Here is a 144,179-nt window from a genome sequence, read left to right on the forward strand (position 1 = left end):
GGAGATGTTTCCAACTTGTGGCTGCAGATGGTCTGTCCTGTTGGGGGAGATGTTTCCAACCTATGGCTGCAGATGGTCTGTCATGTGTTTTGAGCTCTTCGGTTATGCTCAGGTCTGCATGTGCAATGTCTAGCGAGCTTGTTTTACTCCTCTGCACTTTGGTCAGTACTTTGTGGGGAGGATTTTTTTTGTCTGAGTACGTATCATACTTTAATTCTGTGTCCTTTGAATGCTCAGTTCTTGGTGAGAGGCTGGATTTATCCCGAGGAGAGTGGTTCGCTGGATATTAACCTGTGCATTGTAAATGGGTACTTTTGCATTGGCAACTGCTTTTGCATGCCCGCGTGTGGAGGGATTCAGGATTCAGCCTATGAACTGCAACTATGTGCTTTGTGTGAGGACCTGTGTTTAATCTTGCACACTGCATGAAAACTTGCGTAGGTGTTGATTTGGATTCTGGATGGTGAGTTGGATCAGTTGACCTGTTTCTCAAACTGTGGCTCAAGAACAGCCAATGCTGTGAGAAGAGCTTTTATTTCTCCTGTTGGCTGTGGTCATTTCTGTCTGAGGAGCTGGGCTTTAACTTGTGGAATCGAAATGGTCAGTTACGTTTGCAGAGCTGATTTTAATGCTGTGGATTTTACACAGTATCTTCTCCGTGGAGAGCTGTGTTTTATCCTGGGATTGTGAATGCTTAGTTCTATGTGTACATTGTTCTTTCATTTCTGAAGAACATAACTCTCTCCACAGCTGCTTCCAGACTGGTTTACTTTATTCTGTTATAGTTTCAGATGTTGACTGTGCATAGTTTTGTGTTTTAATTTAGAATATGCTTATTCACTGCCAATAAGTAATTCTGTGTGGAAAACTGGGTCATAACCTGTGAACTACAAATTGTGAATGACCTGTTGGGAGTTTTTATTTTTCATGTGGACTTCACGTTGTCTTTTCTGCATGAGAGTGGTGGTTTCACTCAACTGGATTGTGGAGAGTAGGATTGCATCCTGTGGCGTTTTGAATATTAATTTCACATACAACTGACACAAATGTGGAGTTTATCCTACAGATTGTGAACGTTCGTGTGTGTGTGTGTGAGTGTGCGTGTTCTGTGAATGCTCCCTAATCACTGTATCTTCCCCCAGTTCTGACAGCACTCCTGTCTGTAACTGCCCATAAGACCAAACATGCTCCTGTTCCTCCAACTCTTCAGAATATCGAACCTCTTTTATCCCTTGCTGCCATACTGATATCCAGGACACCTCAAACCCGACTGACACTTTCTACCTTTCTAACCTGTTTGGGTCCCACAACATGCTCTGCATTCGTAATTTTTTCCCACGTCCAATAATCATCCATATCTCTTGAATCAACTCCAGCACATATTGCTCTCCCTAACTCTGTGGACTCCTCTTGCCAGAGCAATTCATACTGGCTTTATAACATCGTTCAGTCACTTAACACTCTCCATATCTCTGCCATTTCTCCCAGCACGTTCAATTCTCCCTCCTCCTATCATCTCCTTTAATTCCGACAATATTTGCACTTCCTACAATACTCCCCTTGCTAGAAGAATGTTTGATCTCCCTTTAACACCTGCTTCAACATTTTGGTAGCCCTTGGCCAGTTTTGAATACACTGTCTTCCGAATTGTTCATTTCCATTGACTGGTGAGCCAGCATCCGAAGAGCAGGAGAATCGGTGCTTCAGGCATAAGCCTTTCATCAGGAATGAGGCTTGTGAGCCAAGGGGTTACAGAGACAAATGGGAGGGGGTGGGGCTGAGGTCAAGTTGGCTGACACTGCAATAGGTAAATGGAGGTGGAGGGAATGGTGATAATTCGGAGAGGAGGGTGGAGCAGATAGGTAGGAAGAAGATGGCAGGTGAGGTAGGTCAAGTGTGTGGTGCCAATTTGGAAGGTTGGATCTGAGGTAAGGTGGAGGAAGGGGAAATGAGGAAACTGGTGAAACCATGTGGTTGTAGGGTCCCAAAGTGGAAGATGAGATGTTCTTCCTCCAGGCGTCGGGTGGTTAGGGTTTGGCAATGGAGGAGGCCCAGGACCTGCATGTCCTTGTTGAAGTCAGAGGGGGCGTTAACGTGTTTAGCCACGAGGCGGTGGGGTTGGTTGCTGTGGATGTCCCAGAGATCTTCTCTGATGTATTCTGCAAGTCGGCGTCCTGTCCCCCAATGTAGAAGAGACCGCATCGAGAGCAACGTATCCAGTAAATGACATGTGCAGAACTACAGGTAAATCGATGAAAGATGTGGAAGGCTCCTCTGGGACCTTGGAATGGATGTGAGGGGGCAGGTGTGGCGCAGGTTTTGCAATTCTTGCAGTGGCAGTGGCAGTGGAAGGTGCCAGGAAGGAAGCGTGGGGGAGTGTGGACCTGACAAGGGAGTCGATGAAGGAATGGTCTTTACGGTACGTGGAAAAGCATGGAGTGCGAGCTACATCTCTGGTAGTGGGGTCCACTTGTAGGCGACAGAAATGGTGGAGGATGATATGATGTATTCAGAAGTTAGTGGGGTAGAAGATAAGGATCGGAGGGTTATATACTTGTTGCAACTGGAGGGGTGGGGTTTGAGGGCAGAAGTGTTGGAAGTGGATGAGCTGCGCTGGAGGGCATCATCGACCATATGGGCTGGAATTTTACTGTCTTTGAAGAAGGAGGCCATCTGGTATGTTCTGTGGTGGAGCTGGTCATCCTGGGAGCAGATGCGGTGGAGGCACTGGAATTGGGAATAAGGGATAGTGTTTATATAGGATGCAGGGTTGGCTGAGGTGTAGTCCAGTTACCTTTGGGAGTTGGTGAGCTTGTAGATGTCTGTGCTGAGTTGGTTAGCGTTGATGGAGATGGAGAGATCCGTCAAGGGTAGGGAGGTGTCCGAGAGTGTCCGGGTTTAAGATGTTCATGAAATTGATTAACAGTTCAACCTCATCATGGGATCATGAGGTGGCACTGATACAGTCATCGATGTAATAGAGGAAAAGGTGGGGAAATGCTGCCAGTGCAGTTTCAGAAGATGGACTGTCCAGGTGCCCGATGAAAAGACAGGCATATCTGGGGCCTGTGGTCTGGAGGAAGTGAGAGGACTGGAAGGAGAAGTTATTGAAAGTGAGGACTGGTTCAGCCAATCAAATTAGTGTGTCAGTGGAGGCGAACTGGTGGGGACACCAGAAAAGGAAGACATGGAGGGCTTGGAGGCCTTTGTCATGGTGGATAGAGGTGTATAGGTGTATACATGTCCATGGTGAAGATGAGAAGTTGGATGCCAGAGAAATGAAAGTCAAGGAGGGGGTGAAGGGCATGAGTGTTGTCCCAAATATAGGTGGGGAGTTCTTGGACTGGTGGTTAGGGCAATATCAAGGTATGTGAAGGTCAGTTCCATTCTCCTGACCAAATGCCACAACTTCCTCATCACCACCATGCTGTTGCACAAGGAAAAAACAAGACAGCTCCCATACCCCAAACACTAACACTCTCTTGACTCTGTCTCCTCAGAGTGAGGGATTGGAAAGATATTACACGCTACATGACAGGAGTCAATGAGTCTGGACAGACCATAGCCTGATCTGAGCAAGGATCAATATGCGTACAGGCCTGCTGCAGTGGAGACGACAAAAGCTGAGCCTAAGAAGTTTGCATTGAGGCATTCAAAAACATGGAAAAGAAAGCCTCACACAACCAGCTCCTCTCCACAAACCTAGCAACCCTCAGCAACAACGAGTCACCGGATTGCAACAGCTCCTGGTCCACCCTCAAGGCCACTACCATCAATGCCTGCAAAAACTCGGTCGGTTCATTAACCTGTAAACAGGAAATGCGAGAACTGATAAACCAGAAGCACATCACATTTCTGAATGTATAACAGCAACCACACTCAGGAGAGAAAAGGCAGACCCACAGGCGACTGAATGCCAGGGTCCAACAATGAACCCGTGACATAAGGAACAGGTGGTGGGTGGGAAAAGCACTTGAGAGCCAATGAATGGCCAACAGCCATAGTGTGAAGCGTTTCTTTGGGGGTGTCAAACCATCACAGACCAAATACCCAATGCTCCCCCAAAGGACAGAGTGAAACTTATTAAAGACACAAGAGCCATCAAACAACGCTGAGGATAGCAGCATGCTACACACCACGAGCTTGGCAACACCCCAGCCCCAAACGAAGAAGAGAAGGTTGTTCTCCAGCTCAGGAACAACAAAGCTGCTGGTGTGGACAGTATCCCCACTGAGGCTTTAAAGTGCGGGGGCACCCAGCTCCCAGTACAGTGGCACACCTTTGTCTGCCTGAACTGGAAGGAGGAGAACGTACTGAGTGAGTTTCAAGATGCCACAATTGAGAGCATTTTCAAAGAAAGTGAATACGTCCAACTATGGAAACTAAAGGGGAATCTCCCTGCTGTCGAATATTGGAAAAGTCATCACCAAGATCCTCTTGAACTGCCTCCTCCCTGTGCCTGAGGAATGCCCACTCCCCATCCTCCGGAATTGTAGAGTGGCTTCCAGTCATGGAGGGGCACAATGGACATGCTTTTCACCTTGCAACAGCTGCAGGAGAAATGCAGAGAAAACAGCCTCCCCCTGTACATGGCCGTCTTTGACCTTACAAAGGCCTTTGACATGGTCAATTGGGAAGCATTATGAAGTGTCCTTCTCCACTTTCGCTACAACACGAAATTTGTCAAGATCCTTCACCTGTGCAAAAATGACATGGGAATCGTGGTAATGACAAATGGCTCCATCACCGACCCATTCCCCATTCGAACCCGTGTCAAGCAGGGCTGTGTCATTGTCCCAACACTGTTCTCAATCAATCTCATTGCAATGCTTCATCTCACCACTGACAAGCTCCTCACTGGAGTGGCACTAAGCTACAGAACCAACAGGAAATTATTTAACCTCCATTACGTTCAATCCAAAACCAAAGTTACCCCACCATTTGTCATGGGGCTGCAGTACATGTATGGCGTTTGTGTATGTACAAATTCAGAGGATGTACTCCAGACCATTGCCAATACCTTTACAGAGACACATTAGAGCATGGCTCTCACCCTGAACATTCACAAGACAAAGGCCCTCCTCCAACCTGGCCTGGCATTGTGGAACAAAACCCCTATGATTAAGGTCCAATGCCTCAGGACTGTCTTGTCGACCGAATCAGATATTAATGAAGAGATCCATGCTCGCACAACCATCGGCTGGCTGAAGGAAAGGGTGTTTGAGGACAACAATATCAGACAACACCGATCAACAAACAGCAGGCAAGGAGAACAGCGGAACAGAGCTTTCGTAAAATGATACTTTTCGCATCAGAGAGCGTCAGGAGCTGGGCGGAAGTGAAGGCCGAGCGCAAAGCCGATCGTGAAGGTAAGTGACTGCTATTTGAGTGGATGTGTTCTAGACACCAGGTCCTACAAAGTAGGGTCTCCCTCCTCCTCTAACCTAAATTAAAAGTCCACAGACTTGCCCCAATCCTGTGGATTGAAGAGTGAGGCTTTAGCTCAGGAGTCTTTGACAAGGAGGTTGAGTGAAGTGATTACGCCACAGTTGAAGAGGGTGAAGACATGACTGTGAAGCTGGTTCAGTGTGCTAAGTGCTTGATGTGGGAGGTCAACGACTCTGGTGTGTCTGGCTCGTATAAGTGTGGAAAGTGTGTGCACGTTCAGCTACTGACAGAGCATATTGCAGCACTGATGAAAGAACTCAAGGACCTTCAGCTCATCTTTCTGAACAAGACCTTCAGCAAGGTTATTACACCGACCATACCAGAAGGGAGCAGAAGAGAGCAGACGATGAGGAAGGCAGAGAGGAGACAGGTGCAAGAGACTCCGGGGGAATTATCTGTCAGGAACAAGTTGAATCCTTTGGAAACAGTAGAGACAGATGACACTGCCAGTCCGTGAGGCGACCAGGTCCGTCAATCAAAAGTTGGCGTGAAGGCAGAGCAGAAGAGTCGGACATCGCACAGAGCCGTGGTAATAGGGGACTCCATCGTGAGAGGAACTGACCGGGGTTTTTGTGGCAGCAGGCGGGACTTAAGGATGGTGTGTTGCCTTCCTGGTGCCAGGGTTAAAGACATCACAGACAGAGTGCAGGAAATCCTCAAGGACGAAGGTGAAGAGCAAGAGGTGATGGTACATGTCGGCACAAATGATGTCGGGAAGGAGAGGAGGAACATACTACAGCGGGATTTCGGAGAACCAGGAAGAATTCTGAAAAGCAGGACGTCCAAGGTGGTTATCTCCGGTTTGCTTCCAGTTCCTCGGGCTGGTGAGGCCAGAAATAGGGAGATAATGGACTTAAAACGTGTGGCTGGGGAACTGGTGCAGGAAGCAAGGATTTAAATTCTTGGATCGCTGGAGTATGTTTTGTGGTAAGCATAAATTCTACAAGAGAGACAGTTTGCACCTTAATAGGTTAGGGGCCAGCATTCTGGCAGGTAGGTTTGCTACTGCAACATAGCTACGTTTAAACTAAGTAGCAGGGGGAGGTGACAAACTGAATGTTTAAGAAGGAAATTGAAGCGATAGTTAAAACAAGGGAAGTCAAGAAAGACAACTGTATCAATGAAGCAGAAAACTCAAAAAGGGATCATGATGTAAGGTTGAGTGAAATAGGGGTTGATGAGAAGGGTGAGGGCAGTAACAAATTAAAAATACTCTACATGAATGCACAAAGCATTAGAAATAAGATGGATGAGCTTTTGGAAATTGGCAGATACGATATTGTGGGGATAACTGAGACGTGGCTTCAAATGGACAGGGCCTGGGAAATGAATATGCAAGGCTATATGTGCTATCGTAAGGACAGTCTGCTGGGCAGAGGGGGTGGGGTGGCCATTTTGGCAAGGAATGATATTCAGTCCCTTGTGTGGGGGGACCTAGAATCAGGGGTCAGTATGGATAGAGCTGAGAAATTCTAAGGGTAAAAAGACCCTTTTGGGAGTTATCTAAAGGCCCCCAAACAGTAGTCTGGATGTTGGATGTAAGTTGAATCAAGAGCTGAAATTGGCCTGTCGCAAAGATGTTATGGGGGATTTCAACATGCAGGTTGACTGGGAGAATCAGGATGGTACTGGACCTCAAGAAAGAGACTTTGTGGAGTGCCTTCGAGATGGATTCTTAGAACAGCTGATGTTGGAGCCTACCTGGGAGAAGGCAATTCTGGATCTGGTATTGTGCAACGAACCAGAGTTGATCAGGGACCTCGAAGTGAAGGAGCCATTGAGAAGTAGTGACCAAAATACAATAAGCTTCAATCTGCAATTTGAGAGGGAGAGGGTACAATCGGAAGTGACAACATTTCTGTTGAAAAAGGGAACTATGGAGCTATGAGGGAGGAGCTGGCCAAAGTTCAATGGTGCAATACCTTAGCAGGTTTGACAGTGGAGGAACAATGGCAGATATCTCTGTGTATAATGCAGAAGATGCAGGATCACTTCATTCCAAAAAGGAAGAAGATCCCAGGAGGGGGCATGGGCAGCCGTGGCTGATGAGGGACGTTAAGAAACATATAAAGTTAAAAGAGGAAAAGTATAACATAGCAAAGATAAGTGGGAAAACGGAGGACTGGGAAGCTTTTAAAGAACAACAGAGGATTACTAAGAAGGAAATACGCAGAGGAAAAATGAGGTACAAAGGTAAACTGACGAAAAATATAAAGGAGGATAGTAAAAGCTTTTTTTGGTATGTGAAAGGCAAAAAAATGGTTAAGACTAAAATTTGGCCCTTGAAGACAGAAACAGGGGAATATATTACGGGGAACAAAGAAATGGCAGAAGAATTGAATTGGTATTTCGGATCTGTGTTCACTTGGGAAGACACAAGCAATCTCCCTGAGGTAACAGTGGCTGAAGGACCTGAACATAAGGGAATTTATATTTGCCAGAAATTGGTGTTGGAGAGACTGTTAGGTCTGAAGGTTGATAAGTCCCCGGGGCCTGATGGTCTACATCCCAGGGTACTGAAGGAGGTGGCTCGTGAAATCGTCGATGCATTCATGATTATGTTTCAGAGTTCGATAGATTCGGGATCAGTTCCTGCAGATTGGAGGGTGGCTAATGTTGTACCACTTTTTAAGAAAGATATGCAAGGGTATGCAAGCCCAGTCGCTCAATCTTTCATTGCAGGGTAATCCCACCATTCCAGGAATTGACCTCGTGAACCTACGCTGCACTCCCTCAATAGCCAAAATGTCTTTCCTCAAGAAAGCAGGAAATTATAGACCAGTTAGTCTGACCTTAGTGGTGGGAAAGATGCTGGACTCTATTATAAAAGATGAAATTACGACACATCTGGATAGTAGTAACTGGATAGCTCAGAGTCAGCATGGATTTATGAAGGGGAAATCATGCTTGACTAATCTTCTGGAATTCTTTGAGGATGTGACTCTGAAGATGGATGGGGGAGATCCAGTAGATGTAGTGTACCTGGACTTTCAGAAAGCTTTTGTTAATATCCCACATAGGAGGTTAGTGAGCAAAATTAGGGCGCATGGTATTGGGGGCAAAGTACTAACTTGGATTGGAAGTTGGTTGGCTGACAAGAAACAAAGTAGTGATAAACGTCTCCATTTCGGAATGGCAGGCAGTGACCAGTGGTGTACCGCAGGGATCAGTGCTGGGACCGCAGCTTTTTACATTATATATTAATGATATAGAAGATGGTATTAGTAATAACATTAGCAAATTTGCTGATGATACTAAGCTGGGTGGCAGGGTGAAATGTGAGGAGGATGTTAGGAGATTACAGGGTGACCTGGACAGGTTAGGTGAGTGGTCAGATGCATGGCAGATGCAGTTTAGTGTGGATAAATGTATGGTTATCCACTTTGCTGGCAAGAACAGGAAGGCAGATTATTACCTAAATGGAATCAATTTAGGTAAAGGGGCAGTACAAAGAGATCTGGGTGTTCTTGTACACCAGTCAATGAAGATAAGCATGCAGGTACAGCAGGTAGTGAAGAAGGCTAATAGCATGCTGGCCTTCATAACAAGAGGGATTGAGTATAGAAGCAAAGAGGTTCTTCTGCAGCTGTACAGGGCCTTGGTGAGACCACACCTGGAGTACTATGTGCAGTTCTGATCTCCAAATTTGAGGAAAGACATTCTGGCTATTGAGGGAATGCAGCATAGGTTCACGAGGTCAATTCCTGGAATGATGGGATTACCCTGCACTGAAAGACTGGAGCAACTGGGCTTGTATACTCTTGAGTTTAGAAGACTGAGAGGGGATCTGACTGAGACATATAAGATTATTAAAGGATTGGACACCCTGGAGGCAGGAAACATGTTTCCGCTGATGGGTGAGTGCCAAACCAGAGGACACAGCTTAAATACGGGATAGACCATTTAGGACAGAGTTGAGGAGAAACTTCTTCACCCAGAGAGTGGTGGCTGTGTGGAATGCTCTCCCCCAGAGGGCAGTGGAGGCCCAGTCTCTGGATTCATTTAAGAAAGAGTTGGATAGAGCTCTCAAGGATTGTGGAATCAAGGGTTATGGAGATAAGGCAGGAACAGGATACTGATTAAGGATGATCAGCCATGATCATATTGAATGGTGGTGCAGGCTCGAAGGGCAGAATGGCCTACTCCTGCACCTATTATCTATTGTTAATGGTTATGATCACAGACATCCACGGCCAACTTCTAAATATGAACAGGAAATTGTGCACCAAAACATTGTATGAGCTCACCCACTTGAATAGGGATTTGTACACTTTTTGTCTTTCACTGTGTCTCACACTTGCACACATACAACACGGGTGCTGGGTACTCACAGGCTAAACTTTAATGACAAAGATTCCATGAAAAACAACCACCTAGCAGCACTAGAAGACACACTAATAAACAACAGTTTGGATGAAGAAACACAACAGACTATCAGACAGATGACACCCCAATCCTAAACAGAAAATGAGACAGAAACATAGTTACCACAGAAGAAAGCAAAGCATTGATGAAACACAAAATGGACAAGAGCATAGTGATACTACCAGCAGGAGAAAGGCGGACAGTAATACTAAGCAAAGGCCAGTAGATGGAGAAAGCAAATGAACGTCTGTGATACAGCTACTGAACAGCAGGTGGCGATAGACCCAACCCCACAACTCGAGTAGAGGATTGCCAGGACACTAAAGCGATGACGCAGCAAAGGATACATCAGCAAAACCGACCTGCGAAAGCTGAAATCCAATGAATCCAACACACTCTGATTCTACAGAATATCCAGGGATTACAAAGCAATAACACGTCTCAGAGCTATTGTATCACTCCCAGAGACTCTTGCCTACAGACTCTACCCATCTACATGGAGCCACAAACAAAACGAAACTACCCAATAGAGTTCTCCAATCACACCCCCGCCCCGCCCCCCCCCCAGCGTTCCTCAACATCATCAGAAACACCATAACAGAGGAGGATGAAATAATGTTTTCATTTGATGTAGCAGTGCTGTTATACCTATAGATATGAACCGAGCCAACAGTACCATTGCCACATTATTGGACAAAGTGGTTACTGGGACACTCGATGACACCAGCAGCATCAACAACAACAGCATGCTAAATTTACTGGAACCCACAACCCATGTTACATTCAATGAATAAGTATATAGACAAACTGATAGCAGAAGCAATAATTCAATGTGTAGAACGGAGAGTTCTGCCCACCAACCAACCCAAGCGCTGGATCTGGTATGTAGATGACACCTTTGTCATCACTAAGCATATGCAACTGGAAGAAAGCCATCAGTAACATCCTTACCAGAATTAAGTTCACTGAAGAAGAAGGGAACAAAATCAGATACTCTTTCCTAGACAGCTACTGGAGAACTCCAGTGGGCGGCACGGTGGCACAGTGGTTAGCACTGTTGCCTCACAGCGCCTGAGACCCGGGTTCAATTCCCGCCTCAGGCGACTGACTGTGTGGAGTTTGCACGTTCTCCCTGTGTCTGCGTGGGTTTCCTCCGGGTGCTCCGGTTTCCTCCCACAGTCCAAAGATGTGCAGGTCAGGTGAATTGGCCATGCTAAATTGCCCGTAGTGTTAGGTAAGGGGTAAATGTAGGGGCATGGGTGGGTTGCGCTTCGGCGGGTCAGTGTGGACTTGTTGGGCCGAAGGGCCTGTTTCCACGCTGTAATGTAATGTAATGTAATGTAATCAGTGTCAACAGGAAGAACACCAATACATACCAGATACTGAAATATAACAGAAACAACACAGCACCCACAAACAAAGCTACGTTACAACATTATTTATACAGGTCACACTGCAGCTACCCACAAGTCCAGAAGGCAGAGCTGGGACACCCATTCAAGGGATTTGATTAAGCCGGGTACCCCAATAGCACTATCCTCCGGTACTTACGCAACAAAGCTCAAGAAGAAAGCACTACACGACCAGACACAATAGTGACCATATCATATATCAGGGACATATCAGAATTGATACCTGACTACTCAGACCCCGAGAAATCACAGTGGCCCACAAACCAGCAAACACCTTTCGACAGTTCCTTGGACAACTACAATCAACAGGACGAACGTTATCTACAGAATATGCGGCAAGGACTGTGAAAAACACTGCATTGACCAAGCAGGAAGAAAACTGACTATATGAGTGCACGAACTCCAACTCACCATTGCCAGATATGACAAGCATACCCTCATTTCCAACACACAGACAATGAAGGACACAAATTCATCTGAGACAATTGAACTATCCTAGCACAGATAAAACAGGGAATTCCTTGGAGCCTGAGACTTCAACTGGAACAATCAATAAAATCCTTGAACTGGACCCCATCCACAAACCACTCAGATACAGAACCGGAAATACCTCTTCTGCAGTTAAGGCAGAGCCCGCATGTCGCTGGAGAGATAGCACAGGGTGTCTGCCAACACCCTTGAGCTGTTCAGGGAGAGTTGGGCACCACAAGGAGTGGAGTGTTTTATTTGTTACTACAACTCTATTTTGATTTGATCCCTGCCCTCCCCTTCACTGTTTGATCACACAGCATTACTCTTTGATGAGAGGGGGACTGCCTGTCACTGGCCACTCGGGTATATCCTTTCTTCTTGGTAGTGGAATATAAATAAAGATTTACACACGCGTTTTTATCATTGTGTCAGACACTGGCACATGCATAACATGAGTGCGGGAGTAAAATAAGCACGACCACTGTCAGGCGGTCGTGTGGGGGCAAATAAATAAAATAAAATATACTTAGCTCTCTGCTCAGATGGCGGGAGGGTGGCTCTGTGTGCAGGTGGCCGGGGGCTCTGTTGGCAGGTGACAGGGGACTCTGTGTTCAGGTGGCAGGGAGCTCGGTGGCCGGGGGCTCTATGTTCAGGTGACAGGGGACTCTGTGTTCAGATGGCAGGGAGCTCAGTGTGCAGGTGGCAGGGGGCTCTGTGTTGAGGTGGCGGGGTGCTCACTCCTGATTTTTTTTTAAATAAGCTGTGATATTCGAGGGTGCCATCAGTGCAGTGTTGAGAGACAATGTAGAATCTATGGAGAAGAGGGTTGAATACATTTGGGTGGAAATTAGAAATTCGCACAAAAAAGTCACTGATAGAATAAGCTATCGACCAACAAATAATAACATCACATCGGTGCGGGCACCGAACAAATAAATAATTAATGCTTGCAAAATGGTATGGTTCTTATCATGGGGGTGTTTAATCTACGTGCAGATTGGTTGAACCAGCTCTGTCAAGGTCGACTTGAGGAGGAGTTCATGGAGAGTATCCATGAAAGTTTTTTTGAACAGTATGTAATGGAAGCGACGTGGGAGCAAGCTATCCTAGATCTGTCCCTGAGTAATAGACAGGAATAATTAATGATCTCACAGTGAGGGAAACCTCTTGGAAGGAGCGATCACGGTTGATTTCGGAATCCAGATGGAGTGTGATGATAAGATCCAATACCAGTGTCCTGCCCTTAAACAAAGGAGACTACAATTGAATGAGAGAGGACCTGGCTAATGTAAACTGAAAGAAAGATTTTATGGTGGGACAATTGATGAGCAGTAATCTACATGCAGATTGGTTTCAAATAAATTTTTCAATGTCCTCAGCAAAGTGACAAGGAAGAGGATGGGTGTTGAAGGAAATAAGGCATGCTGTCAAATTCAAACAGAACTGAAAATGTGTTGCTGGAAAAGTGCAGCAGGTCAGGCAGCATCCAAGGGGCAGGAGAATCGACGTTTCGGGCATGAGCCCTTCTTCAGGAATGAGGAAAGTGTGTCCAGCAGGCTAAGATAAAAGGTAGGGAGGAGGGACTTGGGGGAGGGGCGTTGGAAATGCGATAGGTGGAAGGAGGTTAAGGTGAGAGTGATAGGCCGGAGTGGGGTGGGGCGGAGAGGTCAGGAAGAAGATTGCAGGTTAGGAAGGTGGTGCTGAGTTCGAGGGTTGGGACTGAGACAAGGTGGGGGGAAGGGAAATGAGGAAACTGGAGAAATCTGTGTTCATCCCTTATGGTTGGAGGGTTCCTAGGCGGAAAATGAGGCGCTCTTCCTCCAGCCGTCGTGTTGTTGTGGTCTGGCGGTGGAGGAGTCCAAGGACCTGCATGTCATTGGTGGAGTGGGAGGGGGAGTTGAAGTGTTGAGCCACGGGGTGGTTGGGTTGGTTGGTCCGGGTTTCCCAGAGGTGTTCTCTGAAATGTTCCACACGTAGGCGACCTGTCTCCCCAAAATAGAGGAGGCCACATCGGGTGCAGAGGATGCAATAAATGATGTGTGTGGAGGTGCAGATGAATTTGTGGTGGATATGGAAGGATCCCTTGGGGCCTTGGAGGAAAGTAAGGGGGGAAGTGTGGGCGCAAGTTTTGCATTTCTTGCGGTTTCAGGGGAAGGTGCCGGGAGTGGAGGTTGGGTTGGTGGGGGGTATGGACCTGACGAGGGAGTCACGGAGAGAGTGGTCTTTTCGGAATGCTGATAGGGGAGGGGAGGGAGATATATCTCTGGTGGTGGGGTCCGTTTGGAGGTGGCGGAAATGATGACGGATGATACGATGTATATGGAGTTTGGTGGGGTGGTAGGTGAGGGCCAGTGGGGTTCTGTCCTGGTGGCGATTGGAGGGGTGGGGAAAAAGGGCGGAGGAGTGGGAAGTGGAAGAGATGCGGTGGAGAGCATCATCCATCACGTCTAGGGGGAAATTCTGGTCTTTGAAGAAGGAGGCCATCTGGGTTGTATGGTATTGGAACTGGTCCTCCTGGGAGCAGATGCGGTGGAGACGAAGCAATTGGGAAGAGAAGGATGGCGTGTTTACAGGGGGCAGGGTGGGAGGAGGTGTAGTCTAGGTAGCTGTGGGAGTCGGTCGGTTTATAGTACACGTCCGTGTTGATTCGGTCACCCAAGATAGAAATGGAGAGGTCTAGGAAGGGGAGGGAGGAGTCTGAGAAGGTCCAGGTAAATTTGAGGTCGGGGTGGAAGGTCTTGGTAAAGTGGATGAACTGTTCAACTTCCTCGTGGGAGCACGTGGGATCGGCGCTGCCTCGTGCTCCCACGAGTAGGTTGAACAGATGAAGGTCGGTGAGAACCTGAAAACAATCATTGTTACAGAAGAGGCCTGTTCGGCATGCTAATAGAGATAAGGATAGACACGTGTCCTTGCTCTGAAGGAACGCACCCCAGTGTACTAAACGAGATAGCCGGAGAAATAGCAAGTGCGTTTACGGTAATTTTCCAAAATTCGCTGGACTCTGAGGCAGTCGCAGCAGATTGGAAAATAACAAATGTGACACCCCTGTTTTGAAAGGTAGGTAGGCAAAAGATGGGGAATTATAGACCAGTTAGCTTAATCTCTGTAGTGGGGAAGATGCTTTCGTCTATTTTCAAGGAAGAAATAGCAGGACATCTCGATAGAAATTGTCCCACTGGACAGATGCAGCATGGGTTCATGAAGCACAGGTCCTGCTTGACAAACCTTTTGGAATTCAATGAAGACATTTCGAGCAAGCTGGCCAATAGGGATCCAATGGATGTGATATAACTACATTTCCAAAAAGCATTCGACAAGGTGCTTCACAAGAGGCTGCTGCTTAAGACAAGGATGCATCGTGTTAGGGGTAGAGTATTAGCGTGGATTAGGGTTGGTTGACTAACAAGAAGAAAAGAGTGTTATTCTGGATGGCAATCAATGACCAGTGTTCTGCCTCAAGGATCAGTGTTGGGACTGCAATTATTTACAATTTATATCGATGATATGCAGTTGGGCACCACTTGTCGGGTGTCAAAGTTTGCAGATGACACGAAGATGAGTGGCAGAGCAAAGTGTGCAGAAGACTGTGAAACTTTGCAGAGGAACATAGTTACATTGAGTGAGTGGGCAAAGGTCTGGCAGAGGTAATGCAATGTTAGTAAACGTGGAGTCATCCAGTTTGGTCAGAGTAACAACAAAAAAGGGTATTCTACTGCTGCTGCAGCTTCCTGGGCCTGATCCTACTACCGCAGTCTTGATACTGCAAAATAAAATAAAAAAGGATTATTACTTAAATGGCAAAATGTTGCACCATGCTGCTGTGCAGAGGGATCTGGATGTCTGTGTGCATGAATCACAGAAGATTAGTCTGCAGGTACAACAAGTAATTAGGAAGGCAAATGGAATTTTGTTCTTCATTTCTAAAGGGATTTGGTTTGAAAGCAGGGATCTTATATTGCAACTATACAAGGTGCTGGTGAGGCCACACCCAGAGTACTGTGTGCAGATTTGGTCTCCTGACTTGAGAAAGGATGGACTGCAGTGGAAGGGGTGCAGAGGAGGTTCACTCGGTTGAGTTTAGAGTTGAGGGGATTGGCTAATGAGGAAAGGCTGAGTAGATTAGGATTATGTTCTTTGGAATTCAGAAGCATGGGGGGGGATCTTATCGAAACATATGTAATTATGAAGGGAATCAATAAAAAAGAAGATAGGATGTTTCCACTGTTAGGTGAGACTAGTCCAAGAGGGCATGGCCTCAAGGTTAGAAGAAGCAGGTTTAGTACTGAACTCAGAAAGAGCTTCATCGCTGGTTGTAAATCTATGGAATTTCTTGCCCCGGAAACAGTTGACGCTAGTTGAGTAAGCGTTCTTAAAACTGAAGTAGACATCTTTTTGAACAATAAAGGATTTAAGGGATATGGTGAAAGCATGGGTAAATGGTTCTGAGTCCACAAAAAAAGATCAGCCATGATCTAATTGAGTGGAGGAGCAGGCTGGAAGGGCTGGACCACCTCCTCCAGCTCCTAGTTATGCTATTCTTAAATACATCTGATGATGCAACAAAAGATCGACACTCCTGTTCCAGCACCGCACTCTTCGACTCTAATCTTCAGCATCTGCAGTGCTCACTTTCTCCTTGAGTATCCAATAACAAAGCCAATTATTGCATGTTCATAGAACAGTACAGCACAGTTTAATTTCTTCAGCCGTTGATGTTGTGCACCCTTTTACCCCACTCCAAATCAAATTATCTGACCTTCCAATTGAGAACTCTCTGTGCTATTCCCTATCTGTTCACAGACCCTTCTCTTATTAACTCCAAGCTTAAAACACACTTTACCTCTTAAAAGGATATTATACACACAAAGACTGTCATCTGCACACCCCCGTGTACTCCCCCATTGTGACGCACACTGCCCCTCTGCCACGGTCACTCCTCCTCCAAACACACCCCCACTATCGCACTCACTGCTCTGCACAGTCCCCCACCATCACACTCACTACCCCGCGGACACCTCCATCATCACACTCACTACCCCGCGGACCTCCATCATTACGCTCACTCCCCTACCGTCATGCTCACTCCCCCACACACTCCCCAACAATCACACTCACTCCCCCGCACACTCGGCCACAGTCAGTCTCACACTCCTCTACTGTCATGCTCACTCTTCTAAACATTCCGGCACAGGCCCATTCACTGCTGCACACAGTCAGCCACCGTCACCCTCACAGCCCTGCACACTCCCTGTGGGAGATTTGTTATAACCAAAGCAGCCACATATTAAAAGCCTGCAATCCATCTTCATTTTCATATTAGTTTCTGCTTGCACGTTCCTAGACTCAGTGAGGTGGCTGACCTTGTACCTGTGCTAGCAGCTGATAGCGAGCTCTTTCCCAGCATAGGAATGCCCTTCTTTTACAAGAATCCACTGCAATATTAACACTTACTTACTAGCTACAAACTAGCACTATCCTGACAGCTACGTGACTGGAGCTAGTGACTGGGTCAATTGCCTACTTACTCATTATGGTTCAGATTAGATTAGATTAGATTACTTACAGTGTGGAAACAGGCCCTTCGGCCCAACAAATCCACACCGCCCCGCCGAAGCGCAACCCACCCATACCCCTACATTTACTCCCCTACCTAACACTGCGGGCAATTTAGCATGGCCAATTCACCTGACCTGCACATCTTTGGACTGTGGGAGGAAACCGGAGCACCCGGAGGAAACCCACGCAGACATTGGGAGAACGTGCAAACTCCACACAGTCAATCGCCTGAGTCGGGAATTGAACCCGAATCCCTGGCGCTGTGAGGCAGCAGTGCTAACCGTGCCTCCCAAATTAACAGTTTACTGATTATTAAGTGATTGTAACTTATATAACCACGCAACTCTATCTCGTTAAGTGACTTGTCTCTCCCCATGAGTTCACAAAAAAACAGTCAATAACTCAAGGCTTGTTTAGCACAAGTCATTCTTTTTAACTTGGATCGATATGAGTGAGTCTTAGGCCGAATATTTTTGTCACAATCTTCCACAGTCTGGCACAGTCGATATGAATTCTATTTTACGAGGTTACCAGACCGTTCCCTTTTCCTATTTTTCGACACTTTATTCAGCATCCCTGAGTTGGCGGGTTTTATTTTGCGATTAGTCGGCGGGTTTATTTTGTGATTACTTGGCGGAATTTAATTGCGCGTTGTCGACGGGTTTATTTCGCGATTTGTGAGTAGCCAGCAGGTTTGTTTTACAGTAACTCAGCGGATGTTATTTGCGAGTCGTTGGCAGGTTCATTTTGCAATTATTCGGCGGGTTTTATTCATGAGTAATTGGCTGGTTTATTTTGCGATTACTCAGCAGATTTTACCTGAGACCAGTTGGCCGGTTTAGTTTGTGATTACTTGACGGGTTTTATTCGCGAGTAGTTGGCAGGTAAATTACTTGATTGCTTGGTGGGTTTTATTTGCGGGTAGTCGGTGGGTTTATTATTTTATTAAACAAATTACAAAAAACAGTTTACAACAAACAAACAAACAGTTACATTTACAGCTGCATACAAGAGACAGCAATTTTACAAGGGAGAGGAGCAATTGGCCCCAAACCCTACCATTCAAACAGTTTACAGGGACATGAAACTCAAATCCCAGTTTCACATAAAGATATAAAGAGACAACAGCAATGACAGTTGTACATTGGACAGTACTGTTACATACAAAAGTGCAGACAATACAGACCCAGCAAGCCCCCGCCCCTCCCACCTTCCAGTTCTCGGTCCACCCCAAGTCGGTGGGTTTATTTTGTTGTTGCTCAACGGTTTTTTGTGATTACTTGGCGGGTTTTAATTGTGAATAATTGGCGGGTTTAATTGTGATTACTCCCACGAATCTTATTTGTGAGTAGTCAGCGGGTTTATTTTGCGATTCCTTGGCGCATTTTATTTGCGAGTGGTCAGTCGGTTTATTTTGCGATTATTCTGCGGGTTTTTTTGCGAGTAGTCAGTGGGTTTATTGCAATTATTCAGTGAGTTTTATTCATGACTTGTGGGTGGGTATATTTTGATTACTCGGCCGGTTTCATTTGCGAGTAGTTGGCGGGTTTATTTTGTGATTACTTGGCAGGAGTAGTTGGCGTGTTTGTGATTACTCGGTGGGTTTCATTTGCGAGAAGTCGGCAGGGTTTTTGAGATTACTTGGCAGGTTTTATTTGCAAATAGTCGGCGGTTTAGCTTCCGATTACTCCGCAGGTTTTATTGTGAATAGTGAGCGAGTTTATTTTGCGATTAGTCGACGGATATCTTTTGAGATTACTTGGCGCGTTTTATTTGCAAATAGTCAACGGATTTATTTTATGATTTGATGATGCCGATGTTGGACTGGGGTGTACAAAGTTAAAAATCACACAACACCAGGTTATAGTCCAACAGGTTTAATTGAAAGCATACTAGCTTTCGGAGCGACGCTGAAGGAGCGTCGCTCCGAAAGCTAATGCTTCCAATTAAACCTGTTGGACTATAACCCGGTGTTGTGATTTTTAGATTTATTTTATGATTACTTGGCGGGTTTTATTCACAAGTAATTGACAGATTTATTTTGCGATTAAGTGGCGGGTACACTTTTGTGACAAGACGACCATGCTGTGTCTGCTGCGGTGCTTTTTTTCCCGTCTGTTCTGCCACAAGCTGAAATAAGTGCATTTCGGTTGTGTAGAGGCTAATGATTTTGTTTTGATACCTTTGTTTTTTTAAAAAAATATAGATACAAAGGTTGCTTTTTAAGACTCCTGTAAGCATTCTCCCTTGTCAGTCTCTGGCTTCTCCTCCTTTGAGCCAAAAGTCGCGAGAAGGAAACTGTCCTAACATTAAAACAGATTAAATTAACAGCGTTTGCCTCGTGTTGTTGGCCGGGACCCTAAGTTCTGGTGTCTGTCTCCGCTTCTCTGTTATGTCTTTTTTGTTGCTTTGCTGTCTCTCTCGTCTATTTGCTCTAAAAATTTTAAGATGGGATCGCAACTTTCTAAGATTGATAGCGACGGGCTGCTCCCGAGAGATGAGGTTACCTCGTCCTGCTATGGAGGGCAGTCTGCAGCCTCTGGAACCTTCAAAAAGGACTCTGCAATGTCACGGTAAATATATGACGTGAAAGAGTGAGGTCAGAGAACTGCTGGGGCCACGGGCGTCACCAGCCGCTCTCATTTAGAGGGAGACCGGTGATTGTCACTATGTTATTCCCTTTGCCCTTGATTTATATGGGTGGTTCCCATGGAAACTGGACTTATGCAGTATCATTTAAAATAGATAAGATTGACGATTAGTTGGTTAACATTCAGGGAGGATGTGAAGACTCTGCGTGGGATCATAATTATAAAGTTTCAAGAGATTGGTAAAGGACACCAGCCTCCCAGAACAAAAGATCCTCACCTTCTCCTACACCTTCGGCTCCCCTGCCTTATTCTCCTCAGTACCCCAAAATCCCTGTTTCATCTTCCGAATCTGAGCCCCTTTATGGTGGAGGTTGGTGCCTTTGTTACCATTGGCAATGGGGAGCAGACGGTGCTGTGCCCAGTGCTGCTCCAGTAACATGTTGTGAGTCCCGCCCCCAGGGGAGTGGTCCTGCGATGTCTCAGGCAACGTCTGGTGTTTCATGGCCACAGCCACCTGATTCCACACACTCTCGCCATCGCTACCATACTCCATTAAACCAGCAGCATTCACGCCTTCAATCAGAAGGAGGCGGCTCCTCAGATTTTGATAGTTGTCTTGCCCCGCAGTTGCCGAGAATAATGATAGGGCGCACTCCACTTGATTAAACGATGCACACACACGAAAGTCTGTGGAATGTTACAACATACCCCAGACCCGGTAAATTGATCTGTACGCTTTTTATGGGCTTTTACAAATTTGTGACATTTGACTGCCTTCCCCAGAAGGTGCAGACTATATTGCAATTGGCTTATGCTTCCCATTGGTGTTTAGTTAGAGCCTCATTGATTTTTTCATCATGACACTGGGACACTCCTGAGCGGCGCTCTGATTGGTTAGGTACACACGTTAGAGATGCTATGATGAGTGCAGCCAGGCAACAGAGTGACTTTGGTGAAGTTGCACACTGCCTGTCTCAGAATGTCCCTGATTGTCCTGCTCCATTTAGAGACACATGGTTCAGTTGGAATTCCTGTCAAGGATAATGTAAAACTAGCTATTCAGACACTGACCAATTGTCTCCTGCCTCATCATGGATACCCCAGACCCGGTAAATTGATCTGTACCCTTTTTATGGGCTTTTACAAATTTGTGACATAAGCCTGAAGAAGGGCTTATGCCCGAAACGTCGATTCTCCTGTTCCCTGGATGCTGCCTGACCTGCTGCGCTTTTCCAGCAACACATTTCCAGCTCTGATCTCCAGCATCTGCAGACCTCACTTTCTCCTCATCATGGATACTGCAGATGCTGGAGAATGGAGTCAAGATTAGAGTGGTGCTGGAAATGATCAGCAGGTCAGGCAGCAACTGAGGAGTAGGAAAATCTCTTGACTCTAATCTACAGCATCTGCAGTACCAATTCTGCATGGTTGATTTTAACCTCGTTGTGAATCCTCTTCCATGGTTGCCGACCTTGAAGTTCTCCTCCTCTCTCGACAAGGATCTCTGTGTCTCTCACTGCAAACCCTAGGTCATCTACTCTGCCCTGAACCTCTTCAGATTTTCCTGCTTCTTGGATACTGCCTGACCTGCTGTGCTTTTCCAGCACCACTCTAATCTTGTCTCCTACCTAACTTGGAAAAATCTGTGGATAGACAGGGCCTGTTTGCAATCGAGTTGATAAGGAGGCTTATCCACGACAAGATGTTGTTCCCTCTCGTTCCCAAGATCTGCCCAGCATTGACAAATGATTCTTAAACGTTGGTCTTGTGTTTGGTCTGGGCATTGGGAGCAGAACTGCCGTGTGGCCTCTTAAGGCATGGTGCGCCCACACGTACCACTTTAATTCACACCGCCAACGCCAGCCCTTTGAAGATTTTTCCCTTTTCCCCTTAGTGCTGCGGTGAGGGTTCGGTGAGGAGTTCCAGCAGGCCACCTTGATACGCCTCTCCCGGTCCCCATCTGAAAATCCCATGATGACAGTGGAAATGGGAAGGCATTCCACACAGGTTTTGGTGGATTCAGGGGCCACTCATTCTTCTGCACCTCCCTCTGTGAATTTACCCCTTACTTCCAACTCCGTCCACACTGTCGGTGCCTCTGGTATTACTTCGGTTGAAAACCCCTGTCTGATACTCTCCTTATTACTGTTGGACCTGTTACGGTTCCAGATTCAGCCATTATTTCACTTTACTGCCTGGTCAGTTTGCTCGGTTGTGAGACTCTGTATAAACTTAATGCCTCTCATTCTTGTTCCCCTGAAGGACATGCTTTAGAGATGCCCAAATCACGCTACGCTATTTAGATTGAATTCCCTACAGTGTGGAAACAGGCCCTTTGGCCCAACAAGTCCACACCGACCCTCTGAAGAGTAATCCACTCAGTCCCATTTCCCTCTGAATAATGCACCTGAAACTACAGGCAATTTTTCACGGCCAATTCACCTGAACTGCACAGCTCTGCACTATGGAGGAAACCAGAGCACCCACAGAAAAACCACACAGACACAGGGAGAATGTGCACATTCCACACAGCCATTCTCCTGAGATTGGAATCGAACTGGGGATCCTAGTGCTGTGTAGCAGTAGTGCTAACCACTGAGCTACCGTGCCACCCCAATGATTTGGCCTCCATGCATCAGCGTTCTCATTTCCATCTTTGTTTAAATCACTCATTCCTGGTGATTCACCTTCCCTACATAATGCGGTGCTTGGTCCAGACTGTTTCTGCCTGCGTTTACACCTAGTGCTACCTTTGCTCTGCTAAACCCCTTGAATGCTCTTTCCTTTGATCGTCCATGGCTTTTAGATAATTTACCTCCCGCGCTGTGGTCCCTCCATCCTAACCATGTGGGTTTACTCTTTTCTGCTCCTCCACACATTTACTTTAAAACCTGGAGCTCAATTACCATTGGTCCGGCAGTATCCGCTTACACCCATTGCTACCGAAGGCCTTGGACCTTTTATTGCTTCTTTTGGTTCAGATATCCTTATTCCCACACGAAGCCCACGTAGTACCCCTATTCTGCCTGCATCAAAACCTGGTAAGCCTGACACATGGAGATGTGTTCAGGATTTACAGGCCAGTAATGTTGTTGTTGTTCCTTGTTAACTCATATTCCCTGACACAAATGCTGTCCTCACTTCTGTCCCTGCTTCAGCTTCTTGTTTTTCCATGGTTGACACTCCCTCCCCTGCACACTCCCCACCTTCACGCTCAGTCCCACTCCACTACTGTCATGGTCTTGCCCCTGCTCACTCCCCTACCATCACTCTCATTCCCCCGCACACTCACCCACCGACACTTTCAGTCCCCTGCACACTCCCCAATTGTCACGCTCACTTGCCTGTACACTCCCTCACCGTCATGCTCAATCCCCTGTACATTCTCCCATCACGCTTACTACCCTGCACACTCCCCCATTATCACATTGATCCAGCACACACTCCTGCACCTTCACACTCACTCCACCACACCTACCTCCACAGTCACACTCACTGCCCCATACATTCTCCCACTGTCACACTCACTGCACCACACACTCTTCCATTGTCCTGTTCATTGCTCACATATTCCTTCACCATGATGCTCATTCTCCTGCACACTCCTCCACTTTCATGCTCATTCCACTGAACACTCTCCCACATTCACGCTCATTCCCCTGCACACTCCCGCACTGTCACACTCACTGCCCCGTACACGCCCCCACCATCACGCTCTCTCCCCTCCACTCTCCACGCCACACTCACTGCCCCACCCCGTCTCACAGTGTTGCGCTCACTCCCCTGCATACTCTGCCATTGACACGCTCACTCTCTCACACCTGAGAGTCACACTCATTTCCCCGCATTCTCCCTCGCTGTCACACTCACTACCCTGCACATCGCCCCCACTGTCACACTCACTGCTCTGCACACTGCCCAGCATCACACTCACTGCCCTGTACACTCTCCCACCGTCACATTCACTACGCTGCAAACCCCCATTGTCACACTCACTCCACCGCACTTCCCCCCCCCCAACCGTTATGCTCACTCCCCTGCACACTCCCCCAACATCACATTCACTCACCCCACTCTGCCACCATCATGCTCACTCTCCCGCACACTCCCCCACTGATACACTCTCTCTCTCGCACCCTCCTGCACACTCATACACACTGCCCTGTACACTCCACCTCCATCTCGCTTTCTCCCCGTACCACACCCGACTGTCACGCTCACTCCCCTGCATTTTCCCCTGCTGTCACACTCACTCCTCCACACAATCCCCCACAGTCACACTCACTTGCCCTGCACATCCCCACGTCACCTTCACTACCTTGCATACCCCCACCGTCACACTCACTGCCCAACACACACACACCCATTGTCATACTCATTGCTTTATGCACTCCCCACCGTCACACTCACTGCTTCACACAGTCTCGATTAACACACTATCCTCTCTGCGCAATCCTGCACCGTCATGCTCACTCCCCGTACACTACCCCAGTTTCACTCACTCCCCTGCACACTCACCAACCATCACATCCATACCCCTTCACACACTCCCGCAATCGCACTCACCTTCCCCACACCAGCCCCCACGCACTCACCTTCCCCACACAAGCCCCCACTGTTACATTCACTCCCGTGCACACTCCCCCATCATCACACTCACTTCCTCACACACTCCCCCATTGTCACATCCCAGCCCTGAGGACCAGGACTTGGGGTTGCGTCTGTCACTCTCCACCTCATTCTTCAAAACAAAGACAAACATCTCTGGCACGCTTTAATGAACCGTTTTATTCTTAGTCAGTGGAATGGTGACATTTATTACTGGCCCTTGAGTTGTGGGAAACATTGAAATGTGCCCCTGAAACCCTCTGTGGGATGATGTTGGGCAAATGAACACTACCCTCAATCTGTTACTATAGTGACAGGTGCATTCATTGCAGAAACATTGACCTGAAATGACAAAATCCTGGATGGATTGGTTAATGAGTGAATTTGATTGATGAATTTGGTTGAAGGGATATTTCAGCACATTCTTCATCTGCTGTCTGAGCTTAGTCTGGGTCACGGCATAAATTGCGGTGTTTGTGCAGCAACTGAGGAGCTGCAACATGTAACCCAATTCCCGCAGAAACCAATGCAAATACACAGCCCGATGTCCAATATGACACATCTGGAACCATATAGAATACATCATTAATGTTGACCATAGGACGATGAATTTGGCTGAGACCATAAACTGTAAAATGATGTATTTTTTTCGATTTTGCATTTCTGTGACATACTGCCCATCCTTATTGGTGCGAGCCTGGAGTCTCCTGCGGGCTCTGGTCACTAAAATGTATCTGACAGTGAAAACATTGAACAGCAAAATCAGGAAAAATGGGAGAATGTTTAGAATGTTGTGGAGGAGCTCGATTGTGACCCAAACATGAGAGTAACGAACAGCATCTGTTACTTCACAAAACCAGGGGTAATTCCCCAGCACATACAGAGCTGTGAGCATAAAATACCAGAAAATGTTCTTTAAAAAGCTCCAGAACCACAGCAACCGTTTTCTCACTGCAATATTTACTTTTCATCTTCTGGCAACAAATTACTACAAATCAATCAAAGGTGAATGTGACGGTGAACCAGACAGAACAGTCAGTGGCTGCATAAAGCAGGATGGCGTAGAAATTACAGACAGGGATGGCCCACAGGAAATCAATCTGTTCCTTAAAAACAATGGGAATGTGTCTCAACAACAGGTCGAGGATAATGACCAGTAGATCGGCCACTGCCATAGCCCCCAGGTAACGTCTGACACATGGAGACAATCCACAATCTTTATAAAGCAGGACGTAGATTGTCACTACGTTAACTGTGAAGAATGGAAACAAACAAATTATACATCAGCCTGGAGTCAAAGTTACCAGTTTGATTGAAGACCAGTGAGGTTTTCAAATGTGTCACCGTATTCAGAGATGTATTGGAATAATTGAAGCTGAAATAACAATTGTTAAAATCTGAATTACTTACAAAATTATTACATAAAATACATCAACCATCCATCCCCAAACACACGGGCACACATCCATAAGAACATAGAACATAGAATATAGAAGAATACAGCGCAGTACAGGCCCTTCGGCCCTCGATGTTGCGCCGATCCAAGCCCACCTAACCTACACTAGCCCACTATCCTCCATATACCTATCCAATGCCCGCTTAAATGCCCATAATGAGGGAGAGTCCACCACTGCTACTGCCAGGGCATTCCATGAACTCACGACTCGCTGAGTAAAGAACCTACCCCTAACATCTGTCCTATACCTACCCCCCCTTAATTTAAAGCTATGCCCCCTTGTAAGAGCTGACTCCATACATGGAAAAAGATTCTCACTGGCGACCCTATCTAAACCCCTAATCATCTTGTACACCTCTATCAAGTCACCCCTAAACCTTCTTTCTCCAATGAAAACAACCCCAAGTGCCTGAGCCTTTCCTCATACGATCTTTCTACCATACCAGGCAACATCCTGGTAAACCTCCTCTGCACCCGTTCCAGTGCCTCCACATCCTTCCTATAATTTGGCGACCAAAACTGCACACAATACTCCAGATGCAGCCGCACTTATACAACTGCAACATGACCTCAGTACTCCGGAACTCAATTCTTCTACCAATAAAAGCCAGTACGCCATATGCCTTCTTCACCGCACTATTTACCTGGGTGGCAACTTTCAAAGATCTGTGTACATGGACACCAAGATCCCTCTGCTCATCCACACTACCAAGTATCCGACCATTAGCCCAGTACCCCATCTTTTTATTACTCTTACCAAAGTGAATCACCTCACACTTAGCTACATTGAACTCCATTTGCCACCTTTCTGCCCAGTTCTGCAGCTTATCTATATCCCGCTGTAACCTGCCATATCCTTCCTCACTGTCTACAACTCCTCCGACTTTCGTATCATCCACAAACTTGCTCACCCAACCTTCTAACCCCTCCTCCAGGTCATTTATAAAAATGACAAACAGCAATGGTCCCAAAACAGATCCTTGCGGAACACCGCTAGTGACGGCACTCCAAGATGAACCTTTGCCATCAACTACTACCCTCTGTCTTCTTCCAGCCAGCCAACTCCTAATCCAAACCTCCAACTCACCCTCAATGCCATACCTCCGTATTTTTTGCAGTAGTCTACCATGGGGAACCTTATCAAACGCCTTACTAAAATCCATATACACCACATCTACCGCTTTCCCCTCGTCCACCTCCTTAGTCACCTTCTCAAAGAATTCAATAAGGTTTGTGAGGCACGACCTGCCCTTCACAAAACCATGCTGACTATCCTTGATCACATTATTCCTATCCAGATGTTCATAAATCCTATCCCTTACAATTCTCTCTAAGATTTTGCCCACAACAGAAGTGAGACTCACTGGCCTATAGTTACTAGCGTTATCCCTACTCCCCTTCTTGAACAAGGGAACCACATTTGCTAGCCTCCAATCTTCTGGCACTACTCCTGTAGACAACGAGGACATAAAAATCAAGGCCAATGGCTCTGCAATCTCCTCCCTTGCTTCCCAGAGAATCCTAGGATAAATGCCATCAGGCCCAGGGGACCTATCTATTTTCACCCTTTCAAGAATTTCCAACACCTCTTTTCTACATACCTCAAAGCCATCCATTCTACTTAATTGTGACTCAGTACTCACATTGACAACAATGTCCTGTTCCTGATTGAATACTGACGAAAAGTATTCATTCAGTGTCTCCCCAATTTCTTCAGCCTCCACACGCAACTTCCCACTACTATCCTTGACTGGACCTATTCCTACCCTAGTCATTCTTTTATTCCTGACATACCTATAGAAAGCCTTAGGGTTTTCCCTAATCCTACCAACTAAGGACCTTTCATGTCCCCTCCTTGCTGCTCTTAGCTCTCTCTTCAGGTCCTTCCTGGCTACCTTATAACTCTCAATCGCCCCAATTGAACCTTCACGCCTCATCTTTACATAGGCCACCCTCTTCCCTTTAACAAGGGATTCCAATTCCTTATTAAACCACGGCTCCCTCACATGACCCTTTCCTCCCTGCCTGACGGGTACATACTTATCAAGGACACTCAATAGTTGTTCCTTGAACAAGCTCCACATATCAATTACACCCTTGCCTTGAAGCTTTTTTTTCCAAGCCACACATCCTAAGTCATGCCTCACCGCATCATAATTTCCCTGCCCCCAGCTATAACTCTTGCCCTGTAGTGCACACTTATCCCTCTCCATCACTAGAGTGAAAGTCACCGAATTGTGGTCACTGTCCCCAAAGTGCTCACCTACCTCTAGTTCTAACACCTGGCCTGGTTCTTTACCCAGAATCAAATCCAGTATGGCCTCACCTCTTGTTGGCCTATCTACATATTGTGTCAGGAAACCCTCCTGCACACATTGGACAAACACCGACCCATCTAACGAACTTGAGCTATAGCTTTCCCAATCAATATCAGGAAAGTTAAAGTCCCCCATAACAACTACCCTATTACTTTCACTCTTCTCTTGAATCATCCTCGCAATCCTTTCTTCTATGTTTCTCGGATTATTAGGAGGCCTGTAAAAAACTCCTAACAGGGTGAGCTCACCTTTCCTATTCCTAACCTCAGCCCAAACTACCTCAGATGGCGAGTCTTCATCCATCGTCCTTTCCACAGCTGTAATACTATCTTTGACAAGCAATGCCACACCTCCCCCTCTTTTACCCCTACCTCTGACCCTACTAAAACATTTAAACCCTGGAACCTGCAACAGCCAATCCTGTCCCTGTTCTACCCATGTCTCCGTAATGGCCACAACATCGAAGTCCCAGGTACCAACCCACGCTGCAAGTTCACCTACCTTATTTCGTATACTTCTTGCATTGAAGTATACACACTTCAAGCCACTTTCCTGTTTACAGGCACCCTCCTTTGAAATTGATGCCATGTTCCTAACCTCCCTACACTCCAGGTCCTGCACCATAAAGCTACAGTCTGGGTTCCCATGCCCCTGCAGAGTTAGTTTAAACCACCCGTTGGTTTCTTGAACATCCCTACACAGTCAATCACTCAAGAGCAGACACAGGTCACTTCTTTATGGTTTCAAATACGTAGGGTGAAACATTTGCTGTCCTGAAGGATTCTCTCTCAGTTCCTTGGAGGCAAATGGAAGTTGGAATTTTCTGTCTTTTAGTCTAAATTGCAGTCGATCCTCTGTTATGTAGAAATGTATATGCAGGCAGAACAGATTCACCCCATTAACTGCCTGAGGAGACTTCAAAAAAGTCTCTCCTTGGAATTTTCTCTCTCTCTCTTTCTCCTTGGAATTGGATCTCTTCCCTCGGAATCTTATGTTTTGTTCAAATTACTGACATCCGGCCGTTCTCATGTAATGTCAGTTTAGATTATTCCGGGGAATGTCAGTTATAGAATCTTCCATGGAAAGGCAGTTATAGAATGTTCCGGGGAACGTTGGTTGCAAAATGTTCCAGAAAATCTCAGTTACTGAATGTTCTGGGGAACGTCGGGTATGGAATGTTCTTGCAAATGTTGTTTATGGAATGTTGGTTACAAAATATTGTGGAGAATGTTGGTTATAGAATGTTCTGGGGAATGTCAGTTATGGAAATATCCGAGGAATATTGGTTGTAGAACGTTCCAGACAACACCGGTTATAGAATGATCGGAGAATGTTGGTTATAGACTGTTCCGGGGAGATTACAGGATTCAGAAATACAGTGCTAAAGGGATGATTCCCTCTGACCCATTCAGACATTGGAAGTATTGGTCCATCTCCCTGATGGTCTGCTTCCTGATATTCCCCATCGCTCTCAGTGCACATGGGATGTTTGGACGTGTTTGGTTGTCGTTGGAGCGTGGTGAGGGATGTTGTGTGCCATGCAGCGAGGAGAGGCAACCCTTTCATCCAATGCGTAGGCTCGAAGATGATGTGATTGGCTGACTGCTTCTGTGGATGTTGCCAGGACAGTGGGTATTCACCTACATGATGTAGTGTGGATATGCGGCACATTGGCTCAGTGTTTAGCACTGCTGCCTCACAGCACCAGGTACCCGTGTTCAATTCCAGTCTGTGTGGAGTTTGCATATTCTTCCTGTGTCTGTGTGAGTTTGCTCCCATGGTCACAAAGATGTGCGATATAGGAAGATTGGCTAAGCTAAATTGACCATAGTGTTTAGGGATGTTTAGGTTAGATGCATTAGTCAGGGTTAAACGTAGGGTAAGTGGAATGGGTCTGGATGGGTAACTCTTCGGAGGGCCAATGTGGACTTGATGGGCCAAAGGTCCTGTTTCCACACTGTCGGGATTCTATGAATACTGACACTGCATCATTAATGGAGTGAGAGTTTGGAAGGTCTATCGATATTTTATGTTCTCGTTTATAAAGAGCACATGAGGTTGTTAATTATACTACATTCTCAATCCACCCCACTGAACTAACCCAGACATCTAAAAGATAAGCTGTCTGTGTGAACCAGTCTGGTGTACTCCTCAGTATAACACGGCAATCTGTCCAGACTACTCCAGTGCGTTGATCTATAAACCTAGACTCTGTTGATGTCCAGCATGGGGCGTTCTGCAGGGAACACCAATATATTGAGATGTAAGCCCAGAGCAGTTATTCTCCCAATGTGTGGAGCTGTATATATCACCCTGTCTCGGTAACTGGGAGACAGTGAGAACTACAGATGCAGGAGAGTCAGCATGGATAAAGCATGGAGCTGGAGAAAAAGCACAGCATGTCAAGCAACATCAAAGGAGAAAGGGAATCGATGTTTCAGTTTGGAACATTTCAGCAGGACGGGAAGAGGAAGGGAGCTGCGAAATTAACAGAGGGATGGGGTGGGACTGGGAGAGACATAAGTGGGATAGCAATGAGTGAATGCAGGTAGGAAATGACTGTGATTTGTCAATGGGAAGGGTGAAGATGACCAAAGGGAAGGAAGGTGGACTGTTAGGCTGGAGAGTCAATGCTGTACCTGCGATAAGTGGGGAGTAGGGAAATTAAGAAGCTGGTGAATTATATGTTCAGGTGGTATGGTTGTAAGTTCCTGAGTTGGAAGATGCGGTGTTTTTCCTCCACTTTGCTTGTGGCTTTATGTTGACAGTTTGGGAGGCCCAGGGTGGTATGTTGTCGGGATATTGGGAGGGGGAGTTACAATCGATGGCCACCGGAAAGTAGGGATAATTGGAGTGTACGGACAATAAATATTCCCTAAACTGGTTCCCGAGATTGCACCCAGTCTCCACAATATAGTGCAGACCTCATCAGGAGCAACAGATGCAATAAATCAGATTAGAGGAAATGTGCATGAATTTCAACTGCATTTGGAATGACTCTCTGGGCCCTTGGCTATAGATAAGGGGAAGGTTTTGCACCTTGTGTGGAGGGAGGGAAAAGGTCAGGGTGTGGACAAGGAGTTGGGGAATTGTGGACCTAACGAGGGAGTCTGGATCAGTGGTGCTGGAAGAGCACAGCAATTCAGGCAGCATCCGAGGACAGGCAAAATCGACGTTTCGGGCAAAAGCCCTTCATCAGGAATAAAGGCAGAGAGCCTGAAGCATGGAGAGATAAGCTGGAGGAGGGTGGGGGTGGGGATAGAGTACAATAGGTCAGTGGGGGAGGAGATGAAGGTGATAAGTCAGGGAGGAGAGGGTGGAGTGGATAGGTGGAAAAGGAGCTGGGCAGGTCGGACAAGTCCGGACAAGACAGGGGGACAGTGTTGAGCTGGAGGTTAGAAACTAGGATGAGGTGGGGGAAGGGGAGATGAGGAAGCTGTTGAAGTCCACATTGATGCCCTGGAATTGAAGTGTTCCATGCGTCTGGTGTTGAGGGAGCGGCGGTGGAGGAGGCCCAGCACCTCCATATCCTCGGCAGAGTGGGAGGAGGAGTTGAAATGTTGGACCACGGGGCGTTTGGTTGATTGGTGCGGGTGACTCGGAGATGACCCACCCTCCCATCCTGGCACTTTCCCCTACCACCGCAGGAACTGTAAAACCTGTGCCCACACCTCCTCCCTCACCTCCATCCAAGGCCCTAAAGGTTGTGGAGATATACTCTACAACCACCTGATGAATGAGCAGCGCTCTGTAAGCTAGTGCTTCCAATTAAATCTGTTGGACTATAACCTGGTGTGGTGTGGTTTTAACTATGGCACTTCAAGTGCTCACCCAAGTACTTTTTAATTGTTGTGAGGTTACCCTTTGCGAAAGTGCATTCCAGACGCAGCACCATCTGGCTGAAAAGCAATCTTCGAATCGTCTCTCAACTTCAAAAACTTTGCTTCATAAATGTGCACTCTTGTTCTTGGCATGTTGACTAAAAGGAATAGCTGCTGTCTATCCATCCCGTCCATGCCCATCGTAAACTTATATTTCAGAATTATTTCCCCCTCAGCCTTTTCTGTTCCAAAGCAACCGACCCGAACTTCTCCAAACTCTGTCCTTAGCTGATATGCCCCATCCCAGAAAGCATCCTCATGAATCTCCTCTGCACCCCCTTGAGAGCAATGACATCCTCTCTGTAACGTGTTTGTCTAGATCTGCACACACTATTCCATCTTGGACTAATTACTGTCTTGTACAGCCCTTATAATTTATACCGCTATGAATGAAGGTGACACCAATGTTCCCCTGTGCCCTTCTTTACTCATCTACTACTCTGTGGTAAAAACAATGACTGCAGATGCTGGAAACCAGAGTCTAGATTAGAGTGGTGCTGGAAAAGCACAGCAGTTCAGGCAGCATCCGAGAAGCAGTATTACTCTGTCCAATCACATTTAGGGACCTGTGGAGGAGTACTCTCTGAGCCTCCTAGTGTGCTGTCATTCATTGTCAGGTTCCTCTTTCCATAGGAGATCAGCTTACATTTGAAGTTTAAATTCCATCTGTCATTGATCTGCCCAGTTGACCATTTAGACAACATCGAACAAAGAACATTGCAGCACAGTACAGGCTGTCCAGCTCACGATGTTGCACCGACTTGTGAAAATAATCCGATGCCTATCTAACCATTATATATCTCTCATCTGTAGTCTCCTTTAACACAAGACCTTTCTCCTCATTGCAACCACCTGGCAAATCTTTGTGTCAAACACAAACTCAGCTGTCACACTCCCCATTGACTTCCCTCCACATTCACATCTGTATTATTGATGTATACCACAAATAATAAGGAACACAGCACTGACTCCTGTGGTACACCATCTGACGCTGGTCTCCAGTCACACAAACAGCCTTCTTCTACCATTCTCTTTCTCCTGCCTCTAAGAGAGTTTTGGATGTAAATTGAAAAGTTACCCTTGATATCATCAGATTTTTTGTTTCCCATGGGATTTTGCCAAAGGGCTTGCTTTGGCAACATAAACTCCTCAAAAGATTAATTCAAATTTGTTAGGCATCTCTGATAAAGACATGCTGACTCTCCCTGATCAAACCTTGCTTCGACAAATGGAGATCAATTTTCTCCTTCCCTAATTTCTACAGTCGTTTCCCTAACACTGATGGACCAGTTCTATAAGCCCCTCCTGTATCTCCACTACCCTTCCAGAAATGTGGAACCACATAAGCTGTTCTCCAGTCCTCTGACACCTCTCATGTGGCCAGATACTAGTTAACATTTGGGTCAGGGACTTTCCTTCCTTGATTCCACCAGCATCCTGGGATAAAACTCATCTGAAACTGGGGCTTTGTCCAATTCTACAACAGCCAAACACATCAATCCCTGCTTACACATTGCATCAATCTGCTCAAGAGTTTCACAGTCCATCTTCTTGAATTCTGTACCTGCATCCTCCTCCTTCCATGTAAAACAGATGTGAAGCGTTTATGTCACCATCTATCAACATTCTCCAGATTCACACACAGATTGTTCTCTTGGTTTCCAACTGGCCCTAATTGCTCCCTGATTATTCCACTCCACTTGATGTACATGCACAATATTTTGGGATTCTCGCTGATCTTGCCTGCCAACACTTCTTCAACCCTTGTGTTACTCAGTCCCATTTGTGTGAATTTTCTAAGTTTTACTGCGGTCACCTCTCATTCTTTGAAACACAGGCTATCTTGCAGGATTAATCTGGAGAATGTACATTGCACCTTCTGTGTTCAGTATTTTTTTTAAGATTGGGACACCAAACCTGTACACAATATTTCAGGTATATTCTCACAAACACTGTACACAACCAATACAGGACATATTTACATCTATATTCTGACTCCCTTTAAATAATGAAGCTCTTACCTCGCTTTTACCTTCCCATTTTACCTTCCCCCAAATGTGTGAGTTCATAAAAAAGATCCTCCTGAATATCCAACTATACCATATCCTCTGGTTCTCCATTTCAAGTTAACTAGTCTGCAGTTCTCAAATCTCCCACTTCAAATCGATTATGATCATTAATCCCAAAAGCGACCTTACAGCAACATTGTCAATTAGCACTTCTGATCACACAACACCAATTCCAAATTAGGCTGATCTCTGGCTCAGTGCTGAACATATTGTTAAAGCAATCTATCTCATACACATTTTTGAAAGACGTTTTCCCCAACATGAGCATTCACATGGGTTCACACAATTTAGATGCAAGTTAAATGTGTCCATTATTACTGCAGCACCCACAGACTGGTATCTCTCATTTCCTGTTTTGTAACATGCCCAACATTTGTATACCAGTTTTCACTTTTATGTATAACTTGGTACTTCTCGTTGTTTCTATGCTCCATCTTACCAGATTCTGTGGAATCTCAGTGATGTGGACTCTGAAGAGATTAATTGTAGATTCAGGAGAGATGTTTGGCGAGGTCTATCCCGGCATATCGTGACATTGTGATTACCTTGTCACATGTTATTCATTCTATACAAGTGTCACTGTGACATTGTTACCACATCATCCATTATGCTGGTAGAATAGAGAAGGACAACAATCTTTCAACAATGCTCTGCATTCCCCCAGAGAGCGGAGGCAGCTCTAACCTAGGTGGGAACAATACAGCAGCAGTCAAAGTGTTCCTGCTGCTGTACAGGATCATAGTGAGATCACATCTGGAGTCATGTGTACAGATTTAGTCTCCTGACTGAAGAAAGAATATTGTTACATTGGAAGAAGCTCAAAGATGATCCTCTCAACTGATTCCTGCAATAAAGGTGTGAACTTCTCAGGAAAGGATGATCAGGAAAGAATACCCATTGGAATTTACAAGAATGAAAGATGATCTTATTTTTACATTGAACACCGGAAGGAGTCAGCATCAGAAGCTATTTACACAATAATGGAGGAATCCATTCCATTTCTCCAGCCTGTTACACAGGAACAGCAGAAGTTATTTCCAGGCCTTTCATACTGTTGCCCTTAGAAGAGGATGAGGTTTTTAAGCCCCTGGAGACTGACATACACTTCCACACGGCATAGAACATGCAGGTCCTGGGCCTCCACCACCATCGCTCCCTCATCACCCGACACCTGGAAGAAGAACACCTCATCTTCTGCCTTGGAACTCTTCTACCCCAGGGCATCAATGTGGACTTCACCAGTTTCATCATTTCCCCTCCCTCCCACCTTACCCCAGTTCCAACTTTCCAGATCAGCACTGTCCTCATGGCGGTTCTACCTCCAATCTCCCTTCCCAGCAACCTGTCCACCATCCCCTCTGAACTATCACCTCCATTCCCACCTCCATTCATCGATTGTACCCTTTGCTTACTTCCACCATCCTCCTCTCTGACCTATCACCTCCAACCCATCCTCATTCATCTATTGTACTCTTTGCTAGTATCTCTCTTGCCCCACCGTGCCCCCCCCCCAAATAAAAGCCATTTCTCTCCACCCTGGAGGGCTTCCTGATGAAGGGCTTTTGCCCAAAATATCGATTTTCCTGCTCCTCGGATGCTGCCTGACCTGCTGTGCTTTTGCAGCAGCACTCTGATATAAACTCTGGCTTCCAGCATCTGCAGTCTTCACATTTGCCTACTTCCAGGAGGAGGCCAATCAGCCCTTGAGCCTATCATACTGAACCCAGAAGAGGCCATGCAGCACCAGTATCCTGTTACACAGCAACAGAATCAGTCCATTCAGCTTCGTCATGTCCTTAACACCCCAGTGGGCGGCATGGTGGCACAGTGGTTAGCACTGCTGCTTCACAGTGCCAGAGACCCGGGTTCAATTCCCGCCTCAGGCTACTGACTGTGTGGAGTTTGCACGTTCTCCCCGTGTCTGCGTGGGTTTCCTCCGGGTGCTCCGGTTTTCTCCCCCAGTCCAAAGATGTGCAGGTCAGGTGAATTGGCCATGCTAAATTCCCCGTAGTGTTAGGTAAGGGGTAAATGTAGGGGTATGGGTGGGTTGCGCTTCGGCGGGTCGGTGTGGACTTGTTGGACCAAAGGGCCTGTTTCCACACTCTAAGTAATCTAAAAACCTAGATTTGTTCAATCTAAACTGAAAGAGGCCACACAGTGACTGGAATAAGAAGAGGCCATTCATTCTATGGAGCCTGGTTGCACAGGAAATGGAGATGGACACAAAACTATTTCAAACTTAATATTTGAAAAGAGGACTAAATTTAGAAATGTGTATTGTGTATGGGAACAGGAAAAGACCACTCACTCTATCAATCCCATTTCACAGATACAGGAGGAAACAGTTCAGCATCTCGAGTCTGTTATGGAGGTATATGAGGAGACTTTTCAGTCCCTCAAACTGTTACATAGCAACAGGAAGATTCCATAAGTCCTCGAACCTCTTAAACATCAACAGGAGGAGGACAAGCAGACTTTCAACCATTTGCTCAGGAATTGGATCAAGACAGTCTGGCTACCGATACTAGAGTGTAGAAACACCAGGAGGATATTCAGCCCATCGAATGCATAAACCAGGAACAGAATGTGTCCAATCAACCACATGCTCCGTATGCAGCAAACAAAGCTGATCTTTTAATGACTTGTGCCCGTTACACAGAAATTGAAAGGAAACGTGGAGATTTTAGAAAGGGGAGATTAGAACAATCTTCTTCAGTGGGGAATAAACAGTAATGAACAAGCTATTGGGATTTGAGGCAAATTTGCAAAATCCATTGTCAAGGAATTAATAACAGGATATTTGCAAAGTCAAAACACTATCCATCAGACTCGGCATGGTTTTACAAAGGGTAAATCATGTTTGAATAACTTGCCCGGGTTTTTGAAATGTGCGACAAGCAAGATGGAGAATAGGGAGCCTGGAGATGTAATAAATCTGGAATTCCAGAAGGTATTGTATAAGGAACTACACAAAAGACTAACCTGTAAAGTAAGATTATGTGGTGTGAGGAGTAACCTATTGGCTTGGATAAAGGATTGATGATACAACAAAATGCAGAGATATGGGATAGTTGGGTTGATTTTTGGTTGGCAACTTTTGAGGTACCATAGAGTTCAGCCCTCATGCTTGAGCTATTTGTAATCTATATTATTACTTGGTTGACTGGATGGAAAATGCCGCAGGCAATTTTTTCAGATGACATTAAAATAGACAGCAAGGTAGGTTGCAATGAAGATATAAGAAATTTACAAAGGGATATGCATAGGTTCGGTGAATGGATCAATAGATGGCGGTGAGATTTAACATAGATAAGCACGGGGTTAACTTTTTTTTTCAGAGAAATAGAAAGGAAACTTATGAACTTAATGGAGAGAAACGACAGAGTACTGTGGCGCACTGTAGTTTGGGTATCCTTGCACATATCACAAAACTCACAAGCAGGTGCAGCAGGTAACGAGATGGGCAAGTGCAATATCAGGGTTTATTTCTATAAGATAAAGGAAGGGAAATGCTCCTGAAGTAATGCAAGGCATTTCTGAGACTGCAGATGGATTACTGTGTACAGTTTTGGTGCGCTGACTTGACAAGACATGTAGCTGCATTGGATCAGTTCAGAAAATGTTCACTGGAGTGATTCCAGTGATGAGAGGGTTTGTCTTATGAAGCAAGATTCAGCAATTTAGGCCCTTACTGTCAGGAGTTTAAAAGAATGAGAGGAGATGACTTTGTAGTAAAGTAGATGTGTTGGGGATATTTCTTCATATGGGTCAAGCCAAATCAAGAGATCATAGTTTTGGGATAAACCACTGCAGATTTAAACAGGAGTGAGGTGAATTTACTATTCTGAAAGGGTTGTGAAACTGTGTAAATCACTTCTACAGAGTGCAGTGGATGCTGAGCCATTGAGTAAATGGGGGATTTAGGGAGAGCCTGTAGGAAAGTATGTTATGGACTCGGCCAGACCACTCAAAACATTCTTAAGCAGGCAATCCAGACCATAACTTTGCAGTTTGCTTCGGTAAGTTTACAGTGAAAATTACCAAGAGTAAGTTAGCTAGGTTGACTACCAGATTTTAAAACAGATTTTGAAACAGATTTTGTGAACTTTATCCACAAGATTACACAATGAAACACGAACCAAATAATGGACCGTGACAGTACTCAGTCTATCCAAACTAGACCTGGTTGTGTTGTTCCAAATATACACAACAGTCCGAATAAGCAACCCCCTTTAAAAAACAATAAAAATGCAACACATGCTTACAGGTTGAAGTTAGAGACACAGAGACACAGATGGGGCCATTTGTCCATGTCAATGAACATGGCTCAGGAAGGTGGCTTGTGCTTTAGCAAATTCATTTTTAGCTAGGTTTACCATCAAGCCCAGTAAGTTGATCGAACATGTCCAATAATTGCTGTAAATGTTCCTTCCATGAGTGACTAAAAACCACCAGGTCATCAATGTAAACAACAGAATTGGGTAACCCGGCAATGAACTTATTAGTCAGTCTTGGAAATGGTGTTAAAGCATTTTTCATACCAAATGGCATGATCTTGAACTAATATTATCCACTTGGCGTTACGATAACTGAAATTGCCTTTCCTCTCTCTGAAAGATGTACTTGCTTGTAGCAAGTCCAACTTAGAAATGTAAGTAGCTTGTCCCACGTTTCCAACACAGTCCTCCAATTTTTGAATTGGATATGCATCAGTCTTTGTAACAGCTTTGACTTTGTGATAGTTCACACATAACTGTTGGGTACTAACTGGCATTGTCACTATAACTATGGCTGAGGTCCAATCACTAAATTGGAGCATGCCATCTTGGACCATGCACTCTATCTCCTTCTGAAGCTCTGCCAACTTTCGAGGGTTATGCCTATAAGGATGTTGCTTTATCAGGAAAGCATCTCCTATCTCTACATCATGCACAATTCAGTTAGTACTTCCCAGTTTATTTCCACAAATCTCCACATATCACTCAGATCATTTTGATTTTCTTGTGGAAGGTAACTCAATTTACTGCAATTTTTGACAACTTCCCCATTGTTCAATTTGATTTGAGGAATGTACAATTTAGAATAATTTGAATGTGTTTCTTCCTCCTGTGCAGTAATCATTAACACGTTCTGCTTTTGCTTTCCTTCCCCATCAAAATACATTTTGAACATATTCACATGACACAGATTTCTTCCTGTCCAGAATCCTTATCAAGTAGTTCACCTCACTCAATTTCATCTCAACTTGATAAATCCACTACACCTTGCATTTAAAGGCTCACCTGTTACTGGAAGTAACACCAATACCTTATCCCCTATGGCTAAATTGCGAATGTCATCTCTTATCCACTTCCTGTTTCATTGTAGGCTGTGATACTTTTCAATGCTGTCTAACCAACTCTCCCGCTGTATTTAATCATTCTCTAAAATTTGACAAAGTCCAAATTGGTGGTCTCTGAATTCTGACTTATTAATTTCTCCTTAATCAATTTTAACAGTCCTTCATGCCCCAAAATTAATTCAAATGGACAGAATTTGGTTGACTCATTCGTGCATCTCTGATCACAAAAAGTATAAACTTAACTCCCTTAACCCATTCATCTGGATAATCCTGACTATAAGCCCTCAACTTGGTCATTAATGTTTGATGCCATCTCTCTAGTGCTCCCTGTGATTCTGGATTTGTAGATTTGAATTTGTTAATTCCAAAATTATCCATAACCTCCTTGAAAAGTTTGAATGTGAAGTTTGATCCTTGATCAGACTGGATCTCTATTGGTAGTCTGTATATAGTAAAAAACAAACTTAAGTAATTCTTCGACAACCCTTTTAGCTGCGATGTTGCATAATGGAATTGCCTCTGGAAATCCAGTCAACACATCCTTTATTATTAATAAATACTTATTCCTATGTTTTGATTGAGGTACAGATCTACACAATCAATCAAAACATTGAAAGGTTCCTCTAATTAAAAAAGTGCAGGTTTTATTACTGCCTGTAGTTTTCCGATTAGCTGACGTGTATGACACATCTGGTAAAATTCAGCAACATCCTTGTGTGGTCTTGCACATTAAAAATGTATTTGTATTTTATCCTGTGTTTTCCTCACATTTAAATGACCTCCAAATAGTAGCTCATACGCCACTTGCAGAACCTCCTTTCTATACCCTACTTGGCAAAACAATTTGATGAATCTCTGCCAATTTCTCATCAGTTTGAACGTGTGATGGTTTCCATTTCCTCATTAAATGATAATTTGTTAAGTAATAACACACAGGGATGCATTCGCGCTCCATCTCTGTATATGCTATTTGCTACAACAGTTTTAACTTCTCATCAGCTTAGTAGAGCTAAGATGTTTACTTATTTGCTCCTGCGATGTCCCATTTATATGATCAAAAAAGTCTCTGCTAAAGCTATCTCAGCTCCCATATCTGTGCCTTTTGATCCTTCCTGCATCAGCCTGTGCCTCTGTGATTGTGTGATTGCACAATCTGGGAAAATTCCTGGACAAACATCTTTCATTTCTTCAGTTGCCACCATCTCACTAGCTTTTCAACTAGTGGAGTCAGCAGGCCTTCCAGTGAATCAGACATATTTGCAGGGCCAAGTTGTATTCCTGGAGCTGAGTGTTTGTCCAGTACTCCTATCACATAATCTCCACTCTTCTCTGGACTCTCTCACCTCACTTTACATAATTGAGCACTTTTTGTCTCACCACAAATTCCTGTAAATTTCTGGCAATTGTCCCTCCGGAGTATATATCTCCTCATACTTTAGCATTACAGACTGAGAGGATCCTGTGTCCCAAAATATTGTAACGTCGTTACCTGCTCCTCCTGGCATATGTGAATAAACTTTACCTCTGCATGTATATACTTCCTCTTTAATCAGCCTCTGATCATCTTGTACACATTGAGGCAGTTGTCTAACAAAAAAGCACAAGGGAAGTTACTGTTCCAACAAAACACCCAGGCTTGTCCAGTTTTCCGACATCTGACTTTCTCCTGGCCCACCAACAGTGATTTTGTGTGGCCCACTTTATTACAATGAAAAATACTGGATCTTTTTAACTTGTTTGTCCCCTTCAAGGGTTTCCTTTTTCTCCTGTAGTAAATTATCCTTATGATCTTCACTGAGATCTACCTTTCCCTTTCCACGTGAGGAATTCCTTTTGCCCCAATTTCTATCCCTCATTGACTGAGATTGATTCTGGAAGCCAAACCGTTTTTTGGACTAAATCATCAGCCACTTCAGCTGCTAACCTTGCTGTTTTAACTCTCTGCTCTTCCACATGAGTTTGCACTACTTCAGGCAGTGAATTCTTGAATTCCTCCAAAATAATTACCTCTCTACGGTCATCATAGTGCTTTAAAAATTGAGCAAACCTATCAAAATTACTTTGATTGATCCTTTCAAATGCAATTTAGGTTTGACCTGGGTCCTCCTGGAATTCCTGAAACATTATCTATAGACTTCTGGTACAAACCTTTTAAAATGGTTTTTTTTTCACCTCCTCATACTCCCCAAATACCTCATCCTAGAGTAATGCAAATACCTCACTAGCCCTACCTACAATTTTCGTTTGAATCAACAAAACCCACATTGCCATTGGCTCCTGCATTTGTTTTGCCACCTTTTCAAATTTGATGAAAAAGGCTTCTGCATCCTTCTCATCAAATTTAGGCAAGGCTTGAACATACTTAAACAGATTCTCACTCGGCTTCTGACTATCAGGGGCTTGCTCATCCTCACGAGGCCTACCCTCAGCCTTTATCTCCAGCCTTTCAAGCTGGCTTTCCTTTTAAGTGTCAGTTTTTGAAATTCAAACGCTTTCTTTTTCTCTGGTCTGCAACTCGCTCTTTTTCTTTCTCTTCTGTTGCTCTCTTTTTCCCTCTCATCTGTCTTAATCATAGCTCAAACTGTTTCATTTCTGTTGCCCTTTCCTTATCTTTGAGCTCTAACGCTAGCTGCTTCATTTGCAATTCAATTCTTGCCATGTCTATAGGTTCTGATGCTGAGTTACTGCTGCAATTATCTCTCCTTTCCTCACACAGAAGCAGGCAAGTCCAATCCCAGCAGGTCTGCTAACTCATGCAGCTTGGTCTTATTGATCTTTTGCAAAACTTTCAAAGTCACTGCATACACTTTCAGAAAACATTTGGCAACAGAAAGAGCCACTAGTATCTCAAGCGTTGTCGACTCAACCAAACCAAGCACCCAAAATGAAGACACTAGCATCTACCACTCACTGCTTAAAATCATGCAAAGAGCACCCAATCTGTTATGGATGAGGCAAGACAACTCAAAACATTCTTAAGTTGGCATCTCAGGCGGCACGGTCGCACAGTGGTTAGCACTGCTGCCTCACAGCGCCAGAGACCCGGGTTCAATTCCCGACTCAGGCGACTGACTGTGTGGAGTTTGCACGTTCTCCCCGTGTCTGCGTGGGTTTCCTCCGGGTGCTCCGGTTTCCTCCCACAGTCCAAAGATGTGCAGGTCAGGTGAATTGGCCATGCTAAATTGCCCGTAGTGTTAGGTAAGGGGTAAATGTAGGGGTATGGGTGGGTTGCGTTTCGGCAGGGCAGTGTGGACTTGTTGGGCCGAAGGGCCTGTTTCCACACTGTAAGTAATCTAATCTAATCTAATCTAATCTAATCTAATCTAATCTAATCTAATAACTTTAAAATTACCTAGAGCAGGTTAGTTAGATTGACTACCAGGTTTTAAAACAGACAGAAATTTATTCACAAGATTACACAATGAAACAAAGAACTAAATAAAGAACCCCTACAGAACTCAGTCTATGCAAACTAGACTGAATTATGCTGTTCTGAATATATATAAAACAGTTCCAATAAACAAAGCCCCTTAAAAACAGTAAAAATGCTGACGGAGACAGAGGCAGAGACAGAGTGCATGTTGGAAATCAGTATATTATGAACAACTGGAGTCTAGAGCCAAGATGGAGCCAACACCATATAGGTCTCTTTGTGAGTTCCCTACAGCAGATCTTATTCTCATATATATCTTGAGTTGCAAACATTTAAAACTAAATTCCAAGTTTTTAAAAATGGCTCACAATGTTCTTTTAAATGAATTACAGTTCTGAGAAATTCAGGATCCACCGAAACACAACATTGAGAAAGCCCAGTCCCAGAGACACAACACAGAGAAGGCCCTGACCCACAAAGACAACCCTGAGGAGACCCCCACCCACAGAAACACAAACCTGAGAAGTTCCAGACCCAGAGAGAGACAACGCTGAGAAGGTTCAGACCCACAGAGACACAATACTGAGAAAACCTAGACCCACAGAGGCACTAACCTGAGAAGGCCCAGACCCACAGAGACAACCCCAAGAAGGCCCAATTCCAGAGACACAAACCTGAGAAGACCCTGACGCACAAAGACAACCCTGGGAAGGTCCAGAGCAACAGGAACAAAAACCTGAGAAGGCCCAGGCCCAGAGAAACACAACCCTGAGAAACATAGCACAGAAACATAGAGGATAGGAGCAGAAGGAGAACAATCCGCCTTTTGAGGCTGCTCCGCCATTGATCATGATCAACGTTCAACCAATAACCTAATCCTGCTTTCTCCCCATAACCTTTAGTTGCATTCATTCCAAATGAGATAAGGGTATCCCCGGCTTTTGGAAAGTTCACTTTATGCCACTTCGCTTTTATGGAAGACTGACATTAGTATCAGTTTTTGCAAACCAAGAAAGGATTTTCACTTTTACGAACAAAGGTGAAAATCTTCTGATAAAAATTAATGCTTCTTCACTTTATACCATCTCAGCTGACATAAGGTTTCATCGGAATGCTCTACTTCGGGATAGTGGGGGATACCTGTATCCAGCCGCCTCCTTCAATTTTTCAGTATCAACTACTTCCTGTGGTAACGAATTCCACAGACTCGCCACTCTTTGGGTGAACAAATGTCTCCTCATCGCTACCCTAAAATGGTCCACCTTTAATCCTCAGATTGTGACCCCCTTGTTGTGGACACACCCACCATCAAAAACAGCCTCCCTGCATCTATGCTGTCTAGTCCTAATAATTTCATAACTCTATGAGATCCCCTCTCATTTGTCTGAACTCCAACGAAAACAATCCTAACTGAACCAATGTCTCTTCTAATGTCAGACTGGCCACCCCCAGAGCATCTGCAGTCATTGTGTTTACCCCCAGATTCAGCCTGGTAAACCTTCACTACACTCCTTCGAGAGCAAAAGCCCCCTTCCTCAGAATAGGAGATTAAAACTGCACACAGTATTCTGAGTGTGGCCTCCCTAAGGGCCTGCATATCTGTAACTTTGCTCCTGTACTAGAATCCTCTCAATGCGCCATTTTGACTTCTTTACCGTCTGCTGCACCTGCACGTTTACCTTCAGCGACTGCCACACGAGGGCACCCAGGTTCCGCTGCACACTCTGACAGGAACACAACCCTGAGAAGCAACAACCTCAGTGACAAAACCTTGAGAAGGCCCAGAGTGACAGAGACACAACCCTAATAAGGCCAGGACCCACACTGACAACCCTGAGAAGACCCAGACCCCCATCAATACAATCATGAGAAGGCCAGAACACACAGAGCGACAACCCTAAGAAGGTCCAAAGCAAGTGCAATACAATCCTGGGAAGGCCCAGAACTGCAGGGACACAGCCATAAAATGGCCAGGACCCACAGAAGCACAATCTGAGAAGGCCTGGACCCATAGAGACACAACCCTGAAAAGTCCGGTCCCACAGTGACACAACCCTGAGAATGCCCAATCCCACAGAGACACAACCAAGAGAATCCCCATCCCATTCCAATTAGACTCACGTATCTGGACCATCCAGAACAAGATTCCTTCTGCTGCAACCCAACCCGAGGACTAGACCAGGCCCAAAATCCGACCTCACGGTGTCTGATCCTGACAGAGCCCCCATCTATCCAGACCTGACTCACTCACCTACTGAAGCGACAGAATCGTCACAGCCATCCAGGACTGCCGAGGTAAACGAAACTGGCAAGGATACAGGGAAAACAGACTGGTCTGCAGGTGAGGTTTGAACCTCATGGTTTCAAACCCCCTCTCCCAGCAAATGTCAGATCGGTTTTACTGGGTGTCACCAAGGAAAGTGATGGCCACAGATGGTGTTCCTGCACGAGCACTCAGATCCTGTGGACCGACTAGCAGAGGTATTCACCAACATCTTCTACCACTCCCTCCTACAAGCCAAAGTCCCCACCTGCTTCAAGAAGACCACCATCATCACAGTATCTGAGAAAGCACATGCAATGTACCTTAATGATTACCACCCAGTGGCTCTGACCTCAATAGTCATGAAGTGCATTGAGAGGCTGTTCATGGCCCACATCAATTCCAGTCTCCCAGCCTGCCAAGATCCCCCACAATTTGCCGACCGACAGAACAGGGCCACATAAGATGCCAGTCTGTCGCCCTGCACTCATCCCTGGAACATCTGGACAACAAGGATACCTGCTTCAGACTCCTGCTCATTGTCTCCAGCTTCACCTTCAACATCATTATCCCCTCCAGACTCATCACAAAACTGTGTGACCTTGGTCTCAGGTCTGTCTCTGCAACTGGTTTCCTCAGCTTTCTGACCCACAGACCACAATCAGTGAAGGTAGACAACTGTACATTCTACACAATAACACTCAACACTGGAGCCTCCCCAAGGATGTGCCCTCAGCCTCCGACTGTACACCCTGTACACCCACACTTGTGTTGCCAAATTCCAAATAACCAAAATATTTCAGTTCGCTGATGTCACCACTTGGTATGACAGATAATCGAACAACGAAGAGTCAGAATACAGAAAGGAGGTAAAGGGCCTGATTATGTAGTGCAATGAGAATAACCTCTCACTATATGTTGGCAAAACTAAGGAAGTGATCATTGACTTCAGAAAGGAGGAGAATACACTGCATCTACATCAACAGAGCAGGGGTTGTGAGGGCCCAAATCCTCAGAGTGATAATAATGATCAACCGGTCCTGGAATTCCCACGTAGGTGCAATGATCAAGAAAGCACAATAATGCTTCTTCTTCCTCAGGCGGCTCAGGAACTTGTGCCCATAAAGACCCTCATCAACATTTACTGATGCACCATTGGAAGTATACGGTCTGGGTGGATAAACACCTGGTGTGGCAAAAGCTCTGCCCAGGATCAGTAAGGAACTACAGAATGTTGTGGGCAGAGCCCAGACCATCACGGGAGCCACTCTTCCATCGATGGACTCCAACTACATGATTTGCTGCCACTGAAAGGCTCCAACATTACTGAAGACCCATCCACCCCCGTAATGGTCTCCTACAAGCTGTCCCATCAGGCAGAAGATATAAAAGCCTGAACACAGGCACCGGCAGTTTCAGAAACAGCTTCTTCCCAGCTCACTCCATCTAAGGATCTTATGATCTGTATGCCCTTGTGGGTTATGACCAGGAGAGACAATGGCCTCGTGCTATCATGTAAATCTAAAGACCCAGATAATGTTCTGTGGACGTTGGTTCGAATCTTGAAATGATAGGTGGTAGAATTTGAATTTGATTAAAATTAAAATTGGAATGAAGAGTCTAATGATGACCACGAATCCATTGTCGATTTTTGGGAAAAATCCATCTGCTTCACTGATGTCTTTTAGGGAAGGAAATGTGCCATCCATATCTGGTCTGACCTACGCGTGACTCCAGACCCACAGAAATGTGATTGACTCCTAACTGCCCGGTGGGCAAATTACGGATGGATAATTATTGCTGGCTCAGCTGGCAATGCCCTCATTCCATGAATGAAGAAAAAAAAATCCAACTGTACTACTTGTATAACAGAGCTTTCCACTATACTCAGGGCCCTGTGATAACAATAAGCAAATGAAATCAACCGGTAATTGTTTGGGTAATGGACAGAAAGAGAGAGATTGAGGAATATTTCATAGACAGATGTGAGAATGTGCTTGAGAATATTAAAATTAAGACATTGCCTTACCCAAGAACAATATAGATCAGTGTGCACAGGAATGATGGGCAGATGGGATTTTGGTGTGAATTCCAATGAGCCATGGAGTATTGCCTCAGATTTACTTCTGCAGTTTTGACATTGGGAATCAGCAGCAGATGACTGGCATCATTAAAACTGTATTTCATAGCTCAAGGTTCAAATAGCAAATGGACTGAGCCAGTGATGTATATTCTGGAGGTGTCAGGAACAGTCAGGGTATGGTGTCAGGAATCAGCTCATGGTCAAAGGATCACCTCAGTTATTGACCAGGACTGGGATGGAGTCAGAAGGAAGAAATGAAGTTTGCAACGAGAACAAAAGACAGTGGCCTCCCAATATTTAAACAACAAAGGCAGTGATACAATTGATCATGGTTCACAGCTGAAATGGAGTTGGTCAACATAGAGACCCACCAGAGACACTGACAGAATCAAAGAGGGAACGAGTGAATGAACACGTTAAGTGATGCAGTTAGTAGCTATTTGTAGAGTGAATATCTGGATTCAGAGTCTCAGCAGGAACCTTAATGGCAGCAATTACTGTAGAGCCAATGAAAAGACTGGTAACAACAGTTAAGCATAGTTTATTCAAAGAGTAACTGGACTGTGAGACTTACCAGGGACACCAACAATAGCCAGGATAGGATAATAAAAATATTCAATAATGTAAAACGCAAGTTTCAACCGCTTTGTCAAAGAAAATTGATCATAATATGTAGAAAGATACCAAACATCATAGGAAAAACTCCTGTCCATTGTTGGAACATTCCAGTGTAACGTTCTCAGATTCGAATCTCTCGGCCCCATCTCTCTGGAGCTGCTGATCCCTGCTGTTGGTGATGCTCCTGTTCATACTTTGGGACAACACATTGAACGGAGCCCATTTATCATTATAAATGGAAAGCTTCCATTGGAATAATTAGAATCCATGGAGACTGACATTAAATAAAGTTACAGAATAAACGGGCTCAGTTAACCCCTTCCTTACATCACGTTTCATATCACAATAAGAGGAAACATTTACTGGGACTGGATGGACTGTGTTGCTGAGGAATGGGCCGTAAATCTTTCAATCTTTTTAATCTTTCTTCCTTGTATGTGGGAGTAGTACCAGAACATTCCAGGGTTGTATATGTTTCACCCTATTTACAAAAGGAGACAGGAATAAAATAATAGACTAGCTGCATAAAATCACTGGTGGGGAAATTTCTAGAAACCATAATCCAGATTAACAATATCTATTATCCACTGACTTTAGGTAATGCTGCTTCTAGTTTTAAGTGCCCAGTCATCAAATCCTTTCATAACCTTCAGACATCATTCAGTGCATTGAGACTGCTGCTCAGGAACAGGGGGAAGCAATTCTGTCTCCACGTGCCTGTTAGAGAGACATAGGAGGGAGACCATTTAACTCACACCAACCTTTTACTATTTGAAGAGGTAGAAAGCTGGAGTATTGGCACATTTTGCAAAGGGAATCAAGGCATACAGAAGTTTTACTGCAGCTGTACAAGGTGTTACTGAGAGGACACCTGGAGTCCGTTGTGTTATTTTGTGTTTCTGTAACTGAGGACGAACTCCATCAGGTACAGTTTACCAGCTGCTCATCATCCACAGGTTGCTGTGTCATTTAATGCCTCAGGCCTGTTATAGAAGGACAGGAGGAGGCCATTCAGCCTCTTGATTCTGTTACAAAAGGGACTGGAGGAACTCACTCAGCCCCTGTCAGGACAACCACCTGAAAGCTAGTGCTTCCAATTAAACCTGTTTGACTATTATCTGGTGTTGTGTGATTTTTAACATAGTACACCCCAGTCCAACACGGACATTTCTAAATCATGCATACTGCAAAAAGATGAGCATTGGGAAAAGTTGATGTGCAGAGAGATCTGGGAGTTCTTGTCTATTGTACCCTGAAGATGGCTGCACAGATGGATAGAGTGTTCAAGAAGGCATATGTCATGCTTGCCTTCATCGGACATGGTGTTGAGTATAAGGGCTGGCAGGTCATGTTAAAATTGTACAATACTTTGGTTCTGCCGTATTTAGAATATTGTGTACAGTTCTGGTCGCCACATTACCAAAAGGATGTGGACAGTTTGGAGAGGGTCCAGAGGGGGTTTACGAGGATGTTGCCTGATATGTAGCTATGAAGAGAGATTGAGTAGGTTAGGATTGTTTTCAGTAGAAAAAAGGAGATTGTGGGTGGACCTGATTGAGGTCTACAAAATCATGAAGGGTATAGACAAGGTTGATAGAGATAAGCTTTCTCCCAGGGTGAGGGATTCAATAACGAGAAGTCACGCGTTCAAGGTGAGAGGTGAAAGATTAAGCGGGATATACACAGCAAGTACTTTACACAGAGGGTAGTAGGCACCTGGAATGCGTTGTCAGCAGAGGTAGTACAGTGTTTCTAGACAGATGCATAAGTGGGTGGGGAGCAGCAGGATACAGATACTTTGGAATTGGGTGAAAGGTTTAGACAGAGGTTTTGGATCGGCTAAGGCTTTGAGGGCCAAACAACCTCTTTCTGGCTGTAAAGTTTTTTTGTTCTTTTCTTCTAAGGAAGATTTTGCATGATCGACAGTGCTGTTTGTGTTTCTGTTGCTGTCTTTTCCGGTTCCAAGGTCAATGCCAGAAGGGCTGTCTGGTTTGATTTCGATGTCGTGACTTTCTCATGATTGAGAAACTGATTAGCTTGCTCGGCCATTTCAGAGGACAGGTGAGGGTCTGTGGCTCTGGATTCACATGCAGGCCAGACCAGAGAAGGATGACAGGTTTCTTTCCTTGAAGGGCATTAGTAAACCAGATGGGATTTTTCAACAATTAGCAATGGTTTCATGGTCATCAGTCAACTCTATCTTCTAGCTGTCAATATCCAATCACAGTTATTAATTCTGGCTATTTCACTTATGTCGCCTTATTGTGTTCAGCCAAAGACAGCACCTAAACCTCTTTATAAAATACAATTTCTAGCAGAAATTGTTTTTTTCCCCCCCCCACATTTATCTTGAACATTACCTGAATGGTAGCTTTTTTCTTGTTATCAAAGTTTCTATTGTATTTTGTCTGTGACTATTTCTGTCCATAGCAGTTACATAGTCTTGCACTCAGTTGAGTGAATAGCTGTTTGTGATACAGAGGACATCCAACAGCATAGGTTCAATCCTCTACGCTGACAGATGTTACCATGAAGGGCCCACTTTCTCAATCCCAACCCCTTGCCCGAGGTGTGGTGACCCTGAAGATAAACCACCATAAGTGATCTCTCTCTAATGAGAGAGCAGCCCCAATATTATTTGGGATTATTGTGGTTTTATTCTATCACTTAATATTTTAAAATTTTTCTCCACATTAGCATTTCTTTTTCTATTGTATTCTTGAAAGTTCTAGGCATCCACAGTTTCATTTTGCATTACGATCAGGATTTTCTCCCACATGACAATCTCCCAGATGGAAGAGCACAGCAATTCAGGCAGCATCCGAGGACACCCTGTCCTCGGACGCTGCCAGATTTTGCCTGTCCTCGGATGCTGCCAGATTTTGCCTGTCCTCGGATGCTGCCTGAATTGCTGTGCTCTTCCAGCACCACTGATCCAGAATCTGGTTTCCAGCATCTGCAGTCATTGTTTTTACCTTTTTAATCTCCTGTATACCCCCATTAATCTTTTACTTCATTGTTATTCAAGAATCTCTGTCTGAGCCTCAAACATATTCACCATTTCTGCCTCCAATGTTCTCGACGGAAGAGTGTCACAAAATCAATGAAAATAAATCTCATCTCTGTAATAAATTGAAGATATTTTAAGGAAAGCAATAGGCATTAAATGTGCCCGTTAGAGGACTTTGAATCAACTTTGTAGGAAGGATGTGTTGCTGCATTGTACCCAATCTGACTGAGAACACATCAGGAGGGCTGTGTGTGAAGGTTTCTCCTTTTTCTTTCTCCTTACCTGAGAAAAGATATAATTGCATTGGAAGCAGTTCAGAAATCTTTCACTTCATTAATTCCTGAGATGGAGGGCTTGTATGACGTAAGTATAGCAGGTTACCCTTGACTGAGAGATGAGCTTTTCGAATCAAACAAGATCTTGACGAGAGTGGGTCGGGCGGAGAGCCGAAAGGTGTTTGTGTCAACCATGACGTATTGTCATTAGGCTTTGCTCCTGTGTTGAGGACACCTATCTCAGGAATAAACCAATTATTTGTGGCTGACCGAAGAAATCGGCTGACCTGTTCGTTTCACGAAACCTGATCCGGTCTCAGACTTATATCCTTGGCCATATCACCGACCTGGTTACATTTAAAATCTGTTGTGACCTGTGAAGGAGTGGGACTGGAAAAGGAAGCAGTGACCCATCCAATCGTGGGCAGTAGAGATGAGGAGAAAGTCACAAAGTAAGAATTCATTCATACAGAATTCTCTTTCCCAGAGGTTTCTGCTGGATGGATCTTTAAGTTATATTGCAGCTGACTTAGTTTGATTTTTGATGGGCAAGTGAATCAGGGATAATGGGGCATGAACAGAAAAATTTAGCTGGGACCATAATGAGATGAGCCATGATCTTATTTACTACTGGAGTCATGTCAAAGGGTTGAAAGGTACATTGTGCTCCTCAGTCCCATCTTCTGATGTTCCATTCAACCCCTCAAACCTGCTACCCAAGGAGCAGATTGAGGGCACTCTGATGGTTAAGTGTAGATTCGGAAAATATACTTAAAATCTAGGCTGGGTCAGGAACAGCCCCCTGACCCCACAACTCCACTTTTGAGCTGACCCCTCTCTGCAACATCTGCTCCAGATGTTGGTCATGCTGAAGACCTAGATTCATTGTGAATACAGTCCCCCACCTCACTCAGGGTGAGATCAACTGAATCCTCTGCTCTTCCTGAATGCAACATTGCATAAAACAATGTCCAGGAAAAGAACCACTACATTTTCAGGAAGAGAACATATGAAAATGTGAAATAAGAACAGTAATAGGAGGTTTAGCCCCAATAAGAAAAAGACTGATCGACTGCAGGGCTCAATCCCACTTTCCTATCAACTGCTTGTATCCCTCAACTCGCCGATGTGTCAAAAATCTATCCACCTAGAACATAGAAAGGTACAGCGCAGAACAGGCCCTTTGGCACACGATGTTGTGCTGAGGATTAAGCCCAATGTATTATAGAATAACCTAACCTATGCACCCATCAATTCACTGCTATACATGTGCATGTCCAGTAGTTGCTTAAATGTCCCTGATCACTCTGCTTCCACCACCACCACTGGCAACGCATTCCATGCATTCACAACTATATGAAAAGAACATACCTCTGACATCCCCTCTATACTTTTACCCGAATATCTTAAAACTATGACCCCTCGGGCCAATCACTCTTGCCTATTGAATCTATCCATGCTTCTCATTACTCTGTATACCTTGATCAGGTCACCTCTCTTTCTCCTCCTCTCCAGAGAGAAAGGTTCAAGCTTTAGAACATAGAACATAGAGGAATACAGCGCAGTACTGGCCCTTTGGCCCTCGATGTTGCGCCGATCCAAGCCCACCTAACCTACACGAGCCCACTATCCTCCATATGCCTATCCAATGCCCGCTTAAATGCCCAAAAAGAGGGAGAGTCCACCACGGCTACTGGCAGTGCATTCCATGAACTCACGACTCGCTGAGTAAAGAACCTACCCCTAACATCTGTCCTATACCTACCACCCCTTAATTTAAAGCTATGCCCCCTCATAATAGATGACTCCATACATGAAAAAAGGTTCTCACGGTCAACCCTATCTTTGTGGGCGGCACGGTGGCACAGTGGTTAGCACTGCTGCCTCACAGCGCCAGAGACCCGGGTTCAATTCCCGACTCAGGCGACTGACTGTGTGGAGTTTGCACGTTCTCCCCGTGTCTGCGTGGGTTTCCTCCGGGTGCTCCGGTTTCCTCCCACAGTCCAAAGATGTGCAGGCCAGGTGAATTGGCCATGCTAAATTGCCCATAGTGTTAGGTAAGGGGTAAAGGTAGGGGTATGGGTGGGTTGTGCTTCGGCGGGGCGGTGTGGACTTGTTGGGCCGAAGGGCCTGTTTCCACACTGTAAGTAATCTAATCTAATCTAATCTAATCTAAAAAAAAACCCTAATCATCTTGTACACCTCTGTCAAGTCACCCCTAAACCTTCTTTTTTCCAATGAAAACAACCCCAAGTGCCTCAGCATTTCCTCATACGATCTTCCTACCATACCAGGCAACATCCTGGGAAACCTCCTCTGAACCCGTTCCAGTGCCTCCACATCCTTCCTAGAGTATGGCGACCAAACCTGCACACAATACTCCAGATGCGGCCGCACCAGAGTCTTATACAACTGCAACATGACCTCAGGATTCCGGAACTCAATTCCTCTACCAATAAAAGCCAGTACGCCATATGCCTTCTTCACCACACTATTTACCTGGGTGGCAACTTTCAAAGATCTGTGTACATGGACACCAAGATCCCTCTGCTCATCCACACTACCAAGTATCCGACCATTAGCCCAGTACCCCATCTTTTTGTTACTCTTCCCAAAGTGAAACACCTCACAATTAGCGACATTGACCTCCATTTGCCACCTTTCTGCCCAGTTCTGCAGCTTATCTATATCCCACTGTAACCTGCCATATCCTTCCTCACTGTCAACAACTCCTCCGACTTTCGTATCATCCGCAAACTTGCTCACCCAACCTTCCAGCCCCTCCTCCAGTTCATTTATAAAAATGACAAACAGCAATGGTCCCAAAACAGATCCTTGCGGAACACCGCTAGTAATGGCACTCCAAGATGAACCTTTACCATCAACTACTACCCTCTGTCTTCTTCCAGCCAGCCAATTCCTAATCCAAACCTCCAACTCACCCTCAATGCCATACCTCCGTATTTTTTGAAGTAGCCTACCATGGGGAACCTTATCAAACGCCTTACTAAAATCCATATACACCACATCTACCGCTTTCCCCTCGTCCACCTCCTTAGTCACCTTCTCAAAGAATTCAATAAGGTTTGTGAGGCACGACCTGCCCTTCACAAAACCATGCTGACTATCCTTGATCACATTATTCCTATTCAGATGTTCATAAATCCTATCCCTTACAATTCTCTCTAAGACTTTGCCTACAACAGAAGTGAGACTCACCGGCCTATAGTTACTAGGGTTATCCCTACTCCCCTTCTGGAACAAGGGAACCACATTTGCTAGCCTCCAGTCTTCTGGCACTACTCCTGTAGACAACGGGGACATAAAAATCAAGGCCAATGGCTCTGCAATCTCCTCCCTTGCTTCCCGGAGAATCCTAGGATAAATGCCATCAGGCCTAGGGGACTTATCTATTTTCACCCTTTCCAGAATTTCCAACACCTCTTCCCTCCAAAGCCATTCATTCTACTTAATTGTGACTCAGTATTCACATCGGCAACAATGTCCTGTTCCTGAGTGAATACTGACGAAAAGTATTCATTCAGTGTCTCCCCAATCTCTTCAGCCTCCACACGCAACTTCTCACTACTATCCTTGACTGGATCTATTCCTACCCTAGTCATTCTTTTATTCCTGACATACCTATAGAAAGCCTTCGGGTTTTCCCTAATCCTACCAACTAAGGACCTTTCATGTCCCCTCCTTGCTGCTCTTAGCTCTCTCTTCAGATCCTTCCTGGCTACCTCATAACTCTCAATCGCCCCAATTGAACCTTCACGCCTCATCTTTACGTAGGCCACCCTCTTCCATTTAACAAGGGATTCCAATTCCTTATTAAACCACGGCTCCCTCACACATCCCTTTCCTCCCTGCATGACAGGTACATACTTATCAAGGACACTCAATAGTTGCTCCTTGAACAAGCTCCACATATCAATTACGCCCTTGCCTTGAAGCCTACTTTTCCAAGCCATGCATCCTAAGTCATGCCTCACCGCATCATAATTTTCCTGCCCCCAGCTATAACTCTTGCCCTGCAGTGCACACTTATCCCTCTCCATCACTAGAGTAAAAGTCACCGAATTGTGGTCACTGTCCCCAAAGTGCTCACCTTCCTCTAATTCTAACACCTGGCCTGGTTCTTTACCCAGAACCAAATCCAGTATGGCCTCACCTCTTGTTGGCCTATCTACATATTGTGTCAGGAAACCCTCCTGCACACATTGGACAAACACCGACCCATCTAACTAACTAGAGCTATAGCTTTCCCAATCAATATCAGGAAAGTTATAGACCCCATAACAACCACCCTATTACTTTCACTCTTCTCCTGAATCATCCTCGCAATCCTTTCGTCTACGTTTCTAGGATTATTAGGAGGCCTGTAAAAACTCCTAACAGGGTGACCTCACCTTTCCTATTCCTAACCTCAGCCCAAACTACCTCAAATGGCGAGTCTTCATCCATCGTCTTTTCCACCGCTGTAATACGATCTTTGACAAGCAATGCCACACCTCCCCCTCTTTTATCCCCACTCTGACCCTACTAAAACATTTAAATCCTGGAACCTGCAACAGCCAATCCTGTCCCTGTTCTACCCATGTCTCCGTAATAGCCACAACATCGAAGTCCCAGGTACCAACCCATGCTGCAAGTTCACCTACCTTATTTCGTATACTTCTTGCATTGAAGTATACACAGTTCAAACCACTTTCCTGTTTGAGATTGCTGTTCCTAACCTCCCTACACTCCGGGTCCTGCACCCTAAAGCTACAGTCCAGGTTCCCATGCCCCTTTGTCAAACTCTTCATAAGACAAGCCCTCCAGTCCAGGCAGCTTCCTGGTAAGCCTTCTTTTCACCCTCTCCAAAGCTTCTGTATCATTCCTATTGTCGTGCGACCAGAATTGGACACAATATTCCAAGTGGGGTCTCAACAGGTGAAACTTTATTGCTGGAACAGCACAGCAGGTCAGGCAGCATCCAGGGAACAGGAGATTCGACGTTTCGGGCACAGGCCCTTCTTCCTGAAGAAGGGCCTGTGCCCGAAACGTCGAATCTCCTGTTCCCTGGATGCTGCCTGACCTGCTGTGCTGTTCCAGCAATAAAGTTTCAGCTTTGATCTCCAGCATCTGCAGACCTCACTTTCTCCTCGAGGGTCTCAACAGGGACTTGTAGAGCTGTAGCAAAACCTCGCGGCTCTTAAACATGAACCCCCTGTTAAAGAAAGCCAAAACTCGATATACTTAACAACCTTATCCACTTGGGTGCCAACTTTAAGGGATCTATATTCTTGAACACTGAGTTCCCTCCACACTGCCAAGAATCCTGTCTCGAATCCTATACTCAGCATTCGAGTTTGACCTTCCAAAAAGCATCGCTTCACATTTATCCAGGTTTAACTCCATTTGCCATTTCTCAGCACAGCTCTGCATCCTGTCAATGTCGTGCTGCAGCCTGCAATAGCCATCGATAATATCAATAGCACCTCCAACCTTTGCCGATGACACAAACTTACTAACCAACCCCGCATCCTCCTCATCCAAGACAATTAAAAATAATGAAAACAGCAGAGGCCCAATGAAAGAGCCCGGTGGGACACCACTCAACACTGACCTCCAGACAGAATACCTTCCATCTACAACTACTCTCTGCCTTCTGTCAGCCAACTAATTCTGAATCCAGATAGACAAATCTCCCTGTACCCCATACTTCCTGAGCTTATGAATGAGCCTTCCATGGGGAACCTGATCAAATCCCTTTCTGAAGTCCATACACACCACATCCACTTCTCAAACTTCAATGAAGTGTCTTGTCACCTCCTCAAAGAAGTCAATAAGATTTGTGAGGCATGACCTGCCCCTCTCAAAGCAATGCTGACTGTCTTTAATCTCGCTATGCTTTTCCAAACAGTCATAACGCATATCCCTCAATTCTTTCCAAACCTTTTCTGACCACAGACATAACACTGACTGATCTGTAATTGCCAGGGATCTCCCTATTACCGTTCATAAATAGGGGAACAACATTTGCCTCCTTCAAATCCTTAACTCCCGTGGGGAGTAAGGAGGCAAAGATCTTCGCCAGCAGTTTAGCAATATCTTTCCTTGCTTCCGAGCTAGCAGCCGAGGAAAAACCTGGGGACTTAATCTTAATGCTTTCGAAAATTTCCAGCACATCAATTTCATCCATCTTAGAGTCAGAGATGAACAGCATGGAAAAAGACCCTTCGTTCCAACCTGTCCACGCCGACCAGATATCCCACCTGCCAGCACCCAGCCCATATCCCTCCAAACCCTTCCTATTCATATACCCATCCAAATGCCTCTTAAATGTTACAAGTGTACCAGCCTCCACCACATCCTCTGGCAGCTCATTCCATACACGTACCACCCTCTGCGTGAAAAAGTTGCGCCTTAGATCCCTTTTATATCGTTACTCTCTCACCCTAAACACAGCTGCAACATGACCTCCCAACTCCTGTACTCAATACTCTGACCAATAAACGAAACCTATGCTCTCTAGTCCTGGACTCCACCATCCCAGGGAAAAGGCTTTGTCTGTTTGTCCTATCCACGCCCCTCAATTATGTAAACCTCTATAAGGTCACCCCTCAGCCTCCGACGCTCCAGTGAAAACAGCCCCAGCCTGTTCAGCCTCTTCCTGTAGCTCAGATCCTCCAACCCTGGCAACATGCTTGTAAATCTTTTCTGAACCCTTTCAAGTTTCACAACATCTTTCCGATAGGAAGGAGACCAGAAATGAACGCAATATTCCAACAGTGGCCTAACCAATGTCCTGTACAGCCGCAACATGACCTCCCAACTCCTGTACTCAATACTCTGACCAATAAACGAAAGCATACTAAAGGCCTTCTTCACTATCCTATCTCCCTGTGACTCCACTTTCAAGAAGCTATGAACCTGCACTCCAAGGTCTCTTTGTTCAGCAACACTCCCCAGGACCTTACCATTAATTGTATATGTCCTGCTAAGTTTTGCTTCCCCAAAATGCAGCACCTCGCATTTACCCGAATTAAACTCCATCTGCCACTTCTCAGCCCATTGGCACAGGTCTAGATCCTGTTGTAATCTGAGATAACCCTCTTCGCTGTCCACTACACCTCCAATTTCGGTGTCATCTGCAAACTTACTAACTGTCCCTCTTATTTTCGCATCCAAATCATTTATGTAAATGAAAAATAGTAGAGGACCCAGCACCGATCTTTGTGACACTCCGCTGGTCACAGGCCTCCAGTCTGAAAAACAACCCTCCACCACTAAAGGTCTTCTACATTTGAGCCAGTTCTGTATCCAAATGGCTAGTTCTCCCTTTAATCCAAGAGATCTAAACTTGCTAATCAGTCTCCCATGGGGAACCTTGTCAAATGCCTTACTGAAGTCTATATAGATCACATCTACCGCTCTACCCTCAATCTTCTTTGTTACTTCTTCAGAAAAAAAAACTCAATCAAGTTTGAGAGACATGATTTCCCACACACAAAGCCATGTTAACTATCCCCAATTAGTCCGCCTTTCCAAATACATGTACTCCCTCTCCCTCCGGATTCCCTCCAACAACTTGACCACCACTGAGGTCAGGCTCACGGGTCTATAGTTCCCTGTCTTGTCTTTACTGCCCTTCTTAAACAGTGGCACCACATTTGCCAACCTCCAGTCTTCCGGCACCTCACCTATCGATGACACAAATATCTCAGCAAGAGACCCAGCAATCACTTCTCTAGCTTCCCACAGAGTTCTTGGGTACACCTGATCAGGTCCTGGGTTTTTAATTCACCTTTAACCGTTTCAAGACATCCAGCACATCCTCCTCTGTAATCTGGACATTTTGCAAAATGACACCATCTATTTCCCTACAGTCTATATCTTCCATATCCTTTTCCACAGTAACTACTAATACTAAATATTTTGCATCTCCCCCATTTTCAGTGGCTCAACACAAAGGCCGCCTTGCTGATATTTGACTGGCCCTATTCTCCCCCTATTTACCCTTTTGTCCTTAATATATTTGTAAAAACCCTTTCAATTCTCCTTAATTCTATTTGCCAATGCTATCTCGTGTCCCCGTTTTGCCCTCCTGATTTCCCTCTTAAGTGTACTCCTACTTCCTTTATACTCTAAGGATTCACTCGATCTATCCTGTCTCTACCTGACATATGCTTCCTTCTTTTTCTGAACCAAACCCTCAATTTCTTTAGTCATCCAGCATTCCCTATACCTACCAACCTTCCCTTTCACCATGAAAGAATATACTTTCTCTGGATTCCTGTTTTCTCATTTCTGAAGGCTTCCTATTTTCCAGCCGTCCCTTTACCTGCGAACATCTGCCTCCCATCAGCTTTCGAAAATTCTTGCCTAATACCGTCAAAATTGGCCTTTCTCCAATTTAGAACTTCAACTTTTAGATCTAGTCTATTCTTTTCCATCATGATTTTAAAATGAATAGAATTATGGTCGTTGGCCGCAAAGTGCTCTTCCACTGACACCTCAGTCACCTACCCTCCCTTATTTCCCAGGAGTAGGTCAAGTTTTGCACCTTCTGTAGTAGGTACATCCACATACTGAGTCAGAAAAATGTCTTGTACGCACTTAAGAAATTCCTCTCCATCTAAACCTTTAATGCTATGGCAGTCCCAGTCGATGTTTGGAAAGTTAAAATCCCCTACCATAACTACCCTATTATTCTTACAGATAGCTGAGATCTCCTTCAAATTTGTTTCTCAATTTCCCTCTGACTGTGTTAGGGGGTCTATAATACAATCCCAATAAGGTGATCATCGCTTTCTTATTACTCAGGTCCACCCAAATCACGTCCCTGGATGTATTTCCGGGAATATCCTCCCTCAGCACAGCTGTAATGCTGTCCTTTATGAAAAATGCTACTCCCCCTCCCCACTTGCCTCCCTTTCCATTCTTCTTGTAACATTTGTATCCTGGAACATTAAGCTGCCAGGCCTGCCCATCCCTGAGCCATATTTCTGTAATTGCTATGATATCCTAGTCCCATGTTCCTAACCATGCCCTGAGTTCATCTGTCTTCCCTGTTTGACCCCTTGCATTGAAATAAATGCAGTTCAATTTATTAGTCCTACCTTGTCCCTGTCTGTTTGATTCACTTCTGTCCTCAACTGTAGCCGTCTCAGATCGATCTCTTTCCTAACTATCTCCCTGGCCCCAACCCTGCCTTACTGGTTTAAATCCTCCCAAGAAGTTCTAGGAAATTTCCCTTCCAGTATATTAGTCCCCGTCTAATTTAGGTGCAATCCGTCCTTCTTGTACAGGTCACTAATCAGGCAATGGTCATACATTGTCTGTAAAGCAGGATTCTCGGAACAGGATGATGTTCCAGGCAACATCACCATCCTTTCTTGTAGGTTTCATCGGACTGACAGATAGAGTCAGGCAATCAAGGCAACTCCCTAGTTTATAGCCAATATAGTGCTCAGTATTGATGCCAGATCTGGTGGCTGCTAAAGTACTCTGCAGCAGTTATGAGGGAATCAATAAAAGGGAAGCATAGACATGACCATTTCGTCACCAATCTGCCTGCTGCAGATGCACCTGTCCATTTAATATATCAGTAAGAGTGGCCACTCCATAGTCCTTGTGAGGAAGAAGTGCCATCTTCACATGTTGTAGACCTTTCACTATGTTTCGTACTATACTCTGTACTCCATGGTACAGACTTCAAACAGATCGAGGCTTCCACGAGGAGCAGTGGACCATGGCCAGCAGCTGAATCATACTCTTCATGACCCTTACAGTCTGCAACCTCACAGCCACACTACAGTAATCATCAAGCCAGAGATCCACACTAGCAGCCACCAGATCTGGAATACAGAAGGACATGCTGGAAGCAGGACCAGCCAGTCCTAGACATGAGATGATGACCTGAAGAAGCTGTTCAGATACAAAACAGCATCAGCAGCAAGTGATGGACAGGGCTGTTCAATCTCACAATCAATGGTCCAGATCTCTGTGCAGTCCTGCAAAAATAGCCTTAAATGATAGTGGATACTGAAAGAGACCATTGGTGGAGGAGGCTGATCTCCAACAATGAAACCCCCAGTTATGGGGGAGCGCTGTCATCAGGGGAAAAAAAAAATAAAGCTGCTGCATTTATAACAACCTTCAGCTAAGAGGGCCGAGCAAATCATCTATTTAGGCCTTCTTGAGTGGACCTCAGCATCAAAGATGTCAATCTTCAGACAAGTTGATTCACTCCACGCAATGCGAAGAAATGGCGAGAGACACTGGAGACTGTGATGGCTGTAAGCCCTGACAACAATTAACTCCAGAGATTACCTCATCTCTAGCCAAGCTGTTCTGTTCCAGCAGAATACTGACATCTGCCATTAATCTGTTAAATTGCCCAAATACGTCCAGTACATGATAAGCAGGGCTCTTGCATTGCAGCCAGTCACAGACCCATCACTGTACAGTCTGCCACGTAAACATGAAGCAAGGTGTCAGCAATAATGGGATCAATCAATAATACCCTGTTCAATGACATTCAGTCAATGTTATGACCGGACCACTCAGCTTCTGATTCCGTGGCAGGCTTTGTCCAAAAGAGTAGAACTCCAAATGGGAAGTGAGAGCATTTACTCTGAACATCAAGGCACTATTTAACAGTGTGTGACAATGGCAGCCCAAGTAAAATTATAGTTAATCTGAATCTGGGGGAAACTCTCTGCTGGTTGGAGTGATCACCAGCAAAAAAAAAGATTGTTGTTCGTGTCAGTAATTCGACACCAAAGCAGCTCGGCAGTCATTCCTCAGGAAAGAGAGTGTCCAAAGCTCAACCATCTTCAGCTGCTGCAATGATCTTCTCTCCTTCATAAGGTCAGACCCGGGAATATTCACTAATTTTACCATTCCCCAGATACTGAAATGTGTTCAAATGGAACAAGACGTGGGAAATTTACCGGCTTAGTCTGACAAATGGCAAAGAATATTCTACTGGCAGAGTTGCATTTGCTCCATGGAGACGGTGTTCATCCTTTGACAGACAGCAGAACAATGCTGTAGTGTCCTGCATACATGATTTAGCAGAGTGGAGGCCAACAAATCAACCAAGTATTGCAGGAGGGTGTTGTTGCATGGCAGGTGTAAAGTAGAGAAGATACTGCAGCAGCATAGACTGTGAGGCTCTCCATGTATTCGTGGGGAAGCCTGGTCCGTGTGTACTGACAGCTACCATATGTAAAATTGAAAAGTTTCTGGCTCTCGGGGACAATTTGATGGAGAAAATGGCTGAGTAGATGTCAATTACAGAAAAGCAGGTGATGGAAGCAGGGATACTAGTGAGTAGGGCATTAGTGTTAGGGACCACTGGGGAGCAGGGAATCACAATTGCTTTTACAGCCCTCAGATTCTGGACAAAACACTATTTTCCTGGCCTTCTGGGTTTTAGGATGTGTAGGATGGGTGCATTACAGGGACTGGTTGTTGGAACTAGGACACCCTGCTGTAGGGAGTCAATCACCAGCTAGATCCCTTCTACTGCTGCAGGCGACAGTGGGCATTGCTGTACAGACAGCAGAATGGCACCCTGTTTGAGTGTGACTGTGTGTGGAGGGGCGGACAGCACTTGGCCTGCATGGTTGGGGTGCTGCACCCAAAGTGATGCTGGAAGATCACCTATAAACAGAGGGTTTTCATGGTAAAAGTGGCCTACAGTGTTGCAGGAGCCAACAAGTTGAGGAAACTCCACTGGAGGGGCGGGGGCCTGACTGAGGGGCATGAAGTGGAGGGGTGCACCATCATAAGGGGCACCATCATAAGGTGTAAATCTTGTGGAGCTATAGGCTGTTGACAATTAAGAGAATATGTGGGACTGCCATCGGGCCTGTGGGTAATCGGGTTGGTGGAGGGGCCTGGGTGGTAACCAGCAGCATTTAACCCAGCGTCCTGTTTTGCCACAGTTCTAACACTGTCCTTTTGGAAATCCTATAGATCTCTGTACTGGCCTGGCTGTATCCCTAGGGCAGTGCAGTTGTGAGATTTGGGGGAATGACCTCGTCTGTCTTGGTATGGTGAACAACCCATTTCTGTCCAAGTTAGTGAATGTAGTCGAGGTGTCCCCCAGATTGTTGTTTCCCAAATCAGATTATGTAGTTTATATGCATGCACATATGTAGGGAGCATGCAGTTTAGTAGGGTCTGTACAGCCTGCTTCTCGTTTTCAGTTAATTGAATGCCTGGCGAGGAGTCCCAGACCTCCCTAAAGCAGACAATGAAGTCTGGCAAAGGCACATCTGCTCTCTGCAGATACCAAGGAACAGCGCCAAAGTCTGTGTGCTGTCTTGCACTGGCTTTTTCCCCCCCTCCTTCACAGTGCTGTCCATCCATCTCTCCTAGTCTGCAGCAGTTTCCCAGTGTTGAGTAGGGAAGTTAATGGTAGGGCGAATGGTCACCCAGTGGGTCCCATAAGCGAGCTGTAACAGGGTCTGCACATCCTGGGGTAGATAGTGTAGATGGTGGAAATTTGGAGTAGCCAATTGTAGAATACAAGCGGTCTGAGCATCTTGTAACATGGCCCAGAAATCTGCGTGGGTCCAAGGCGTATCAAGAGGAGTAGAGCCAATCATAATGCATGGAAGCTGGCATTCAGTACCCTGGTTTTTGAGGGGAACAGCAGCCACGGTATGTGTGAGCCTGATGTTATTATCTGGGTTGGTCAGTGGTAATGGTTCAGGCTGCGCGGTAGCTGCTGTGAGCTTCTCGTGGGCTGTGCAGTAACAAAGGCAGTCACTTCATTTAGCAGCGGGTCTGACTCTGGGGCTGGTAGGGGAAGTTTCTGCGGGGGGTTAGGACGGCACGAGTGCTGCGGGGCACGGGATGGGGGATCGAGCTGTATCGGGGGTGGTAGGGGTCTCTGCCATTGGGGTTTTGTTGCAATGGTCTTTTACCTTCGGGGGCTGTTGGTGTTTGGCAATGTCCCAAAACTTTGCAGACACTGCAGCAAGCATGCAGTGTCCCATGAGGGATCCTTGTGCCACCACCTCCCCCCACCCCCACCCCCACCATGATGGTGGTGGTCCAAGAATCAATTTTATCAAATTTAAAGGACCACGGTCAATTCCCTTTAATATGGCCAATTCCCTTGTGACCAGGTGTAAAGGTCCTCTGTGAAGGGAATAAGGTAACGGCTGTCCCCTGTCTCTTTTAGCACAGTGTCTGACGGTGACCCAGGTATAACGAAAGGATCTCCTACCTTATTCTTGAAATTAACGCATTTACCATGTATTCTTGTTCATTTTCGGCTCTGGGCAATTCTCACCACGTGGTTAGCATTGCCCAGCTCATATAGTTGGCATCGCCTGGCGCCGTGGACGTCCTGGGTTGATTTATAAGCGCTGTGCTTCGGCTTCTGAGGAAAAACTAGTGAGAGCGCTCACAGAACACACAGGAAGTGACTGATTGACAGCTTAGGCAATAAAAGGTAATCGAGTGTGTAACCGCTTACCACAAAGTAAACAAACATTTAAGCGTTGAACAGCTAGGGGTGGGACGCCTGAAATTGACAAGACGAGCCCTCAGCGACTGCAGAACAAGCAGATACACCCAAAGCAAACACTTAAAAACCACAGGACAGGGCAACATAAATGGGCCCCTAGTCAATTTCCTCCGAGCTGAGGATCTATCAATATTAAAGCGAAAATTTGATCAGCGATCTCTCCTTCTATCTTGCCATACTTTCTCTGCCCTAACCGATCAGGATCGTGATACGAGTCCTGGTTTAAATTTCACACAGAGAGCGGCGCGAGCTGGGCGGAAGTGAGGTTGGAGCGCAGAGCTGGTCAGGAAGGTAAGTGATTGATATTTGAGTGGGTGTGTTATTCGAGGATTATTCGAGAGGCTGAGAGGGTGATAGATAGAAGCTGCAGGGATATAGTTACGCCAGAGAACAGAGGTAGCTGGGTAACAGTTAGAGGTGGGAGGGGAGGAAGCAGGCAGTGCAGGGATCCCCTGTGGTCGTTCCCCTAAACAATAGGTATACCGCTTTGGATACTGTTGGGGGGGACGGCCTAGCAGGAGTAAGCTGCAGTGACCGGGTCTCTGGCAAGAGGTTCGGCTCTGAGGCTCAGAAGGGAAAGGGGGAGAGGAGGAGAGCGCTAGTTATAGGAGACTCTCTAGTTAGAGGGACAGACAGGCGGTTCTGTGGGCATGGGCGAGACTCTCGGATGGTTTGTTGCCTCCCGGGTGCCAGGGTCCGAGACGTCTCGGACCGTGTCTTCAGAATCCTTAAGGGGGAGGGTGTGCAGCCAGAAGTCGTGGTGCACATTGGCACCAACAACATAGGTAGGAAGAGGGGTGGGGAGGTCATTCAGGAGCTCAGGGAGTTAGGCTGGAAGCTAAAAGCTAGGACAGACAGAGTCGTCATCTCTGGGTTGTTGCCGGTGCCACGTGACAGTGAGGCAAGGAATAGGGAGAGAGTGAATTGAATACGTGGCTGCAAGGATGGTGTAGGAGGGAGGGCTTCAGGTATTTGGATAATTGGACTGGATTCTGGGGAAGGTGGGACCTGTACAAGCAGGATGGGTTGCACCTGAACCAGAAGGGCACCAATATCCTGGGAGGTGGGTTTGCTAGCACTCTTCGGGGGGGTTTAAACTAATTTGGCAGGGGGATGGGATCCGGACTTGTAGTCCAGCAAGTAGGCTAGCTGTTTGTCAGGATGTCCAAGAATGTAGGGAGCCTGTGGAGAAGGTAGCACTGAAAATGTGTTGCTGGAAAAGCGCAGCAGGTCAGGCAGCATCCAGGGAACAGGAGAATCGACGTTTCGGGCATAAGCCCTTCTTCAGGAATGAGGAAAGTTTGTCCAGCAGGCTAAGATAAAAGGTAGGGAGGAGGGACTTGGGGGAGGGGTGTCGGAAATGTGATAGGTGTAAAGAGGTCAAGGTGAGGGTGATAGGTCAGACTGGGGTGGGGGCGGAGAGGTCAGGAAGAAGATTGCAGGTTAGGAAGGCGGTGCTGAATTCGATGGATTTGACTGAGACAAGGTGTATTCAATTATTGTATATAATTTTCTACTGCTGTCCTGAACTTCACAATAAAATGAGCGCTGTGCCCCAAAATGATTCCAACATACACTGGATCCATTTGCCCCACCTCTTTTCCAATTACCAGGTCCAACAGTACATACTTTCTTGGACTGGTCACAAACAGACAGAAGGAGTTCAACCTGTGAAAGTGTGAAGTGATTCACTTTAGAAGGTCAAATTTGAATGCAGAATACAGGGTTGAAAGCAGGATTCTTGTCAGTGTGTAGGAACAGAGGGATCTTGGGGTCCATGTCCATAGATCCCACAAAGTTGCCACCCAGTAAGTTGATAGGATTATTAATACAGTGTATGTTTTCTTGGCTTTCATTAGCAGAAAGATTGAGCTTAAGAGCTGCAAAGTTAAGCTGCTGCTCGATGGAGTCCTGATTAGACCACAGTTGGAATATTGTGATCAGTTCTGGTTGCCCCATTTCAGGAAGGATGTGGAAGCTTCAGAAATGCCTGAGTCTTCCCTCATTACTGGATCCCCTCTGATCCACCTTCTTTCTCACTTCCCTCCTATACAGTCAGGCTGATTGTGGTGCCATAAACATGGCCCTTGAGCAGCCAGCACCTTCTCAGCTTTGAAACTGCAAAAACTGTTTTGTGAGTTGGGCCCCAGTGTATTCCTGTGATTCCTGACTGTTTCTCTTGGATTGAATGGTTGCCCATTTCCTTCCTCCTTCCAGGCCGTTATGACTGCAGAATGATCCCTACTCTGTATTTGCTATCCATCTAAATCTCAGTGTTGCACTAGTCCCACAGAGTCTCCGCTCACTGTCTGAGCTCCAAGACCCAGTGTTCATCTAGGACACTAGCTGGAATCCTAATTCCCAATATAACAAATTCTATCATAGGGTGGCATGGTGGCTCAGTGGTTAGCACTGCTGCCTCACAGCGCTAGGCTCTTAGGTTCAATTCCCACCTCAGGCAATTGTCTGTGTGAAGTTTGCACATTCTCCCCATGTCTGCGTGGGTTTCCTCCCACAACCAAAGATGTGCAGGTTAGGTGAATTGATCATGCCAAGTGTTAGGTATAGGGGGATGAATCTGGATGGGTTTCTCCTCGGAGGGTTGGTGTGGACTAGTTGCACCGAAGGGCCTGTTTCCACATTGTGGGGAATCTAATGTAATCTTCCTTTTGGCTGACTGTGCTACAATGTCTTAAACTGAAACATAATCAGTCTTATTTAATTAAATACTGAGTATGAAGTTAACATGAGGGAAATAACTTTAGGATTCATTTCCTTATATGACTGTGGTTTACTGAGATTATGATGTTGGCTCAGACTAACACTTATTCCAGGTAGTTATGAGTTAAACTCTTCTTTCAGAAGAAGAAAAAATAAGTTTGCTAATTTCTAGCAATTTACAGACAGTTGCGAATAATAGTTCATTATCAGCAAATGAACTTACAGTTTTTGATGCCCCTTGTATTTCTTTCAACCTCAGCGCAGGCAGCTCCTGGCAGCAGAGAAGTGTCTCTGTGACTCCCAGGTATGAATAATCCTTGAGCTCCCACTCAATTCTGCTCCCTCACAGGTTCACTGTCTCTGTGACTCCCAGGTATGAGTAATCCTCGAGCTTCCACTGCACTCTGCTCCCTCACGGGGTCACTTTTTCTGTGACTTCCAGGCATGTACAATCCTTGAGCTCCCAACGTACTCTGCTCCCTCACAGGGTTACTGTGTCTTTGATTCCCAGGTATGTGTAATCCTCGAGTTCCCACTGCATTCTTCCCTCTTACAACGTCAACGCAAAGAGTATCAGAAATAAGGTGGGTGAATTTAAGGCGTGGATCGGTACCTGGGACTACGATGTTGTGGCCATCACAGAAACGTGGATAGAAGAGGGACAGGAATGGTTGTTGGAGGTTCCTGGTTACAGATGTTTCAGTAAGATTAGGGAGGGTGGTAAAAAAGGAGGGGGGTGGTGTTGCTAATTAGAAATGGTATAACGGCTGCAGAAAGGAAGTTCGAGGGGGATCTGCCTTTGGACGTAGTATGGGCTGAAGTCAGAAATAGGAAAGGTGCAGTCACCTTGTTGGGTGTTTACTATAGGCCCCCCAATAGCAGCAGAGATGTGGAGAAACAGATTGGGAAACAGATTTTGGAAAGGTGCAGAAGCCACAGGGTAGTAGTCATGGGCGATTTCAACTTCCAAAATATTGATTGGAAGCTCTTTAGATCAAGTAGATTGGATGGGGCGGTGTTTGTGCAGTGTGTCCAGGAAGCTTTTCTAACACAGTATGTAGATTGTCCGACCAGAGGGGAGGCCATATTGGATTTGGTACTTGGTAACGAACCGGGACAAGTGATGGCCTTGTTAGTGGGTCAACATTTTGGTGATGGTGACCACAATTCTGTGATTTTCACCTTGGTTATGGAGAGAGATAGGTGCGTGCAACAGGGTAGGTTTTACAATTGGGGGAAGGGTAATTACGATGCTGTAAGACAGGATATGAGGAGCATACGTTGGGAGCGTAGGCTGTCAGGGAAGGATGTCGTGGAAATGTGGAGATTTTTCAAGGAACAGATACGACGTGTCCTTGATATGTATGTACCTGTCAAGCAGGAAAGAAATGGTCGTGTGAGGGAACCTTGGTTGACAAGGGAGGTTGAATGTCTTGTAAAGAGGAAGAAGGAGGCTTACATAAGGTTGAGGAAACAGGGTTCAGACAGAGCAGTGGAGGGATACAGGATTGCCAAAAGGGAGCTGAAGAAAGGGATTAGGAGAGCTAAGAGAGGGCATGAAATATCTTTGGCGGATAGGATCAAGGATAACCCCAAGGCATTTTATGCGTATGTGAGAAACATGAGAATGACGAGAACGAGGGTAGGTCCGATCAAGGACAGTAGTGGGAAACTGTGTATTGAGTCGGAAGAGATTGGAGAGGTCTTGAATGAGTACTTTTCTTCAGTATTTATGACCGAGAGGGACCGTATTGTTGAAGAGGAGAGTGTGAAACGGACTGGTAAGCTAGAGGAGATACTTGTTAGGAAGGAAGATGTGTTGGACATTTTGAACAACTTGAGGATAGACAAGTCCCCCGGGCCTGACGGGATATATCCTAGGATTATGTGGGAAGCAAGAGAGGAAATTGCACTACCGTTGGCAATGATCTTTTCATCTTCACTGTCAACGGGGGTGGTACCAGGGGATTGGAGAGTGGTGAATGTTGTGCCCCTGTTCAAAAAAGGGAATAGGGATAACCCCGGGAATTACATGTCAGTTAGTCTTACTTCGGTGGTAGGCAAAGTAATGGAAAAGTTACTGAAGGACAGGATTTATGAGTATCTGGAAAGACACCGCTTGATTAGGGACAGCCAGCACGGATTTGTGAAGGGTAGGTCTTGCCTTACAAATCTTATTGAATTCTTTGAGGAGGTGACCAAGCATGTGGATGAGGGTAGAGCAGTGGATGTAGTTTACATGGATTTTAGTAAGGCATTTGATAAGGTTCCCCATGGTAGGCTTATGCAGAAAGTCAGGAGGCATGGGATAGAGGGAAATTTGGCCAATTGGATAGAAAACTGGCTAACTGGTCGAAGTCAGAGAGTGGTGGTAAATGGTAAATATTCAGCCTTGAACCCAGTTACAAGTGGAGTTCCGCAGGGATCAGTTCTGGGTCCTCTGCTGTTTGTAATTTTTATTAATGACTTGGATGAGGGAGTCGAAGGGTGGGTCAGTAAATTTGCAGATGATACGAAGATTGGTGGAGTTGTGGATAGTGGGGAGGGCTGTTGTTGGCTGCAAAGGGACTTAGATATGATGCAGAGCTGGGCTGAGGAGTGGCAGATGGAGTTCAACCCTGCCAAGTGTGAGGTTGTCCATTTTGGAAAGACAAATAAGAATGCGGAATACAGGGTTAATGGTAGGGTTCTTAGTAAGGTGGAAGAACAGAGGGATCTTGGGGTCTATGTTCATAGATCTTTGAAAGTTGCCACTCAGGTGGATAGAGCTTGTAAGAAGGTGTATTAGCGTTCATTAGCAGAGGGATTGAATTCAAGAGTCGTGAACTGATGTTGCAGCTGTATAGGACTTTGGTTAGGCCACATTTGGAGTACTGTGTGCAGTTCTAGTCACCTCACTTTAGGAAAGATGTGGAAGCTTTGGAGAGGGTGCAGAGAAGATTTACCAGGATGTTGCCTGGAATGGAGAATAGGTCGTATGAGGATAGGTTGAGAGTGCTAGGCCTTTTCTCGTTGGAACGGCGAAGGATGAGGGATGACTTGATAGAGGTTTATAAGATGATCAGAGGAATAGATAGAGTAGACAGCAACGTTTTCCCCGGGTTACAAGGGGACATAAATTTAAGGCGAAGGGTGGAAGGGATAAGGGAGATGTCAGGGGTGGGTTCTTTACCCAGAGAGTGGTGGGGGCATGGAATGCGCTGCCTGTGGGAGTGGCAGAGTCAGAATCTTTGGTGACCTTTAAGCGGCAATTGGATAGGTACATGGATGGGTGCTTAAGCTAGGACAAATGTTCGGCACAACATCATGGGCCGAAGGGCCTGTTCTGTGCTGTATTGTGCTATGTTCTATGTTCTATGTATCTGTGACTCCTTGGTACGACTACGCTTTGATTGTTCTGATTTATATCCTCCTACTTTGCTGCTTCTATAGCTCCCAGATCTGAGTTGGCATCAAGCTCCTGTACCACGATGCTCTCTCATATGTTCACTCTCTCTGTGATTTGGTACCGGTTTAGAGCATCCCAGATATATTCAATGGATAAGTATACAGACAAATCAACAGCACCCCAATGGAGTCCCCGATATCAGGACTGATAGCAGAAGCAATAGTGCAACGTGTAGAATGGATAGCTCTGTCCACCATCCAACCCAACCTCTGGATTTGGTATGTAGATGACACCTTTGTCATCACTAAACGTACACAACTGGAAGAAAGCCACCACCAGATAAATAGCATCCTTACCAGAATAAAGTTCACTGAAGAAGAGGAGAACAACAGCAAACTCTCCTTCCCGGATACCTACTAGAGAACTCCAGATCAGTGTGAACAGGAAGAACACCCATACAGACCAAATACTGACCTATAACAGCACCAACACAACACCTATAAACGAAGCTGCATTACAATATTATTTAAACAGACAAGGACACACTGCAGCTACCCAGAATTCCAGAAGGCAGAGCAGGAACACCTATTCAATGGATTTAAATAGACCAGGGACCCCAAAAGCACTATCCTCCAGTACTTTCACAACAAACTCAAGAAGAAAACACTACACGACCAGACACGATATATCAAGGACATATCAGAAATGACTACCTGACTACTCAGACCCGTCGAAATCACAATGTTTCACAAACCAGCAAACACCTCTCGCCAGCTCCTTGGACACCTACATCCAACAGGACAACTATTATCTACAGGATACCATGCAAGGACTGTGAAAACACTATAGAGATCAAGCAGGAAGAAAACTGCTCATACGAGTACACGAACACCAACTCACCACTGCCAGACATGACCAATGCACTCTCTTTTCTAATCACAGAGACAATGAAGGACACAAATTCACCTGGAACAATGTAACCATCCTGAATCAGATAAAACAGAGAATGCCTTGAGCATGGCACTCCAACTCAAAATCAATCACTAAACACATTGAACATATACACATCATTCAGATACAGAACCGGAAGTACGAGATAACAGAGGCACATAACTACCAGGTGGGATGGTACACAAATGCTTCACCAGAGGCGCATTGATTTCGTCACCTAGTGAGATGATAAAACACATCAGCTCAGCGAAGAAATCTACAATCACAACATCAAATCTAACATCAAGTTGATGGTATACAGAGCTGTGGTGGTTCCTGCCCTCCTATAACGCTCTGGGACATTGACAGTCCACAAGGTGTCCTCAAGGTGCTGGAGCAGTCCCATCAACGTTGCCTGCCCAAGATCCTGTCAATCTGCTGGGAAGACAGACGCACCATTACCAGTGCCCTCAACAAGGCCAAAATCTCCAGTATTGAAGCACTCACTACCCTTGATCAGCTGCAATGGGCTGGGTACTTCCTCTGCATGACCTACACGATACTACCCAACCAGGTGCTCTACTCCGTGCTCCGAAACAGCAGGCGAACCCCAGGTGGACAGAGGAAGTGCTTCAGAGATGCTCTCAAAGCCTCAATGGTGAAGTACAGCATTTCCACCGACACCTGGGAATCACACGCCCAAGACCATTCAAAGTTGAGGAGGAGCATTTGGGAAGGCATCCTCAAGACTTGCTGTTGGGAAGAAGCGGAATCCAGGTGAAAACAGCACAAGGAGCATGTTGTCACACTAACACCTCACCTACCCCCTACCCACAGTTATCCTTTTACCCAAGTGTTGCAGAGTCTGTGGAAACTGCACAGACTTTACACGGACCTACGGACTCACCCTGAGAGTGCCTCTGCTACGGATTGCCAATGTCATAAGATATGAAGATTGAATTCCCTCACTACTGTCACTGTGCCTTTGTTACAAATTTCAATAATTCCCTGTCTAATACAGTGTCCAACAATGTAATCCTATTGTGGAAACTGAAACCTGTCCTTCTACTTCAGTTTTCTGACACTTGTTACCCAGAATTAGTATTCATACTGATTCATAATCTGAGGCCAATATTTTTCTTGGTAATTCCATTGTTATCTCTAACTCGAGAGGTCCCCACCTTGCTTCTCATTCTGCCTGACTTAACACAATGGTGTGTAGCTGTGAATATTGAACCTCACCCTTTTAGAACATAGAACATATAACAGTACAGCACAGAACAGGCCCTTCAGCCCATGATGTTGTGCCGGCCACTGATCCTTATGTATGCACCCTCAAATTTCTGTGACCATATGTATGTCGAGGAGTCTCTTAAATATCCCCAATGACCCTGCCACCACAACTGCTGCTGGCAACGCATTCCATGCTCTCACAACTCTCTGTGTAAAGAACCCGCCTCTGACATCCCATCTGTACTTTCCTCCAACTAGCTTAAAACTATGACCCCTTGTGTTAGTTATTTCTGCCCTGGGAAATAGTCTCTGGCTATCGACTCTATCTATGCCTCTCATTACCTTGTATACCTCAATTAGGTCCCCTCTTCTCCTCCTTTTCTCCAATGAAAAAAGTCCGAGCTCAGTCAACCTCTCTTCATATGATAAGCCCTCCAGTCCAGGCAGCATCCTGGTAAACCTCCTCTGAACCCGCTCCAAAGCATCCACATCTTTCTTATAATAGGGCGACAAGAACTGGATGCAGTATTCCAAGTGCGGTCTAACCAAAGTTTTATAGAACTGCAACAAGATCTCACGACTCTTAAACTCCATACCCCTGTTAATGAAAGCCAAAACACCATATGCTTTCTTAGCAACCCTGTCCACTTGGGTGGCCATTTTAAGGGATCTATGTACCTGCACTCCAAGATCCCTCTGTTCCTCCATGCTACCAAGAATCCTATCCTTAATCCTGTACACAGCTTTCAAATTCGACCTTCCAAAATGCGTCACCTTGCATTTATCCAGGTTGAACTCCATCTGCCACCTCTCAGCCCATCTCTGCATCTTGTCAATGTCCTGCTGCAGCCGACAACAGCCCTCTATACTGTCAACGACACCTCCAACCTTTGTGTCATCTGCAAACTTGTTGACCCATCCTTCAATCCCCTCATCCAAGTCATTAATAAAAATTACAAACAATAGAGGCCCAAGGACAGAGCCCTGTGGAACACCACTCACCACAGACTTCCAGGCAGAATATTTTCCTTCTACTATCACTCGCTGTCTTCTGTTGGCCAGCCAATTCTGTATCCAGACAGCTATGTCCACCTGAATCCCATTCCTCCTGACCTTCTGAATGAGCCTACCATGGGGAACCTTATCCAATGCCTTGCTAATGTCCATATACACCACCTCCACAGCTCGACACTCATCAACTTTTCTAGTCACATCCTCAAAGTACTCGATAAGGTTTGTGAGGCATGACCTGTCCCTCACAAAGCCGTGTTGACTGCATTTAATCAAGCCATGCTCTTCCAGATGGTCATAAATCCTATCACTCAGAATCCTTTCTAACACCTTGCAGACTACAGACGTGAGACTTACTGGTCTGTAATTGCCGGGGATTTCCCTATTTCCTTTCTTGAAGAGAGGAATTAAATTTGCCTCTCTCCATTTGTTCACCATGTGACTACATCTCCCTAATCGTGATTAGATAGAAATTATTTCCCTCTATGTCTCAAGTGTAAATACCTTTTTGCAGATATTTGCATATTCAAATAAAGAAAATGTCATTTTTTTGTACCACAAACCCAGTCATCAGTCCTGGCCCATGCGGTCTTTGTGATCTCTATTTAGACTGCAGGAGGCTCTGCGCTCAGATAGCAGGGTGCTGTCTTTTCAGATGCCAGGATACTCTCCATTCAGATGGCAGGAGGCTCTGTGTTCAGATGGCATAGCTTCTCTCCCAATTTTCAGAAAAAAACTTCTTAAAGTCCACTGACGATGAAACAAATTCTCATAAAATGACTGGTTTCAGGCTGCCAACACCATCAGTTTTAAAATTCAATTGACTTTCCAATACTGTTGGGTTTAAATTAATTGGCCAACTCCCCCACTGTCATGCTCACTCCCGCATACACTTCACCACTTTCATGCTTACTTCTCCTGCACACTCCCCCACTGTCATGCTCACTCCCTGCACACTGCACTACCGTCAATCTCACTCCCCCGCACACTCCCCCATTGTCATGCTCACTGCCCCACACACTCCCCCACCAACATTCCCAAAGTCCTGTGGAACAGAACATGGGTCTGAGTCTGTCTCTGTCCAGCTCAGCTCCTTCAACACAAAGATAAACAACTCTGCATCTTGACACTTCATAATGAACATTTTTATTGTTTACAAATTGAGCAATGTCGTCAAAGCCACCCTAAGGTATCCATTAACAAAGTTAATTGTTCATATTTCAGAAGACATAGAAGAGTACAGCACTATATAGGTCCTTCAGCCCTTAATGTCGTGCCAACATTTTATCCAGTCCAAGATCAAACTACCTACCCTTACATTTGAGAACTCTCTGTACTATTCCTTGTCTTTCACAGACCCTTTCTCTGATTAACTGTAAGCTGAGAATGCAATTTAACTCTTAAAAGAACGTGATAAAGCTTTGCCACATTTTTACACACCAATTCCATAACACCACTGTCACTCTCCCTTCCGCCACCATAACGCATGTATCGCATCTCCCTCGTCCCGAGTCTGATCCCTTCTCTCACTGTCATACTCATTCACTTAGTCATAGTCAGTTCTCCAATATCACACTTATTCTCCCGCAAATTCCCCTACTGTCATGCTCACTCCCCCACATAATACCCTACCATCATGCTCACTCCCCCGCATAGTTCTCCACTTTCGCACTCCACTACCAGCATGCTCACTCCCCCGTACATTCTCCCACTGTCACACTCACTGTCCTGTGCACTCCCGCACTGCAATTCTCACTGCTCCACGCACTCCCCCACCGTTACTCTCACTGCTCCGCGCACTCTCTCACTGTCACTCTTACTGCCACACTTACTTGCCCACTTTCATGCCAATGCACCCCATACACCCCCACTGCCACACTCACTGCTCCGCACACACACACACTATCACGTTCACTACATTGCACATTCTCCCACCATCACGTTCATTCCCTCACTGTCATGCTTACTCCTTCACTGTCATACTCACTGACCCGTGCAATCCCCTGCACACACTCTGTCCCCCGCACACTCCTCCATCGTCACTCTCATTGCCCCGCTCACTGCCCCACTGTCACACTCATTGACCAGTGCGCTCTCCTGTAGATATTCAGTCCCCCACACACTCCTCCATCATCACTCTCACTGCCCTGCACAATCCCCCACCATCTCACTCCTTGACCAATGCACTCTCCTGCACAAACTCAGACCCCCACACATTCCTCCATCGTCACCCTCACTGCCCTGCACAATCCCCCACCATCAGGTTCACTGCCCTCACTTCCCCCAACCATCACATTCACTCCCCCTTACACGCCTCGACCAACATGCTCTTCTCCCCGCACATTCCCCCACCGTAACAGTCACTGCCCCGCATACTCTTCCATTGCCACACTCACTGCACCACACACTCCCCTTCCAACTGAGTCCCTCCCCCACACACCCTCCCAATGTCCCTCTCACTGCCCTGCTATTCCCCCACTGTCGTGTTCATTGTCCAGTGCACGCCACTACAGTCACGCTCACTGCCCCACACATTCCACCACCATCATGCTCACTCACCCACACACTTCACCTCTTTCACGCTAACTCTCCTCCACACTACTCCACTGTCACACTCATTCCCTGTACACCGCACCACCGTCATTCTCACTCCCTTGCACACTCCCCCAACGCAACACACACTGTCTCCCACACTCCCCCACTATCACACTCACTGCCTCCAACACTACCCCCCCAACAACCTCCAAGGCCTAATGATGTCTCTCCAGCTCAGCTCCTTCAACACAAAGACAGACAACTCTAAGCCCTGGCACTTCATAATGAATTGTTTTTTTATTGCTTCCAATTGCATTTATAGATATAATCGCAGTAATGTTGCCATTTCTCAATGGCCCATAAGTTGAGAAAAACATTGAAATGTGTCCTTTACCTCCCCCCCCCCTCCCCGTGGGACAAGGTTGGGCTAAGCATCAATGCCTTCAGTCTGTTACCATAGCGACAGGCTGCTTCATTGCAGAAGCATTCAACTGAAATGACAACATCCTCGATATTAATGAGTGAATTTGATTGATTGATGAATTTGGGTAAAAGAGTATTTCAGCACAAGCTTCATCTGCTGTCTGAACTTAGTCTGGGTCACAGCATAAATCGCAGTGTTTGTGCAGCAACTGAGGAGCTGCAGCATGTAGCCCAATTCCCGCACAAACCAGTGCAGAAACACAGTCTGATTCCCAATATGATACATCCGGAACCATATAGAATACACCATTAAAGTTGACCATAGTACGATGAAATTGGCTGAGATCACAAACAGTAAAATGGTGGATTTTTTTCGATTTTGCAGTACTGTGTCACACTGCCCATCCCTATTGGTGCGAGCCTGGAGTCTTCTGCGGGCTCTGCTGGTCACTACAATGTGTCTGACAGTGAAAACATTCAGCAGCAAAATCAGGAGAAATGGCACGCCTGGGTTTAGAATGTTATGGAGGAACTCGATTGTGACCCAGACATGAGAGTAACGAACAGCATCTGTTACCTCACAAAACCAGGGGTAATTCCCAAGCGCATACCGAGCTGTGAGCATAAAATACCAGAAAATGTTCTTTAAACAGCTCAGCACAGTCACTGTTCCCAGAACCACAGCTGCCGTTTTCTCACTGCAATATTTACTTTTCAGCTTCTGGCAACAAATGGCCACAAATCGATCAAAGGTGAAAGTGACAGTGAACCAGACAGAACAATCAGTGGCTGAATAAAGCAGGATAGCGTGGAAATTACAGACAGGGACGGCCCACAGGAAATCAAACAGTTCTTTATAAACAATGGGAAGGTGTCTCAACATCAGGTCGAGGATAATGACCAGTAGATCCGCCATTACCATGGCCGCCAGGTAACGTCTGACACATGAAGACAATCCACAATCTTTATAAAGTAGGACAAAGATCGTCACTACATTAACTGTGAGGAATGGAAACAAACAAATTATACATCAGCCTGGAGTCAAAGTTACTAGTTGGATTGAAGATCCAGTGTGTCAAGTCATTCAGAGATTAAGTGAAATAATTGAAGCTGAAATAACAATTGACAAGGTCTTAGTTACTGACAACAATGTGACATAAAACATAGGAAACAATCCCTCCCTCCCCAAACACACGGGCATGCATCCATAAGATCATTCTGGATCATTCCCAAAAACGCAATCACTTGAGATCAGACACAGACCACTTATTTACAGTTCCGAATATGAAGATTGAAAACATTGTCGTCCTGAAGGATATCGCCCAGTTCCTTGAATACAAGTGGACGTTGGACATTTCTGTCTTTTATGTAAATTGTAGTCGATCCTCTGTCATGGTGAAAAACAAATGCAGTGGAAAGGTATTCACTCTTTTAAATACCTGAGAAGATTTCGAAACAGTTCTGGTGAGTCAGCTGTCCGCTGTAGTGGTTGGTATATTGGGTCCTGGTCGATGTGTTTGTTGATGGAGTTTGTGGATGAATGCCATGCCTCTAGGAATTCCCTGGCTGGAACGAAGGACCCGATACCCAACATGAGCAAGACGAATGTAGTGTACAAAATACCATGCAAGGACTGCACTAAACACTATATAGGACAAACAGGAAGACAGCTAACAATCCGCATACATGAACATCAACTAGCCACGAAACGACACGACCAGCTATCCTTAGTAGCCACACACGCAGACAACAAGCAACATGAATTCGACTGGGACAACACTACTATCATAGGGCAAGCCAGACAGAGAACAGCCAGGGAATTCCTAGAGGCATGGCATTCATCCACAAACTCCATCAACAAACACATCGACCTGGACCCAATATACCAACCACTAGAGCGGACAGCTGAAACTGACAACCGGAAGCGGCAGGGACAGACCACTATAAACACCGGAGGAAACATCAAAGAAGCGCTTCGCAGGAGGCTCCCAAGCACTGATGATGTCGCCTAGCCAGGGGACGAAACGTTTGCAACAAAAACTTCCAGCTCGGCGAACAGAACCACAGCAACGAGCACCTGAGCTACAAATCTTCGCACAAACTTTGTTCTGGGGAATGTCAGTTATGCAATATTCCAGGGAATGTCATTTATAGAATATTCCAAGGAACATCAGTTACAAAATGTTTCGGGAAATGTCGGTTATCGAATCTTCCAGGGAATGTCAGTTATAAAAAGTTCCGGGGAATGTCGGTTACAAAATGTTCCAGAATATGTTGGTTTAGAAGGTTCTGAGAAGTTGCATTTATGGAACAGTCCAATGAATGTCAGTTATTGAAGGTTCTGGAGCATGTCAGTTATAGAAACTTCCAAGGAATGTTGGTCTTAGAACTTTCCGGTGAGTGCCACTTACAGAATGTTCTGAGGAATGTTGGTCAAGAATGGTGTGGGTAGTATCGGTTATAGAATGTTCCAAATTTTGATTATTGAATGTTCCAGAGACTGTTGGTTCGAGAGCATTCCGGGGAGGTTGGTTACAGAATGTTCTGGGGAATGTCAGTAGTAGAACATTCCAGAGAATTTTGTTTGTAGAATATTCTGGGGAATGGCAGTTATGGAATGTGATAGAGGCATGAAGACCCACATCACAAATGCCCTTCTGCACATTAGGTGTGGTTAAATGTAGTCAGCCTCATGGTGCAAATGTCTCTCAAAAATCAACTCAGCTGGCACTTTGCGTAACAAAGTAAGATTATGCCAATTCCTTGTTCATTTGATGTAAGATTCTTTTTGACAACAAACATATATCATTTGTTATGTGGTGATCTCGCCACTTTTTAAAATTTTTGTGTTACAGGTCCAGCTGTAAAATGTTCTGCGTATTCAGTTCCCCATATCGATCACCCTGCAGCCATATCTCTCTGATGTCATTAATCATCTCCATTTACCTCAAAGTATGCAGTGAATTCCTCAATTTGTTTTTGAGAATAAAGTACACATTCAAATAGACTGTCTTCCATTCAACTTTTTAATCTATTATTTGCTTCTCCGTTGTCGCATTTAACCTCATTTTGACAGATCATCAAACAGTCTCACATCGTCATATTCACAGAAACAGACATGCTGGGTATGTTTAATGAAGCTCCATCAGCATCCCTGGGCATATCCTATCCCTCCAGCAGGACAGAACTACCAGTGTTGGTGGCTCCAGCGTATACGTTGTGGGTAGCTGGTGAGAAAATGGACATAGATTGAGAAATATCAGCACATGATAGGTACAATGGCATCAGTCGTGCTGTCCTTCCCATCCTCTCCCATTCCTCCCTCCCCTTGGATCGCACTCTGCCTCAGTGGGAGTCATTGCCCAGCATTAAACTGTGTGCCTGCAATGGAGTGCAGGCAAAATCTAAGGCCAAACAGTAGTGACTGCTGTTGTCTTGGAACTAACATCCCTTGCACCCCACGCCACTGGACCAAGACCTTGTGCTGCAAAGTCCCCACGTTAAAGGAACTTTCACACAGGGATCTTCCACACTGACAGGATGAAATTTCGGACCGAGCTTAGATTAGATTCCTTACAGTATGGAAACAGGCCCTTTGGCCCAACAAGTCCACACCGATCCTCTGAAGAGTAACCCACCCAGACCATTCCCCTACCCTATCTATCCCTGACTAATGCAACTAATACTACAGGCAATTTAGCATGTCCAATTCGCCTGATCTGCACATTTTTGGACTGTGGCAGGAAACCAGAGCACCCAAAGGAATCCCACGCAGACATGGGGAGAATATGCAAATTTCACACTTCACCCGAGGCAGGAATCGAACCCGGATCCCTGGTGCTGTGAGGCAGCAGTTCTAATTACTGAGCCATTGTGCTGCCCCGTGACTTGGAACATCAGGACCTATCCGGACAGTCCCGTTTGTGACAGACCGGAACTGCACACCACCATCATTGCACAGGTGCAACCATGCTGACATCATCGCTCTGAATGAAACCCAGCAGGCTGGGGTTGACAGATTTCTCTGGAAAGGCAAGGCCGAAGAAGAGCACTGCATTTGTGTAATTGACTTTACTATTAAAACCAAACTGGTGGAGCAACTCAGAGATTTTCCTGGCAGAATAATTGAATGCGTCATGACACCTGGCCTTCCCTTTGCTGGGAACCAGTATCTCACAGATATCAGTCCATATGCACCAATACACGATGCAGCCGACGACAACAAGGAGCAGTTCTGCTCTAGCCTTGACCGATCTCTCTTGTGGTTCCCTACAAGTGGACAAACTAACCATCCTCAGCGACTTCAAAACCAGAGTGGACAAAGTACAGACCTCTGGGAAATTGGGAAAGAGTGAGTAGGGAAGCAAAATTCCAACACTTCCCCAGACCAATTGCCCTGAGAACATCCTCCTCATCACCACCACGTTGTTCCACCAAAGGAACAAATACAATATAGCTTGCATGCTCCAAATTCTGACATCTCCTTGACTCTGTCATCCACAGAGCAAGGGATTGGAAAGAGGTTACACGCCACAGGACAGGAGCCAATGACTGTTCCGAGCCAGGATTAATATAAGTACAGCCCCGCCGCAGCAGAGTCAACAGAAGTAGATCCATAAGAAGTTCGACATTGAGGCACTTGAAGAAACGGTTAAGAGAGCCTCATGCCACCAGCTCCTCTCCACAAACCTAGCAAACCAGTCATCCGCTTAACCAGTAAATACCAAGACTGGTTTGACGAGAGTGATCAGGAGATCTAAGAACTGATGCAACAGAAAGCGCATAGCATTTCTGAATGTATATCAGCAACCGCACTCGGACGAGAAAAGACAGACAGGTGACTGAAGGCCAACGTCCAATAATGAACCCGTGACATAAAGAACAGGTTGTGGGTGGGGAAAACACTTGAATGCCAATGAATGGCCAACAGCCATGGTGTGCAGGGTTTCTTCCGGGCTCTCAACACCACCCATGGACCAAACCCCCAAGGCCACACTCCACTGTTGGCCATGGACACAGTGTCTTATCAAAGACATACAAGCCATCAAACAAACATGAGGGGAGCACTTCAGAGACCTTCTCAACCAGAGTCCTGTCATCAATCTGAGCATCCTTGATCGTATCCCACAGCATGCTACACACCACAGGCTCAGGAACACTCAGCCCCTCCTGAAGTAGAGAAGGCCATCCGCCAGCTTGAAGAACAACAAGGCTGCCTAAAGCAGATGTTATCCCCACTAAGTCATTGACATATGGACGCAAAGACTTCCCAGTGCAGCTAAATAATCTTCTCTATCTTATGTGGAAGGAGTGATGTGGAGGTGCCAGTGTTGGACGGGGTATACAAAGTTAAAAATCACATGACACCAGTTTATAGTCTGACAGGTTTATTTGTTGTTAAGTCTTTCACCATCTAGAATGGGTTGCATGCTTCAGTTCATTAATATGTAAATTACAGAACTTCTTGTCAGTCACTTTCTTGAGATAACTTAAGGTTTAATAAGAAAAGGTGACATCTGATCTTAGACAATGCAAAATATAATAACTTAACCTACTGCAAGCGGGCATCAGAGCCGCCCTGCTTTTGCCACGGGACTGTGCCTACATCAGGAAACTATAAGAATTCATTTTGTGTTTTAAACAGCAGTCGCAGCTTTAAACCCACAGAACTCACCAGCTGCCGGTCCGCCCACGTGACCGGGAGATAGGAGACAGAGGACAGATAAAATCCACACTATACCAACACTACCCATGACTCATAGACCAAAACTCCGGAATTAATTAATATGGAAACCCATCTCCTAATCACATCAAGAGACTGATATCAGACCAATACACACCAACACCCCAAAGGAACAAAGTGGGGTGCTAGCCCCTGCCCTCACAGAGAGAGACAAGCAGATAATACCCGGACCCGTTTTACATAAACCAATTAGCACCCTATTGTGCGTGCCCTGCAACTCTCCTGGGACGGCAGGAAACATTCTATTTGTACCTACTCCAGTGATGATGGGGAACTATCATCCGATTCATCCTCAAATTCCACACATCCTGACAACTAAAAGAATATAATATGTAGCTGCGCGCGGGAACAGCAGATGTATTCTAACTGTGCTTGGAAAAGACACCAAATTCAGCGGAAAATTAAATTATCAAGAGATGTTGGAGAATCTGCAAATGGATATGGACAGAACAAAGTCATTGGATAATGTTTAGCTGGTGAAATACATCATGTGAGAAAAGCTGTCATTTTTTTTAGGAAGCATGGAATGCAGTGTGTTACTGAAGTGGAGAGAGATTATAGGACATAGTGACACACTGTGTACTGGAGGGTTCTCTCTGACCGATTCTAATCTCTCTGACATTAGAAATGTTGCTCCATCTCCCTGACCTTATTCTGCATGATGTTCCCAGTGGCTCCATTGCACTCAGTACACACAGGATATTTTGATGTGGTCAGTTCACAATGGGGCATATTGACGGGGAGGGTATTTTAAGCCACATATCAAGGGGATGAACTTTACTGAGAGGTCATCCTTTCTTTCTATGTGGAAACACAACGACTTGGGAATGGCTGACTGCTCCTGAATGAAGAGGCTATAGCTGCTGCCAAGACAGGGGGTATTCACCAACATGATGTACTGTGCATGGTCACACTGTAACATTAATGAAGTGAGAGGTCCTTCAGTTCCTCTATCTTTCCCCATTGACATGGGGACCTATGTACACCATCGGGAATCCCACTATACTGGGAAATTAAGGATACACCCGGCAGCTCCCTGCTGATGTAGAAAATGTTGTATCATCTCATCCACTATATATCCTTCCTCATTCTCTGGAGACATTGTTGTCGACATACTGGGAGATGATGGATATGTTGCCCACTCCTGACTGGAAAATTCTGGGTCATAGAAGCTGAATGCTACTGTGATCCTAACAGCCACTAGCAGCACCGTCCTCCCCATGGTATGAAGCTGCAGGGCCTTTTGAAGGAGGTGACACTGCTCAGAGACCAGCTCCTTGTTCAATCAGGGTCCCCTCACACTCTGCATCTGGTTTAAGTCTCACTTGGAAAGTGTTCTTGGAAAACCTGGGGCGGATATGACAGATCCCTTTCCCCACACGCACACTACTCAGCAGTGGTTGTTGTCCATGTAGACTTCAGTAAGGTCTTCAACATGTACCCATATGGTAAGTTGGTTAACAACGTGAGATGACATGGAATACGGGGATAGGCAACTATTTGGGTACAAAATTATCTCGAGGGTAGAAGACACACAGTGGTTGTGGTGTAGGCCTGTGGCTTGGAGGCCTGTGACCAGTGGTGTGCCTCAAGCGTCGGTGTAGGGTCCACTGCTTTTCATCATTTATACAAATGACTTGGATTTGAACAAAGTGTGTATGGTTAGTAAGTTTGCGGGTGACACCAAAATGGGAGATGTAGTGGAAAGCGAAGAAGGTTCCCTCAAAGTAAAGTACCTCAGATCTTCATCAAATGGACCAATGGGCTAAGGAGTGGCAGATGCATTTTAATTTAGATAAATGTGAGGTGCTGCATTTTGGAAAGGCAAATCAAGGCAGGACATATGCACTTAATGGTCAGGTCTTCGAGAGTGTTGCTGATCAAACAGACCTTGGAGTGCAGGTTCATAGTTTCTTGAATGTGGAATCGCAGGCAGGTAGGATTGTGAAGAAGGCATTTAGTTAGCTTTCCTTCAAAGTCAACACAATGAGTTGATGGAGTTGGGAGGTCATGTTGTGGCTATAAACAGCATTGGTTAGGCAACATTGCCATAGTATGTGGTAGATTTTGAACACAATTAAAATAAAAAATGGAATTAAGAGTCAAATAATGACCATGAATCCATTGTCAATTGTTGGAAAACCCATATGGTTCACTGATGTCCTTGAGTGAAGGAAATGTGCCATCCTTACCTTTTCTGGTCTACATGTGACTCAAGACCCACAGAAATGTGGTTGCCTCTTAACTGCCCTCTGTGCAAATTATGGATCGACAGTATATGCTGGATCAGCCAACGATGCTGTCATCCCATGAATGAGTAAACAAAAACAAAAGCTGCCTGTACTACTTGCAAAACAGCTTTCTACTGCACTTAGAGACATATGACGACAATAAGCAAATTAAATCAACTGGTAATGGTTTGGGTAATGGACAGAAAGGGAAAAAATTGAGGGATATTTCATCGACATGTGAGAATGTACTTGAGAATATTAAAATTAATATATTCCCAGACCCAATAACAGTATAGATTGAGTGAGTTCTGATATAGAACATCAAACATAGATCAATACAGCGCAGAACAGGCCCTTCGGCACTCAGTGTTGCACCAACCTGTGAACTATTCTCAGTTCGTCCCCTACACTATCCCATCATCATCCATGTGCTTATCCAAGGATTGTTTAAATCTCCCTACTGTGGCTGAGATAACTACATTGACAGGTCCGGCATTCCACACCCTTACCACTCTCTGAGTAAAGAACCTCCCTCTGACATCAGTCTTAAATCTATCCCCTCTCATGATGCCCCCACATACAAGATGGTGTCATCATCAAAGGAAAAAGACTTTCACTCTCTACCCTACCTAATCCTCTGATCATCTTGTATGTCTCTATCAAATCCACTCTTAGCCTTCATCTTTCCAATGAAAACAGACCCAAGTCTCTCAGCCTTTCCTCATAAGAACTTACTTCCTGACTAGGGAACATCCTGGTAAATCTCCTCTGCAATGTTTCCAATGCTTCCACATTCTTCCCGAAATATGGTGACCAGAACTGTACACAAAATTCCAAGTGTGGCTGCACTAGCATTTTGTAAAGTTGCAGCATGATATTGTGGCTCCAGAACTCAATCCCTCTACCAATGAAACCTAACACACCGTATGCCGACTTAACAGGGGCGGCACGGTGGCACGGTTAGCACTGCTGCCTCACAGCGCCTGAGACCCGGGTTCAATTCCAGCCTCGGGTGACTGACTGTGTGGAGTTTGCGCGTTCTCCCTGTGTCTGCGGGTGCTCCGGTTTCCTCCCACAGTCCAAAGATGTGCAGGTAAGGTGAATTGGCCATGCTAAATTGCCTGTAAGGGGTAAATGTAGGGGTATGGGTGGGTTGCGCTTCGGCGGGTCGGTGTGGACTTGTTGGGCCGAAGGGCCTGTTTTCACACTGTAATGTAATGTAATGTAAAAAATGTAATGTAAAAATGTAAAAAAAAAAGTAATGTAATGTAATCTAATGTAATGTAATCTAATCTAATCTAAACAGCACTATCAACCTGGGTGGCAACTTTCAACGATCTATATACATGGACTCCAAGATCCCTCTGCACATCCACACGTCCAAGAATCTTTCCATTGATCGAGTACTCTGCCTTCCTGTTATTCTTCCCAAAGTACATCACCCAAAGCTGCAAACTTCAGTTGCCACTTCTAAGTCCAATTCTGCAGTTTATCCAAGTCCCCCTGCAACGTGTAACATTCTTCCAAACTGTCCACTACTGCACCAACTTTAGTGTCGTCTGCACATTTTCTAATCCATCCACCTATGTCTGCGTCTAAGTCATTTATAAAAATGACACACAGCTGTGGTCCCAAAACAGATCTTTGTGGCACACCACTAGTAACCGGACTCCAGGTTGGATATTTTCCATCAACCACCACTCGCTGCCTTCTTTGAGAAAGCCAGTTTCTGATCCAAACTGCTAAATCACCTTCAATCTCATGCCTCTGTATTTTCTCCAACAGCCTACCATGTGGAACCTAATCAAAGGCTTTACTGAAGTCCATGTATACCACGTCAACTGTCCTACCTTCATCTGCATGCTTGGATACCTTCTCAAAAAACGCAACGAGGTTTGTGAGGCACGACTTGCCCTTGACCATGTTGACTATCTGAAATCAAATTGTCGCTTGTTCGATGATTATAAATCTTATCTCTTATAATCCTATGCAGAACCTTTCCTACAACAGAAGTATTGCTCACTGATCTATAATTGCCTGGGTCATCTCTATTGGACTTCTTGAACAAGGGCACAACATTTGCAATCCTCCAGTCTGGTACTAAACCTGTAGACAATGAAGACTCAAATATCTAAGCCAAAGGTTCTGCTATTCCCTCACTAACTTCCCAGAGAATTCTCAGGTACATCCCAATCCGGCCCAGGGGACTTGTCTACTTGGCCTTACTTCCGCTCTTATGGTTTTATGGTCTACTTTCACTCTTTCTAGAATTGATAACACCTCTTCGTAACTAACCTCGATATGAGTGGAGTATACATGGAGTCTTACTTCTGCAGATTTGATATTTGGAGTGTAAGCAGCAGATAATTGGTATCATTAAGACTGTATTTCATAGCTTCAGGTTTAAAAAGCAAATGGGATGAGCCAGTAAAGTATATACCTCAGGTGTCCGTGGTTAAAATTTGGAACAGTCAGGGTATGGTGCCAGGAATCAGCTCACAACCAAAGGATCACTGCAGTTATGATTCACCTGTTTCAGCCTCAGATATTAACTATGAATGGGATGGAGTCAGATGAAGGAAACAGAGTTTGCAACCAGAACACAAGGCAGGGACATTCATGATCCCAATGTTTAAATAACAAGGGCAATGACACAATGAATCATAGCTCACAGCTGAAATTGAATATGTCAACATAGAGACACACAAGGGACACTGACAGATGCAAAGAGGGGGAGAACAATCTCACTGATGCAGTGATTTGTAGATTGAATATCTGGATTCAGAGTCTCGCCAGGAACCATAATGGATGCAAGGAGTGCAGAGCAAATGAAAAGTAAAGTGATACATTTATGCACAGTTTATATAAATAGTAACTGGATTTTATACTTACCAGGAACACCAACAATAACCAAGATAGGATAATAAAAATATTGCATAATGTAAAGTGCATTTTTGATCCGCCGTGGTAATGACAATTGATCATAATATGTAGAAAGGTACCAAACATCATAGGCTAAACTTCTGTCCATTGTTCTCAGATTCTGATCACTCTCCCACTTCTCTCTGGAGCTGCTGATCCCTTTTAGTGCTATCAGTGATGCTTCTGCTCATACTATGGGATAACACATTGAATGGAGTCCATTTATCATTAAAAGATGAAATAATTAGAAATCCATGGAGACTGGCATTAATCACAGTCACAGAACAAACAGATTCAGCTAACATCACTTTTCATATCACAATAAAAGCGAAGACTTATGGGTCTGGATGGACTGTGTGAGGGTTGCTGAGGAATGGGTCATAATTTTTAAAATCTTTTTAGTCTTTCTTCCTCGTATGTGGGAGTAGTGCCAGAACACTGCAGGATGCATATGTTCCATCCCGTTTACAAAATGAGACAGGAATAAAATAATAGACAAGCTGCATAAAATCACTGGCGGGGAAATTTCTAGAAACAATAATCCAGGGTAACAATAATTACGACCCACTGACTTTAGGTAATTCTGCTCCTCATTTTAAGTGCCCTATCATCAAATCCTTTCATAACCTTGAGACATCATTCAGTGCATTGAGACTGCATCTCGGGAACAGGAGGAAGCAATTCTGTCTCCATGTACCTGTTACAGAGAGATAGGAGGAGGCCATTTAGCCCACACCAGCCTTTTACTATTTGAAGAAGTAGAAAGCTGGAGTGTTGGCACATATTGAAAAGAGGTCAATCATAGCATACAAAAGTGCTACTGCAGCTGTACAAGGTGTTACCGAGAGGACACCTGGAGTACATTATGTTGTTTGTGTTTCTGTAACTGATGAGGAACTCCGTCAGATACAGTTTACCATATGCTCATCATCCACGGGTTGCTCATATTGTCTCAGGCCCTGTTACAGAGGGACAGGGGGAGGCCATTCAGCCTCTTGATTCCATTACAAAACAGACAGGAGGAGCCCACTCAGCCTCTCAATACTGTGATAGAGGATGAGCAGGAGGCCAATCATCCTCTCAAGCCTGTTACAGAGTGCCAGGAGTAGGCCATTCAGCCTCTCGAGTATTTTACAGAGGTATAGGAGTAGGCCATTCAGCCTCTTGATTCTGCTACAGACGGACAGGAGGAGCTCATTCAGCCTCTTGATCACTGTGGTAGAGGACAAGCAGGAGGCCATTCAGCTTCCCAGCCTGTTATAAAGGATCAGGAGGAGGCCATTTAGCCTCTCGATTCTGTTACAGAGGGACAAGAGGAGGCCATTCAGCCTCTCAAGTCTGTTACAGAGGGCCAGGCGGATGCCATTCAGCCTCTCGAGTCTGTTACAGAGGAACAGGAGGAAGCAATTCAGCCTCTTGAGTCTATTACAGGGGAACAGGTGGAGGTCATTCAGCCTTGCATGTCCAGGAATGATGAGAGAACAGGATTTTGGTGTGTGTTCAAATGATGGAGAGCATTGGATGAGAATTTGTCTGCACCTTTGTAACTGGGAGTGGGGCCAGCACAGTCTGACTCATTGGGCTGAATCTAAGTGTCATTTTGTCTCAGTGTCATTTTCATTGAGTGTGACAGAGAGGTCGTCTGCATGAAGATGAGTTAGTTTTCTTATCAAACTCACCTAATTAACTCGCTACCCCACCCCATTGTCTCCCTCTCACTCATTGCCCGCCATCATAGCTGGAGGTACTCAACATAGCCTAGATGCCCCTGGACACTCTGTGATCTCTTGCACTGGTGCCATCTTCAAAAGGCCAATGGGCACAACTGAGCGTTATCAGTTCGGAGCTGCCATGCATAGTTCTCGTCGAGCATAGCACCATAATTTGTCAACAAATGCACAGCGGTCCTGGTGGATGGGATGGCACAGAGGAAGATAATTCTCCTCCCCCACCACCAGACCCACTGAGCATGGTCTGAGCTCACCACCCAGCCCAAGTGTCAATAATCTTCCTCGCTCTGCGAGGATAAATGTGACCGCATTCTGTCTGCTCCCTCACACCCACTGTATATATTTTGCAGTACGTATCCCTGGACAAGGGAAATGCTCGTAAACTCTCACAAATGCAATGCCCTCACATACTTATTGAACGTTCTTGAGAATGCCAGTTCTAGAATGTTGTGGATGATGTCATTTAGAGAATTTTCCAGATAATTTTCCAAACAATTCCCGTGTTCAGGAAAATATCAGTCCTCCAACGTGTAGCACAGAAGGGAAAGGGACAGAGTTGTATATTTCCTAATCACATGATTAAAGTGAATCATGAAGCTATTCTGCTCTTCAGACCTGCTCCACCATCCAATAAGATCGGGTTGATCTGATTGTGGCCTGAGCTCCATGTTACCGGAACTTTCAATTATTCAACTCCCTGGGTTCCTGTCAGTGAGCAGAACTTTTTTTTACACCTATTTTCTTCAAGTGTGTATTTGGGATCCATTTCCCATCAGGACGGACTCTCTAAACAATATATTCCATCAGCTTCATACTTTCACGTATTTGTAAGAACACTTTACATAGATCAATTAAAAATGAACACTTATGCCTCTCAATATTCAATCACAGTTAGTAATTCTGGCTATTTTGCTTGTCTTACCTTATTGTGTTTAGCTAAAGGCAGCATCTAAACACTTGCCTCATTAGAAAATACAATTTCTAGCAGACAACAATTTTTTGTCCACAGCCGTTACCTTGAACATTACCTGAATTGTAACTTCTTCCTTCTTATCAAAGTTTCAATTGTTCTTTGTCTGTGACTATTACTGTCTCTCACAGTTGCACAGTCTTGCACTCAGTTGGGTGGGTAGCTCTGATGCAGAGGAAGTCCAACAGCGTAAGGTTCAATGTCGCACAGTGATGGAGGTTACCATGAAGGGCCCGCTTTCTCAATCACACCCCCTTGCCCGAGGTGTGGTGACCGTGAGGATAAACCACCAGAAGTGTTTTTTCTCTAATGAGAGAGCAGCCCCATGTCCTTTGTGATTGCACTAGTTTTACTCTATCACTGCTGGTATGTTAGCAATAGCATTTCTTTTCTCTATTGTATTCTCAGATGTTCCAGACATCCACAGTTTCATTTGCTATTACTGTCAGCACTTCCCCCTCACGTCGTAAGCTCCTGTTCACCCACTAAAAATCTTTTACTCAGTTTTCATTAATGAATCCATCTGTCTAAACCTCAAAAATGTTCTGCATCTCTGCTTCTAATGGTCTCCAGGTAAGAGCATTCAAAATTCTCACAACACACTTCAAAAATAAATATCCTCACTTTTGTAATAAATTGAAGATATTTTTAAGGAAAACGAAAGACATTAAATGTGTCCACTAGTGTATTTTGAATCAACTTTCCAGGAAGGATGTGTTGCTGCACTGTACCCAGTCTGACTGAGAACACATCAGGTGGGCTGTGTGTGAATGTTTTTTGTTTCCGTCTCCTTACCTGAGAAAGGATATAATTACATTGGAAGCAGTTCAGAAATGTTTCAGTTCATGTATTTCTGGGATGGAGGGCTTGTATTAATGTATTGTTTAACAGGTTACCCTGGAATGAGAGATGAGCTTACTGAATCAAACAGGATCTTGAGGAGAGTGGGTCAGGTGGAGAGCCGAAGGGAGTTTGTGTCGATCATGACTTGTTGTCATTAGGCTTTGCTCCTGTGTTGAGGAAACCTATTTCATGAATAAACCACTTTTTTGTGGCTGACCAAAGAAATCTGCCGAACCTGTTCCTATCACTGAACCTGACCCAGTCTTTCACCTATACCATTGGCCATATCACTGACCTGGTTACATTTAAAATCTGTTGTGACCAGTGGAGGAGTGGGACTGGAAAAGTAAACAGTGACCATCCTAATGTGGACAGTACAAGAATGAGGAGAAATTCACAAAATTGGAATTCATTCAAGTCAGAATTCTCTTTCCCAGAGGTTTCTGGTGGATAGATGTTTAAATTATATTGTAATTAGTTTGATTTTCGATAGACAAGTGAATCAGGGATAATGGGGTATTCACAGAAAAATGCAGCTGGGACCATAATGAGATGACCCATTATATTATTTACTGGTGGATTCGTGTCAAACAGTTGAGAGCACCATAGTGCTCCTCAGTCCCATCTTCTGATGTTCCATTCAGCCCCTCGAACCTGCTCCCTAAGGAGCAATTGAGGCCACTCCGATGTTAAGTGTAGGTTGGAAAAGTTTACTTGGAAAATCTAGGCTTGGTCAGGAAGATCCTCCCATCCCTTAATCCCACTATCCAGGATTGCCTTCTCTGCAACTTCTGCTCCAGATATTGGTCATGCTGCAGACCGAGATTCACTGTGAATACATCCCCCATACGCCACCCAGGGTGAGCTCAACCAAATCCTCTGCTCTCCCTGACTACAATATTACACAAAACGACTTTCAAGAAAATAACTAGCCTATTTTCATTAAGATAATGAAAGAAAAAATCGAATAAGGACAGGAGTAGGTATTCAACCCCTTAATAAGAACATGGCTGATCTACTCCAGGGTCAACCCCACTTTCCTGCCAACTCCTTCCAACCCTCAAATTGCCAATATGGCAAAAACTTATCGCCTCCTCTGTAAATTGGGTGGCGCAGTGCCTCAGTGGTTAGCACTGCTGTCTCATACCACTAGGTTCGACTCTCAGCCTCGGGAGACTGTCTGGGTGGAGTTTGCGCATTCTTCCTGTATCTGCGTGGGTCTCCTCTCCATCGCAAAGATGTGCAAGCCAGGTGAATTTGCCATGCTAAATTGCCCATAAAATAAGGTACATTTTTCAGGGGTAAATGTTGGGGAACTGGACTGGGTAATGTACTCTTTGGAGGGTCGGTGTGGACTTGTTGGGCCAAAGGCCCTGTTTCCAGACTATAGAGAATCTAGTTATTAGTATAGCTCTCTAGGTTAGTGAACTCCAGACATTCAATATGGTCTGAGAGAAACCATTACTGTGCATCTCCTTTTTAAATTGACGTCCCTTATTCTGTATCTAAAACTTCGATATCAAGACTCTGCCCCCGATTGGAAATATCTTCTCAAAATCTACCTTGTCCAATCCCCTCGGGAGCTTATATGTTTCAGTAATAAAAACCCTTATTCATTTGAACTACAATGAAGAAACGTCTAAACAACTGCTATCTGCCAAGAATTTGTCCACTTCCTGACCGTATCTGCATTCCCTTTCAGATTCCTTACATTCTTCCTGCAACATGCCCTTCCATGTTTGCATGTATCATCTGCAAACGCGGATATAATGCACTCAATCCCCACCTTCAAGACATCAGTATAGATTGGAAATAATTTTTGCATCAGGACTGAGAAGTGCAGTACTCCAGTAGATATACATTTTTAACCTGATAAAGACACATTAATATCCACTGTATGTTAGCTAATCCTCATTCTGTGCTAATTACATTATCTGTCACACTGTGGTCTGCTATCATCTGTAAGAAAGTTTATTTTGTGTATCCTTATTGAAAGACTCTTGAAAGCCAAATAAACTTTCTACAATTCCATTTCATCAAGTCTGCTTGTTATGCTCTCAGGAATCTAAGCAATATGTTGCATGATTTTACTGGGGAAAATATAATTTTCTTTTCACAAATCCATTTTGAGTCGGATTGCATTAAGCTTTTACAAATGTTCTGAAATTCCTTCCTTAAATGCGGATACTAGTAGATTCACAGCAATAATTGTGAGATGAAATGGTCTGAAAGTTCCTTCTTTCTGTCTTGCTCCCTTCTGGAAGAAAAAAGCCACATTGGAGGTTCTCTAGAATTGCTGGAATGCTCCGGCAATCCATAGATTTATGAATATTTCAAACAATGTCGCCAGTCACTCTGTCATCCTTTCTTTTAAAACCATGCATCAGTTGTTGCTGAGCTGTCTCTCTTTAGTCTTATCTGTTTGGGAAAACTATGTTTCTTTTGTTAAATGAAGTTCAAGATATTTCCTCTGATCACCATCTTGTTTAAATCACTGAAACACTGACAGGGTCTTCCTCATGAGGAATGATGTAAAATTCAGGTTTAAATTATCTGCCTGTTCCTTATAACCAGTTCCCCAGTCATACCCTCTCAGTGTCCCACATATACTTCCAGAACTTTCTTTCTTCCAAGGCTCACACACTCATACTGAATTTTTTTCGACATACACGGAAATGCTCTCACTGCTTGATTTTATCTTTCTTACCAATTTACTTTCATAATATTTTTGTTCTTTTATTCACTTTATATTATCTGCTTCAGATTCCTAAAATTAGCATCCCAAATCTGGCCGAGACTACTGCTCACTAAATTGAATCCTTTAGTTTGTGATTGAATAGCCTGCTTGACAGCTTTAGCGAACCGTGGGTGGTTCATCTTTTTACTGATTCCTTCTTTTTGATCTGAAACATCCATCACTGAGCGTTATGAAAAATCTGCTTAAATGTCTGCCACTGACGTTCTATTTTCGCATTCTACCTTACTCCAGATCTAACACAGACGTCTGCAGTAAAGATGTTAATTTGGCGTGCCACAGTGTTTCACACTGCTGCCTCACAAACACCAGGGGGTCGGGTTCAATTCCAGCTTCAATCATCTGTCTGTGTGGTGTTTGCACATTCTCTCCATGTCTGTGTGGGTTTCTTCCAGGTGTCCCAGTTTCCTCCCACAATCCCATAGATGTACGCTTTTGGTGGATTGGCCGTGCTAAATTGCCAATAGATTTCAGGGATGTGTAGTTAGGTGCATTTATCAGGGGTAAATGTAGAGTATAGGGTGGGGGAATGGTGCTGTGTGGGTTACTCTTCAGCGGGTTGATGTGGAATTGTTGGGTCCAATGATCTATTTCCATGCTGTAGGGATTCTAGGATATTTCTTTTTCATGATTTCTAGTTCTTTCCAATCATTCAGGGGTACCTTTCGCATGGGACTGAACACATGATCAGCTGAGAGTGACTCTATTCTCCGAGTTTTCCCGTCTCTGTAATTTCTGATTAATGATGCCACGTTCCAGTGGAAAGACTCTCACATGGCTCCTGTTCCCTGAAATGAGAAATCCCACCACCTCTGGTGAACAGGGCCTTCAGCTGTGACTGACCTATTCCCCACGCTTCTGCCCTAACCCCTTCCTCTCCTTTCCAGAACAATGATACAGATCCCTTTGTCCTCAACTTCCATTGCACTAGATTTTGCATACAAAGAATCAGCCTCTGCCACTCTCACCACCTCCAGCAGGACAGCACTATCAAACACATCTTCCCCCGCGCTTCACTGTCAGCATTTCACAAGGAGCGTTCCCCTGTGACGTCCTCCACCTCCCCGAACACTTCCCCACGCCACCGTGACACATCCCCACCTATTTGCAGAAGCTTGCCCATTCACCTCTGCCCTCCTCACTGTCCAAGGTCCCAAAGACACCTTCCAGGTGAAGCAGCATTTCACTTCTACTCTTACAATACAGTCTCCTGTTATTGCTGCTCACAACACAGCCTCATTTACATTGGGCAAGACCAAACAGAGAATGCTTTGCGGAATATTTTCACTTCGTCGGAACAACTCTGACCTTCTAATTGTTTCCCATTTCAATAACATGCCTTGCTCTTTAGGGTGTAGGTTTGCTTGCTGAGCTGTAGGTTTGATATCCAGACCTTTCATTACCTGGCTAGGTAACATCATCAGTGGCGACCTCCAAATGTAGCGAAGCTGTTGTCTCCTGCTTTCTATTTATAAATCTCAACCTGAGCTACAAACCTTGCAAAAACCTTGCTCTCATGTTATCATTTCAGTCCTGGGCTGCTGCAATGTTCCAATGCAGCACAACCCAAGCTCGAGTAACACATCACTTTATGTTTTGGTAGTTTACATCCTATTGGACTTAATATTTGATACCATAACTTCACAGCCTGACCCCATTATGACTGTTCTCCATGTTTCATACTTTGTCATTCCTGGTCTTCCACTGATCTTGTCTTGTTTGTGACTATTTTGTCCTGTATGAAGGGAACTCATTTCCCCCACTCACATCTTAATTCACACCTATTTTACAACTCTTTCCCTTTCACTACAAGTTTGTCCTTTCCACTATGCCTCCATACCCTCGGTTTCCTATCACCCCTCCTCGACTTCTGCCAAGGGATTAAAAAGCCAATTTTCCAATCTTTTTCAGTTCTGAAGAAGGGTCATGCTGAAATTGAAACATCAACTCTGCTTTTCTGTCTTCACATATGCTGCCAGTTTCTCCAGAAATCAATCAGACACATGACACATTTTCAATAAAATAGAACACTGTGGATATTGGAAATCTGAAACAAAAACAAAATTTTTGTAGAAACTGGCAGTGTTGAAGAACCGTCACTGGACATAAAAGATTAACTCTGTTTTATTCCACAGTTGCTGCCAGTCCTGATGAGAGTCTCTAGCTATTTCTGAGCAAGTTGCAGACATGTTTGTCCAACATGGTGCGCCATACACCAGCAAGTGAATGACAGCACAATCTCCACAAATTGGTTCTAAAAACTGCACAAGGCCAGCATCACTGACACTACAGAGCTCCTAGTCATTGTCAGCGAGAGAAACAGATGGAAACAAATTATGTTCAACACGATTGGAAGGGAAATGATTTAGATGAACATGTTAAGGGGTTTTGAGGAATGTAACAAATTGGTGGTGTCACAACATGGAGAGACCCTTAAAATGGTAGTGTTAATCATATCAGAAACCAGAGTAGATCACTGAGTGATGGGTGAATGGGTCTCGGTGTGAATTGGGGGGCAGGAAGGAGGATTACACTGCAGATATTGCATCTCAAACTGGGCATTCGTGCGGTGCTGTAAACGACAGCAACATCAGAAGCAAAGTTTTAGTCCATCACAATTAGATTAGATTCCCTACAGTGCGGAAACAGGCCCTTCGGCCCAACAAATCCACACCGACCCTCCGAAGACTAACCCACCCAGACCCATTTCCCTCTGTCCCATGCACCCAGCACTATGGGTAATTTACCATGGCCAATTCACCTGACCTGCACATCTTTGGACAGTGGAAGGAAACCGGAGCACTTGGAGAAAACCCACACAGACACAGGGAAAATGTGCAAACGCCGCACAGTCACCCAAGGCTGGGGATCAAACCTGGGACCCTGGTGCTGTGAGGTAGCAGTGCTATCCACTGAGTCACCGTGCACAATGTCCAACTCTTTCTTTGAGGTAATCCCTCAGTCTACCATTACCATCAAGTATGGTTCAGTGACGAATGAAGGTGAACTTTCTTGGGTCAGAAACCTAGAACTGCACCTAAAATGTATGACAACCCGTTAAAGCTACCACACTTGACTGCTTACATACCAGACAGCAGAACTAACATCTGATACAGAGAGCAAAATGATCCCAAGTCCAACAGATCAGATCTAGGCCCTGCAGTCTTGCCACACTCAGCCACAAATGATGGACTATTAAGCAACTCAATGAAGGAGGAAGCTCCACAAATATCCTCATCCTCGTGATGGAAGAGCCCAGCACTTCAGTGTTAAAGGTAAGGATGTAGTATCTGCACCATTTTCAGCCAGATGTATTGAGTGGATAATCCAACTTACACTCGTCATGATCACCACACAATTACAGATGTGCACTTTCAAACAATTTTATTCTCTGCACATGACATTCAGAAAGGGTTGACCGCAGTAGATGCGACAAAGTCAATGAACCCTGACACCGTTCTTGGGAGAGGACTCAAGACTTGTGCTGCACAACAAGATGTATTGCTGGGGAAGCTGTTTCATTCCAGATCCACTCTGAAATCTATCAGGAAATGTGAAAATTGTCTAGCATCCTAATTACATTCTGACAACTACTATGCCATCAGTCACAGATGGAAGTACATTTTGACACAGCTGTCAAAGAGCGCAGAAATAACCTGCTCGCTGCATTTCCATTAATTCCTCATGTGGAGATGGTGCTGCTGTGAAAATATCACTGGATTTATAATCCAAACAAAATAATGATCTGGTGGTAGTTAAAAACCTGATCAATGTTTATTCAATTGTGAATGGTATGGATAGAGTAGAAAGTATGAGGTTTTGTTCCAGGGTCGAGGGGTCATGTACCTGTTGTGGTTCTGTTCGCCGAGCTGGAAGTTTTTGTTGCAAACATTTCGTCCCCTGGCCATGCGACATCATCAGTGCTTGGGAGCCTCCTGCGAAGCGCTTCTTTGATGTTTCCTCCGGTGTTTATAGTGGTCTGTCCCTGCCGCTTCCGGTTGTCAGTTTCAGCTGTCCGCTCTAGTGGTTGGTATATTGGGTCCAGGTCGATGTGTTTGTTGATGGAGTTTGTGGATGAATGCCATGTCTTGTGGAAGACAGCTAACAATCCGCATACATGAACATCAACTAGCCACGAAACGACACGACCAGCTATCCTTAGTAGCCACACACGCAGACAACAAGCAACATGAATTCGACTGGGACAAGACTACTATCATAGGGTAAGCCAGACAGAGAACAGCCAGGGAATTCCTAGAGGCATAGCATTCATCCACAAACTCCATCAACAAACACATCGACCTGGACCCAATATACCAACCACTAGAGCGGACAGCTGAAACTGACAACCGGAAGCGGCAGGGACAGACCACTATAAACACTGGAGAAAACATCAAAGAAGCGCGGCACGGTGGCACAGTGGTTAGCACTGCTGCCTCACAGCACCAGAGACCCGGGTTCAATTCCCGCCTCAGGCGACTGACTGTGTGGAGTTTGCACATTCTCCCCGTGTCTGCGTGGGTTTTCTCCGGGTGCTCCGGTTTCCTCCCACAATCCAAAGATGTGCAGGTCAGGTGAATTGGCCATGCTAAATTGCCCGTAGTGTTAGGCAATGGGTAAATGTAGGGGTATGGGTGGGTTACGCTTCGGCGGGTCGGTGTGGACTTGTTGGGCCAAAGGGCCTGTTTCCACACTGTAATGTAATCTAAAAATAATCTAATCTAAAGCGCTTCGCAGGAGGCTCCCAAGCACTGATGATGTCGCCTAGCCAGGGGACGAAACGTTTGCAACAAAAACTTCCAGCTCGGCAAACAGAACCACAACAACGAGCACCTGAGCTACAAATCTTCGCACAAACTTTGGGTCATGTACCTGGCGCGACACAGGTTCTAGGTGCAAGAGGGGAAGATTAAAAGAGATGTGTGAAGAATATTTTTCACACCAAGTTCAGTGAGTGCCTGGAATGAGTTGCCAGAGGAGGTGATGGAAGCAAACACAGCAGAATCATTCAAGAAACAACTGGATGAATGGATGGATAGGAAAGGAATAGAGGAATACAGATTATGGGTGGAACAGTGGCACAGTGGCTAGCACTGCTGCCTCACAGCGCCAGAGACCCGGGTTCAATTCCCGCCTCAGGCGACTGACTGTGTGGAGCTTGCACATTCTCCTCGTGTCTGCGTGGGTTTCCTCTAGGGTGCTCTGGTTTCCTCCCACAGTCCAAAAATGTGCAGGTTTGGTGAATTGGCCATGCTAAATTGCCCGTAGTGTTCGGTGTAGGGGAATGGGTCTGGGTGGGTGCGCTTCAGTGGGTTGGTGTGACTTGGGCCGAAGGGCCAAGTAAGAAATCTAAGATTATGGAAGGGAAGACAGTTATAATATGGAAAGGCATAATGTATCAGCATTGACTTGGAGGACCTAAAGCCTTGTTCCTGTGCTTTATTGATCTTTTTGCTTCTTTATTCTTTAAAAGTAAGTCCAGACACACAGATATGTGATGAACTTTTCAGTGGTCTCTGAAACGACGAAGCAAGACATTCAATTTTATCAATCTGCTCCAAAGTTTTAAAGGATAAAACGGGCAGAACATTTCTGTCTCTGTATCGGAAAATGGAAACACAGTCATATCGACCTGAAGAGGTCTCCTTTATAATGCCAGTGAGCTTCTGACAACATTTACAGAGCTTTCCCACAGACTGCATAAAGACATCAGGAAAAAGTAGGATATTCAGACTAGCGAGCCTCTCCATCCTCTAAAAGGCTGACTATCTCCTGAATGCACTTTCACTATGGTATGTACACATCCCTCAATCCGAATACCCATTGGAAAAATGCACGATCGGAACTGCAGTTTGCCTCATTGAGCTGGCTTCCCGTTCACTAATTGCCGTGGCTTCCACAGACTTATGTACTAAAGTATTCTACAGGTTGACCAGACTCTGAGTGCAGAGTCTTATTACAATGTAGGGTGGCCTGCCTATACCGAATACTGTGGTCCCTTGTTTTAGACATCCCAGGCAGGGGAATTATCATCCCTCCTTCCAATCTTTCTCGCTCTGCCAGAGTTTTAAATATTTTTCACAGTGACAAGAAAACTGAATGCAATATTCCAACTCTGGTCTAACCAGGACTCTATTGGGCTGCAGCGAAACTTGCAGCTATATTCATTGGAATTCAGAAGAATGAGGGTGGATTTTATAGAAACATATAAAATTATGAATGGAACAGATAGGATAAATGAAGAGAGGTCGTTTTTATTGGTAGGAGAAACTAGGACAAAAGGGCATCGCCTCAAGATTAGAGGGAGCAAATTTAGAACAAAATTGAGAAGGAACTTCTTCACTCAGAGTTGGAAATCTATGGAATTCCTTGTCAGAGTTGATGCTTCTTCAGTAAACATTTTCATGCTAAGATAGTTTTTTTAACTGAACAAAGTAAATAAAGGAATTAAGATATACTGTGAGAGTGCAAGAAAGTGGAGCTGAGTTCACGAAAAGATCAGCCATGATCTTATTGAATGGGGGAGCAGGCTCGATGGGCCAGATGACCTACTCCTGCTCTGAGCTCTTATGTTCTTCTATCCCTTATTGTTTTATAAATCTCCATAATGTCAAATATCAACCTATTGTGCTCTAAGGATGTTGGAAAGAATCCCAAAGAACAAAGAACAGAGAAAATTTGCAGCCCAGGAACAGATCCTTTGGCCCTCCAAGCCTGAGCTGATCGAAATCTACTGTTTAAACCTATGACCCAATTCCTAAGCATCTATATCCCTCTGTCCCCGCCCCCCCCAACTCATGCATCTGTCCAGATCCATCGTAAATGAATATACCAAGCCTGCCTCTACCACCTCTGCTGGAAACGCGTTCCTGACACCTACCACCCTCTGTGTAAAGCCTATCCAACCGCTACATTACTAACAACATTCTGGTAAGTCTTTTCTGAACCCTGTCCAGCTTAATAATACCTTTCCTATAACAGGGCTAACAGAACTGCATGGAGTACTCCAGAACAGGCCTCATGAATGACCTGTACAACTTATACTTAACATCTCAACTCCTGTCCTCAAATTGTGAACAAAGAAAGCAAGCAAGCTGATCACCTTCTCAAAAATAATGTCTACATGTGACACAAACTTCAAAGAATTATACCTGAGCCCCTAGGTCTATTCAACACTTACAATGGCCAGACTTTGAATTGTATTTTCCTCCCCTTGTTTCTTTTACCAAAATGCAAAATCATGAATTTATTGAACTAAACTCTATCTGCCACTCCTCAGCCCAGTGAATGATATTACCACCCCTCACCTTCTGCCTGCAGTTTTAAAAGACTCTTCCTCCCTCCTCTTTCCCCCCCCCCCCCCCCCCCAAGGAGGCCTACAAAGTGTGGCCTTGATATTTTGAAAGACCTGGTGCTCCATTTGCTCTGTGCGGTAGGAGGAGGATTGGGATGCATTGCAGACCCAGCCAGTCGGGAGTAGAGACTAGCAGGTAATCAGTTACCTTGTGTCATTCAATAGTTTTAGGAAGAGGACAGTCATACATTAGAGGCAAGAAATAGTGTTTCTGAAATTATTCTGTTTTCATCTCTGGTGTTCAGTACTAACATCTCTTCAAGATTTTTCACAGCGCAGAGCGTGTCTGTAGGATGTATTTTCCGAACATTGCAGACTACAGATAATAGCCATTTAAATTGGAATTCATAGCCAAGCAATAAAATATAATAGTAATGACATCTCGAAAATATGCACTCAATATCCTACAGTTGAGGCAAGTAGCTGGCACGTTTTAAAATGCAATTCTTTAAGTGTAATTCAGTAAAGTTAACCAGATATTAATGAACCCATACTGAGGTGCAAGAAGGCATTTAAAATGTGATCCAAAATGTGGGCATGGTTTCAGGCTTGATGAGGTAGGTAGCACTCATGCCTCTGACCCAGAGCTTTGGATTTGATTCCAGTTCCTATTCATATGTTGTCACGTCTCCAGCTCTTGATAAGGTGGTCTGGATTCAACTACTGCCTGTCACAGAGGTGTATCACAGTATATTAGGACAGATTGATGAACACACAGGCAGCAGAATAATGTGCAGTTTCGGGGCTGTTGCAGTGTGGTGGCAGTGTCCCTACCTCTGGGCCCAAAATTCTAGGTTAAAATCCCGGACAGATGTTTCATCATATGTCGAAACACATTGATTAAAATTATTTTAGAATTGTTACTGAATCAAGCAGGAAGACCTTTCAGTACTGAAATTTAGAATTTAGGCCCGAGATGACTGAAAGTTCCAACTTAATTCGTGTTGATTAGAGGTTTATAAAATCATGAGGGGCATGGAGAGTGTGAACAGTCAGGTTCCTTTCCCCACGCTCGGGGAGTCCCAAACTAGAGGGCATAGATTTAAGGTGAGCGTGGAAAGATTTAAAAGAGAACTGAGAGGCAACGGTTTGACCCAGAGAGTGATGCATATATAGAATGAGCTGCCAGAGGAAATCGTGGAGCCTGGTTCAATTACAATATTTAAAAGACATCAGGAAGGATCTATGCATAGGACGGGTTTAGAGGGATATGGACCCTAGGAAATGGAGCTAGATTAGTTTGGGATATCTGATCGGCATAGATGTGTCTGACCAAAAAGTCTGAAAAGCAACCTTTCATCACTATCCTCTGTCTTCTACATTTGAGCTAGTTCTGTACCCAAATGCCTAGTTCTCCCTGTATTCCATGAGATCTAACCTTGCTAACCAGTCACCCATGAGGAACCTTGTCAGATGCCTTATTGATGTCCATATAGATTACATTAACCACTCTGCCCTCATCATACTGTGTTGTTTTTTCTAAAAACCCAATCAAGTTCTTGAGACATGATTTCCCACGCACAAAGCCATGCTGACTATCCCCAATCAATCCTTGTCTCTGTAAATGCATGTAAATGCATGTAAATCCCATCCCTCAGGATTCACTCCAACAACCTTCCCACCTCTGTAGACAGGGTTACTAGTGTATAGTTCCCTGGCTTTTCCTTACCAGCTTTCTTAAATAGTGGCACCACATTAGTCAACCTCCAGTCTTCCAGCACCTCACCTCTAACTATCAATAATACAAATACTCAACAGGGGGCCCAGCAATCACTTCCGTAGCTTCCCACAGAGTTCAAGGATACACCTGATCAGGTCCCGGGGATTTATCCACTTTTATGTGTTTCAAAACATCCAGCACCTCATCCTCTGTAATATGAAAATTTTTCAAGATGTCACCATCTATTTCCTCGCATTCTATGTCTTCCAGGTCTTTCTCCATGGTAAACACTGATGCAACACACATGTTTAATATCTTCGCCATTCCCTGTGGCTCCACACAAGGCCGCCTTGCTGACCTTCGTGGGGTCCTATTCTCTCCAGTACTACCTTTTAATTCCAAATGTATTTATAAAAACTCTTTGGATTCTCCTCAACCCTATTTGCCAAAGCAATCTCACATCCCTTTTTGCCATCCTGATTTCGCTCTTAAGTAGAACGAAGAACAAAGACAATTTACAGCCCAGGAACAGGCCCTTCGGCCCTTCAAGCCCAAGCCGATCCAAATGTACTCTTCTAAACCTGTCGGTCAATTCTTAAGCAGTTGTATCCCTCTGCTCCCCACCTACTCATGCATCTGTCCAGACGTATCTTAAATGAATCTACTGTGCATGCCTCTACCATCTCTGCTGGCAACACGTTCCAAACGTTCCAAACACCCACCACCTTCTGTATGAAGTACTTGCCATGTATATCTCCCTTAAACTTTCCACCTCTCACCTTGAAAGTATGACCTCAGTTTATTGAATCCTTCACCCTGGGAAAAAGCTTGTCTCTATCCATTCAGTCTATACCCTTCATGATTTTGTAAACCTCAATCAGGTCCCCCTTCAACCTCTTGTTTGCCCAATGAAAACAAAATTAACCTACTCAACCTCTCTTCATAGCTAGCATCTTCCATAGCATCAGGGAGGAGCTGGCCAGAGTTAATTGGAATGGAAAGAGAGCAAGGAAGACAATGGAGCAGCAATGGCAGGAGATTCTGGGGGTAAGCAGAAAAAGAAACAGACTCAGTGGAGGACAAGGCAATTGTGGTTGTTCAGAGTCTAGATTAGTGTGGTGCTGGAAAAGCACAGCAGTTCCGGCAGCATGCGAGGAGCAGTAAAATCAACGTTTCGGGCAAAAGCCCTTCATCAAGAATACAGGCAAGAGAGCCTGAAGTGTGGAGGTTGTGGTTGTTCAGGGAAGACAGGGACAGCATAAGAACAAATGAAAATGCTTATAATGCAGTGAGGATGACTAGGAAACCTAAGGCTTAGGAAGCCTAGGAATACTAGCGGTCAATAAAAGACAATAAAAATTAGAAGAAGAGGTTGAAATATGGTTATAATCTTTCTAATATTGGAGAAGAAGATGGCAAGAGATTTTCATGCATATAACAGGGAAGAGAGGGAGGCAAAGAACAAACATTGGACGGCTAGAAAATGAGGCTGGAGAAGTAGTTATATGAAAAGATTAAATCACAGAGAATTTGAATAGGTACTTTGCATCTGTCATCATGGTGGAAGACACCAGCACCCTGCCAGAACGTCAAGAGAGTCAGGTGGCAGAGGTGAACGTTAGTGATTACCACTTAGAGGAACATGCTGGGGAAACTGAAAGGTCTGAAAATAGATTAGTCATCCAGACCAAATAGATTACTCCCGATAGTTCGAAGTAGATAGCTGAGAAAATATTGGAAGCATTGCTGGTTATCTTCTAGGAATCACTGGAGCCCAGGAGAGTCACAGAGGACTGGCAAATGTCATACCCCTGTTTAAGTTGAGAAGGACACAGAAGACAGGAAAGTATTGGTGGCAGGGCAAGTTGAAACTGTTAGGCGAAAGTGAGGACTGCAGATGCTGGAGATCAGATTCAAGATTAGAGTGGTGCTGGTTGCGACGCTCCTTCACCACACAATTACCTGATGAAGGAGTGTCACTCCAAAAGCTAGTGTGCTTTCAATTAAACTTGTTGGACTATAACCTGGCGTTATGTGATTTTTAACTTTGTACACCCCAGTCCAACACCGGCATCTCCGAATCATGACTACTATCGACACCACTAACCCGCCGGCTTAAAGTGAAGAGGATCTCCAAGAAGAAAAGACACAATCACCTGGGTGTTGTGTGATTTTTAACTGTTGTTAAGAAGGTTGAGTGGATCATTGAGTTTATGAATAGATTTATAGATAAAAATGTATGGCAGTTATGAAGGACGTTGAAGATTGTGTGATTACATTACCAACATAACAAGAATTAAATTTACAAACACTGTTGCAAACAGTAGACTTGCAAGTGCGATTGAAAAAAATGAATTCGGTTCTCAGCAGACAGGAGCATACGTGCCAAACAGACAGTTGACTGGACCTTGTTGGTAAGATGTGGAGAACAGCTTTTTATGAAATAGATTTTTAAAAAGTATGAAGTGCCCAATTAAAGCTGTTGCTATGCAGGTCTCAACATGCAACTATGTAGTCTACTTATATGAAGAAATAAATCAAAATATTTGAAAAGATTATAGACTCACTCCTTATTGCTTAGCACCCAACACACACCCTCCAGGTGAAGCAGCATTTCACTGTGCTCTTTCAATCCAATTTATTATCATTGCTGTTCACAATGCAGTCTCTTTCACGTTGGGTGAGTCCAAACAGAGGAACACTTTGAGGAACATTTCACTCTGACTCTAGAAATAACCCTGACTTTTTAATTGATTGCCATTTCAATAATTAGGTGAAAGTGAGGACTGTAGATGTTGGAGAGTCAGAGTCGAATGGGATGGCCCTGGAAAACTTTAGGAGGTCAGGCTGCATCTGTGGAGCAGGAGAGTTGACGTTTTGGGCATAAGAACTTCGGCAGGAATGTAGAGGGGGGAGGGGGATACAGGATAAATAGTGGGGTGGCAGTCGGGGTGAGGCTGTGGGGAACGTAAATGTGAAAGACGTAGTTGGGGAGTCAATGTGATATGTCGGTAGGGAAGGAGGAGCAGATAGGTGAGAAGGGAAACGGACAAGTAAGACAGGTCAAAAAGGCAGTGTCCCAAATTAGAGTGTTAGACTTGGAATGAGGTGAGGGAGAGGAGGTTGAATGGTTCATCAAAATCACCAATACCTTCCACTCTGACCTCAAGTTCATATGGACCATCTCCCATACCTCCCTCCCATTCCTGGACTTCTTCATCCCCACGGACATAACACGGACATCTACTTCGAACACACCAACTACCACAGCTCCCTTAATTACACCTCCTCTCATGCACACACTTGGGAAAACACCATCCCTTACTCCCGATTCCTCTGCCTGAACAGTACCTACTCCCAAGAGGAGCAATTTTATTCCTAGATGCCCCAGATGTTCTTCTATTTCAGGGACCACAGTTTCCACTCCTAAGTGATCAGTAATGCCCTCCATTACATCTCCTTCACTTTCTGCACCTCAAAACCCACCCATCCAACTGCACAAAGATGGAACTCACCTGGTCCTCACCTTCAACCCCAGTGATCTGCACATACCGCACATCATCCTCTGCAATTTCCATCACCGACAATCAGACCCCACCACCAAGGTTACATCTCCCTCCCCACCTCTATCTGCATTCTGCAGAAATCATTTCTTTAGAGACGCCCTTGTTTAGTCCATGCACCCCACCAACCCACGCCACATACCTTGCTGCCACAAGGTGTGTGAGAGGACAAGATAGAGGATGGGAAAAATTTATAGCTATAACAGCTACTCCGTTTTTGAGGTATTTTAGGTGTTGGAGGTGATTTCCTCGAATTCTAGGACAAGCAATTCCTGTTTTATATGCTATTGTACTGTTTTGGAACTTTCGGGTTAAAAAAAGTCAAAACAACAGCTCTTTTTTAAAGGGATAGAAACAGACAAATGAAACACATGGTGAGGTCAGTGCAGGAGAGAGAGAGAAAAAAGAAAGAAAGAAATTCACATTGCTAACTGACAGAGAAATTCACAACTGATCTTGGAGGAACCTGTTGGGAGAGATCACAGAAACAGGTAAATGGATATTTTTTAAGCGTGGTCTTATAGTAAGTCTGCAGTGGACAGTAGAGTGGGTTCAGTCTTGATTATATGTTTTATTGAGCTACGTCTCTGAATTAAACTTAAAATATAAGCCGTAAGTATTAATTAAACCTGGAGCAGTGTTTAGTAGAGGAATATGACAGAGCTATTTTCTGGATATGTAGATTAGCACTGCTGCCTCACAGCGCTAGAGACCCGGGTTCAATTCCCGCCTCAGGCGACTGACTGTGTGGAGTTTGCACGTTCTCCCCGTGTCTGCGTGGGTTTCCTCCGGGTGCTCCGGTTTCCTCCCACAGTCCAAAGATGTGCAGGGTCAGGTGAATTGGCTATACTAAATTGCCCGTAGTGTTAGGTAAGGGGTAAATGTAGGAGTATGGGTGGGTTTCGCTTCGGCGGGTCGGTGTGGACTTGTTGGGCCGAAGGGCCGGTTTCCACACTGTAATGTAATCTAATCTAATCTAAAAAAAAAATTAAAAGGAGAAAAATGGCCCTTAGCAGAATGAAATGTTCTTCTTGTTGGTTATGGGAGTTAGGTAGAATTTACAGTTTACAGAGGATTATACCTGCAATAAATGCCGCTGGTTGTGAATCCTACCAGATCAAATGGATTAGTTGGAGAGGCAGTTCGAGGCAATGAGGAATTTAGAAGAGCAAGGGGGTGTGATGGATAGCAGTTATAGGAAGGGGGAAAGTCTCAAATACAGTCACATAGATGGGTTAACTCCAGGAAACGTAAGAGAGGTAGGCAGCTAGTGCAGGAGTCTTCTGTGGCTATCCACATTTCAAACAAGTATGCTGTTTTGGAAAATGTCGGGGGTGATGGCTTCTCAAGGGAACGTAGCAGGAACAGACAAGTTTCTGGTATTAAGACTGATTCTAATGTAATGAGAGGTACATCGGGTTCCAAGCGAGCGATTCTCTTAGGGGACTCTCTAGTCCAAGGTAAGGACAGACGTTTCTGTGGCCAGCAGCAAAAAATCAGAATGGTGCATTGTGTCCCTGGTGCCAAGATCAAGGATTTGTCAGAGAGAATGCAGAATGTTCTCAAGGGGGAGAGGGGCCAGCAGGAGGTCAATGTACACATTGGAACCAACGACATAGGAAAGGAGAAGGTTGAGATTCTGAATGGTGATTACAGGGAGCTAGGCAGGAATTTGAAAAGGAATTCCTCGAGAGTAGTAATATCTGGATTACTCCTGGTGCTATGACCTAGTGAGGGCAGGAATAGAAGGATAAAGTAGATGAAAGCATGGCTGCAGAGAAGGTAGAAGGATTCATATTTTTGGTTCATTGGAAGCTTTTTTGGGGTAGATGTGACCTGTACAAGAAGGATGGATTGCACCTACATTGGAAGGGGACAAATATACTGGCAGGGAGATTTGCTCGAACAGTTCAGGAGGCTTTAAATTCGTATGATGGCGGGTGGGGTGGAACCCAGAGAGATGGTGAGGAAAGATTTAAATCTGAGACTGGTACAGTTGAGAACAAAGGTGAGTCAAACAGTCATGGCAGGCAGGAACAAAGCAGAGAACAAGTAATAAATAAAACTGCATTTATTTCAATGCAAGAGGCCTAACAGGGATGGCAGATGAACGTAGGGCATGGTGAAGAACATGAGACAGTGATATCATAGCAATACAGAAACATGGCTCAGGGATGGACAAACTGGCAGATTAATCTTCCAGGAAACAAATGCTACAGGAAGGATAGAAAGGGAGGCAAAACACGAGGGGGAATGGCGTCTTTTGCTGTTCCTGACTGCTGTTCTGAGGGAGGATATTCCCGGAAATACATCCAGGGAAGTAATTTGGGTGGAACTGAGAAATAAGAAAGGGATGATCACCTTATTGCAATTGTATCGTAGACCCCCTAATAGTCAGAGGGAAATTCAGAAACAAATTTGTAAGGAGATCTTACTTGTCTATAAGAAAAGAAGCTGAAAATGTGTTCATGAACACATTTTCCTGAAGAAGGGCTCATGCCCGACACGTTGATTCTCCTGCTGCTTGGATGCTGCCTGACCTGCTGCGCTTTTCCAGCAACACATTTTCAGTTCTGATCTCCAGCATCTGCAGTCCTCACTTTCTCCTGTAAGAAAAGAAGGGTGATTATGGTAGGGGAGTTTTACTTTCCAAACATAGACTGGGACTGCCATAGTGTTAAGGGTTTAGATGGAGAGGAAATTTTAAGAGTGCACAAGAAGATTTCCTGATTCGGTACATGGATATACCTACTAGAGAAGGTGCAAAACTTGACTAACCCTTTGGAAATGAAGCAGGGCAAGTGACTGAGGTGTCAGTGGGGGATCACTTTGATGCCAGCGACCATAATTCCATCAGTTTTAAAATAGTGATAGCAAAGGATAGACCAGGTCTAAAAGTTGAAGTTTGAAATTGGAGGAAGGCCAATTTTGATGGTATTAGGCAAGAACTTTCAAAAGCTGATTGGACACAGATTTTCGCAGGTAAAGATACGGCTGGGAAGCCTTCAGAAATGACATAAAGAGAGTCCAGAAAAATTATATACCTGTTAGGATTAAAGTAAAGGCTGGTAGGTACAGGAAATGATGGATGACTAAAGAGATTGAGGTTTTGGTTAAATAAAGAAGGAAGCATATATCAAGTATAGACAGGATAGATCGTGTGAATCCTTAGAAGAGTATAAAGGCAGAAGGAGTATACTTAAGAGAGAAATCAGGAGGGCAAAAATGGGACATGAGATAGCTTTGGGAAATAGAGGTAAGGATAGTCCAAAGGGTTTTTACAAATTCATTAAGAACAAAGGGTAACTAGGGAGAGAATAGGACCTCTCAAAGATCAGCAAGGACATGGAAGGTATAGAATGTAGGGAAATAGATCATGACATCTTGAAAAGTGTCCATGTTACAGAGGAGGAAGTGCTGGATGTGTTGAAACGCATAAAAGTGGACCAATCCCCAGGACCTGATTAGGTGTACCCTGGAACGCTGTGGGAAGCTAGCGATTGCTGGACCTCTTACTGAGATAGTTGTATAATCGATAGTGACAGGTGAGGTGCTGGAAGACTGGAGTTTGGCTAACGTGGTGCCACTGTTTAGGAAAGGTGGTACGGATAAAACAGGGAAGTATGGTCCAGTGAGCCTGATGTCAGTGATGGACAAGTTGTTGGAGTGAATCCTGAGGGACAGGAGTTACATGTATTTGGAAAGACAAGGGCTGATTAGGGATAGTCAACATGGCTTTGTGCATGGGAAATTCTGTCTCACAAACTTGATTGAGTTTTATGAGGAAGTAGCAAAGAGGATTGATGAGGGCATATTGTTGGACAGGGTTCCCCATGGGAGACTGGTTAGCAAGGTTAGATCTCATGGAATACAGGGAGAACTCACCATTTGGATACAGAACTGGCCGAAGGGATAAAACACAGCGTAGTGGTGGTGGGTTGTTTTTCAGACTGGAGGCCTGTGACCAGTAGACTGTCACAAGGATCAGTGCTGGGTCTACTCCTTTTCATAATTTATATAAATTATTTGGATGTGAGCATAAGAGGTATCCTTAGTAAGTTTGCTGATTACACCAAAATTGGAGGTGTAGTGGACAGCGAAGAAGGTTACATCAGATTATAACAGGTCTTGATTGGATGGGCCAATGGGCTGAGAAGTTGCAGGTGGAGTTTAATTTAGATAAATGTGAGGTGCTGCATTTTGGGAAAGCAATCTTAGCAGGACTTATACACTTAATGGTAAGGTCCGAGGGAGTGTTGCTGAACAAAGAGACCTTGACATGCAGGTTCACAGCTCCTAGAAAGTGGAGTCGCAGGTAGATAGGATAGTGAAGACGGCGTTTGGTATGCTTTCCTTTATTGGTCAAATTATTGAGTACACGAGCTGGGCAGTCATGTTGCTGCTGTACAGGACATTGGTTGGAATATTGCATGCAATTCTTTACTCCTTCCTGTCGGAAAAATATTGTGAAATTTGAAAGGGTTCAGAAAAGATTTACAAGGATGTTACCAGGGTTGGAGGAGTTGAGCTATAGGGAGACGTTGAACCGGCTAGGCTTGTTTTCCTTGGTGTTTCGGAGGTTGAGGGGTGACCTTACAGAGGTTTGAAATAACATGAGGGGTATTGATAGGATAAATAGACAAAGTATTTTCTGAGATGTCGGGGAGTCCAGAACTAGAGGGCATAGGTTTACGGTGAGAGGGGAAAGATACAAAAGAGACCTAAGGGGTAACTTTTCCACTCAGAGTGTGGTACGTGTATGGAATGAGCTGCCAGAGGAAGTTGTGGAGGCTGGTACAATAATAATAATATTTAAAAGGCATTTGGAAGGGTATATGAATAGACAAGGTTTGGGGGAAATATGGGTCAGGTGCTGGCAGGTGAACATAGAACATAGAACATAGAACATAGAACAATACAGCACAGAACAGGCCCTTCGGCCCACGCTGTTGAGCCGAACATTTGTCCTAGCTTAAGCACCCATCCATGTACCTATCCAATTGCCGCTTAAAGGTCACCAAAGATTCTGACTCTACCACTCCCACAGGCAGCGCATTCCATGCCCCCACCACTCTCTGGGTAAAGAACCCACCCCTGACATCTCCCCTATACCTTCCACCCTTCACCTTAAATTTATGTCCCCTTGTAACACTCTGTTGCACCCGGGGAAAACGTTTCTGACTGTCTACTCTATCTATTCCTCTGATCATCTTATAAACCTCTATCAAGTCACCCCTCATCCTTCGCCGTTCCAACGAGAAAAGGTCTAGCACTCTCAACCTATCCTCGTACGACCTATTCTCCATTCCAGGCAACATCCTGGTAAATGTTCTCTGCACCCTCTCCAAAGCTTCCACATCTTTCCTAAAGTGAGGCGACCAGAACTGCACACAGTACTCCAAATGTGGCCTAACCAAAGTCCTGTACAGTTGCAACATCACTTCACAACTCTTGAATTCAATCCCTCTGCTAATGAACGCTAATATACCATAGGCCTTCTTATAAGCTCTATCCACCTGAGTGGCAACTTTCAAAGATCTATGAACATAGACCCCAAGATCTCTCTGTTCCTCCACCTCACTAAGAACCCTACCGTTAACCCTGTATTCCGCATTCTTATTTGTCCTTCCAAAATGGACAACCTCACACTTGGCAGGGTTGAACTCCATCTGCCACTCCTCAGCCCAGCTCTGCATAATATCTAAGTCCCTTTGCAGCCGACAACAGCCCTCCTCACTATCCACAACTCCACCAATCTTCGTATCATCTGCAAATTTACTGACCCACCCTTCGACTCCCTCATCCAAGTCATTAATAAAAATTGGATTAGATAACATTACAGTATGGAAACAGGCACGTCGGCCCAACAAGTCCACACCGACCCGCCAAAGCGTAACCCACCCATACCCCTACATTTACCCCTCACTACGGGCAATTGTTTGTGGGACTAGATTGTGTTGGGATTGCTGGTCAGCATGGATGAGTTGGATTGAAGGGTCTGGTTCCATGCTGCACCTCTCTATGACTCTTTGTTTAGGGAGAGAAACAGAGGGACGTATATTTTCTTTAAACACAGAAGATGGCATTACTGGAAAGGAAAATGTTCAGATGAATGCGTTCAGGATTTGTGAGGAATATATATATTAGAGGAGTGACATCATAGATACAACCACAGAATAATGAGAATATTGAAATAGAAGTGTTATCACGTCAGAAACCAGAACAAGTCACTGAGTACAGGTGAATGGGTCTCGGAGTGAATTGGGGGCAGGCAGCAGAATTTTATTGCAGATTTTGTAGCTAAATCTGGACAGTCATGTTGTCCTGTATACCTCAGCAGGAGCAGAATTGTGTTCAACCACAACCTGTAACCTTTTGCCTGGGTAATCTCTCAGCCCACCATGCCCATCAAAACAACTTTAGTTCAGTAAAAGTGTGGAAGAAAATATCTGGGTCGAAACATGTGTACCTAAAATTGATGACAATCTATTAAAGACACTGCACTTGACTGTTTGCATTCCAAACAGCAGAATTAACGTCAGACAGAGGGCGAAGTGATCCCAGTACCAACAGATTAGATCTAAATTCTGCACGGATGCCTCATCCACTCACAAATGTTGATGGACTATTATACAACTCACTGGAGGAGAAGGCCTCACAAATATCCGCATCCTGAATTCTAGAACTGCCCTGCATATTAGTGCCAATGTCAAGGATTAAAAATCTGCATCATTCTCAGACAGAAGCTTGTTTCAATAATCCAACCCATCTTCTTGATAATTTCCACAGAATCACAGAGACCAGTCTTCAACCAATTCGATTCACTGCACGTGACATCAAGAAACAGCTGAACCCAGTAGATACGACAAAGGCAATGGGCCCTGACACCAATCATGCCCATTGGAAAGCTGTTTCATTCCAGTTCCAACTCTGATATCTCATTGATAATGTGGAAAATTCCAAGTACGCACAGTCCCGAAGAGGAAAATAATTATAACCTGACCTATTGCCATAGCCTTAGTCTCACCATCATAACCAAATGGGTGTAAGTTGTTTTTGACAGAGCTGTAAAGTAGTGCAGAAATAACCTACTCAGTGTGGTTTCCAATAGGTCTGCATGTGGAAATGGTGCTGTTGAGGAAATGTCACTGAATTACGAATCCAGTTAAGGCTAAAGATCTGGCAACTTGTGGAAGTTTAAAACAAATAATAAAATATCAGCGTTCCCCTCCCCTATCAGCGTTCCGAAAAGACCACTCCCTCCGTGACTCCCTCGTCAGGTCCACACCCCCCACCAACCCAACCTCCACTCCTGGCACCTTCCCCTGCAACCGCAAGAAATGCAAAACTTGCGCCCATACCTCCCCCCTTACTTCCTTCCAAGGCCCCAAGGGATACTTCCATATCCGCCACAAATTCACCTGCACCTCCACACACATCATTTATTGCATCCGCTACACCCGATGTGGCCTCCTCTCTATTTGGGAGACAGGCCACCTACTTGCGGAACGTTTCAGAGAACACCTCTGGGACACCCGGACCAACCACCCAACCACCCCGTGGCTCAACACTTCAACTCCCCCTCACACTCCACCAAGGACATGCAGGTCTTTGGACTCCTCCATCGCCAGACCATAGCAACACGACGGTTGGAGGAAGAGCGCCTCATCTTCCGCCTACCACAAGGGATGAACTCAGATTTCTCCAGTTTCCTCATTCCCCCCCCCCCACCTTGTCTCAATCAAATCCCTCGAACTCAACACCGCCCCAAGGGATACTTCCATATCCGCCACAAATTCACCTGCACCTCCACACACATCATTTATTGCATCCGCTACACCCGATGTGGCCTCCTCTCTATTTGGGAGACAGGCCACCTACTTGCGGAACGTTTCAGAGAACACCTCTGGGACACCCGGACCAACCACCCAACCACCCCGTGGCTCAACACTTCAACTCCCCCTCACACTCCACCAAGGACATGCAGGTCTTTGGACTCCTCCATCGCCAGACCATAGCAACACGACGGTTGGAGGAAGAGCGCCTCATCTTCCGCCTACCACAAGGGATGAACTCAGATTTCTCCAGTTTCCTCATTCCCCCCCCCCCACCTTGTCTCAATCAAATCCCTCGAACTCAACACCGCCTTCCTAACCTGCAATCTTCTTCCTGATCTCTCTACCCCCACCCCATTCCGGCCTATCAGCCTCACCTTGACTTTCTTCCACCTATCGCATTTCCAATGCCCTTCCCCCAAGTCCCTCCTCCCTACCTTTTATCTTAGCCTGCTGGACACACTTTCCTCATTCCTGAAGAAGGGCTTATGCCCGAAACGTCGATTCTCCTGTTCCTTGGATGCTGCCTGACCTGCTGCGCTTTTCCAGCAACACATTTTCAGCTCTGAACTCCAGCATCTGCAGTCCTCACTTTCTCCTCGTGGTATATATGGACTTCAGTAAAGCCTTTGATAAGCTTCCACATGGTAGGCTGTTGGAGAAAATGCAGAGGCATGAAATTGAGTGCGATTTAGCAGTTTCGATTAGAAATGGCTTCTGAAAGAAGGCAGTGAGTGGTGGTTGATGGAAAATATTCAGCCTGGAGTCTGGTTACTAATGGTGTGCCGCATGGATCTGTTTTGGGATCACTGCTTTTTGTCATTTTAATAGGTGGGATAGGTGGATGGATTAGTAAATTTGCAGACGATAGTAAAGTCGGTGGAGTAGTGGACAGTGTGGAAGAATGTTACCGGTTGCAGGGGGACTTGTATAAACTGCAGAATTTGGCTGAGACATGGCAAATGGAGTTCAATGCAGCTAAATGTGAGGTGATGCACTTTGAGTAGAATAACAGGAAGGCAGAGTACTGAGTCAATGGAAAAATTCTTGGTAGTGTAGACGTGTAAGGGATCTTAGAGTCCATGTACATAGATCCCTGAAAGTTGCCACCCAGGAGAATAGTGCTGTTAAGAAGGCATATAGTGTGTTAGGTTTCATTCATAGAGGGATTGCGTTCCGGAGCCGCAATATCATGCAATAACTATACAAAATGCTGGTGCGGCCACACTTGGAATATTGTGTGCAGTTCTGGTCCCCATATTTTGGGAAGGATGAGGAAGCATTGGAAAAGGTGCAGAGGAGATTTACCAGGATCTTACCTGGTGTGGAGGAAGATCTTATGAGGAAAGGCTGAGAGACATTAACCTGTTCTCATTGGCAAGAAGAAGGTGAAGAGGGACTTTAATGGAATCATACAAGATGATCAGAGGATTAGATAGAGTAGACAATGAAATTCTTTTTCCAAGGATGATAACGTTCAGTGTGTACGAGTGGGCATAACTACAAATTGAGGGTGATAGATTTAAATCGGCTGTCAGAGGCAGGTTCATTACGCAGGGAGTGGTAAGGGTGTGGAATGCCCTGGCTGCTAATTTAGTCAACTCAGCCACATTAGGGAGCTTTAAACAATCCTTAGATAAGCACATGGATTATTTTGGGATAGTGTAGGGCGTCGAGCTGAGAATAGTTCACAGATCAGCGCAACATCGAGACCCGAAGAATCTGTTCTCCACTGTATTGTTCTATGTTCTAACTCCATCCACGATCCTGATTTGGAAGTATATTGCTGTTCCTTCAGCATCACTATTTTATGTTCCTCTCCAATGGGATTGTGGGTCTACTTACAGAACGTGGACTGTAGCGGTTCAAGATGGCAGCTCAGCACCACCTTGCCAAGGGCAACCAGAGCAATAAATACTGGCCCAACCACAATCCATGAATAAATTAGAATGGAAAATATTGTGCAAACATAATCAATGCTGGAAATGGAATTTTAGGTTTTGTCAGCACAGGCAATTGGGTCCAGTCAGTACCTTACTTGCTGTGAACAGCTGAAGGGATATGCTATTTGGAACAATCTGTCAGTCTTTCAGAGGCATGCCCTCCATTCCTATCATTCAACAGTCACTGACATTCACAAACCAGATGACTGAGCTGTGAGATAGCTAGATGCAATTGAAAACATTCTCATATCTGGACTTTGACACAAAGTGATGTTGTTGTCATGAATACGATGTTAGCACCAGGGAAAAATAATTATATATTTTCAAAGTCCTTGCACTTAATAATAATTTGATCTTGTGTGTGGGAACAAGACTCGTCATTTCAAAGTCCCTCATTGTGTGCGTGTCCACTGTTTGCATTATATTGTTAACATAAAATTGAACTGACTAAATGGCTAGATTTGTGCTTATTGGACAGTCAAAAAGGGCATATTATCCAAGGATGTTGGAGCTTCAATAATGAGACTTTGCTGTTAATAGTTGAGCAATGCTGAAAACATTTACAGAGAACTTTCTATCATCTCGGGCCACACACAACAATGTCAGCTGGGACTATGCTGGCCATCCATGTAGCTGTAAAATTCTGTTCAGATACTGACATTGTGAAGCTGACAAATACTGGACATGGTTTATGGACGTGATTCGATGTAAGACACCATGTGCTACAGGGGTCCATCACTTTTAGAATACCTTCGAACAGGATCTTGTCCAAGGTACAGATTTACAGAGTTTAGGCAGTGCACCAGAACATATAAACTTACAAGAATTGGTTGTTGGCTGGTCATTTTTACAAATGTTTGGAACAACACTGAGCCTTTTGCTCACTCATTTGCCAGTATGTCCATTGCACTTTCCTGTTGTTCAGGTATGTCTCTAAGCTGTTCTGTTTTGAGGAATTGTGTGAATAACTATCCAGCTCCAGTTTGGAAGCTCTATAGACAGATTTTGGAGATGGCAGATAGTGGTGAGGCCCGGTATCACAGTGACTGAATTGAGGTTTTTTTTTCAAAGCCATTTTCAACAGCATTGCTAACTGATAGATATTGTGTTCATGGGTCTGAACATATATCAGCTCTTTACTACAGTCATTGAATTGTGAAAGAAGCAGGTGTGTAATCTAATTATTTAATTGTTGTTCACTTCAATTGTTTTCAATTTAAAAAGCAATGATGTTTGATTTTTTTCAACATATGTAAGAAATGAAGTGATATTAACTCTTCATTGCGCAAAATGTAAAAGTGACCTGCTGTATATTTCCCACAGGCTAATTAAGCAATAGTCAGGCATTGTAAGTAAAGCTGTATTCTGTGAATAGGACTATGTTCCAGGCAGCATTACCATCCTTTCTGGTAGGTTCTGTCCCACTGACAGGACATTGTTACATATTAGTTGCATATTAATGAACTGAAACCTGAACCCATTCTAAAAGATGAAAGACTTGACAACAATCCAGGTTTGTTCAATATACCATTTCAGTTGCATGGCACTGTAATCCGTTGCTATAAATTCTATGTCTTTTGGTCTTATGCTCCACAACCATCGATGAACGAGCTGCACTTCAAAACCTTATTCTTCTAAATAAGTCTGTTGGAGTATAGCCTGGTGCTGAATGATCTTTACTGTCTAACACAGCTCAGTATCAGTACCTCCACATCAGGACAGATTCAGGCAGATGAGGCAACTCCTTGGTTTGTAGTCAATATAGTGCTCAGCATTGATGCCAGATCCTGCAACTGTTATACTGCTCTACAGCAGGTTATGAGGGAATCAATAAAAGGGAAACATATACTTGACCACGTCATCACCAGTCTGCCTGCTGCAGATGCATCTCTCCACTTAATATATTTTAGATTAGATTACAGTGTGGAAACAGGCCCTTCGGCCCAACAAGTCCACACCGACCCGCCGAAGCGAAACCCACCCATACCTCTACATTTACCCCTTTACACTACGGGCAATTTAGTATGGCCAATTCACCTGACCCTGCACATCTTTGGACTGTGGGAGGAAACCAACGCAGACACGGGGAGAACGTGCAAACTCCACACAGTCAGTCACCTGAGGCGGGAATTGAACCCGGGTCTCTGGCGCTGTGAGGCAGCAGTGCTAACCACTGTGCCACCGTGCCGCCCGTAAGAGTAGCCACTGAACAGTCCTTGTGAAGAAGAAGTGCCATCTTCACATTTTGTAGACCTTCCACCATGTTATGTACCATACTCTGTACTCAATGAGCAACTAACGATCAGGCTTGTATGAGGTGCGGTGGACCATTGCCAACAGCTCAATCATACTCTTCACGACCCATACAGTCTGCAACCTCACAGCCACACTACAGCAATCATCAAGCCAGAGATCTACCCTGGCGGAATGCAGAGTGCAGAAGAACATGCTGGAAGCAGCACCAGCCAGGCCGAGATATGAGATGACAACGTGGAGAAGCTCTTATTGTTTTCAGCTACAAATCAGCATTAGAGCAAGCGATGGACAGAGCTATGCAATCCAACAATTAATGGTTCAGATCTACCTCTGCAGTCCTGCCACATGTAGTCATGAAAGATAATGGATAATGAAAGACTCCACTGGAGGAAGAGGCTGATCTCTAACAATGAAATCCCCAATTACGGGGACCGCAGTCATCAGGGAAAAAATAGAACTGCTGCATTTGTAATAATCTTCAGCTGAGAGGGCTGAGCACATGATCTATTTTTGTCTCTTTCAGCGGCCACCAGCATCAAAGATGTCAATTTTCAGACAACTTGGTTCACTCCATGCGATGTCAAGAAATGGCTGGAGACACTGGAGACTGTGGTAGCATTGGGACCTGACAACCAATTAACTCCAGAGATTGCTACATCTCGAGCCAAGCTTTTAAATTCCAGCAAGTACACTGACATCTGCCATTAAATTGTTAAATTGCCAACTATGTTCTGCAGACAAAAAGCAGGGTTCTTGCATTGCAGCCAGTCACTGATCCATCACTGTACAGTCTGCCATGTAAACGTGAAGCAAGGTGTCAGCTATATTATGATCGATCAACAATAACCTGCTCAGTGACATTCAGTCAGTGTTGTGACATAACCACGCAGCTTCTGACCCCATGGCAGCCGACCAGTAAAATTATAGTTAATTGGAATCTGGGGGAAACTCTCTGCTAGTTGGATTAATCCAAAGCAACAAAAAATGATTGTTATAAGTGTGAGTAAGTTGACGCCAAGACAGCTCGGCAGGCATTCCTCAGCAAATAGAGTGTCCGAGGCTCAGCCATCTTCAGCTGCTGCAATGACATTCTCTCCATCGGAAGGTCAGACGTGTGAATGTTCACTAATTTTAACATTCCCCAGATACTAAAACATGTTCAAATGCAACAAGACATGAGAAATATCCAGGCTTGGTGTAACAAAAGGCAAAGAACATTCATGCCACATAAACGCCAGGCAAATACAACAATACATACCAAACCATCCTTTGTTGAATTTCAGTAGCATTACCATGATAGAGTCCCCATCTTAGCATTTATCAGCATCCTGGATATTATCATTGACCAAAAATTATCCTTGTTTTATCCATTTTATTAACGATGTCTGTTGTTAGGAATTCTGCAGTGAGTAATTAACCTGCTGAAACTCCAAATCCTTTCCTCAAAGTCTGAGATATATTATGTCCCAGGAATAACCGAGGGTAAGAAAAGCCTGTTTGATTGTTATAACTTCCACAAGAGTCCATCCCTCCACAACTAGGGTTATGTAGTAGCAGTGTATATCTTCCACAAGCTGAACTGCACCAAGGCTTATTAGAGAGTACCTTCCAACTCCACGACCAGCGAGATGGACAAAATCAGTAGGCATATGGGAAAACCACCCATCTTCAAGCTCCCTCCTTCATACAGTCAGTTGTGATGAAGTTCACTCATGATTTTAGAATTCCAAACTCCTCTGACCACAAAATATGTTGCGGACCAAATGCAGCAATAATTCGACAAGAGCCAGGCTTGGGCTGAAAAATGTCAAGGAGCATTCGTGTTGCACAAATGTGAGACAATGGCCATCATAAACCAGCTCACCATCGTCATTTATCATCCAATGACAGGACTATTGCTGAATCCAATAGCACTATCATTCTGAGGTTCATGCAACAGCTGTTATAGTGAGGACACCAGAACCGAAGTTAGGAATCCTGCAGCTAGTATTTTTTCTCCTGTCTTGCCAAATCCTGTCCACCATCTCTGAGGCTCAAATGAGGAACATGATGGTAGAATGACCACTTTTCTGAATGAGTGCAGCTCCAATGGTATGCAGTTTGAGACAATCACTTGATTGGTCCCCATCCACAAGCACTGACTCTCTCCACCACTAACACTCAGCACCAAGTACGTGCACACTATGGTACGCCTTAGATAGCACTTTGTGCACTCATTCCCATGATCATCTCGAACAAAAAGGACAAAATTTTAGGAGTACTGATCATAATTCGTTTGATTCTGACGTAAGTATTGTGAAGTGCAAAGCTCGACCCAGATTTCGAGTTTTAGTTAGACTCAGTCTAATTTTTCTAAACTGAGAAGAGATTTCATTCAAGTGAACAGGAAACATTAACAAAAAGGTAAATCTGAATCAGAACAGTCGCAGGAATTCTGAGAGGGGATTAAATTGATTCTGAGAAAATGCATTCCAACAAAGTTAAAAAGAGTCACGCTGCTAAATCCAGAGATTGTTGAAAGTCCATAAATATAAAGACACGAAAGGAATGTTTTTGTCAGACAATGGGAACTCAGTGCAACAAAGGAGTGTGGATTGTGGAGGGTTGCAAACCAAAAGGAACTTAATAAGCAATCAGTGTGTGAGATGATGCTGGCAAGGATCATCAAGCGATCTTTAGCAGATTTCTTTTCAATATAGAGAACGATAATAAGTAAAGTAAGAAATATAAAATGCAAACAATAGAAATCACATGTCGATGTGGAAGATTTGCACATGGTTCTTAACTTGGATTGAAGCTCAACAGGATTTCAACAATGTGGACCATCGTGATGAATCTGAAGGAATTATCTGAGAATTTCATCAGACCCTTCTCGATGTTAATGCATTTAGGAATATGAGATCTGTTAATCGAGACAGAGTGGTAAAGATGGCAAGGTTTTGGAAACTTTGAAGTCAAGAGACATTGTGAGTTCAGAGAAAAAGAGAAAAGAGGCACATGTAAGTGTTTGGAAACTGAAGAAACTTTTTTAAAAAGCAAGCACATAAACAATAAGTTAAGAGGGCAAAAAGGCACCATAAAATGTCTTCTGCAAATAAGATTAAGGAAAATCCCAAGCCCGTTTATCGTCTGTAAGAGGGTAGTCAGCGAAAGAGCAGGTAATCTTCCTGGTGAAGAGCTTATGCTTGAAACATCGACCCTCCTGCTTCTCAGATGCTGCCTGACTGGCTGTGCTTTTCCAGCACTGTACTCTTTGAAAGAGTTGATCCACTCAAGGGCAAAGGAAGGACCAAATGCGCAGAGCTGAAGGAAGTAGTTGAAGTCCTTGATGAAAACTTTGCATCGGTATTCACAAAGGAAAAGGACACTGTGGATAGTCACTCAAGAGAGGGATATGTTAATATTTTAGAGCATTTCAAAAGGAAAAAATGGAGAATGCGTTGGGAGTTTTGAAAAACGTTCATGCAGACAAGTCTCCAGGATATCATGAGATCAAGGGTTTAAATCAGAGAATTGTTGGATAAGCATAGCAGGACAGGTAGCATCCGAGGAGCAGGAAAATCGATGTTTCGGGCAAAAGGCCTTCATCGGGAAATGATGGGATCAATCCCAGAATACTGAGGAAAGCGAGGGAGTAAATTTCTGGGGCCTTATACGCACTTTTTGTGTGCTCTTCAGTCACAGGAGAAGGTCCAGAGAACTGGAGAACAGCTAATGTTGTTCCTTGGCTGAAGAAGAGCAACAAGGATAATTCAAGGAATTTCAGCTCAGTGAGCCTTAAGTCAGCGGTAGGGAAATTACTGGAGAAGATTCTTGAGGTAGAACAGACTGGCATTTGCAAAAATATGGACTTATGAGCAATAAGTAATATAACATAGAACATAGAACATAGAACATAGAAGAATACAGCGCAGTAAAGGCCTTTTGGCCCTCGATGTTGCGCCGATCCAAGCCCACCTAACCTACACTAGCCCACTATCCTCCATATGCCTATCCAATGCCCGCTTAAATGCCCATAAAGAGGGAGAGTCCACCACTGCTACTGGCAGTGCATTCCATGAACTCACAACTCGCTGAGTAAAGAATCTACCCCTAACATCTGTCCTATACCTACTACCCCTTAATTTAAAGCTATGCCCCCTCGTAATAGCTGACTCCATACGTGGAAAAAGGTTCTCACGGTCAACCCGATCTAAACCCATAATCATCTTGTACACCTCTATCAAGTCACCCCTAAACCTTCTTTTCTCCAATGAAAACAACCTCAAGTGCCTCAGCCTTTCATCATACGATCTTCCTACCATACCAGGCAACATCCTGGTAAACCACCTCTGCACCCGTTCCAGTGCCTCCACATCCTTCTTATAGTATGGCGACCAAAACTGCACACAATACTCCAGATGCGGCCGCACTAGAGTCTTATACAACTGCAACATGACCTCAGGATTCCGGAACTCAATTCCTCTACCAATAAAAGCTAGTACGCCATATGCCTTCTTCACCGCACTATTTACCTGGGTGGCAACTTTCAAAGATCTGTGTACGTGGACACCAAGATCCCTCTGCTCATCCACACTACCAAGTATCCGACCATTAGCCCAGTACCCCATGTTTTTGTTACTCTTACCAAAGTGAAACACCTCACACTTAGCTACATTGAACTCCATTTGCCACCTTTCTGCCCAGTTCTGCAGCTTATCTATATCCCACTGTAACCTGCCACATCCTTCCTCACTGTCAACAACTCCTCCGACTTTTGTATCATCCGCAAACTTGCTCACCCAACCTTCTAGCCCCTCCTCCAGGTCATTTATAAAAATGACAAACAGCAATGGTCCCAAAACAGATCCTTGCGGAACACCGCTAGTAACTGCACTCCAAGATGAACCTTTACCATCAACTACTACCCTCTGTCTTCTTCCAGCCAGCCAATTCCTAATCCAAACCTCCAACTCACCCTCAATGCCATACCTCTGTATTTTTTGAAGTAGCCTACCATGGGGAACCTTATCAAACGTCTTACTAAAATCCATATACACCACATCTACCGCTTTCCCCTCGTCCACCTCCTTAGTCACCTTCTCAAAGAATTCAATAAGGTTTGTGAGGCACAACCTTCCCTTCACAAAACCATGCTGACTATCCTTGATCACATTATTCCTCTCCAGATGTTCATAAATCCTATCCCTTACAATTCTCTCTAAGACTTTGTCCACAACAGAAGTGAGACTCACTGGCCTATAGTTATCGTATAGTTAACTAGGGTTATCCCTATTCCCCTTCTTGAACAAGGGAACCACATTTGCTAGCCTCCAGTCTTCTGGCACTACTCCTGTAGACAACGAGGACATAAAAATCAAGGCCAATGGCTCTGCAATCTCCTCCCTTGCTTCCCAGAGAATCCTAGGATAAATGCCATCAGGCCCAGGGGACTTATCTATTTTCACCCTTTCCAGAATTTCCAACACCTCTTCCCTACATACCTCAAAGCCATTCATTCTACTTAATTGTGACTCAGTATTCACATCGGCAACAATGTCCTGTTCCTGAGTGAATACTGACGAAAAGTATTCATTCAGTGTCTCCCCAATCTCTTCAGCCTCCACACGCAACTTCCCACTACTATCCTTGACTGGACCTATTCCTACCCTAGTCATTCTTTTATTCTGACATACCTATAGAAAGACTTAGGGTTTTCCCTAATCCTACCAACTAAGAACCTTTCATGTCCCCTCCTTGCTGCTCTTAGCTCTCTCTTCAGGTCCTTCCTGGCTACCTTATAACTCTCAATCGCCCCAATTGAACCTTCACACCTCATCTTTGTAGGCCGCCCTGTTCCATTTAACAAGGGATTCCAATTCCTTATTAAACCACGGCTCCCTCACACATCCTTTTCCTCCCTGCCTGATAGGCACATACTTATCAAGGACACTCAATAGTTGCTCCTTGAACAAGCTCCACAAATCAATTACGCCCTTGCCTTGAAGCCTACTTTTCCAAGCCACGCATCCTAAGTCGTGCCTCACCGCATCATAATTTCCCTGCCCCCAGCTATAACTCTTGCCCTGCAGTGCACACTTATCCCTCTCCATCACTAGAATTGTGGTCACTATCCCCAAAGTGCTCACCTACCTCTAATTCTATCACCTGGCTTGGTTCGTTACCCAGAACCAAATCCAGTATGGCCTCACCTCTTGTTGGCCTATCTACATATTGTGTCAGGAAACCCTCCTGCATACATTGGACAAACACCGACCCATCTAACTAACTAGAGCTATAGCTTTCCCAATCAATATCAGGAAAGTTAAAGTCCCCCATAACAACCACCCTATTACTTTCACTCTTCTCCTGAATCATCCTCGCAATCCTTTCTTCTACGTTTCTAGGACTATTAGGAGGCCTGTAAAAAACTCCTAACAGGGTGACCTCACCTTTCCTGTTCTTAACCTCAGTCCAAACTACCTCAAATGGTGAATCTTCATCCATCGTCTTTTCCACCGCTGTAATACGATTTTTGACAAGCAATGCCACACCTTCCCCTCTTTTACCCCCACCTCTGACCCTACTAAAACATTTAAATCCTGGAACCTCAACAGCCAATCCTGTTGCTATTCTACCCATGTCTCCGTAATAGCCACAACATCGAAGTCCCAGGTACGCTGCAAGTTCACCTACCTTATTTCGTATACTTCTTGCATTGAAGTATGCACACTTCAAGCCACTTTCCTGTTTACAGGCACCCTCCTTTGAGATTGATGCCATGTTCCTAACCTCCCTACACTCCAGGTCCTGCACCCTAAAGCTACAGTCTAGGTTCGCATGCCCCTGCAGAGTTAGAACATAGAACATAGAACAATACAGCACAGAACAGGCCCTTCGGCCCACGATGTTGTGCCGAACTTCTAACCTAGATTAAGTACCCATCCATGTACCTATCCAAATGCCGCTTAAAGGTCACCAATGATTCCGACTCCACCACTCCCACGGGCAGCGCATTCCATGCCCCCACCACTCTCTGGGTAAAGAACCCACCCCTGACATCTCCCCTATACCTTCCACCCTTCACCTTAAATTTATGTCCCCTTGTAACACTCTGTTGTACCTGGGGAAAAAGTTTCTGACTGTCTACTCTATCTATTCCTCTGATCATCTTATAAACCTCTATCAAGTCACCCCTCATCCTTCGCCGTTCCAACGAGAAAAGGCCGAGAACTCTCAACCTATCCTCGTACGACTTCCTCTCCATTCCAGGCAACATCCTGGTAAATCTTCTCTGCACCCTCTCCAAAGCTTCCACATCTTTCCTATAGTGAGGCGACCAGAACTGCACACAGTACTCCAACTGTGGCCTAACCAAAGTCCTGTACAGCTGCAACATCACTTCACGACTCTTGAATTCAATCCCTCTGCTAATGAACGATAATACTCCATAGGCCTTCTTACAAACTCTATCCACCTGAGTGGCAACCTTCAAAGATCTATGTACATAGACCCCAAGATCCCTCTGTTCCTCCACCTGACTAAGAACCCTACCATTAACCCTGTATTCCGCATTCTTATTTGTTCTTCCAAAATGGACAACCTCACACTTGGCAGGGTTGAACTCCATCTGCCACTCCTCAGCCCAGCTCTGCATCATATCTAAGTCCCTCTGCAGCCGACAACAGCCCTCCTCACTGTCCACAACTCCACCTATCTTCGTATCATCTGCAAATTTACTGACCCACCCTTCGACTCCCTCATCTAAGTCATTAATAAAAATTACAAACAGCAGAGGACCCAGAACTGATCCCTGCGGAACTCCACTTGTAACTGGGCTCCAGGCTGAGTATTTACCATCTACCACCACTCTCTGCCTTCGACCGGTTAGCCAGTTTTCTATCCAATTGGCCAAATTTCCCTCTATCCCATGCCTCCTGACTTTCCGCATAAGCCTACCATGGGGAACCTTATCAAATGCCTTACTAAAATCCATGTACACTACATCCACTGCTCTTCCCTCATCCACATGCTTGGTCACCTCCTCGAAGAATTCAATAAGACTTGTAAGGCAAGACCTACCCTTCACAAATCCGTGCTGGCTGTCCCTAATCAAGCAGTGTCTTTCCAGATACTCATAAATCCTATCCCTCAGTACCCTTTCCATTACTTTGCCTACCACAGAAGTAAGACTAACAGGCCTGTAATTCCCGGGGTTATCCCTATTCCTTTTTTGAACAGGGGCACAACATTCGCTACTCTCCAGTCCCCTGGTACCACCCCCTTTGCCAGTGAAGACGAGAAGATCATTGCCAACGGTACTGCAATTTCCTCTCTTGCTTCCCACATAATCCTAGGATATATCCCGTCAGGCCCGGGGGACTTGTCTGTCCTCAAGTTGTTCAAAATGTCCAACACATCTTCCTTTCTAACAGGTATCTCTTCTAGCTTACCAGTCCATTTCACACTCTCCTCTTCTACAATACGGTCCCTCTCGTTCGTAAATACTGAAGAGAAGTACTTGTTCAAGACCTCTCCTATCTCTTCCGACTCAATACACAGTCTCCCACTACTGTCCTTGATCGGACCTACCCTCGTTCTCGTCATTCTCTGGTTTCTCACATACGCATAAAATGCCTTGGGGTTATCCTTGATCCTATCCGCCAACGATTTTTCATGCCCTCTCTTAGCTCTCCTAATCCCTTTCTTCAGGTCCCTTCTGGCTATCCTGTATCCCTCCACTGCTCTGTCTGAATCCTGTTTCCTCAACCTTATGTAAGCCTCCTTCTTCCTCTTTACCAGACATTCAACCTCTCTCGTCAACCAAGGCTCCTTCACACGACCATTTCTTTCCTGCCTGATAGGTACATACATATCATGGACACGTCGTATCTGCTCTTTGAAAAAGTTCCACATTTCCACCACATCCTTCCCTGACAGCCTATGCTCCCAACGTATGCTCCTCAAATCCTGCCTTACAGCATCGTAATTTCCCTTCCCCCAATGATAAAATCTACCTTGTTGTGCGCACCTATCTCTCTCCATAACCAAGGTGAAAGTCACAGAATTGTGGTCACCATCACCAAAATGTTCACCCACTAACAAGCCCACCACTTGTCCCGGTTCATTACCGAGTACCAAATCCAATATGGCCTCCCCTCTGGTTGGACAATCTACATACTGCGTTAGAAAAGCTTCCTGGACACACTGCACAAACACCGCCCCATCCAATCTACTTGATCTAAAGAGCTTCCAATCAATATTTGGGAAGTTGAAGTCGCCCATGACTACGACCCTGTGGCTTCTGCACCTTTCCAAAATCTGTTTCCCAATCTGTTTCTCCACATCTCTGCTGCTATTGGGGGGCCTATAGTAAACACCCAACAAGGTGACTGCACCTTTCCTATTTCTGACTTCAGCCCATACTACCTCCAGAGGCAGATCCCCCTCAAACTTCCTTTCTGCAGCCGTTATACCATTTCTAATTAGCAATGCCACCCCCCCTCCTTTTTTCCCACCCTCCCTAATCTTACTGAAACACCTGTAACCAGGAACCTCCAACAGCCATTCCTGTCCCACATCTATCCACGTTTCCGTGATGGCCACAACATCGTAGTCCCAGGTACCGATCCACGCCTTAAGTTCACCCACCTTATTTCTGATACTCCTTGCGTTGATGTATACGCACTTGAGCCCATCTCTGTGTCCGCTAGTAGTCCCTGTCAGTGCTACCTTCTCCACAGCCCCCCTACAGTCTTGGGCATCCTGACAAACAGCTAACCTACTTGCTGGACTACAAGTCCGGATCCCATCCCCCTGCCAAATTAGTTTAAACCCCCCCGAAGAGTGCTAGCAAACCTACCCCCCAGGATATTGGTGCCCTTCTGGTTCAGGTGCAACCCGTCCTGTTTGTACAGGTCCCACCTTCCCCAGAATGCAGTCCAATTGTCCAAATATCTGAAGCCCTCCCTCCTACACCAGCCTTGCAGCCACGTGTTCAACTGCACTCTCTCCCTATTCTTTGCCTCACTGTCACGTGGCACCGGCAACAACCCAGAGATGACGACTCTGTCTGTCCTAGCTTTTAGCTTCCAGCCTAACTCCTTGAGCTCTTGAATGACCTCCCCACCCCTCTTCCTACCTATGTCGTTGGTGCCAATGTGCACCACGACTTCTGGCTGCACACCCTCCCCCTTAAGGATTCTGAAGACACGGTCTGAGACGTCTCGGACCCTAGCACCCGGGAGGCAACAAACCATCCGTGAGTCTCGCCCATGTCCACAGAACCGCCTGTCCGTCCCTCTAACTAGAGAGTCCCCTATAACTAGCGCTCTCCTCCTCTCCCCCTTTCCCTTCTGAGTCTCAGAGCCACAGACCCCTTCACTGCAGCTTACACCTGCAACGCTGTCCCCCCCAACAGTTTCCAAAGCTGTATATTTATTTTTTAGGGGAACGACCACAGGGGAACCCTGCACTGCCTGCTTCTTCCCCTTCCCACCTCTAACTGTTACCCAGCTACCTCTGTTCTCCGGCGTAACTATGTCCCTGTAGCTTCTATCAATCACCCTCTCAGCCTCTCGAATAATCCTCAGTTCATCCAACTCCAGTTCCAGTTCCCTAACTCGTTCGGTGAGGATCAGGATCTGACTGCATTTCCTGCAGACGAAGTCGGCAGGAGTATCGGTGGTCACCCCTACCTCAAACATCCTGCAGGAGGAACATTTCACCGCCTGCGCTGCCATGACTGTACACTTTCTCCAAAAACAAGAACACTGAGTCACTTACCTGTGGACTTTAAAGTTAGGTTAGAGGAGGAGGGTTAGAGGAGGAGGGTGGGAGGGTTAGAGGAGGAGGGTGGGAGGGTTAGAGGAGGAGGGTGGGAGGGAAGCCCTACGGAAGTAGGACCTGGGGTCTAGAACACACCCACTCAAATACTAATCGCTTACCTTCCCGCCCAGCTATGCGCTCCAACCTCACTTCCGCTGCTCCCACTCAAATGACCGTTGGTGATTAAAGGGTGAGTATTTATACTCACAGTTCTCCTTCCCGGCTGCCCCTCTGTTTGCCGTCACTTCCTCAGCTGCTCCCGCTCTTTTTGTGAAGAGAGAATAAAAAACACCGCTGCCCGCTACAGATAAGTAATTTTGAAACAAACTGTTTTACCTTAGCTGTAGTCTCCCGGGTTCGCCTTTACTCGGCCGCTGCTCCCACTCAAATGGAGCAGTTAGTTTAAACCCCCCCCCCCAGGAGCACTAGCAAACCTCCCGCCAAGGATACTGGTGCCCCTCAGGTTCAGGTGTAGACCATCCTTTTTATAGAGGTCCCACCTTCCCCAGAAAGAACCCCAGTTATCCAAATACCGGAATCCCTCCCTCCTGCACCATTCCTGTAGCCACGCATTTAACTGTTCTCTCTCCCTATTCCTCGACTCTCTATCACGTGGCACAGATAACAAACCAGAGACAACAACTCTGTTCGTTCTAACTCTGAGCTTCCAACCTAGCTCCCTGAAAACCAGCCTAACATCCTCAGCCCTCCTCCGACCTATGTCATTGGTGCCAATGTGGACCACGACTTCGGGCTGCTCCCCCTCCCCCTTAAGGACCCGGCAAACACGATCAGAGACATCACGTACCCTTGCACCTGGGAGGCAACATACCAAACGTGAGTCTCTCTCGCCCCCACAAAACCGCCTATCTGTGCTCCGAACTATCGAGTCCCCAATTACTATTGCTCTGCTCTTCTCCACCCTTCCCTTCTGAGCAACGGGGACAGGCTCCGTGCCAGAGGCCTGAGCCCCATTACTTACCCCTGAGGGGAACAGTCGCAGGGAGTCCCTGCACTGGCTGCTTCCTCCCAGTCCCCCTCACTGTCACCCATCTGTCTGCAATCTTTGGAGTTACTACTTCCCTAAAGCTCCGATCTATGACCCCCTCTGCCTCCCGAATGATCCTAAGTTCATCCAACTCCAGCTCCAGTTCCCTAACACGGTCTTGGAGGAGCTGGAGATGGGTGCACTTCCTGCAAGTGTAATCAGCAGGGCCAGCTATGGCATCCCTCACCTCAAACATGTTGCAAGAGGAACATCGCACTGCCTTCACTGCCATCCCTCTAAAAGTAACCTTTTTTAAAAAAAAACTGGGTCTAAAGAATAGAAGAAGCAAAATGCAGCACTTACGTACTTACCACAATGGGTCTTATTATTCGGTTAGAGGAGGCGGGTGGGTGGGAGGCAATACCTCTGTAGTGCCTCGGGTTCTTCTCCTGCGTGCTTTTATAGGGAAAAAAACCTACCCGGCTGCCCCTCTGGTCTTCGTCACTTCCCCTTGCTGCTCCCGCTCTTTCTGTGAAGAGAAAAAAAAACACCGCTGCCCGCTACCAGTAAGTAATTTTAAAATAAACTGTCTCACCTTAGCTGTAGCCTTCCAGGTTCCTTTATACTCTGCTGCTGCAACATGATTGAATAAGTTGAGAAAGTGATAAAGAAGTTTGATGAGGAACTTTATGTTGGTCGTATGGACCTTTGGTATGGTGTCTTAGGGCAGGTTCATACAGTAGGTGAAGTCAAATGGGGCGAGCTGTCTGTTGGTAAGATGATTGCAGAATTGCTTTTTCTAAATGGAAATCCGTGAATAGATTGGGGGAGTTGTAGATTGTGTGAATGATTGAAAGATGATATAGCAGGATATTGATAGGATGCAGATTTGGATAGAGTAAAGGAGAAATATACTTTAATCTGGATAATTGAAAAGGAATGACACCTGAACTTCAAGATCCCTCTGTTCCATTTGACTCCTTAAGGCCCTACCTCATTCACCATGAAATGCTACCCTGATTTGACTTTCCAAACTGCAAGGCCTCAGACTTATCTTTATAAAACTCCATTCATCATTTCTTGGCTCACTTCCCCCGCTGATCAAGGTCCTGCTGCAATTTATGATCACCTCCCTCACTGTACACAATACCACCCATGTTAGTGTCATCTGCAAAGTTGCTAAACGTGCCTTTTACACTCTAATCAAATCATTCATTTCGATAAGAAACAACAATGGGCCCAGCACCAATCCATGAAGCATTCTACTAGTCACAGGCCTCCAGTCCAATAAGCACCCTTCAACTATTACCCTCTGCTTTCTACCATCAAGACAATTGTGTATCCAGTTTGCCAGCTCCCCCTGAAAGCGATGTGATCTAACTTTCCAATGCAGCCTACCATGTGGATACTTATCAAAGGCCTTACTGAATCCATTTCAACAATGTCCACTCACCCTACACTCGTCAACATTCTTGGTCATTTTAGCAAAGAAATCTAACACATTGATGAAGGCATGATCTCCCAGTCACAAAGTCATGGTGACTACTCCTAATCAAATCTTGTCTTTCCAAGATCCAAGGGAGTGTCTCTAAACAAAGAGACTTTGGAGTGAAGATTCATAGCGCCTTCAAAGTAGAATCGCAGGTAGATAGGAGAGTGAAGACAGTATTTAGTATGCTTTCCTTCATTGGTCACAGTTCTGAGTACAGGAGTTGGGAGGTCATGTTGCGGCTGTTCAGGACTTTGGTTTGTTCACTTTTGGAATATTGCGTGTAATTCTAGTTTCCATCGTATCGGAAAGATGTAGTGAAACTTGAAAGGGTTCAGAAAAGATTTACAAGAATGTTGCTAGGATTGGAGGATTTGAGCTACAGGGAGAGGCTGAATGGGCTGGGGCTGTTTTCCCTGGAGCATTGGAGGCTGAGGGTTGACCTTATAGATGTTGATATAATCATGAGGGGCATGTAGAAGATAAATAGACATAGTCTCTTCCCTGGGCTGGGGAAGTGCAGAGCTAGAGAGCATAGGTTTAGAGTGAGAGTGGAAAGATATAAAAGCGACCTATGGGGTAACTTGTGCATGCAGAGAGTGGTACACATGTGGAATGAGTTGTCAGAGAATGTGGTGAAGGCTAGTACAATCTCAACATTTAAAATTCATCTGCATGAGTATATGACGAGAAGGGTTTGGAGGGATATGGGACAAGTGCTGGCAGGTGAGACTAGATTGGGTTGGGAATATCTGGTCGGCATAGACAAGTTGGTCTGAAGGATCTGTTTCCGTGCTGTACGTCTCGATGATTCTAAATGCATGCATATCTTACCTCCAAATCTTCCCAAGTAATTTTTCTATCACAGATGTTAATCTTACCAGCCAATGGTTCCCAGTCTTTTTTTTGCAGCCCTCCTTGAATAAGGGCACAACATTCACTCACCTCCAAACTTGTGAGACATCACCCGTGACTAACCATAATGCAAAAATATCATTCAGGGCCCGTGCAATTTCTCCTCTCACCTCTTCCAGTGTTGTTGTGTATAACTGGTCAGGACGAGGAGACGTGTCCAAATTCATGCATTCTAATACATTCAACACCACCACTATGACCAGTGACTTTCCAAAATTCCCAAATCTTTCTGTGTTTCTCCACGGGAAATATAGAGGAGAAATATTCATTGAGGAGCTCGCCTGCCATCTGAGGTTCTGGACATACATGTCCACTTTGGTCCTTGACGGGTCGTATCTCTCTCAAGTTATTCTTTTCCTTTAATATACTTAATGAACCTATTTGGATTCATCCTAGTCTTCTCAGCCAGGGCTATCTCGTACCCCTTTTTCGCCCTTCTTAGGCAAAGCATGCATACGCATAGAGAATACACACAGAATTTCAGGACAGAGGTGATACACAGAGCATGTGGAAGGGAAAGCAGGCCATCACCAACCACAGAACATCATCGCCTGCTTGTGCTGATGATGCTTTCCTTCCGGATGTTTTGAACAACTTGTATGCACAGTTTGAGAAACAAAGTGGCAGCGAGGAATTACACCGCCCCCACCCCCCCCCCCCCCCCCCGTGCCCAGCGACCAACTTGAGGAAAACCCTACGTAGGGTCAACTCATGTAAGTCTGCTTAACCAGAAAACATTTCTGGCAGATTGCTCAGAGGATGTTGTCACAGATATCTTCAACATCTCCCTGAGTGGCGCCACAGTTTCAACGTGCTTCAAGGCCATTAACATCGTAGCTGTGCTGAGCAAGTCTTCAGCAGCCTGTCTCAATGACTACTGCCCTGTTGTGCTTACACCCATCACCATGAAGTGCGTCAAGAGGCTCGTGATGGGGTGGGGGGGCTTCCTGTCCTGCTCACTCGACACCCTGCTGTTCGTGTATCAACCCAACCACTCAATAGATGATGCCATTTCCACTGTCCTCCATCTGGTCCCCACCCACCTGGAGAAGATGGACAACTACATCAGACCACAGTTCACAGACTTCAGTTCTGCATTTAAAACCATCATTCCTCAGCACTTGATTGGAAAGCTGAATCTGCTGGGACTAACTACCTGTGTACGTGAATCCTGGACTTCCTGACTGGGAGACCTCAGTCTGTCCAGATTAGGAACAACATCTCCAACACCATCACACTGATCACGGTGGTTCCCCAGGGCTGTGTGCTCAGTGCACTGCTGTTCACCCCGCTGGCCCATAACTATGCAGTAATCGCAGGTTAAATCACAGCATCACGTTCTCTGATGATACGACTGCAGTGGGTCTCATTAGCAAGAACAATGATTGAGCGTACAGAGAGATGGTGCGGCAAATAACAAACTGGTGAAGAGTCAACAACCTGTTTCTGAATGTGGACAAAATGAAAGAGATGGTTGTTGACTTCAGGAGGACATAGTTGATCACTCTCTGCTGGGCATCGACTCTCCCCTGTGGAGATTGTGAGGAACACCAAATTTCCCAATGAACACCTGGCTGGAGTATCTCATCTGCACCCTCAATACCAGCTCCATAGCCAAGAAAACCCAACAGTATCTCGACTTTCTGTGCAGGCTGAGGTAAGCCCACTTCCAATCCCCATCCTCACCACATTCTGCAGAGGGTGCGTTGAGAGTACCCTGAGCTGCTGCATCACTGTCTGGTTCGGGAAATGCACTGTCTTGGGTCGTAAGACCCCGCAACAGATAGTGAGGACATCTGAGAAGATCATTGGGGTCTCTCTTCCCTCCATTACAGACACTTACTCAACATGCTTCATCTGAAATGCTAAGAGCTCTATGGAAGACCCTACATACCCCTGACTAAAACAATTCTCCCTGCTGCCATCTGGCGGAAGATACCGGTGAATATGGTCTCTCGCGGCCAGACTGTGCAATTGTTTCTTCCCCCAAGCCATAAGGGTCCGTAACAGAGTAAACGTGAACTCTTCCCCATCTGACATTCTCTCATATTGCTGCTAGAAAAATGCCTATTATCCACCATTTTTTTCGTTAGACTGTAACTTGCGTGTTTTGCAGTTCTAATGCACTTTATGCCATGTACGATTATACAGTTATTGCTGTTCATTTAACACCCTCGGTATGAGAGGAACACTGTCTCGTTTTAACTGTATCAGTTGTATGTGGTAGAAATGACAAATAAGCACTACTCTACACTCTATTCTACTAATGTCCTTCTTCAGTAAGCCTCCAGGGCTTCACTTGATCCCAGCTGCCTGTACCTGAGTCGAGGCTCCTTTCCTTTTGCAAGTCAAAGCGTATCCAGCGTTCCCTGATCCTGCCAAACTTGGTCTTCACCCTCTCAGGAACATATGGACCTTGAACTCTGACCATCTCACTTTTGAATGCCTCCCACTTGCTGGATGTTCCTTCGACTGCGAACACATTACTCCAATCAACCCCTGTAAGCTCCCGTCTAATTCCATCAAAGTTTGCATTGCACCAGTTTAGAACTTGAACCCGTGAACCAGTTTTGTCCCTCTCCACAATTATTTTAAAATTAATAGAACTATGGTCACTGTGTGCTCCCCCACTGTCACCTGTCCTGCCCTACTTTTCAAGATTTGTCCCTTCGTGAGTAGAACCTTCTGTACATTGCTTAAGGAAGTTTCCTGAATGCTCTTTACATTTCCACCCCATCTAAGCACTTAACACTATGTAAGTCCCAGTCTCTGTTGGAAAAATTAAAATTCCTGACACTGACAAATCTATTGGTCCTGCAAGTCTCCACAGTCCCCCTGAATGTTTGTTTGTCTAGTTCCCATTGACTGTTTGGGAGCTACAGTACAACCTCAATAATGTCAATTTCCCCTTCTTATTTCTTAGCTCCATCCATAAAGCGTGCTTCGGTGATCCTTCAGTTATTTTATTTCGATTACTACTGTGATACTTATTGAAATCAAAAATGCAACACCCCCTCCCCTCTTCCCAGCACCTCTGTACTCCCTAAAGCAGTAATAACCTGGCACATTAAGCTACCAGTCCTGTCGCTCTCTTAGCCATGCTAATGGCTGTAATATCCCTGTCCTACGTACCTATCCACACCCTGAGTACACCAGCTTACCTGTCAGCCCTCTTACATTGAAATAAATGCAATTTAATCCAACAGGCTTTCCCAGTTCCCGGTCGTTCGCCAGCCTGACCTGTCGCTTTAACTTGCTGTTTCTGATTGTGTCTCCTTCCAACCTCGCACTTGTCTCCCTGCTGTTGAGGATCCCACAGTCCTGCCAACCTAATTGAAACCTACCCTTGCAGCACTAGCAAACCTGGCTATTAAGGTTTTGAACCCCATCCCCGATTTCAGACACAACCTGGCCCTCTTGTACTGGTCACCACTGCCCCAGAAAAAAATCCAATGATCTAAAAATCTGAATCCATGCCGTTTGCACCAATTATTTAGCCATTCATTCATTTTACATGCCATGCTGTTCTTTCCCTCACTGCACGTGGCACTGGAAGTAATCCGGAAATTACCACCGAAGACATCCTGGATTATAGCTTCTGTCTCCATTCTCTATAATCACTCCAAAGGATCTCATCCTGATTTTTATGGAGTATATTAATATGCTTGAGCATTTTGAGAAAATAAAGGAGTGATTTTGGGTCTCTTGAAGCACATTAAGGTGAATAGGTACCCAGGTCCCGATCAAACTGCTCCAGGTTGTTGAGAGAAGCAAGAGAGGATATTTCTGGGATCTTGACCAAGGCTTTTGTATCCTCATTAGCTACTGGAGAGGTCCTGGAGGATTGGCGCTAACTAACTAGTTCAATGTAGTGTGAGGTGATTCACTTTGGTAAGAGTAACAAAAACATGGGGTACTGGGCTAATGGTCAGATACTTGGTAGTGTGGATGAGCAGAGGGATCTTGGTGTCCATGTACACAGATCTCTGAAAGTTGCCACTCAGGTAAATAGTGCGGTGAAGAAGGCATATGACGTACTGGCTTTTATTGGTAGAGGAATTGAGTTCCGGAGTCCTGAGGTCATGTTGCAGTTGTATAAGACTCTGGTGCGGCCGCATCTGGAGTATTGTGTGCAGTTTTGGTCGCCATACTATAGGAAGGATGTGGTGGTACTGGAACGGGTGCAGAGGAGGTTTACCAGGATGTTGCCTGGTATGGTAGGAAGATCGTATGAGGAAAGGCTGAGGCACTTGGGGCTGGTTTCATTGGAGAAAAGAAGGTATAGGGGTGACTTGATAGAGGTGTACAAGATGATTAGGGGTTTAGATAGGGTTGACCATGAGAACCTTTTTCCACGTATGGAGGGGGCATAGCTTTAAATTAAGGGGTGGTAGGTATAGGGCAGATGTTAGAGGTAGGTTCTTTACTCAGCGAGTCGTGAGTTCATGGAATGCCCTGCCAGTAGCAGTGGTGGACTCTCCCTGTTTTATGGGCATTTAAACGGGCATTGGATATGCATATGGAGGATAGTGGGCTAGTGTAGGTTAGGTGGGCTTGGATCGGCGCAACATCGAGGGCCAAAGGGCCTGTACTGCGCTGTATTTTTCTATGTTCTATGTTCTATAACTTTGTTCCTTAATTAAAGAAAGAAATTAGGGATAATTCAGAAAAGAACAGACTGGCGAGTGTCTTGTCAGTGATTGGGAAGCCATTGGAAGAGAGCATTATTAGGTATAGGATTTAGGCAGATTTGGAAAAGCAAGGCCTCATTAGGGACAGTTAACATGGATTTGTGCAGGACAGGTCAAATTTTACGAACAATTGAATTTTTTGAGGTCGTGATGATGTTGATCAGTTAGGGTAGAGCAGGGTATGTTGTCTACATGGATTTTAGTAAGGCTCTTGACAAGGCATCTCATGGTAGGTTCATCCAGAAGATTAAGGTGCATGGGATCCATGGTGACTTGACTGCGTTGATTCAGAATTGTCTTGTCCATAGAAGATGGAAGGGTGTGTTTCAGGTTGCAGGTCAGTGACTAGTCGTGTTCTACAGGGATCACTACTTGAACCTGTGCTGTTTGCAATATATAAAAATTGCTTAGGTAGAAATGTCGGTAAGTAGGTTAGTAAGTTTGCAGATGACATGAAGATCATTGGAATTGTCGATAGTGTAGGAGGTTGTCAAAGGATATAAATGAGCGGGATATAGATTGGCAGCGAAATGGCAAATAAAGTTTCATCAAGATAAGTATGAAGTGCCACATTTTGAGAAATCAAATTTTATGGAAAAGTATACAGGTAATGGTACGATTCTGAGCAGAATTGATGTACAGAGACACTTAGGATTCAAATCCATAACTCCCTGAAAGTGGCCACACAACTGGGTTAGGGGGAAGGAAGGCATATGGCATGCTCCCCTTTATTGGGTGTGCGATTGCGTACAAAGCGAGGATGTCATGTTGCAGCTTTATAAGGATTTATTCAGACTTCATTTAAAATAATGCGTTCAATTCTGGTCCCCACATTACAGAAGGATGTGGAGGCTGTGGAGAGGGTGCAGAAGAGGTTTGCCAGGATGTTGCCTGGATGAGAGAGTATGAGTCTAAAGAGAGGCGAGAAAAAAAAACTTGAGTTGTTTTCTCTGGAGTGGTGGAGGCTCAGGGGAAGATCTTTCTATTTTCGCTGGCCACTGAAGACGTCTTGGAGGACTGGCGAGTAGCTAATGTTGTTCCTTTGTTCAAGAAAGGAAACAGGGATACATGGACTGGTGACTCTTACATTGATGCTTGGAAAGATATTGGTGAGGAGTCCAACGGAGAAGATTTTTGAACATTTGGAAAGGTGTAGCCTAATTCAGGACAATTAGCATGGCATTGTAAGATGCACAGATAGAGTTGATAGTCAGCACCTTTTTCCCGGAGTTGAAAAGTCTACTACCACATTTAAGGTGCGTGGCGGGGTGGGGTGTAAGTTCAAAGGAGATCTAAGGGGCAACACAGAGACTGGGAGGAGTCTGGAACATGCCAGGGGTGGTTGTGGAGGCGGATATGAAAGGGCTCTCTAAGGGGCTTTTGGATTGGTGCATGAATTTGCAAGGAATGCAGGAACCTTGAGCAGGCAAAAGGGATGAGTTTAATTTGGCCTCATGCTGAGCACATCATGGATTGTAGGGTCCATTCCTGTACTGCAACGTTCCATGTTCTGCTTCTTTTAGGATGACCTTATCAGCAAATTCATTTATAAAAATGACACAGAATGGGTGATTTAGAGAACTTTCCTGTTTAATATTCTGATTGAAACATAAAACAATGCAAGAAGGTCATGTTGCTGTTTGCAACAGAATGTCACCAATAAGAACATGCTCCCTTGAACATAGATTTCCTTTTTTCTGCAAAATTATACATTAAATTACTTGAACAACTGGAAAATGGATGTATTCATTGCAATTTGATTTCCATCAATACACTTTGTTGAACCTCCCAAAGCCAGAGGTGTGCAGATTTATTTTCTTCACTTAAGAAAGTACACATTGGCATTGGAATGATTATAATAGAGGGATACCAGCCTTATCCCGGGGCCTGTAGATTGTTTATGAAGTTGGACTAAATGGATTAGATTTAGATATCCTAAAGTGCAAGTGAATAAGAGGTGTTCTCATTGAACTGTATACTATTACCAAAGAGATTGCCAGGAAAGGTGTTAGCAGATGTCTCTGCTGATAGGAATCTGGAACAGCCGATTACTGTCTCAGAACTGTAGAGCAACCTGAGATGAGGAGAAACGTCTTCACTCAAACATCTGTGAATCTCTGATCATTTCTACCTCATGGTCTGAATCACTGACTATATTCCTGAAAATGACTTGGAACGTTTGCAATATTACTGGGACGAAAAGAAGTTGCAGAAACTGGATGAGTGATGAAAAGTCAAGAATGATGTTACTAAAATTAAAACAAATACCGTGGCTGCTGGAAATTGGAACCAAAACAGAAAATGCTGCAGAAACTTGGCTGGATTGACAGCTTCTATGAAGCGAGAAACAGAGTTAACATTTCACATGTGATGTAACTCTTATTCAGAACAATACATGAGTACCGACAGTGAATCAAAGGGGAGTGTGTCATGATTTAAAGTGTGTCCCAATTTCGTGTGTCAGTATTTCCAGGTTATCACCAGGAGTCTTCGTGTTCATTCAGGGTCCCTGCGAACAATGCGCATGTTTCCAATACGTGAACATGAATGAAATTCTATTTACACGGAGATCACCAGAAATTATTTAAGTATCCAAGGGGGTTACGAGGGAGTTCATCATGTCTTACAGAGGGTCACAGAGAGGGTAACAGTACTTACCTAGCTTCCTCAGTGAGTGAGTAGTTATTGAAAGATTCCTCGGGGAAAGCAAATTGTGGAAACCTTGGATCTGTGAAAGTCTGACTCCACCCAGTCATGCTTCATTTGTCTACTTGAAAATTGACCAAAATTAGTTACACTGCTTTGTATGAAACAGACAGCTCAGCTCCAGATTTACAACACTGGCTTTCAAGAGAAACACAACAGACAACCATTAGATGAAGGAGCAGCTAAAGACAATGCTTCCAAATAAATCTGTTGGATTATAACTTGGTGTCGTGTGAATTTTATTTTAGAATGTCTTAGGAACACACAGTATTGACTGAAGTTGTTTCTGCCGTAACAAAGGTTTCAGCTCGTAAGTGGCTGTGGCTGTGGGTGAAATGGCTGTTTGGGAGAGTGCAGGGAATTGTGTCTGTGTGTATGCTTGCGTGTGTGTTTGTGTGTATGCGTGCATGCACGTGTGTGTGTGTGTGTGGTGAAGCACATGGGGGTTTTTTGGACAAATACGAGTTCTTCCCTTGCAGTTCATTGAGCTGTGCGATTATCTTCCCCTGAGAGCAGTGAATGCTGGGTCATTGAAGAGATTCCTGGTTCAGTGTAATAGTTTTTCTTTACACGTTGGAGTCAGAGGTTATGGGAGTTACTGGGAAAGTGAGTTAAGGCTGCAAATGAGGACAGCCATGATTGCGTGAACTGCTGAAATGAGGGGGTGAATGGTCTAAACCTGATTTTCTATTCCCTAAAATCTTATGCCACTCTAAACTCCACCTAGTTGTTCAATCCTTGTTTGTTGGTAACATTGAAATTTAAATTGCTCAATTGCAAAACTCTTCTAAAAGTGTAAAATATTATTTAAAATTTTGTTAAGTGTTCAAAATGTTTTTTTAAAAAATATGCATAATAAAAGTCTGGCCTGTATTAGGCTGAACTTGCCCTGAAGAGGTGTGTCTTTTACTCGAGACTACAACTGGGCTGGAGTCTTCCCTGTGTGTCTTGTTCCTCCAGCAAGAAGAGAGAGTTTCTCAGTAAACTCCCAACCCAGGAAACAGTAGTGTTCAGGCCTTATATTTCCAGAGTTTGAACCTCCTCCCTCAGAGGACAGTGTTGGAATGCAAGGAGTGGTTCAGTCGAAACAGAATGATCAGTTCTGATCATTGCGGAGGTTGAAGTTTAATTTTTTAAAATAGTTTTCTGACTTTTCTTGATGCTCCTGAACAATCTCCCAGACTGTACTTTCTTATGCACTTCACATTTGCAGCACCTGCACGGCTGATTTATATTTTTAAAGAAATCTATGGACATCCTCTTATCTCTCCTTGTGCTCAGACAGACTGATTTTACAAGGCAGGAACTGGTGTGCAACACACTTCCTCACAGTCTCTGGTATGATAATCAGTGGCTGGTTCACAGAGGGCTGGAGAACAACTGCTTCCCGTTGTGTCCCTTCAAACAGTTGCTTTAGTAGATCCAAATTAAGCTGCTTCATCAGAGAAGTAACCCCAGTCTCCATCCCAGTTACTGAACATGTGCAAAACCATTTGTGGAATGTCCAGCATTCTCCCAATGGAGAGGAAGCTGATGAAAGAAAATTCTAACCACATTGCATCTGAGGCTTGTGGGACGGCATTTCAGCCAGAGTCACAGCTCTCCAGAGAAACCCCTTGAGATTTGCAGAGTAATGTCTGAGACACTCGGTCCTTGCACAAGACCTAGGCAGTGCCCGGCAGTTTAACTTCTCAAAACAATAGTGCTGCAACATTCATTACCTCATAACAATACCTGTTGTGATGGTTGTCTGTAAATTCACCAAACTGAAACAATGACAGTGACTCTTAGAATAAGCTTGTCCTGTCTGAATATCCAGTGAAAAGGCCTGCTAAAATCACTTACAGTTGCATGGTACTCATATTTGTAAACTGTTCTTTATCAATTGAATGGTCATTGCTCCAAAATAAATTTATTGACAACCCCCAGTTTATTAATGAAGTGGGTGGTGGCACGGGACAGGGTGACACAAGGCACACGGACACACAAGATGGCCGCTGAGCCATTAGTTAGCAACTTGACAAATAAGATGGCCACCAAACCATGATATGGAGAGAGACAGCAGAGCAAATACAGTCACTGCCTGGGGCCATCAGAATGCCAGCACAATGCACTCACAACCTAGTTGATGAGTTTAAGGTGGGTGAGGGAGAGAATACATATGAGTAACGTACACAGCCAGTCAACACTTTCAAAAGAAATGCTAAAAGTTTGATGCAGACTAAATACAGATTGCTAATTGTCAGGACTGCAGGAATCGTCCTTCCCAGGAAGAGCAATTGGAACCCTTTGCTGCAGCAATGGATTTCCGTGCAGACATTGAAACTGACAATGTCTGCACTTAAACTAATAACAACTAAGCTAATAACAACGAAGACTCTGCTGGAACTGACAGTGAATGTATTGAAACTATCAACTGCACTGATTACCATAAACGAAACTTGTTACAAAGGCAATGATCTCATCACTGATCTAATGTATCACTAGATGTATAAAAGCGTCATGACATGTGCTCCCGGTCAAAAGAATAATCGCAGCTGACCACTGTGCTGTTGGTGTCTTTCTCTCCCTGGAGCACCAGTATTTCTTTGTGCAATAAACTCTGCATTGAAACCCGGCTCTGAATTTGAGACTGGTGATGTTCCCCAAAACATTTGGATACAGATTTCTGCAAAGAAGAATTGTGACCTCTGCTGAATGATCTTTTCCCCCCAAGTGGTGGTTTGGCTCCTTTGTGGAATATATCCATTTTTTGCTCCACCCTCCTTCACCCATTGACTTTCCTTTTAGCTTGTGCAAAGCCTGTCAGATTTGGAACATGTCTCCATTCTAGAGAAAGAGCATAAGCCTGAAACGTTACCTTCATTTAACTCCCAGAAATTGGGATCACTGTCAGATACATGTAAAACGATGAGAGGATGCATTTATGTGAATGTGTGTTTGGACCAGTGAACTGGCACTGCTCCTGCAATCCTGCTTCGAAATGATTGTCCATTTTTCAGCTCAGATTAGGTTATCATTTTCTGAGCTATTTGATCAGTTTTTTTTTTAGTTTCCAATTAGCTTCCAACTCCATGTAACTGAATTTTGGTTATTAAGCCTGAGTTAAAGTGTCTCAGTATGAACGACATATTTTGTACTTTTTTTTCAAACAGGCAGTTTGAAGAAGGGCTTATTCCCGAAACGTCGATTCTCCTGTTCCTTTGATGCTGCCTGACTTGCTGCGCTTATCCAGCAACACATTTTTAAGCTCTGATCTCCAGCATCTGCAGTCCTCACTTTCTCCCAGTTTGATTGGACTCACCATATCAAAGTGAATGCAGGACGAGGGAGATCTGGCAATATTTGTACGTCTTAGGAAATGTTAGGGCAAAGTGAAGACATTCGTAACAGACCAGACCAAAACCCAAAACGTATTTCAAGGAGATAGCCTAGAATGTAACTTAAAGGTTGGTATTAGTTGCTGTGCTGAAGTTGTGATTCAATTGGTCAAATTACGAGGCTTTAAGCAACAGAGATTGCTTGGTAATGCAAAATGTGGAGTTTCTGGGGGAGAAGCTGAACTGTTACATTGCAAATACAGGTGATATAATATAACTCTAGAGGAACTAGACTGAATTCAATCCAACTCATAAGCATTGAATGATCAGCACAGGAGCGGGTGGCTCAAACCCAACTTTATCTTTACACCATCGATAAAATAAAACTAAACAAAATTAAGAATTAGTATAACTTTAAATACATCAAGATATTTCACAAAATAATATATGATTTAACTACTATTCATTAATATAACAACATCCCATAAACAGTTCCCTGGCAAAGGCAAATTCAGTTTTCCTTCACTCGGTGCTGAA

General features: G+C 44.9%; 2 long non-coding RNA genes across 3 annotated transcripts; one reads left to right on the forward strand and one right to left on the reverse strand.

Moving 5' to 3' along the window:
* Positions 1-24,624: 24,624 nt before the first annotated feature.
* Positions 24,625-64,937, reverse strand: LOC122563350 (uncharacterized). The gene is made up of 3 exons (XR_015750977.1): positions 64,631-64,937; positions 64,379-64,534; positions 24,625-25,706 (listed from the first exon to the last, which is right to left on the reverse strand). It is a non-coding gene; the product is annotated as an uncharacterized LOC122563350 (long non-coding RNA).
* LOC122563351 (uncharacterized) lies at positions 64,841-93,313 on the forward strand. 2 transcript variants are annotated; one of them, XR_015750980.1, is made up of 5 exons: positions 64,841-64,972; positions 67,914-67,986; positions 86,682-86,789; positions 86,890-87,078; positions 93,064-93,313. It is a non-coding gene; the product is annotated as an uncharacterized LOC122563351 (long non-coding RNA). The 2 variants fall into 2 exon arrangements; XR_015750979.1 differs by lacking the exons at positions 86,890-87,078; positions 93,064-93,313 and having other exon boundaries at positions 86,682-86,857.
* Positions 93,314-144,179: the final 50,866 nt, after the last annotated feature.

The sequence above is a fragment of the Chiloscyllium plagiosum genome, unplaced genomic scaffold (assembly GCF_037043375.1).
Source record: "Chiloscyllium plagiosum isolate Xiang-an unplaced genomic scaffold, Cpla_swu_hap1 HiC_scaffold_26, whole genome shotgun sequence".
Lineage (NCBI taxonomy): Eukaryota > Metazoa > Chordata > Chondrichthyes > Orectolobiformes > Hemiscylliidae > Chiloscyllium > Chiloscyllium plagiosum.